A 144,179-nucleotide genomic window follows, 5' to 3' on the forward strand; every position below is an offset into this window, starting at 1 on the left:
TCAATGGTATCAGTCTACACCACCTGAAATACAAGTGCAAAATATACAACCTGGAGATAAAGTATTGGTAAAAGTATTCTCACGAAAAAGTAAATTGGAACCAAAATGGGAAGGACCCTACACTGTATTGTTAAGTTCTTATTACGCTGTTAAAATCCTAGGGAAAGAGAATTGGATTTTACCACTCACACGTGAAACGAATGGCAGACCAAGAAGTGAGTACAGCAGGTGTCACTACAGAGCAATGAAGACAACCACGCATGCTCCGTGGATGTGCCTAATATTGTTTCTATACACAAGTTCCGGATGGATAAGTATACAATTAATAAGACGAGATAATTATGATATACAAAGTTATACTGAAAACAATACCAAAGGAAACCAAATTTGGTTTAATTATTCAGGGATAGGAATGAATGAATTCAATTTAACCTTTTGTTGTATGTCAGCAAACTTACATGAAACAGTATTGACAGAAACTAAAAGCAAATGCTGTAAAAAACAGTGTAAAACTGACCAAAAGTGTTGTATATCAGTATCTGCCAAAGGAGAAATAGAAGCCTGGGTCTCCTGTGTTAGCTCAGATCAATCAAAATTGACTCCCTCGGATCAATCCAGAATGACTCCCTTGAGTAAAGTGTCTCCCATAATAGTAAAGGCAGGACCATATGTAGTTAAAAATACGGGTCAACAACGAGTGTTATTTAATCCATCATGGTCTCTTAAATGAGTAGAACTGTTGATGCAAATTAATATCTCTACAATCAAACCGGCCTGTTCACCATTCCTAAGTACGTCCTATACAGGATGGTTAGCATGGCTACGTGGATGAACCCTCACCTCTCCAAGACGAACAAGGAGAGATGTAACCGGTATCATAGGAACAGGATTGGGAGTCTTAAATAGTATAGATACCGAGGTACTCGTAAATAAATTGAGCATAACAACAAGTGACTTAAACAAACTAGAACACCCATTACGGTCCTCCCTATTAGCATTGGGAACTAACCAATGGCTGTTGTCTGATGTATTGCCTCAGTGGGAAGGAATTAACGAAAGGGACCACCAATTGATTGTGGATGCACTTGGTGCGGTCCAAATTAATGTTTCTCTAGCTCTCAGTTGTATCCAAGCGCAACTGTGGATGCAATCTATGGTAGCAGCAATCATAAGGGAAGGTGAAGAGGGCACCTTACCCACTGAAATTCGAAAGGTAATTTGGGATAATGAAACTAAATTTGAAAAAGAATTCCAGTCCTGGTGGTACTTAGTCAATTTTACTTATAACCCCATCGATAATAAGGCCACAGCTTTTGTCTTAACAATACGCAATGCTTCGGTATACACCATATACCCGATCATTGCACTGGGATTAAGCCACAATGGGACTATACTCTATCCAATAGAACATAGAGTATGGGCTCAACGAAACAGAAACAAATGGCAAACTGTTGATGTTAACGCATGTGTTGTATGAACAACAAGGATTTATTTGTGAGAGTAATACCATCAAAGCTCAAGACATTTGTCTTGATATGGAACAAAATGTTTGTCATTTCGAAATACACCCTGATGAAACCCCTGAAACTGTACTTGTATATATTGGAAAAGGGTGTGTCTGTATGAGAATTCTATGTAATCTTATATTCATAGATAACATTACTGTAGACACAAGTAATCATTCAAATATTTGTGTTTGTAATTTTTCTAAAGTTATGGGCTGTGACTTTAATTATTCAGCTCCTGTTGTGTCTCATCAATTAATACAATCTAATTATACCTTAAGTCAAGATTTATTGCCTACCCCCATCGGAATGAACCTTACATTGGTACAGAAACTACTACAACATGATGACCTGTGTCAACTGTTAAAACGCATCCGAAATAATGGACAAAAAACTCTAATCACCGTTCATCATGATACAGAAGAGATACTCCATATCTTGGAAAGAGTGAAGAAGAATGGAGAATATCATTGGTGGGAGACTCTTCTGGGATGGTCACCAACTGCAACAGGGATCTATAATCACATGTTGCACCCAGTAATAGTTATGTTAAGTTTGACCATGTTATGCCTATTGCTTACAACCATATTGTATATAAGATTATGGAGAGTGATAGTACGCCTCGAAAGTCTTTGAGAACTCTGCTTAACATATTAGCAGGGATGCTTAATAAAAACAAAGGGAGGACTGTTAGAGAATATCGGACTGAAGCTGTCTAGAATTAATTGCTTAGCATAACTTGCTTAGCATTAGTAGCTAAATTTGCTGAAGCCTTAGGCCTCAGGCTGTGAACTTGCTGTGAACTTTTACTTAGATAAGTAAAAGGGGGCCCCAGAGCAGGTTCAAGCTGGAGGAATAAAGAAGTTACACGGACGGCAGGAGTAGCCAACCTTGAAGATAAGCAGCAGCCTGCCTAGAGACAATGGAGGGGCCCAGTGAAGAAGGGGAAGAACCAAGACCTAACTATTACTGTTGGTCCAAACTATCGCTTAAGGGGTGGGGAATTTAGATTGTAAGGGTATAATTGCCCAGGGATTTCTTTGTTCGGGGTCCCTCTTTGGAGGCACCCAGCTCGAGCTGTAATTACCGCACGTGTATCATTAAATTTTTTTTTTCTTCAGTCTGACTTCGAACTTCTGCCTCAGCAGGAACCTAGGGTCGGACCCTGTTATGGAGGCCAGCGAGCCTGATTTTCCATAACACTTATGTCCCTAAACAGAAAAAACTAACTTGCCAAAGTCTACTACTAGTGTTGTAAGTAGTGCAAAATTCTAATTTACAGGGAACTTTATAATGAAGATGACAGTCTCCCCTAAGGCTCCAGAAATATAGATTAAAAAGGGCAAGGGAAAGACATGATCTAAAAGCTGAAAATAGTTGAAACAAACCCAGCAGCACTGGTTCACACTGGGACAGAACAGAAGATTAACAAATCTGTGCTATTGCTGGGGAGCAGCAGCGGAGCTGAGAGCGACGGGGAACAGGCAGGGCCTCCCTGACGAGGGTGCAGGCCCACAGCCCATGAACAAAGAGAGCAGAGTGACACCGGGAAATGTTCCCTAGGGACAACCGAGGGGCCAGCACACCAGCCCCTAGCGAGGGGCTTGCTGACAGGTCTTTCCCACAGCCTAGCTGTTTTTCCAGCAGTCTGATCCAAGACTGCACCATGGCAGAGCTGACCTTCAACTTGGGCAGCTAAATGCTTAGGGTGTGTGGGAAAGTATTTGAGCCTGTTGGTGCACTGAGTACCTGGCAAATGCTGACTTTAAAAATGTTAAGGACATGGAACTGATGTCAGGTTCCTGTGTGTATAAATAATGCAGTCTTGTGTTAACTAACACTTATGCAAATAATTGGTATAGTTACAAAACACAAACCTGCAGAGAAGTACTTAATCAAGAAGATGGAATTGTTTACTTCCCAGTAACTTTTAGCATGCTACGTGTAGAACAGAATTTATTCAGGCGTAGAAGGTGCGTTGTCTTGTAAACCTCTCGGCTGTGTTCAGCTGCCGCTTCCACAATTGCAAAACTAGATCAGCACAGTACCGAGTTGCTCAGTGATACCGATCTGATCTGCGTCTCGTGTGGTACGTGATTGCACTTCTGTAGAACTAGCCAAAGGATGCGCTAAAGAAAACAGACAAGGCGCAATCTTGTCCATCTTTCATCCGCCAACGTAAAATTACCATGAGGCCTGCTTATACAAAGTTGATCTTTCTGTGAGAATGTGACCTCCCAAAGTTGGTTTATACCAGAGCAGGGCCGTTCATCACACAGCAGTGACATCTTCCAATCCACCACTGGGAGCCTGAGAACTGGAGGCGCCGTGTTCATAGAAGCATGGTGTTAGCCCCCTTATTTTGCCAGGGATTGGTGCCACTTTGATCATGTCTATATCCCTTCTGTTATGCCCGATATTTTACATGCATAGTTTACCCTTCCTTGAAAGAGGTAACAAAGAAGGTGCCCTTGTGAGATTGTAGCCTGTGTTTATAGTAAAGGTGGAAAATGAACTGCCTCTAGTTCATTAGCTCGCCTGAATTTTTCATTCATAACTCGTGGGCTTTTTTTTTTTTTTTTTCCTTCTCTGAATTAAGTGCGAGACTTCAAACTTTTTGTGATCCATTAATCTAAAAGGATGATTCAGGATGATGTCATGCAGGAAACCTAGAATCTAATACATCACATGTGGCACTTGTACAATGATGACTGCATCCCAAGAGTGTAAGAAATTGCCTTTATTTGAGCTATTCATGCATTTTATGTAGACATCCATACTATAAACACAGTTCAGAGTGAGGTGGAAAGCCATGCTCATAAAGCAGGTAGCCTCCTGGCACAGGAGAAGCCCAGACCCAGAAAAGGCCGTTAATGTTCATACCCCGCAAGGAGTGGAGCAGGAAGTACCCTGAAACGATGTGTTCTTTTCTAGGGCTCCTGCATTTATATTTCAAAATCTAATTCTGAAAGTGTGCAAGCAAGTATAGGGAAAGATTTCAGAAGTGAGGATGGATTTTTTGAAAGTAAGGGTTTCAGGATTGAGGCAACATCTCTGCTTCTAGTATCTGGGAGGGTGATAAACAAGTCTAAAAAATGTTTTGGCTCAGACTAAAATACAAATGTTTTGTTTTACTCATCACCTTCTGTTTCTTCACTCACAAATAAAAGTGTGACCTTAATTGCATTTAATATATTAAAAGATTGGATGGGGGAGAAATTTTTAGACTGAAATGGGGAAACTCCAGTGCTAATCTCCACAGAGGATGAATCTGTACCCCAGAGGGCATACCAAGGAGTTGTTTGTAGAGATGTATGATAAGGACCCAGATGCTGGGGGCTGTTTCTTGCTGAGCTGATGAAACCCAGCATGGGGATTGGTATTGCCAAGTGCTAAGGACAAAAATCTCTCCATGAGGCATGAGCCTGGGCTTCACTGCACAAAGCAGAAGACTGAAAGGAACTCAATAGGCCTGCACAAACCTTAAATCTTTGCACTCCTGCACTGATTTTCAATCATGAGTTTGCTGTTCTGTCAAATTCAGCATGCATAAGCTACTTCCATCTTGCACTGCTATAATGGTGCTGAAGTGCAGAGGCAGATCTGCTGGGGCATGTCAGGGCAGTTGGGAAATAGGAACAGAGATGAGACCAGCTTTATGTGTTAGTGAGAAGGAGGAACAGAAGTAGATCTTTACTATCACAGTTACAAAGGAAATTGCTTTTGTGGAAAGTTCTCATAAGTTACTCAAACAATATCAAAACACTGCCTGCTCTCCTTGAATAAAGTGCAGAGCGCGTTATTCAAATGTGTCTGAGTGCCCTGCTTTTAACTTTCATGGAGGACTGCAGATCTGTGCATCACAAAAAAATGTTAACAGTCAAGTGAAAACCCCCTAGGCTAGGTCTGTCTTTCAGCTAATAGATATTTTTCACTCCCTTATTAACTGAGCCTCAGTGAATCTTCCTTCTTAAATCTGTTGCTCCTCTTTTTCCTCTTGGTAATGCTGAAAAGAGGAGATGCTACACCCTAGTAGCATAACCAAATTAGAGTCCTACTGATGTACTTCAGACTTCTGGCACCTTCAGAACTGCATTATGTTTATTCATTTCTACCCACAGTTTTTATAATCAAATGTTCCCTTCTCCAACAATAAATGGTAAGAGCAGGAAAAATGTATTACTATCTGTTGGAATTGGGGAAAGAGAGAGTGGAGACAAGCAGATAAGCATTGCCTGAATAAGTGGCTGTCGCAGGCATTTTCATCTCTTGAAAAATAAAAACAGTATTCTATTCTTGGTTTGCAACCATGTCAGATAATTGCTCTTCCCTTTTCTCATTCCCTATCTCCTTGGGAATTCTGTTCTCCAAAGGCAGTAGTAGCTTCTGCTTGAAATTTCTGGTGATGCAGGAGGGGAAAAGGTAGTGAGGAGCTCAGACAACTCATAGAAGCTGTATATATCGCTAGCACTGTGGAGAAAAGTGCTTTTGTTTTGTTTGTTTTTCTGCTGAGGAAGAAGTTTGGTGCTGACAGATTTAAAAGTTAAAGGATATGTCTTCAAGGAACAGATTTGCTAAAGAAGAAGTATCCTCCTGCTTTGCCAGTAGAAACCCATTCTTCGCTCTATGCTTCCAAGGTGTGCCATGAGACATCTTTTTGGCATATATCTCCCAGGGAGCCTGACCAGGAAAGCAGTCTCTTGGTGATTCTGAGACTCTGCATAACCCAGGGAAACTGGAGAAACTCCTGAAAGGAATGCCCTACTATTGCCCTGAGCAATGGTTTGCTCTCTGCAACAGTATTCTGCGTACTATGTGGCACACAAGCAAAAAAGTCTTTGTCTCTGATCTGTCTCTGTTTCTTTAAAGCAGGGGCTGAGGAATAGGAGAGAAGAGCCTGTCTTAAATTCTTGCTTCCTTCAGACCTGTCATGCTGTATTCAACTCTGCTATATTTGTATGTTCAGTAAACTTGGTCAGCAATTTTAATGCTATTTGTTCTAGTTATCTCATGCTGTACCAACAAAAGCTTTGGGCTAATTAGTGGGAAAAGGCAACACTCCAATGTTATAAAGTTCTGCAGCCACTCAATTGACCTTAGCTTGCAACAAAGGTTTTGAGAAGTTTTGAGAAGAGTGTGTAATAACCATGCTCAGCAATTTTAACAAAGATGAGAATTTGCCGGCACTGCTGTTTTTTAAGATCTAATCTTACCTCTCTGTGCCTGATGCTGAAATATGCTGTCCTGCAAAGTCCTCGTGATGACTAGAGATCCACCCAGGAAGATCATTTTTGTATCTGCACAGCTTTGGGACAGGATCAATACTCAAGTCTACGTATTCTGTAATCACAGTGATGGCTTGAATACCTAGCATGATAAGCAAGAGTTATTCCCCAGAGGTTATCTGGAAAAAGAAAGCTCATGTCTGATATCCAGCCTGTGGTCAAAACAGCTTGTAGAAGAGTTGAGGGCAATGATGAGGAAAGGTGCTTTTGGGTGTTTTATGCAACTTTTCTGGAGTGAATTTATCTCAAGCATGCTCAAAACTATAACTGATCATATACATTCATAGGCTGTATTTTTGATCCAGGAGAAAGATGGATTTGAGCTCTATAGATCAGCAAACTGAAAACATTATTGGAAATTCTTTTGAACCAAGAAAGATCACGCAAAATAGAACCATTTAAGGAATGAATACAAAGTACACAAATGAACTTGAGAAAGGTGGTTTTCTGTCTGCCCTACCAAAAGTAGCAAGGGAATAACCTTTTAGCTAGGAAGAATCCAAGTGTATTGGGAGTCCATACAACGAGTTAGCTATATCAGGGCAAGTATATTAGGACATAAGAAGCACAAGACATTACAGCAAGTTTCATCCATGTGTTGTATTATCTTCCAAAGTCCTTGATGCCTTATGGTAATGTCTAGAGCTTGTGTTGTACCACATCTAATGTGATGGACTTCGACCACATGAGCCTAAACAGGGCCTGTCAATGAAAACTTGAATTTTGCAGAAGGAAAACAAAAGGTGGGAAGTCTTTAAAAATAAAATAAAAAAACAAACCCACAATTTTAAGTGCTTCTATGCTCTGTGGTTTACTTTGGTCCTTTCTCAACATAGAGAGTATTCTTTTGTCAGCTATAGGCTACAGTATTTGGTACGTGTAGAGGGATGCTAATAAGCAGCACTAGTTTCTTTGCGGTGTGGTTGGATGCCATAATATGCAAAGAAAGCCAAGAGATGCAATGGAGAGATGTGCAAAGGTGGAGGTCTCTATGAAAGTACAGAGGTTCTCATTCATAGCCAAGAATATTTGGGAAATGGCAAAAAGCCATGGAAATGTTCTTCTCTCTTTTGCACAACATGGTGGGACCTTTTTAAAGTAAACTGCTGGGAATGAAGGCCAGCTGGGACACAGTCAAGTATGAGCACAGGTGAGATGATTTTGTTGAATGAGCATGGATGTGATAGGGTAGGGTAGAACAGAGAGGACAAACTATCTTGCTAAGAACTCTTTGATAACACTGAGTAACTTCTGAGTAAGGCGTAGTAGGGACAGGTCTTAGGGTCTGCTTCTGCTGCCAGTTGGATTCCTGTCAATTTTTTATTAGTTGTAATTGAAAACAGAATCTTGTCCAAAATGTGTAAATAAGTTGATGTACGTGACAGAACAGGAGAATTGTAGTGTATGCATTGTTAGACTAGTATAATCCTAGCAATTGCATGTCTATAACATCTTAAACTGTTTTCTTTTGGAAAGCAAGTGTAAGTGGTGTGTGTGGGCAACTCAATGCTTTTATATAAACACCTGTAATCTCTTTTAAAATTCAGTTTTGAGTTGTAAAAATTTCTGCTCCTGAAGGAAATTAAGGTGGAAAAATACTGAATTTATAAGAGGAGATTGCTAGGACCAGCAGCATTTATATGCCCATAACTTGCAGAAGCTTGTGTGATTATGAAATATGGTGTTGTATTTTTAAAAAGCAAGAAACTGCATGCTTACCTTAGCAACCTTTTTGCTACATAGTTCACATGCTGCAAAGATACCTGACTACTTGCTCAAGAAACTCCCACACTTGCCCTTGCAATGTAATGTTATGAATTTGTAAAACTTTTTTGTGGAAATTGTTTAAAGAAACAATTCCCAGCATCTAAATACAACTGTTGGGTGGGAGGAGAGGACTGAGTTTTTGCTTCTTCCTGTTCACTGAAAATCGCTCCTAAGGATCACAAAAATTGCTAAGCTTCTGTGAGTTAGATAACATTTGCTTTTTCTATTGTGCTGTGTGAAAGGGAATAGGAAAGTAGCAAGTGTGTGATCCACTTGAGTTGATCAAAATCAATGGCACTTTGAAAGTGCCCTGGATTAGAGCAACTCTCCTGTGTAGACAATCCTTATGAGTTAACAAAATGAAAGTCCCCTAACAGGCGCTTAATTCACTGGATTGATTGCAACCAGTTCTCAGCTAGTGTCTTCAGAGATTTCTGACACATTCTGAGAGCAGAAATGGAATTATTAGTTGATTTGGTGCCTAGGGCTCCAGTGCATCGGAGCTGAACGAATATGTGACAGAGAATGTCCCTGCCCTGAAGTGGATATAATTTGAGAATTCATCATGATTTCTGTAATTGAGAACTCGTGGGATTCCGTGCAGGCTGATTGACACGCAGTTTTACAGGAAGGCTAAGAAGAATTCGCCGTTCTCCCTGGATTTCCCCACACTCACCCCCGCTGAACCAGGAATAAACGCGGAGAGAATCCACCTGGCTGCCCTGCTTCCCACCCCTGCCAAGCTGGCTGCTTGCTAATGCTGCGAAGGAAAGTGGGCAGGGGTGGGCAGGAGAGCAGCTGCTCAGAACATTTTGGGGAGGGCGTTCCTGAGAGAAAATGCAAAAGCAATTGGGAGTGGTAGCCCGCTGTGTCCTCCAGATAAGTTTGCGATGCTGGTATGCGACCCAGCTCTCTCTGGTTCAAAAGTTGTTCCGTTTTTAAGATACCTTGGACCAGGGAGCAGCAGCGGGGCAGGGCCTCCATGACAAGGGTACAGGCCCACAGCCCCAAGTTGAGGAGAGCAGAGCGGGGCTGGGGACAGTGGGCCCAAGGTCAGACCAGGGAGCCACATCAGCAGGTCCAGGTCAGCAAGGTACGTGCTGAGAACAGTGTACCTGCAAGATAGCTCAGGCAAGGACCTGGGGAAGGGCCTGAGCTTAAATGCAGCTCCCAAGCTGGGGAAGGCCGAGACACTCAGTGAGGTGTCCACAGCTCTTTCCCACCATGTAGCTGTTCTCCCCGCAGCCTGACCCAGGGCTGCCCCATGGCAGAGCTGACCAGGCACAGGCAACTAAACCCTGAGGAGCAGGGGGAAGGGATTGCAGTGTCTCTGCTTCTTGCTCAGGGTCTTCGCAACATCCATGATTTTTGAGAGCTTTTTCCTCATTTAATTTTGTAATTTCCACAGCTCCAGCCTCATGGTAATACTACATTTCATGGGCTCCCTGATATACTCATCTTTCAACCCATTGCACTACAGGTTGTGGAGGCAGAAAGCATACTGCACATAGCAACTGTATCAGGCATGTTAATAATGTTTGTTTGCCTCAGATACTCAAATGCCATTGAGCAGAACAGGCATCTGTTGTGAAATGATGTTCTCGTGACCTGGCCCTCTCAGCAGGGCATTGCAACCACAGGAAACTGTAGAACTAGAAAACTCTCAGCCCTGTCTTGACTGACTGCCTTGCCTTTCGTAGGGGACTGTCAACTGAGCTCTGTGATTCCCTGCTTCCCCTCCTGCTGATTCAGCTCTTGAGTTGCAAAAAATGAAAGTGGCAGCAGCGTGCTCCTCCTCCTCTGAATCCTTCCCTCCCAGCTGCCTCCTGGCAGCTTGTCGCCCAGCAAGGGGCAGGGAGGGACGCGGCGCGGCAGCAGCAGTACCGGAGATGGAGGCTTTGCGGGGGCACACCAAAGATCTGTGGCAATTTTGAGCCTCGGAGGGAAACGGCTCCCTCAAAAGGCCAAGGCTGGACCCTGATGCTGTGCTATCACGGTAACTGTGTGTTCCCACGTCAGCTTGAGATGCCCACATGGTAGATAAGTGCGAAGTTGGGAGAACGGAGTGTAAAATGCTGTGAAGTGTTCAAATGGAAAGTGTTATAAATGGAGAAAATATCACTTATGTTATGGAGGCAAGGACTTTTTTTAGTGAAATGAGCTTGACAGTTTCCAAGATGAGCTCCTGTGTTTGACTTTCCTCTCTCCTCCTCTCCCCTCTTGACCTGATATAGTACCAAAATGACACTAGTGTAGAAAGATCAGATTTTGACAGCATATTGCACTGGCAGCTCTATATTTGTGAGGGTGAAACTGGATATGATTTGCAGTGGTAAGGGAAAAATTCCTCCTCTTTCCTTTGTAAATGTGCTATTTAGTATTATTGGATGCTGAATTTCTTAGTCTTGGATGCTGTGACAAACTAAGGCAGGGTTGTGACAGACCTGTCCAAACGCCAACTTCCTATCCTCCTACCCAGGAGCGGATGCAGCCCTAACGTCAGTGAATCGACCCTTGTCCTGCCTCCCGTATTATGGAAAATGACAGGGGATAAGACCACAAAGCAAGGCTGCAGACAGTGAGAAAACCTCTGCTCTGAACAGCATTGCAGATTCAGTCCTGTTCCCCAGTCCTGGCACACAGGCAAGAGGGCTGCGCAGCTCGGGATGCGTGCTGGGCGGGAGTGAAGCACCCTCACCACGTTTCTTTGCTCCCTTGCTTGAGCAACAAAGTGCTGTTTGTGTTCAGAGCTGGAAAAGGGCAGAGGAAGGACTAACGTTAGAGCCCTGGAGCCTGCCACTGAGTGGAATTACTGTGGTTTATTTGACACCCCCTGCCCCGTGAATGCTACGCTGCTCTAGCGCTCTGAGTATGAGGTGGGCCCAAGACTGCCATTTGCTCTACCCACCCATAAGTAACCTCACTTATTGCAGATATTACAGAAGTTGTACAGCCCTCATGTACCCACATGCTTTGTGGTACCTTTGCAAAGACCTCTTTTGGGGCTCTAAATGGGTTTACCATGTGTGTGTGTTTTGTTTTTTCAACTGAATATGCATCTCCTCTTGTGCTATATCTGACAGCATGTACAGAACAGGGAAGCTATGGTAGATGAGCTAGATACCGTGCAGAAAGTGTCTTCTGCTCTCAGACAGCTGTTCCTGGAGTTTGGATGCATTTCATGTCTGCAGAGATCATGTCATGCAGTTCTTGTCTGCTTTCTTCTTTCCCATTGGTTTAGATTTTGTACAAGTTTTTGTACAAGTGGATTATTTTCTGGTACTTAAAAGCCGGTATTAGGGTCCACGTGCCAAAGGATCCTGTTTGTATTAATTGTCTGTCTGGAAATTTCTGTAAAGGATTTGTGTTGGGGATTTTAGAATATATATGTAGTGGCAACATCCAGAAAAAAGGCTGTGAACTTGTCAATGTTTATAGATTTCTGGGTTTGCCCTTGCTAGGGAGAGGCAACATTCACTCTCCCCTCTGTAGCAGAAGAGAGAAATGGAATACAAGATGGCTTAGCTTGCATTGTAAGCAAATCCTTGATAGATATGTATTGTATATTAATGTATATGTGCACAAGGTCAAATGTTGTCTCAGTAGTAGTCAGTGAGATGGCTGCTTTAGTCACTTGCTAGTGAGAGGACCACAATCAGTTCCTGAAAGTCTGGTGGGCCAGTCTTAGTATAAAATCAAAACAGATAAATGAGCTTTCTGATCCAGGGAGGTTTTAGAAATTCCTCTGACTCTGGTATCTAGAAGATTCTTTCCTGAGGTTAGAAAAAGCTCACTGTGTGGAGCACAGTTTAAGGGCACTGAAGCCGAACTCCTTAGACACAGCTGCTCTTCACGGGCTATTTTGTTTCACAGTCTTCCCTCTGCTGTGGTTCAGGTTTCATGGTGATTGCAACAAGCCCTTACCAACAGCTGCTGCAGTTGAACAGAGAGGGCTCCTGGTCTCTGCCACTGCCGAGCTTTCCCTTGGAGCTACTGACAGCATGTCTAATTTAAAAAAGCATGTGGTGTTTCATCATTATCTCGTTTTCTGAATATGATTTTTGGGACCAATCTAAGTTAATTGAATTTCCCTCTTATGACACTGGGATTAATGGTATTTATAGCAACCTAATTTAAGTTTTCACTTGCTCAAATGGATATGCCGTTCATATTAAGTTTAAAGACATACTTGGATCTCACAGAGGGCTTGGTTTTTCGGACTAGGAGGCTACTGTAGATGGTATCTTGCCAGCTGCTGGAGGAGAGCCTTGTGGTCATAAGGAGTTTAGTTTGTGAACGGGCAGCAGTGTTTCCTTTTTTGCCTTTCTTCATCAATTTGTTCTTGTTAAACTACATGGGGATTTTAGTCTATTGGCAGAAATGAATGTGTGCTGTACGATTATGCATTTGTGAATTAAAAAAAAAAAAGTTTTAGGTGCTACAATATTTTAAGGATGAGTTTCTTCTCTAGGGGTTGCTGTGAGTAGCAGTGAAAGTTCTTGTACCCTGCAATGCACATGAATCCCCCTGCTTTCCCTAGGCCACCCTCCTCCAAGTATTTAAATGTTATCTCTTTAGTCAGTTAAGCTTAATTGACATAGGCACTTATTTAAGATAACATGCTTGTGTGTTCTCTTATTTTATTTATTTTATTATTTTATTATTATTATACCCAACACTTGCCCATAGGTAAAATAAAAGCAAGCTAAAGTAATACTTGGCTAGTATGATTCTCTGTCACAGATTCCAGACAGTTCAGAAGCTGGTCACAGTGTCATCATCTGCATTTTGTTACTGAGTGCTATCAACTCCCTCTGTCACACCCTGCTTTTTCAGCAGCTGGGTGCATTCCAGCTGCTCCTCTAGCTGTTTCAGAAAAATAAGTCCGCCTGACTTTTGATGCCCTTGGTCATAAAGAGAAGATTTTCACAGACACTCTTCCAAACTTATTAAAGAACTTTGGAAGTGGGACAGCAAAATAATTCGAGTTTGTTCAGCTCTTGTGTTTGCAGAGAAGAGACATATTTTTATTTTGAGGGGGAAAAAAATCATTGCAGCTCATTTGTGTTATATATTTTAAATCGGCAGTTGTGCTGTATTAGAACACAGTATTTTGCTGTATTATTCACTTTTCTTGAGTGCCTCCACATTCACAAAGGAGAGTGGAATGGAGCTGTCGGAGGTTTTGAGAGTGCAATAAGCCTAAGCCAAAGCCCTTAGTCGTAACTGCCTCTGCTTGGGCCCAGGCTGTGCAGGGGCAAGATAAGACTGCAGAGGACTTGGACCGTCTTTCCCTATTACTGCTTTGTACTGAGGACAGGTGGACCCTGTGTGTGTTTCCTGCTCTCATGGGATACTCTGTTTGTAAGGCTTACCTCTGCACAGGAGGCCTCTGCTATTTAGCAGTCTTGGAAAAAAATAGTTTTAATTTCTTCTGGAACATTGTCCATAAAGGAGCTTAATTCTGGAGTGGCCGGAAATGAATTATTATCTCAATGTATTCATGGCCAGAAATATCATTGTCTAGACAAGTTTAGACTTAGAACAGCTTTCAGTAATAATTATTTCTTTTAAAACTGTGCTTTTAGCAACTTCTTAAGAAATGCATCATCTCTGACCTACCCTTCTCAAGGTACAGCTTCAGAAGTGCAGTGTTAAGAAGAAGTTGCTCTGTTTTTGCCTCCTTCTTCCTCCCTCCCCTCTCACAAAGGTCATTTGCCTGAAAGCACTAGACTACCAATTCCTTCCTTGTCTCCTATGGGAAGCACACCGGAAAAGAAAGACCTTTGTGTAAAGCCTTTGATCCACATCTATTCTGAAGCAGGCTCTTTAGAAACCAAAAATACACTGCTTTTTGCAGTAAATGGGATTTCCCTAAATGTAAAGGAAGCTCTTGTTTGAATATACAAAATCTGAAAGAAAACTAGCTGTGATACCATATTCTGTATTGGTATCAGACGCAGAAGAGCGCAGGCCAAGTGTCCTTGGATTTATGTGACGCTGGCTGAGGCTGCATTTGACATTGATGTATTAGGAGACCAGGGGCCACAATAGAAACAAGAGTGGTTGTTCCCTGTTGCGCTTATCACCAGAGGGTCTTCAAGTTAATTCTCAGTTGTAGTTGGTGTTGCGTCCTGTTCTCCAGCTGCCAAGCTAATGCTTTACATGAGAAGAGGTAGAGGGCCGCTGTCTCTGCGATTAAGTTTTATTTTGCAATGTGATATTAATATGAACTTTGTATTTGCTTTTTAGCATTAAGTTATTTCAAGAAAAATGTTTCTCCAGCAACCCCACTTGATTTGATTATACTTTCTTGGCTTTCAAACACATATTTGAGAGAGGCTCTATTTTTTTGTCGGAGCATACTGTAATTAAAGCAGCACTACTTATTTTCATGTCCAATTTCATCTTACTCCTAAGGCTTTGGTTTTTTTCCTTTTTGTTTTCTGTTACTGTCCTGCCAGTCATTTACCTCCAGGAGTCATAGGTCTGACTGGAAGGACAGCTGATCTTTGTTCTTTTTGCTGCTAATTTTGGTAGCAAACAGAAACCTTCCACTTCAAGAGAACTTGCAGGAGGAGGCTTGTTGTCTTTATGTGCAGCAGTGCTAAGCAGCCCTTCCCTTTGTGTTGTTGGTTGTCCTGGACTCATTCTGGGGAGGAATAAAAAATGCACTGCCCTCCCTCCCCCTTCCCACTTCGTTTACTAAATCTCTACTGAAGTTTGAAAGACAAAAAACGAAACAAAAACCCCAACTCCCCCACCCCTCAAAAACCAAAAAACCCTCCTTGTATTGGATAAGGGGATCTCAATTAAAATTCAACCTATTTAAGAGAATAGATCTTATTATTATCTTTTTAAGTGACTTAGTACGTGCAACAGTGGAAGCAGATGAACCAAATACAAGCACTCGAGCTGAAGGGCACAGCCAAAGAGGTTATGGTTGGGGCTGATCAAATTAGACAGTGCTCTCTTGTTTACGTTACAGGCTGTAGTTTCATTTATTCACAGGAGACAAAACTAACTAGTTTTAACTGTCAGGATTTTCAAAATGTAGGATGGTATGTTATTGTTTAGGGATGCAGACTAGTATCCAAGCATTACAACATGTGAAGCATCAGGAAATTTGATAGAAGCTAATGCATTCTCCAAGCTCAAAAAGCAAGCTGGTTATTTATGTACTGGCATATGATTTGAGAAACTGTTTGTGAACACTTTTAAGGCCAATATGAATAAATCAATTTTTCTCCACAAACTTGCTCACACAGAAGTGTGTGACCATGTAATTCTGTGTGAAGGCTAATAATAAGCCCTTCTAAAAGCATTAAAACTTTGATGTTTATTTACTGTGTTCAGGAAATCAAGGTGTACCTTGTACCCTACCAAACATTTGGTTTGTTTATTGACATCTCTTTTCTCTATAGTTATTTTTCACAAAATATCGTCCTGTTGAAGATTTCTTTTTCTTTATGTGGCAAATAGAAGCTAGACAGATGTTCAGATTTAATGAACTGTGCCTGTTAGTTTAAAAAAAAAAAAAAAAACTTGAGGCAAAAGTGTCCTAGGAAGGAGACTTTATAGCTGATGTGCCAAAGTAATGTTTGCAAGATTTTTATTCCCCATCACTACTACTTTAATTAAGCACTAATACTACTTATTTTTCTGGAGAAGAATCTTGATATGTGTGTGGGTTTTTTTTTTTTTCTCTTGCATGTATGAATGCGAAGTGCATCCACAAGCTTAGGAGTAATACATATGATTAGAGCCTACTATAGACCTTAGAGATGCCTGCCAAGGAGATGTATGCAAAAAGTTGAGAATTAGTAGGAATACTTATAAGTCATTGCCAGTTTCATATGTGCGGTGGGATACATCCTAATGATGAAGATGAGTTGGTTTAGTTATAAGTGTTTAGGGGGTCACTACTGTGGTGGTGGGCTTTTTCCTCACATGAAAGCACAGGTTTGGGGTATCTCATATAGTGGAGATGAAGGAGGAGGGAATGAACATTTTTCTGCTTAGTTATCAGGTTGAAGAGAACTGCACAACTTATTTCCTCTTAATACCTAGCCTTCACGTTTTAAGGTCTTTGGGGAATGGGTTGAGGTGTCCTACCATAACAGTGAGCATAGGAACATTGAAAAATAGGGTTGATAGCTAACATTACATTACATCAAGGAGAAATAAAAACATCAGTGGTAAATGTGCACAGAAAGTGGAATGTAGATTTCTTTGTGTATACCTGAGCAAACATAGGCATGCTTTAATATTTAGAAAGTCAGATTGCTCTGGCCTGAAAAGTTGCGTTATAAGCTGGAGAGAGCATGAGATCTCTCCAACACTGTGGACTCCAGCTCCGAAGGAACTGCCAATACCTTCTGAGTAGTCATGTAGCACGTGCCTGAAGAGTATGTTAGGAGTCTATGGGGAAAAATATTCTAGGATTTGGCTGCCTTAAAATTTTTTGTTCATTTGTTCAATGGGGGTTGTTGTGCTGGTTCTGCAGAGAGCTTTACATTTTCAGGTGTCTGATGCCCACCCTCAGACTTAGAAACCACTGGATTTTGAGATGGAAGAACTTCCCCTCAGTTTTGATTGCAGCGATCTTTTCCTTTCCCCCTGCTCCTCAGCCTGCCTTGGAAAGGTGGCATGTGATAATGAAAATCATGAGACAATGAAAGGGTTTCCCAGTACTAACCTTGTTTATCTGGCAACACTGCTCTTAATTAGCATGAATACTCCTCCTTCCCTTCCCAGCTTCACTTGTTGCTAGAAGAGGTTTTGTTTTGGAATCCTTCGGGCTCCCTGGGGGAGCCGCAACTTGTTTGGCTTCTGACTGCCTTCCCTCGGGGGAAAGCAACAGCAGCTGTGCAAGACTGTGAGGACTGAAGTTCTTCAGCAAGAGTTTTCAAAGCAAAGAGAGAAATTGCACAAATTAACGAGAATTAAGGGACAGAAAGAAAATGCTAAAAACTAGATGAGCAGCTAAATCTGTTTTAGAAATGCATTTTTATCTTAATTCTTGAAATTGAGTTGTCTATATTCATAGCCTTTTATTTAGATTTTGTAATTTTAAATAGACAGCAGTCTTCAAATGTTAATGATATAATATATCCTTCCAAGTTCATTGCTAGGTACAAAGTCCAAGACAGTTGCATTGGGTTTGTAGGCAGACCTCAAGCCCTGAAGCAACATAAGATGAAAAGTAAAAGGGAAGCTCTGTAAGTAGCCGTGCAAAAATGCAAAGCCTGCGTAAAAGGGTTTAGATTTTTTTTTTGTCCTATCACTTGCTAAGGTCAAAGAGTTTCCCTGAACTAGGGAAAGCCTTGAGCAAGGCTTTGGTCAAGTGGAAGCTGGTCATTTCCTTATTTATCCTTTGTGACCTTGCCTGCCAAAGCTAGGTGTCTAGGATTTGCAGGCAATGCATTTGAAGGGTTAAATCCTTTAGAAATATGGTCTCCAATTCTGTATGGGTAGTAGAGAGCTGCCAATAGCTGGCTGGTGGAAACAGAGGCAGGTGGCCTCGTAGCTAGAGCGCCAGTCTAGACCTAGCTCTTTCTGCCATGGGTTTGTTTGGCGACCTTTGTGGATGAGCTCCCCCTACTTTCAGTCTTATTCGGGCTTAGATGCTTTTGGAAGAGAGTAGGGACAATCCTGCTGGGAGCAATGACAGCCCAAACACAAGAGACCCCCACTCATTGCGAGCGAGCACAAAACCTGTTTTGCTGTATTGTCAATAAGGGTCATCTGAATACTGATAATATCACTGCACTTCAGCAAAGCGGATTTAACAGGGAGTGAAGTCTGAGCAGGAGGGCTTTTGCCTTTTGGTACGAACTCTTTGCAGTTGTCTGCTTTTGACTATGACTTTTTTTCTAGTTGTTATGTACTGTCTATGTATACCTTAACATCACAGCTTATAGAAGGGAGGTACTTTGTTAGGAGCTAAGGTCTTCCTCTTCCAACTTCTGTCATGTGTTGGCCCAGAGGGTGATTAGCAAGTGCTGAAAACTTTCAAGGGCAGAAAAGCACAATAGTTGAGCACAAGCAATGCATACAATATGAAGTCTGAAGCCAAATGTCTTTCACTGTTCAGAAACCTGCTGGGAGATATTGTAGCTGGTTGCAAACCATCTGTGCAGCCAAAGGAAACAAAATATAGAAGGTGGCTGGTATCTGAAATGATGTGAGGATGGGTTGTATCTGGTGATCACACCTATTCTTTTCTGGAGTCTGTTGCTTTTGCTGTGTTACTTTTTTTTTTTAGTGCTCCAATAGATGTCCAATAGCTTGAAGCAGAGTGAATTAGGTAGCTGCAAAGATGAACAGATCTGTGTAAACAGATGTAGTGATTTTGTGAACCTCAAAGAAAAGCCAAGGAAATTCTCTGCTGTTATTGAACTGAAGGAAAACAAATGAATAATGTATAAACACCTCCATAAGTGAAGAAAATTGTACCTTAAGGGGGAGAAGAAAATGCTCTGAGCTGCATTTACTGTGAGAAGACGTGCTATACAATTGAAAGGCTCTGAGCTTTTGAACAACAGCATAACTGACAGAGAAAGGTGCTAACTGTTGTTAGGGATGAGGAAAATAATGCTGTGCGTCTCTGTGCCCTGTACTCCTATCTCCTCACCAGCAAAATTCACCTATATTAGTGGCACTGCAGTTTTTTCCCCTCTGAGAGGGGAACCAGTCTTGACTGCCCATTTGACAGCTGGGTGGCATGACTGACCTGTAGCTAGGAGCAAACAAAATGTAACGGCAAGCTTGTAGGACGGGTTTTTCTCTGATGCTAGGAGTCCGTAGGGCCCTGCCTTTCTAACATAGCCTGCTTGAAACCGAAGTAAATTCTGCTCTGCCTTGGGTCTGTCAGCTATACGGTGGCATAGGAGGGGATGTACGCTCTGTAGGGTGTAGTTGGCCAAGTGTGTTTTCAGGGAAATCAAATTTTTCTTTGAGGTCAGGATGTTTCATGGAGACATGTTGTTCTCCTCATGACTTGGAAAAAGCAAGGGAGGCTTCAGCTGAGTTATTAGAGTATGGGGCTGAAATGTGTCCCAGGCAAGTAGATTTTGATTTGTAGCAAAATGCTAGTCTTGTGTATGCTCCAAAGCAAGACTCGAGCCAGGATCTCCAGGAATATCTCACTCCTGTGCATTTACCAGCATACACCCACTTGTGCTTTACCATGAATACCTTTGAAAGGCTGCTTTTTTTTTTTTTTTTGTCTTTGTTCCCATGAAGAACAAAATCAAATGTTAAAAGCTAATGTGATGCTGAATTATTTCCCCCCACCCCCAAGAGCTGTGCAGCTGAATGCTCTCGCAGCTCCCTGGGACCACAGCAGAAATGTGGCAGCGTCTCTGCACTGCGGTCTGGCTCTGGGGAGCCAGACAACTTTGGCTTCTCCTTCATGCCCATTTTTTGCTGGAAGATGCAATAGTAGTGGGGGTTCAAGAGAGCTGGTTAATATTCAAACATCACTTCCTCCAGGCTCAAGAGCAGTGCATCCCTGTGAGTAGGAAGTCAAGCAAAGGAGGTAGGAGACCTGCATGGATGAGCAAGGAGCTCCTGGCAAAACTCAACCAGAAGAAGGAGGTATACAGAAAGTGGAAAGGGGGACAGGCCACTTGGGAGGAATATAGGAACGTTGTCAGAGTATGCAGGGATGTGACAAGGAAGGCTAAGGCCTGTTTGGAATTAAATCTGGCTAGAGATGTCAAGGACAGCAAGAAGGGCTTCTTCAAATACATCAGCAGCAAGAGGAAGACTAGGGAAAATGTGGGCCCTTTGCTGAATGGGGTGGGTGCCCTGGTGACGAAGGATGCAGAGAAGGCAGAGTTACTGAATGCCTTCTTTGCTTCAGTCTTTACTGCTCAGGCCAGCCCTCAGGAGCCCCAGACCCTGGAGGCAAGAGAGAAAGTCTGGAGAGAGGAAGACTTTCCCTTGGTGGAGGAGGAGTGGGTTAGAGATCACTTAAGCAAATTTGACACCCACAAATCCATGGGCCCCAATGGGATGCACCCACGAGTGCTGAGGGAGCTGGCGGACGTTATTGCTGGGCCACTCTCCATCATCTTTGAAAAGTCATGGAGAACAGGAGAGGTGTCTGAGGACTGGAAGAAAGCCAGTGTCACCCCAGTCTTCAGAAAGGGCAGGAAGGAGGACCCAGGGAACTACAGGCCAGTGAGCCTCACCTGCATCCCTGGAAAGGTGATGGAGCAGCTCATCCTGGAGGCCATCTCCAAGCATGTGGAGGACAAGAAGGTGCTCAGGAGTAGTCAGCATGGCTTCACCAAGGGGAAATCATGCCTAACCAATCTGATAGCCTTCTCTGATGGAATGACTGGCTGGGTAGATGAGGGGAGAGCGGTGGATGTTGTCTACCTAGACTTCAGCAAGGCTTTTGACACCGTCTCCCATGACATCCTCATAGACAAGCTCAGGAAGTGTGAGCTAGATGAGTGGACAGTGAGGTGGATTGAGAACTGGCTGAATGGCAGAGCTCAGAGGGTTGTGATCAGTGGCACAGAGTCTAGTTGGAGGCCTGTAGCTAGCGGTGTCCCCCAGGGGTCAGTCCTGGGTCCAGTCTTGTTCAACTTCTTCATCAATGACCTGGATGAAGGGACAGAGTGCACCCTCAGCAAGTTTGCTGACGATACAAAACTGGGAGGAGTGGCGGATACACCAGAGGGCTGTGCTGCCATTCAGAGAGACTTGGACAGGCTGGAGAGGTGGGCGGAGAGGAACCTCATGAAGTTCAACAAAGGCAAGTGCAGGGTCCTGCACCTGGGGAGGAATAACCCCAGTCACCAGTACAGGTTGGGGGCTGACCTGCTGGAAAGCAGCTCTGCGGAGAAGGACCTGGGAGGGCTGGTGGACACTGAGTTAAGCATGAGGCAGCAATGTGCCCTTGTGGCCAAGAAGGCCAATGGTATCCTGGGGTGCATCAGGAAGAGTGTTGCCAGCAGGTCGAGGGAGGTGATCCTCTCCCTCTACTCAGCCCTGGTGAGGCCACGTCTGGAGTACTGCGTCCAGTTCTGGGCTCCCCAGTACAAGAGGGATGTGGCACTACTGGAGCAAGTCCAGCGAAGGGCCACAAAGATGATTAGGGGACTGGAGCATCTCTCTTATGAGGAAAGGCTGAGAGAGCTGGGCCTGTTTAGCCTGGAGAAGAGAAGGCTGAGAGGAGATCTTATCAACGTGTACAAGTATCTGAAGGGAGGGTGTCGAGAGGATGGGACCAGACTCTTTTCAGTGGTGCCGAGCGACAGGACGCGAGGCAACGGGCACAAACTGAAACACAGGCAGTTCCATCTGAACACGAGGAAAAACTTCTTCACTGTGAGGGTGACAGAGCACTGGCACAGGTTGCCCAGAGAGGTGGTGGAGTCTCCTTCTCTGGAGATATTCAGAAGCTGTCTGGACAGGGTCCTGGGCAACATGCTCTAGGTGACCCTGCTTGAGCAGGTGGTTTGAAGTACATGATCTCCAGAGGTCCCTTCCAACCTCAGTGATTCTGTGATTCTGTGATTCTCTTCTTGCCCCCTGAGGAACAGGCATGTGGCAAAAACTTTTCTTTGGAAGATGTTACAGGTCATGAAGACCAAGTGTATGAACAAATCCATGCCTGGATTAGTTTAGCCTCTCTAATGTAGTGTAAAAGCATCACATTTACAGAGCAAGAGAGTGCCCAATAATTAACCATTCTTTCTTTAAAAGTGATGAGAGAATGTACAATTCCATAGCGTCGCTTTGCAAAGAGCTGCAATGGGCACTTTCCACTGGAGTTTTGTGTTGGCACCCGAAGGTTGGGGGTGGTGGTTTGCAGCAATTTTGAGGAGCGCAGAAGAGCGGCTGGAAGAGGACAGGTTGTTCGGGTTGCCAGGTACCCAGGCTGGGAAAGTCTTGCAGCAGCAAAGACAGTGGGTCGAGCTGGGTACTCCTGCAGCAGGGCACCAGCTGACTTCTGCACGCTGGCGTGACCTCACTGCTGTTAGGTCTTACTTACACTTCTTTGAGATTAGCATCAGACAAAAAAATGCTTCGTCATGAAAAATTAGCTTACTTACTTACACTACAGATCACACAAATTCTGTAAAAAATTCTTCAAATTTATGAGGCAGAAACTACTTGTGCTGTTAATGGCAGCTGGGAAGATGAATATATATAGTAATGGAGGTGTGTTAATCTTATGGTGATGGGACAGGTGCTTTAGAAAATTGAATCCTAGATTAAAGTTCTGGGCGTTTTTTTTGTCTGTTTGCTTGTTTTAAAGTATTAATTCTTGACTGATTTGTTTGGAAAAGTATTTTATTTCTAAGTTTGGGTGCAATATTCTCCATTGTTTGGGGTATTCTGATTCTTGGGGGTTTTCTGCTTTTAACTTGCATTCTCTCCACAAGTGTGAGGGAATGGCTGCGTGCTCTTTGCTTATAGCATGGTAAGACCCCAAATCCAAAACACTCGCAGAGGATGCCAGCTATTTTACGTGCTGGCATTGCTCTGCATGCCCTGCATGTTATGCGTGGGACTTACCTAAAAACATTTGGGGGTTGTCCAAGAAGTGATGGGTCAGGAACAGAAACTGTCTTGACGGTTAGTTGCCGCTGGGTGAAAATCCACCGAGAGGTCTCCTGGCTAGCAAGCGGGCAGAGGCGACTGCTGCCTTGCTGGGGTTACCCAGCAGCCCTCCTCACGTGATACAGTTCACGGTACATGAAAACGAACCCGTTCTAACCTCTGGAAACAAGAGGGTGCCTTCGAGAGGAGTAACGGAGGTGCTCAGTTTAGGGCACTGTCAACAGTTGTGCTAACTAAGCTCCAGCTGAGAGTGGATGGTATTGCTCATTGAGAAGTGAACAGACTGTTTCGCAGGAACCAGTAAATGTATTCAGTGTTGAAAGGTTTTAGCTCCAACAGCTAAAGCTGCACTGGGTTTTGGCACTTGACCTGGGGTGAGGCATAGTATGTATGCTTTCTGATCCCATTAAACCGTTAAGGGCTTTATCTAAAGCCTACTGGAATCTATTTAAAAGGCTACTATTAATTTAGACTGACTTTCCTTCACGGCCTTTGTTTCCAAAATGCTTCCATGGTGATTTTTTTTTTGTTGTTTTTAACCAATGTCCTCATTACTCTTTCTGCAATCCTATCTCCCATCCCATTCCCTGTTACTGGCATTTTTGAGATTTTTCTTCTGGCTGGGTGTGCTTCTGTCTTTGTGGGCTGCAGAACTACCAGGGCCTGGCTGAAGTTAGGTCCATGGCCGTGACTGCAAGTTTTTTGTAATCCAGTGATTTTTGAACTTCCTTGGCTAGGGGAGGAGTGAGGTGTTGAGTAAGGAAAACATGACTTCAGATCAGCTGATGGGCAAGTGGTATCCATGCTAGACTTCTGTGTGTTTGGCACCACTTAAAGAAAATATTAATTGGACAAGTTGAAAGTATGGGAGTCTGAAAGTGTGTGGGTTGTCAACAGAGAAGCAGGAGCACTTTTTGGTGTATGGCTTGAAAGGAGCATCCCTGCTTTAAAAAAAAAATATATATATATATATATATAAAGATTAAAAAACCCTCTTCATGAAATTCTTTCTTCAGACCACAGCACTAATCTCTTGCCAGTAATTCAAGGAATATTCAAATCATGCAAATCTGAAAGAAGGAAGGGAGAAATATAACACGTCAACTCATCCCACATACTTTGTGTACAGTCTAGGATAGTCACAAATGGTGAAGTTGCATAAATTTTCAGCAGCAAATTCTCATGTGCTTTTTCTAAGTGACTGGTTAATGCCAAAATGGTTACAAATTACCTCTGAAATAGTTGTACATCTTGTAAAATAAAGCACTTACAGCATTTCCCATATTATTAACTTCCTGCAATGTTTTAAGTGAAAAGTAAACTGCAGTAACACTGATGTTTTAGCTTTTCCCATTCATTTACTGTATAGCCAAGTACTTTTGTGGCACTTGTGTTTGCATGAGTGTCTACTAGAAAAATTCCTATATTATGCCCACAGTGCACTGGGAGTTTAGAGAGATGTGAACCCCACTTGAATTGAGGGGGAACTCAGCTTTTTAAAATAACTTTTAGGATATTTTAGAGCTGGGGTCCCAAAAGAGTTTAAAAGTGCCACTCTACTTGGATTTTTTTCATACCTCTTCCAAAGATCAAGCTGCCTAGTGCAATCCTCAGACCTGGTTTAGGTACCCAGAGCCTCTCCTTGAATAACAGGGAGAATTAACTTGTCAAATGAAGATTTCTTTGAAGTGGGTCAGCTTGTTTTGGGGGGGAGGTAGGAAGAGGGTTTAGAAGAAAAATGACTAAATGCACAAAGCTGAGTAAAATCATGGGGGGAAAGGACTTAGGCCCTTAGCAAGGAGAACTTCTGTCTGGGCTCATTGCCCCACTCCATCTGTTGGAGTTACATTTAATGTCTCTTAAATCATAGATGAAGAAAAATAATCCTTGTCTTCTAGTTCATCGCTTAATAGGACAACAGAGACTCAAAACCTTTAGTGAGAAATGAGCATTAAAATGGTAGTTAATGCTCTCAAACTCTGACCATTTAGTTGTTATAACTGTAACTATTCTGTATGTTTTCATGTTGAAGCAATTTTAACCTTGATCAGTCTAAGCTTTCCTATAACCATCACCCAAATTGCATTCAGTCTAACTGTTAGCAGCTTGCTAGTTTTGCCTATGCGACAGCAATAGTGAAGTAAGAAACAACTTTATGTAATGTTGTCTGCTTGTTTGCTTTTTGCAATAACACAACATCCAGTAAAAATATAAACACATCTTTTAATAGTAGTAAGGTCAGCACTTCTCAGCAGAATTCTAAGCAGTCATCTCTGACCTTTTAAGCTAATAATTCTGTTTTCCTAAAGCAATAAAAATATGCAGTAAGGCACATTCCCTTTGATTCATTTACTTACTGTGAGAGTGTCTCATGGATTTCCATTACATATAAAAGGGCATTGCCTGATGCCAATGTTCAGACCGTCTCTGACTCCATAAAAGTGGAAGAAGCAAAGCACCAAGTCATTGGTGCTTCTTCCCACCCAATAAGGCAAGAGAGAGGCTGTCAGGAAATGTGCACTCGACACTTCTTATTACCTATGGGGATTTGAGCGCAGCTTTCCTGCTGCCTAGGGGAGAGCATACTGTGACAGGGAGAATGGCACTGACTGACGTGCAGTTGTTACGGCATGCGCCTGGAAAGGAGCAGGAGAAGAAACGTGCATGCTGGTTCTTGCTCTTATATGTGTCTTTATATTCTGGTCATCTGAGCACTTATAGAAAATGACACAGCTGAACCAAATCCTCTTCCAGAATTGAAAAATTTTCCCTTCTTACGAGCGCCCTTGCCAGCAAGCTTTTGGGTTATTTCAGCAGCTTTTCCTCAAAAAAAACAGAGGGAATTTCTGTTTTGGCAGATGCACTGTTCTCCAAGTATGTTAACAGGTGTGGCTTACATACATCCACCCCTGAGGGAAGAGAAATCAAATCTCAGGGAACAGAGTGGTATTTCCTATAGACTAATTTGGATAGATACATTGTCCTCTGTGACTCCTCTTTCATGGGAGACTTATGTACCAGAAATGGTACAGGCTACCAGGGTGTGCAATTAAAATATGAATTTACTTTCCATCAACATATTCTGACAATCATCTTGCAGGTTACTTGGAGCAGTAATATGCATGCAGCTTCAGGGTATCTTCTGTCTCTGTTTAAATGAATTAGTGAGCAGTGGAAGATTGCTTCCTGACTGACTCTTCATGAGGCCACATCCCTTTCTGGGATCCTTTGTTCAGTTGCCTTGTACCTAAAGATATCATCAGCCCATTTTTCACTTTCCCGCATGCTTCTGACATGGCTGTCACTATATCCCTTTTGTGACCAGAAAATGTTGGTATTTAATTCTATGATTCTATGAAATAATTGAGATACCTTGCACAAGCAATGCATCCTTTTTTGGCAGGAAAAGAATAAAGGTCAGGCATCACATAGCTTTCCTTAATCTTTGAGCTGAGTTTTATTATTTGTTCCACAGAGCCAGGCTGTGGAGCACATATAGACTGGGATAGCCCTGGGTAGCATTTTGACTTGGATATGATTTTTGGGTTCTCCTCCTTGCTGTTCCCTCTCTGCTCTGGGATGGAAACGGGGAGAGAAATAAGCATCTGCAATGGTCAAAACTCTTAGAAGCAAAGATCGTCCTTGTGCAGCTTCTGCATCATGCTCTCAGGCTGAGCCAGAACTGTTCAAATAACTGTCAGACAACTTGAGCAGCAGTGCAAGGTGTGCTACTCTTTAGCTTCTTGCAGCACCAACAGTGAGAGTCAAGGCAGAGGGAACATCATAACCTGAATTGTGCATTCAAATGCCACCAGCTAGTATCTGGCCACTTTGTACACAAATAACTGGCGTTTTCTTCACCAACCTAGAAGGCTGTAAAAGGCCTCTGCATCTGACAATGTCTTTCTTAGAGCCACTGAGCAAAGATCAAAGGGGGGGGGGGAGGGTGAAGACAGCTTGTGGGGGGAGAGAGACTTTACCAATCTGCTTGTCATTTAGAAGAAGCTTAATGTATAAATGTCATGGAAACAAGCTGTTCCTTCTGAATAAAACCAATACTGCGCTTCATACTCTTTCCTTCTTAATCTTTTTAATGCAAAGGAAAAAGAAGGCAAATGTTAAACAGTTAAAAGCAAATATTTTCTATGGTAGCAGTCTAGCTGTCTGTAGTTTAATGTCTGGTCATCTTTAAATATTATATGCTACAGCTGGAGATCCTTGAGCAGGGAGCTGACTACCCTGACAGATGAAGTGGATGTTTGGACTGATGAAATCTGGGCTGAGAACAGAGACTCTTGCGCTGCCACCAGATACCAGACCACATCAGCATTGCCTGTGGAGGTGGTCCATCTCTCTTTCGAGGCAGAGCTGGGCATGGCCTTCAAAGGACAATTCAGACCTATCCATTGACCATTAACAGACAGGCTCCAGGCTGTGACGGCTGAGGATCTAACTCTGTCTCTGTCCTATTTCTATCTCTCTGAAATTTGTTGCAAAACTTATTTGGAAAGCCTGCCCACCACTTGCCCATCTCTCTTCTGTTTCCATTCTGCTGAGAAGAATATCTGCAATTCTGAAAGTGCACTTATTTCATGCTGCTGTACTACAGTAATTGCTTCAAACTGAAAATATATTTAGTGGTTCTGCTATATTTGTTTTATAGACTGGATAAAACAGGATAGCATGGCAGGATATATAACTGTGAATCTTGTAGCACTCGAAAAGCAGTCTATTTCTTATGTACAATTTTTAGGTTTCTTTTCATGTGTTTGATAACTGAAATAAGTAAAGTATGGCCTAATTTCCTACCACTGCACTTTTGATACCTGAGCAGCTTCCTCTGTGTGTAGATCGTAACTAAAATGGCTAAAAGAACAGAAGCCGGCCCATCTACTCCTGCATTATCTTCCAAAGGAGCTTGGGATTCATGGGGAAGCTGCTTCTCTGTGGAGCTAATTTGGGATGTGCTAAGCACCCAGAAGGTGTTAAGTACCTGCTGAGCAGGTGACTTCAGTGGGCACAGACATTTCTTGGCCCTTCTGTGGAAATGAACCCGCAGTGGTGCTGGCTGAACTACCTAAATTCGATACACTGCTCAAGGGATCCCGAGCCCAACAGCAGGAAGTGCTTTAAAAACCTGTTAAAACCACTGATAATGCAGTCAGTTGGAGTCACAGTTATTAGTCAAACATATTGGAAGCTCTGACTCAAAGGAAGCTAATGAAGCCAGATGGCTTGCTGGCACATTTCTGCCTGGGCACTGTGCTCTGAACTCCTGTGCTGGAGAGTGAATCCCTCAGCCTCTTGTCTCGCCTCCGTGTAGTGCGAGTCAGAGTCTGAGCTCCAGCAAGCAAAGATATCAATAAGTGCTAAGGAGCATCAGACAAAAATCAAGTCTGTCTTGACACTAGGTGTAAACTTGTTTTGTTTTGTTTCCCTTGAGCCAGATAACTGCTGCTGACAGAGCAGTGTTGGTTTTGATCTTAGAAGTGGGTGGTTGTCTTGAGAAGGTGCTGCAGAACAGCACAGCTTTGTCCTCTTTGAGCAGGGGAGCAGCAGACACTGTGTTTTCCTTGCAGCAGCAGCACAGACCTGTCAGAATGAGCGTTGTCTTAGCATGCTTGAGATCTGATAGGAAAAACATTTTCTTTCCAGTCCATAATATCATTTGAGAAATATGGTGATATCTTTGGGTGGGAAAATGACAGATTTCTTGTCGTCATACACTTGTGTGAAGTTCATGTGCTGGCCAAGTTTATCTCCGTGGGCCTTTCTAACTTCTCCTGTAGAAATTTGGATTTTCAGTCCCTTTGGGATGGCAGAGCACTGCCATGCTTTGTTTTGGGCAGGCCGGCTTTTGCTGCTCAGCACATTGTAAAGCTTTTCTTAAAGGGTAATTCTGAGTGTCCAAAACTGCTCCTGAGTAGTTTTTTATTTTTGTTTTGTTTTTGTTTGTTTTTGTTTGTAACCTCATTTCTTCCAGTTTTCTGGAGGCTAGCTGCCTGGCAAGATTGCCTTTTCCAGCACTAATTTATCACAAGCTCTTTCATGTTTTCTTCTGCTTTCTATTATGGAGTTTTGGAGTTCTCTTTTTAGGGGAAAAAAACCCAAACTTGTTTCATTTTGTGTGATGAGCAGCCCTCATATCTCTGTAATCATTTGACCACTTTCGCTGCATGAAGTGATGGATGCTGTTAAACACAAACAGTGCATCCCTATTGCTCCTTGTCAGGAAACATAATTGCATTGTCTCTTCCTTTGTGTTGATACCCATGACTTTCAGACCCAAAGTGAAGCTTCACTTAAATCTCTTCTAAGCTCTGAAGTTTATAACTGGCCAATTCACCTATCCCAGCATTTCCTCTAACTTTCTTATTGCTCCTTGTACCATGTGATCCATCTGGACTGGAGATGCTTTTCTGCCTAGAGACCAGTTTCGTTGTAATGTAACAGAACATGGAGCCGCTCTTTAGACTTATCTTAGGATATTTGGAAATGCAGGTTTGGAAGACAAAGAGATCAGAATAAGCATCATTTTAAAGTAGAACCTCTGACTCGAACTAAAAGCCTGTTGTTTTCTTCATGTGTAATTGAAAATAATCTAGATTCTCCTAAGTATTTAAAGATGCTAATGGGCTTAAGTGAATCTCAATGCAAGGGAAGTCAACATAAAGCATTTCGTGCTTCATCTCTACATCCAGTTTGGTAATGTTACTTGCCATGTTAGATTGTGACAGGTTCGTATTTATGGCTTACAGTTTTGTTAGGACTGCACCTGTATTGCATCTCCTCTGTTATGTGGAAAGACTTGCAGTTTTCCACAGGAGAAACTTCTTCATGTAAAAGCCTGAAAATCATTGACCTAATGGACCTTGAACTGTATCACTATGATAAATAATACAGGGCAACATGCTCATGCTAATTCTGGCAGCTGACTCCATTTTAGCTTTCTTAGAGCATATCTACACACCCTGGCCAGACTGTACTGCACCTGCTTCATCCATATGCTGAACTGCTTGGCTGCAAGAAAATTCTTGGCTGAAAGTCAAGTGTCTGCACTAGGCTTGGTGCTGTGCTAAGCCTCCTGTCCTGAGGACAGTTACATAAATTAACAGAACTCTCCTCTCCCAATAATCTTGCACATTCACCTATTCCTGAGAGATGGGGCTTATTTGCTCAGTGCTGTTAACTCACTATCATGTCTCTAGACCAGCGTTGATGTGCAGATGATGTGGAGCTCGGGCAGGTCGGAGGCATACTGGTGCACAGCTGACTGCAAAGACATTTCCTAAACATCTTTCTTCAGTCATCTCCCATGTATAGAATCAACTTCATAAGCCCTGACTGACAAATGTAGAGTAACTTTATTATTAAGTACACATAAAGTACAACATACATAAATGGTTGGCTCTAAATGGGGATAAGCTCCACCTCAGGACTGTACTAATATGGCAGTGGTGCTCTTGGGCCACAGCTGGCTTGTATCCAGGTAGCCAGGAGTGTTGGTGGAGTAAATTTCTGACTGTTTCTACCTGCACTTGCAGATATACTGCTAGGGACTAGGTTCCTAAAAGTTAGATATTGCAGTGTTAGCTCTTTCCTCCCTTTTCCTCTTTGTTTGGCTGTTCCTCACTGCCTAATTATTCTGAGAGGGGTGGAGAAGAAGGGCCAAAGGAGGCACTTGCTTTTTCTTCTCTCCCTTTTGAAAAAGGAAAAAAAATGATATGTGAAACAAAATTTTTGATAAATGGAAGAACAGACTTACTTATTAGAAAATCTTTCCTCTGAAGACAGAACTCATTGAAATTTTTTTGTAATTCTTCATTAGGGGAAAAGAGCTTTGGGACAATTTCCATCTGGAGAACATGGGTAATAGGTTCTATTCTGGATATTAAGCACTCATATTTAAACTATTTATTCTTCTTTTATATTTAAATATGCTTTTAGTGTCCTGTGCATCACTTTGAATGTCTATGTATGACCTGACATGGGAAGAGTCTTAAAAACTGAACAGCAGTAAAACAATATGCCTGTTGCCTCTCTTTGACCTCTAATGATGACAGCGATTCAGAGCACCCAGTCTAGAGGCCCAAGGTTTTCAAATCATGAGGAAAGGTTTGGGCTTCCAGAAAGTGTTCAGAGCTCCTAAGCTGGATGCTTAACTTCCAGGTAGTGAAGTTTCTTCCACATCAGAGCCAATGCTATGGAGTTGTGGGAGGTAAAGAAAATCTGAGTTGCACAGGTCTATCTGGGAACATCTGCAGGCTTATGACAGATACTGATTTGCAGAATTAAGATCTGCAGAGCATTTTGCAAGTACATTATGCTGTGAACATATTATTTTGATCCTGCAAAGACTGAAATATAACATTCGTTATTTGAATCAATGTACTTAGTCTTAAACATGGTGAATATGCCTGTTTGTGATCGTCTTTACTGGCAAGGTATCTTTGGTATAAGAGTCACTAAAAATGCAGGGATTAGTAATAAGATTCCAAAGTAACTGGTAAGTGGAATCGGTATGTGGAATGCAATGAAACAGAGAGATTCAGCAGCAAACGAAAGCTGAATTTTCCAGTCCATGAGACTAAGCAAAAGTACGCATGAGGCTTTTCAACTTGTAATACAGTAAATATGCCATGTGCCTCTTTTGAGAGATTCCTTGTTATTTGTAAACAATCATTCAAAGAAAAATCTAAATGCAACTAGAGAAGCAGTTTCAGAGATCTGCCATAATGCTACTTTCTTCTTTTGGCGCGCTGATATGGTGAACACTGTGAAGGAGCTTATGTTTCAGCAATAAAGTAAAAAAAAATTAGTAATGGCGTTTGTGGTACAAGATTTAAACAAGGAAAAATGAAAAGGAATTGTGTATTAGGAGTAAGAAAGTTAACGCCATAGTACTTTGCGCTCTCCTGAATATAAATCTCTATCTGTATTTTCTTGGACGAGATTCACATGTAGTGCTTTTCTAAGCCAGATATTAGAAGGAAAGAATTATCAGTGTCAAAAATTCAGATAAAATCTGTAGTGAGCTGTAGAGTAAATCAAGAAATTGAACCAGAGTATTCCATGGTGTCGTCGTTTGTAGGAATGCAAAAGAAGTTGGCAGACTATTACAAAATCCTGATGATGTGATTAGTCCCATTACATCTAAGAGGACTGCTTGCAAGAATTTAGTAGGTTCAAACTCTTGAGTCCTACCATGTAACAGAGGTTGGAGAGGTTAAGGTGACAGTTCTTCCTGCTCTTTCACAGCAGGATAAGCCAGCTCAACACTTGTAGCCAGATCTTGACTCAACCTTAACTGAGAGATTGGCAAGAATTTTCAATATAGAAGTACAGTTGTTTAAAAACGGAGTTGTACAATCTAGAGGGGGAAAAGTAATAATGAAAAGGGTCTTACAAATATAAAAAGATGATGTAAGCAAGATAAGAGCTGGTTCAAGCTGACAAGAGAAAAAGCAATGATTTAAGCTACAGAAAGGGTATTTTGCATTCAATGACAGCAAAAACATTCTAAACTATACATGAAAAAATGTGAGAATGACAAAATGAAAATCTTCAAAAAAGAAGATCCTGATGCCTAACTATTCAATCCCAGTATTACTAATCAATACTTCTAATCCTGCCAACCGTGTAAAGCAGATGGCTTCATGGCCTTCCAAAAATCACATCTAGTTTAGGATTTACTGTGACTGAGCTGGCACAGTAGTAGCACTATATAATATCATCCATTTTTTGCCTTTGGTAACTCAAAGGAGAAGAACTTCTGAAAAAACAAAGCAGACTTGTAAATACTGTGCATAGCGCTTATTAGTCCTAGGCACAAAAACCAGTCTCTAAAGAAGTAGCACTCAAGGCATGCAACTGTGCTGCTCATCTGGGGGGGGGGGGGAAGTATTGTAAAGCATCATCTTCCCAAAGGATGAAAAGGTGTTGGAGAATCTCTTGAGCTTTTTATAACCAAACAGTGCCTCTGGACATAACTCATATTCATCAAGTATGTATTTTTGTACTAAAAAGGCAAGCCCTTTTTTATAAATAGGTCTAAAGTGTGTGCTGCTTTTTCAGATTATGAAGGTCATGCATTTGGTTTGGGGAATTCGGGGTGTTGAGAATAGCTCTTCTGTTGTGCCTGACTTTCCGCGTCACTGTCCTCCCTGGCTGTCACGACTGACCAGAACTTGTAATCTTGCCGTAAAGCAACCCTCATTTCCTTGACCATGCATATTAGTTACATCTAGACAGGCTTAGTGTTCCTAGGAAACAGTTACCCCTACTTACTGGCTACACTTAGCTCTAGTTGTAATCCTTGTCTGTAAATTAGTAGAGACTAATATAATTTGATATTTATAAAAGAGCAAATATTATAAAATATTTTATAAAGTAATATAATTTCTTATTTATATAGAAATCATGATTGCAAGTTGTATGTACTGTGCATTTACGCTTATCTAGGGTTGCTGCTCTGGAATAGAAACCAAGAGAAAAGTCAGCTGGAACTGTTTCACAAATGTGCACCATATGCTTTCTAAGGAAAGCAGGAGACCTTATTATCTGTGCATGAAAGTAAAGTACCACAGATACCCCACCGGTGTAACTCAGTCTATGCCAGATTTGTTTCCAACATTTTTTGAAAACATTGTTAAAAGCGTCTTACGAAGCTTGGTTGTTGCATAGCAGAGGCTGGGGGATTGCCTACATGGGGTGTATGCAGAACCGTGTATTGCCATAACACAGTTGTGTGTACTGTACCTCTGTGTCTTCAGTCACTCCAGAAACTTTAAACACAAAGACGGGAGTGGAAAAAGGACCAACCTAAGACTTTCAAAGTCCAAATAGTTTTAATGGGAGACTACCAGTTTAAAAGTGATACTTCTTTCTGGATATACTTACCTGGTACAATTAGGAGACTCTAAGAACTGAATAAATTAATGGGAATTCATCCATGCTTTTTGCACACATAGTTTAAAAAGTCTTTGCCATGGGTATTGCATAAATTGTGTGTGTGCGCGCGTGCGCGTGTGTGTGTGTACAAATGCATTATTAAACAGAAATGCTAAACAAAAGTCATAAGAAGATTTTTTTAAAAACTCATGGCATACTTCATAACTGATTTTCTAGTAACTTCAGACTTCAGTAACTGAAGTCGTCAGTGACCTTTTAAAATGACTATACATACACAGCACACTGTTATAGGAACACGGATTTTTTTTCCCCCTCCACTGCAGGCAAAGTTTAAAGAATGAGTTTTCATACTGAGGGATAATTAAGCTTGAATTTTGTTTCTTAAAGGTTTAGTATTAGGGCTTTTGATCATGATTTTTTTTTTTAAACTGTTAAAGTCCAAGCAACCAAGCAAGTAAGTGCAGAAATTAACCTTTTTATTATATTATATACTGTAGTAGTAAAGTTTGTTTGAAGTGCATGAATAAAAAGTTAGTGAAATTACAGGGGGAACAATCTAATATAGCAATAATAGGTGCATTCACTGTGCATCTGAGGGGAGGAAGAGGGGAAAAAAAAAAAAAAAGAGTTTTTACTCATTTTGGCCTAAAACATTGTGTTCAGGTTTCCAGGATTCTGACATCAGAACCCAGATAACGCTGATTAGAACCATAGGGCTTTACAATAAAAGCTAAAATATTGACCATATGATGGCAAAAAAGTCTTTATTTTGTGGTTAACTTATTCTCTTCTAGCTACTCTCTGATGAAGTTGGTGGTGCTGTGGAGGAGGATCTCCTTCTTCTTGACAAAGACCGTGATCGCTCAGCACTGTAGGCAACATGCTTATCATAATTTTGTATCTGGGCCTCGAGGAAATCCCTCTGTTGCTGGCTGATTGTCTGGCTAATCAGTCCCGGGAGAGCTTGAATGCTACCAATTAAAGTTTCCAGTTTAGTTTCCAGAGTAACAATTCTCTTCTCAAAATCTTCACTTCTTTCATTTAAGTCAGAAATCATGTCGTACATGATGTTTTGAGTCTGAAAGTAGAAGGATGTAAGCAAAGGTTTAGAGAGATCTTACAAACATTGCAACATGCAGCACAGCTTTACAAGGGTTCCTAAATGGTTTTGCACTTCACAAAAGAGGATACGGATATCAGAAAAAGATCTAGTCTTATGAAGTAATTTTACTTGTAGATTCACAACAAAGCTTTCTATTGGTACTAAATTTTTTGAATGTAAATGTAACACTGGTGTTTTCAGTAGCATTTTAAATGTCAAGCTCTTAATGAATTAGATAAACCTTTTTAGAAGTTCAGGTGTTTAGAAATGCACCATTGTAAGATTTGTGAACAGAATTAATTGTATAAGCCATGAGGAGACCAAAAACTGCAAAGCGCAGTGATGTGCTCTTGACTGTCCTGTACTTCCTCTAATTTTTTAAACAACTTGATACTTTTAAGCAGAACAATTTTGCTTGTTTTCTCCTTAAGCCGAGCAGGTTTCCTTGAACTGGTTGTAAATAATAGTAGGCTGGACTCTTTTTGAAATGTAGAGCATGGAGTAAAGCCTCAAGCATACACGTCTCTGCTTCTACCTTCCCCCATCTATCTATCTGCCCTCCGCAAAACAGTGTTTGCTAATGGAAAGTATGCAGGTAAAATCTAAAATGTCATAATGATCAGTACAAATGTAATCTGAAGTGTATTATTTCATAGAGTTCGTCAGGTTTTATTCTTTCATTTGTTTGTTTTTCTTGCAATTGATGCACGGAAGTGGTTAAAAATAATGACTGAATTTCTCCCTCTTGTAGTCTAAGACTTCAGATTAGACTTAAACTGAAGTTAAAATAATTGGATATAAGTCGACACACTGGCTGAAATTTATAATCCATTATACGGGAATGAAAAATTAATTGAATGACTGACTACCTGAAGTGCAAAGCACTGAAGTATCAGTTGAGTGTCTATAATCCATTTTCCCTGCCCCCTGTTTCAGGATGCTAGCATAATCCTTGAAAGCAAATTAGTCTACATGAAATAGTATCTGAAAAGTCCTTATCAGTTGCCAGAAGCAGTAGAATGAAATGTATTTTCAGCAACTGAAGCTAAGGCAGGTGGTTCTCTACAGTAAAAGCGGAACAAACACTGCTGTGTCTAATCTTTGCCTTGATGATGCTCTTTAAGTTGAGATAGGTTTTGAGTTGCCTGAAGATATGTGTATGAGGAACCATTAGGAAAAGTATACGAACGCTTCTAATGCAGCCTCACATGAAGTCCATACAAAGTAACTGTTACATATTAGTAGTCTAATGTGAAGCCCAAAATGCGCTCAGCCGCCTGTGTCTCATTATAGTTTTATATTGAAAAAACAACAACAGGCAAGTAGTTTGTGCTTGAATAGCCTCTCTTATCTCAAATGACTTTCAAAAGATTGACAGCCTTATACTATATCAGCAAAGTGTCCAGTTATTATTCTATTAAAAAAATTGGAACTAATAGAGACTTAGTCATTTAAAGTATAAGTCACTGCTTCACAGAAGAGCTAGAGTGGAAACACAGAACCCCCGATTTCAGTCTGTGTGAGTGCCTGGAAACTGTGGTCCCTCATAGCACAGCTGCTGTAACTGGAAAGGAGAATCCTTTATGATACGGCTCTACACAGATGCTGCCCTCTCACAGTTCAGGCTAAGTATTTACCATTATCACTGCAGTCAGATCAGCCCCTCAGTTATGAAATATTTTTTTCAAATATTCGGAAAAAAAAAAAGTGCATTCAAACCTTGACCAGTGCTGTAAATGCAATGTTTCATTTAATAAATATTAACCAAGAAAAGATATATATTTTCTTTTTCTACAACTAACAAAGTTGTTGTTAACATTATTTGCATGTGTAATGCCTAACACTCACTTACACACTCTTCATTTTGAAAGGATGAATATTAATGCAAAACAACAATAATGGCCTACTAACCTTTGCCAGGTCCACCAAAGTGTTGGCTTGATCGTTCAGTTTCCTTTGTTCCATTTTAACACTTCTTAATCTAAAAAGTGGAATTTTAAGTCAGATTGTGTGGGTAGCTGTGTAGTCACCTGAGGTTTTCTAGAAAGCATGCATAAACTTACGAGAACAAATAACCGCATGGACAATGCCTCGAGTACTTTGTGTAGAGTCAGAATTGGTCATGTGTCTGGTGCAATGAGAAGCATGCTTCTTCAACACCGCAAAAAAGAAAGAGCAAGGAAATGTGATGTCCTTGAGACTACTGTTTGCCATGGTTGAAGTTCAATTCAAAAAGGGAGATAAGTTTATCCAGGCTACATGAAAGAAAGCCAAAACATTCCTCAAAGCCTCAGTATCGTGACAAGTAGATATAGGAAGAAACATGAAAGAAACAATTTTTGTCATTAATGTTGTAGCAATCGCGAATCTTCCCATGCCTACATGACTAGATACAGGTATTAGCCCTGTTCAGTCGGAAATGGATTGGGTTAGCAGGTGTTTGAACCTGATGGAAATACAGTGATAAGTGAGTTTCCCACTACTTTAAACAGAACTTTCATCTGACCAGCAGCTAAATAACCGATATACTTGCCAATATGTTTAATTTCCTTACCTTCCTATACCTAGCTTGCAAATCTAAATATGATTACATTTTAAACTTGTTAGACATACCTTTTCAATGCACAATTCAAAAATATTATGAAAGAATTGAGTGTATATTTTATCTTTGATGCTTACCTAACTAACTGTATTATGTTATGCACATACTTTGAAAGCTATATGCATGATCTTCTCTACATGCTTTCTGAATTAAACTCCATCTTTTTCAGATTAACTTCTATAGGAGTGGTTTCTATATGTGATTTTCAAAAATAAGCAATTTATCTCTTAAGTATATGAGTGGTTTGTTAAACATTTCCCAACAGAGACTAAATTGGACTTTCAATGACTTTTCTAGTGGATGTTCTGAGCAATAAATAGCATTTTTCAAAAATAACACATGAATTTATAACACATGGATGATAGATGCCAAGTAGTCTTCTAATATCTCAAGGGGCAACCAAGTGGTTAGTTCTCAAATGAAAATAACGGCAGCATTTTATGTGGGTTGCTAACACACACTCTGCCTATTTCCCAATTATTGTGTTACTTACAAAGTTATGTATACCTTATAAAGCAAACATGACTTTACAAAAGCATATGCAACTGTTCTTGTAAAAACAAAAACTGAAACTCTAGCAGTGGCAAAAAAGAGCTCCATGTCACTGCCAGCTTGTGTGGTACAGTCATGGCAGTTGCAAAGAAGTTCTCCTTCTTCACTTCATGGCTTTGTATGCCTCAAAGTGCTCCAGCCTCAACCCAGATGTGGAAAATCCTTTTGCCTTCTCTGTATTTTGAATAAACAGGGAATGAAATTTGGACCCCATTTAAGTTAATAACAAAACTGCCAAGGCTTTCAGAGGGATCAGGATTATATCCTTAGACTGCTGGAAGCCAACCAATCTGTTCATTTCCAATAGCTTGACATTTCTAAGATGGCTATAAATTATTTTAAACTGGAGGCAGAATTGGGGGAAGGAATCCTATTCCATGATGTTTATTTTTCTAAACTAAATTGGAGAAAATGGATACAAATTACCACTTAAATCCTGAGAAGCCGGTGAAGGCTGGTAGCTTCAACAATGTATTAAGTTTTTGTTGTGTTTTTTTTTGCTTTTGTTTGTATACATAGATATGTAGATATACATATCTGTATTTCTAGCTGTCTGTGTGTCTGTCCATCTATCTAAATAAATAAAAGCCTTCTGGGAGATGCTCCAAAATTAGGCAGTTTGTATTCAGATCTTTAGTTAATAACATTTGCCTTTCACATCTAGGCTAACCTCTGTGAGGAAAGTAAGTTGTGAACAATGAATATCTTTCTTAATATGTAGAAATAACTCTGTTAAGGTAGAAATCAGTTGTTCACATAAAGCTGACATTCCAGCAGCTTGTTACTGAATATCATACACACTTTTTCTTCCCCTAGAGGCTTCCTTCAGAGCACAATGTATGTGTAGTTTGTAGGAATGGTGCTTTCAGAGGCTATGCATTAGAGCTATTTAAAAAAGTATGGAAGACCATCCAGTGTTATAAGTTATATTATTACAGCCCCAAGACTCAGAGATAAGCATGTAATGATTTGACCAGAATGATAAGCCTAGTGTTTTGGTGAGCACTCTCGCAAACAGTTTGCAGGATCTATGCTTTCTGCTTTTCTTGAGATTCTTTGAATCATCTATTTGCCAGTTTGCATGTTGACTTCTAAACTTTTGAGCAATCTGTTATCAAAAGCAGTACCAGCTGACATCAAGGTGACAGTACCTAATGGTAGCCAGCCCAAAACCCACACAGACTGTAAAAACATATCTCTAGGTAATGGCAAGTCTTTAGCTGCAGCAGCCAGATTACAAGAAAACTGACAGACTTTTGTTCTCAAGTTCATTAAGAGGAAATATGAAGCATCCTGACTTTATGAACTTCACTTATCACAGCAAAAGATCATGATTCTGGATCGTGTTTCCATGGCAGCAATCAGACCATCGAAGTTCACAAATAAAGACTCTATTTCTTGCATGCAGACAGTGGTAAATTCTGCAAATTTAGAAAGGAACAGCTCATACAACTTACTTCCGAGCTCTATTTTCATTTTGTTGAAATAAAAAGACAAAACAAAAGAAAACAAACTGTAAAATATACTAAAACAACCAAATGAGCACAGTGGGCTTGATTCAGCACATGGGACGTCCTAGGGACTTGCTACTGCTTCTACTCAGTAACTAACTAACTGCCTCACGTGGAGTCTAATTCACTTGCATTTATGACAAGGGAGCTTACGGTATGTTGAAACCTTCCCATTAGCTATCAGCTGTAGATTTTCTTATTCATACAATACATAAAAATGCAGTATTATTGTTCAGAGTGCCAATTTCACCTTTACCTTATTTAGAGTGTATAAGGAGGAAAAAAGACCCAGACCAGCTGAAGATAGCACAGTCACAGGCAATATCTTCAGACCTTTTAGGGCTGTGAGTTTGAGACTGTTACCATGCCCTACTCTGATTTCTTGTATAATACTGGCCCTAAAACTTCACTCTTTTCATCCCTGTCTCCAGCCCAACAGTTGAGGAAGTGCGGGAGAGGGACCAATAAAAACCTGAGAATCCAGAAAGATGGAAGAGAGCCATATGCTGCGGTGAGTCCCTTGGTCCCTTGAGAAAAGTTCAAAGATGCAAGGGGAGAGCAAACTAATTGCACCCAGCTACTCTGCTGCCACTGGAAGAAAGCAGACTGCTAGAGCAATGTTTCCATCCAAGGCACCTTCCTCAGCATACTGAGAAAGCTATATATATATATATATTTATATATATATATATATATATATTTTTTAAATAGGTTTTGGAATGGGAAGCAAAGTGCTAAAGGACAGAGGGAAATGTATTATTAATATAGCTGTTCAACGTTTGGCTGGTACAGCTAGGGAAAAAAAAAAAGACTGCTGCCACCTTCTCCAACCCACCCTCCCCCTGACCTGATTAATGAATTTTTAAGGCAAGTGCACAACAACACTTTACAACCTGTGAAGCTCTTCTGGGCTTGAATGGTAATGCAAAGCTGCAGATTGAGCCTGCTGTGCTTTTTATTTTAAGATTCCTCTTTGCGCATACACATGGACATATATGCGTGCACGCACGCACACACACACACACAGAATAAATAATAAGGTTAAAAATGTTAAGGCATAACCTTTGCAATCAGGGATTCAAGTCTTGCAAAGGATGAGCAGGACATGCCATCCTCTACCCTCGAACCCCTGCCCCTCCTCTTCTCCCCCCGGTCATTTAAGCTGAGCAACATGTCAGAATTGAGCCAAAATAGTTTTTATGCTACCTAAAAATGCCTCAGCTTTTGTGGCCTTCTTATTGCCTCAACTATTTCTAAAGAGCACAGGCTGCTCTTAGACGTTATCAAAAAAAAAAAACAGTTCAAACTGAACCTTAATTAATTTAGCTGCATTTCCACAGTATGTCATGAAAACATATTTTGCAGGCTGTACAAATGGCTGCCACAGGCTGGATGGGTATGTCAAATAAAGCACACAAATAGTGGCATGGGTCCTGGCCATTCATTATGATGAATCTGTGGTTCCTGAGGACAAAAGGCCTTTTCCCCCATATAATCCAAGAAATAATAGTAACTGAATCCTTGTACAACTCTAGCAGTGAGATAGCTTTATGACAAATAATACATATTACAAATTTTAGCTAAATACTTAGACTGGCATACCATAATTCAATCTTATCCTATTGTTGGTCACAATTCTCAGGCTTGTTTTCAATCCCTTTAGGGGTTCAGCAGAGGGGAAGAGCTGATCTGAATTATGCCAGCAGTGTCCAACAACAGCCATACTAATGGTTGCTGGCATATACTCCCATTCTGTACACCTGATGCCAGGGGTAATAGCTGACATACCTACTTTTGATTTTAACCACTAAGAAAATATGGAGGAGAGAAGCAGCTAATTGCTGTTGAGCTGCACAAAGTAAGCTGAGGACTTGATTGTATATGCTTTTCATTAAACACAACATACCTACTCATAGCAGCTGTTCTATCACATTGTTCTGATGTGAAATCATTAAAACATTTGCTGCAAATGAAGCCCCCCCCTGCCCCCCGCCCCAGCATCTATTGTGTTTTGCAGCTTTTTTACCTGTAGGGCAAATAGATACAACAAAGGATAGTCTCAGTGGGAAAACACAGGCGCGCGCGCACACACACACACACACACACACCAGCTCAGCTAATTCATGAACCATTATGAACACCTATGAAAAAACTGAGCAATTTTGATTTATCCTCTTGGGCATACACAGCCAGCGTACTTTCTTTTCTAAATAGACACTACAATAAAAACCTCATTTTTGTCTTACTCTGAAAGAAGGAGAAAATGCAAACTCAAGATCAAAGTTCTCAGTAGGGGGAGAGAAAGAGAGAATGAAAATGCTTGGACAAGAAAGCAAAGCAAAATAGTACTTACTGATGAATAGCTTGCAAGAATTTGCGTTGATGTTTCCTTACTTTTGCATGGTCTATCTTTTTAACCAGCTTTGTGTTTTTATAAATTAACCATGTTTCCCTGAGTACATTGGCCGCAGCATTTTTCACCTGTTTAATAAAAGAAAAACACCAGGCTGACAAAAAGTAGCATTATGTTGTGTTTTTTTTAATCCATTCTAGTGTAAACCCTTTCTAAAGCACCTTAAGACTCTGTCTGTGGAAAGTGGGTATATGAGAAAGCTGCAGCAGTGAGGCCAGAAAGAAATTGTGTGATCAGAGAGACTGCTGAGCAATTTCTGTGCTGCTTGTAAGAGTGATACTGGGACCAGCTTTCTTTGCATCTGGGAATTACTCGTCCCTCTTGAGAAGAGTTAGGACCATTTGGTGTTTATGGCAATATAAATTACAGTGAGGGAATATTAATACATTATCTGTATGGTAATTAACTAGATGATGTATTTTATAGGACCATAAAGTTCCTCTCTTCTTATATGATTATTACCTCCTATTTCTCTTAGCAATTTAACAGTCTTAAATTTCCAGGGTTGTTCAAACAGATTTTATTTTTCTGCATTTGTTTCCTTATTCTGCTTTCTTTCTTAGCATTCTCACAGGAGATGGAAAAATACCTTGTTAATGAATGTAGCTAGTGTTCTATTTCATGAATTCTTTGATTATTTTTTAGTGGGTCTATAAAATGTTAGAGTACCCACAGTTCCTTTCTAGGCCCTCCAATATTCTGAGGAATACCTGAAAACAATAGACAATTTAAATGTAATGTTGATTAATGACACAATTATTAGGTTACTTATAAAGGCAAACAGTCCTATTATTCATTTCTATTTTCTCTCTCTGGCTTTCTATCGTGCCAGCCACTGCAGCGTCAGAGCTAAGCAGATGTATCGATTCAGACCCTGTGGGAATGCCGTGCAGTCACTCCCGCCGGGCAGGAGCTCTCACCTTGCACCTATAAAAGCACTGGAGAACTTTGGGCCCAACTTCAGTGGAAGCAGAATCAGGTTTTAGAGCCCTCCTCCACATCTCCAGTCCTTGTATTTCCATAAGGTCTGACTGTCTTCAGGCTGTGAGGAAACCTCCCAGTATCTGTGGAACTGATTTGTGATAGGCATCTCTAAATTAAAGGGTTGGTTTGCTTTTCATTTGCTTTGAGTTTTGTGAGTACTGAAGCTACCAAAACACTACTTGGATACCCTACTGAACTGATATTTAGATTTATATGAAGGATAGCTGAAGGAATAGACTTTAAAAGGCACAAATGAGCACCAGACTCTCAAAATCATCTGGCCAATCTTCGCAAAACCTTTTTTCCCCAAAAGAAATTTTCAGCTCAGCTGTCAGATTACACTTGAAAAGTTTTCTTGTCAGCTCCCTGAATGGCAATTTCTTACCTCATCGTGGACAAGCATCAAAGCAGTTTGCTGCATTTGAAATCTGCCACTAAATCACCATCTGTGAGCGAGACAATTTTAGCTTTGTGTTTCTCTATACTCTTCACATATTAGTTTCCTGTGGTGGGATTCATTTGGCCAAATACCTAAATTTACAGTAGATTCCTACTCTAATCAAATGAACTGACTCAGATAAGATTCACCTCATTTTTGGTACTGCCAGTGTAGATTTCCAAAAGTATATGTCTCTGTTAGGAAGGGACAAACTGTTCTCTGTGACCTAGTATCAGCTGGACCTTAATTGATTATAATGGGGGTGTAAAGCAGCAGGCTTAGCTAGACATTTAAAGTAGGTTACATGAATCCCACCCTTTATGCCTTTGTAAGAACCGCCTTCCCACTCATCTTTGGTTTTCCCCACTGTAACTACTCAGGGGAGATGTATGCTTTTCCCTGGAGACCGGCACAGAGACGTGGAAGCCAATAAAACTAGAGCAACGTCTTGACATGCCTGAGAGGGGCATCTGCTCCAGTGGAGACATTTCCTGGGTCTCCTGAGCAGAGGAACTGAGGCAGCACCATGCAGCCCCACTGCGAGGAGCTCTGCTGACACAGCCGACCTTCCTGATCCGGAGCAGAGCCTGATTTCTGCTTCAGAGCTCTCCACCCATCAGTAAGGACAAGCTCCAATGAGTTCCCATTCTGAGTGTGAAGGCTTTCCTCTCAGTGTTGGTTCTCCTCAATAACCAAGATTAATCAAGTGGAGGGGATGTTGTAGCTCCCACTCATTTTCGCATTTCCTCAACACTGACCTGTTTTTCCTGGATGCAGGATTTCTACTGCCTTCTTTGCTGTGTTCTTTCATTTTCCAAGATCTTATTTGTGAACAAAAATTTAAGTTATATCTCTTAAGGAAAAATTTAAAACAGTTTTTATGAATTTTAATGATTTCTAAAGTTTTTGTTCTTATTAATACCTCTTTCAATATTTTTATTATCTACAAAATATCTTTCTGGGTGCTGCATTACTGTGTGCAGCTGTGAGCCATGTGTTCAATACACAAGGCAATTGCAAAGACTACCTCACTAACAAACTATGAATACTTGAAATTTATTCTTAAGTATAAGAAGGCATATCTTTTTCTAAAGGAAAGTCCTTCATAGCTTGAAATTCTGAAATATATCAGTCATTTCATCTATTTAGCCACAAGAATTCTACATATTCTTCTCATAGGCTGTATGAGAGTTTGTCAGTTTTATATGTTAGTCTCTAGTTTCATAGCTTTTAACTGTTGGTTACATGAGTTATCTTCCAGCAGCAAGGACCATCTATAAAAGAATAAGCAAACCTTCAAAATCTGCCAGGAACCTGCTGTTGCCCTTGACTTCAGAGTGCTCAGGACATTCACTGCCCTCACATGGCACCTTGCAAAATCACACTTATGAAAAAGTTCAGTAAGAGAATGAAGCACGAGATCATTTAAAACAAATGCAGAAATAGATTTAACATACATTTCCTTTTCAGTTGTGAATATAAAGTGCGACTTACTCTTTTAGTTAGTTGGGTGTCCATCATGAAATTATGCACGTGTTTTTCAGCTTTGGTAAGTTCTAACTTCCTTGCAACCACAGCTACCACCAGTGCAGTGCACCCAGCACCCTGAAAACAATAAACAAACCCCCAAGATGTTACTACTGCATTTTGCAGAGTTTTTAAACGGATTTTTCTCCTTTGCTGTAGAAATATGGCAGGTATCAGATGATTCACCATCCCTGGTAAATATAGTGAACACACTACTGCTATTTCAGTTCAGAGTAATAGGAAGAGTCAGCAATTGCAGGCTAGTAAAACGTCAGGGCATCAAAATAACCAGTGAGCAGCAGTTCTGCTTTTTTTCCTGCAGGGGTTGAAAATTCAAACACATCCCATTTCTAGTGCATAAACAAAGGGGGTTATCAGAACAAGTTTTAAAACTCAGAATATTAGTGAATAAATGCAGAATACCCTGTTCTTAACAATTGATTACAGTGTATGGCAATTGCTAAAGAAGAAATTAGATTAGATTAGTACTTAGCACACAAAAAAGAAAGCTTTCTTAGGATTTTCTTTAAGGCCTAAAGATAAAATTGTCATAAATTTAGTATTTAACCACTTCGGTATACTTCCCTGTTGTTTCTGAGGCCTACGATGATCTTTTCTCTATAGAATCTCTGTATCTCTTATTACCATTTAAAATAGTACACAACCACAACACCATTACTTCAAAACTTGAATGGAGAAAGTTGCAAGTTTCTAATTTGTGCTGTGTATATGGATGCATACCTGTATATATGCACAGCCATGCATGTTTATAACAGGCCAAAGCCAGCGGGTGCCAGTTCCTTTGAAATGACAGTAGCTTTATCAGCATTGCAAGATTAAAATTTTTTAGTGGAAGGGAAAGGAAGCTAGAATGAGTAAGGTAACTAGAAACAGCATATATTACATGCAGCTCCAGGTACCATTTACTCTGACACCATTCCTAAATTCTACTGCTTTAGTATTTTTTTTAAACCATGCTTCACATATTGTTCTTAAAAAGGTATAAAATTATATCAAATATACTACAGCTGTGTTTAACTTGCAGGTTCACCCAAATCTAGCTGTTTAGTGCATCTGTATCAGTTACTCTCCTAGTGAAAAACCGTCTCTGGTTGAAGCTTACTACATTTTCAGTCACACAGCTTTCTTCCACTCTTTCCATATTTTTCCCATTAATTTACTCTCGCCTTGTTCCTCCTCTATACCTGCTTTACTATCTCCAGAAAATACAGAAGAACATCACTGAACCTAGCTTCCCAGGCACAAATTCCACTACTAAACACACAGAGATGCCAAAACAAACCAACTCATTGGAAGCCCATATTCACACACTGTTCTCAAAAAATGCATCTTTTGCCCTCTTAATTATTGATGTACCCAATGAATTTTGTGAAAGCCTCCAGTTAATTAGTCTCCAATTTCATTCCGCTGGTAGACTGTGTCAATAAATTCATCTGTTTCCTCACAAGGACCCATCGTCTTCAATTAATTCTGATCTATCAGAGTTTCTATCCCCCAGTAGCCTTCAGGAAGCGCTCAAATAAGTCCCTTATAATTTTGCTGTAGCTGCCCATGTAGGTAAGGTACTTGGAGGCTTACTCTTTAATTGTGAGATGAAGGCAAAATGGGGATACAATAGGTTCTTTGCTTCCCCACATCCCACTAAGAGTTAATGAGGAAGAAGATAGCTAATGCAGCTAAAGGCTGAGCACTCTCGAAACCCACCCAGCCTTTCAAGACGAGGATGAGGCAACCCTATGTGATACAATTGAAAGAAACTCCCCAGAAAACAGGCAGTTCTTCTCCGGTTGCCTTTCCTGTGAAGGAGGGCTGGAGGGAACAGCTAATATCCCTCAGTGTGGGCAAAAAACCCCCATGCAATAGCAAGAACATGAAGAGAAGAACAGAAGTCTTTTGGCCCATAAGTGAGGCTAGCGCTCAGCGGGCCAGACAGACATTGATTCAATGACATAACTCAGCACTATGCCTGCTTACAACGACACGCTTGTACTCACTGACTGCCAAGCTGGTACGAGACTATTGATATGGATCAGCTTGCTCGCCACTGGCAAAGTGGTGCAAAACAGCTGTTTATGCCAAGTGACTATGGAAGAGAAATATTAGATATATTAAAAAAAAAAAAAAAGAGGGGCGTGAAGAGGAATGATGCAATAGACAAAAGGAATTCAGTTTGAGCTGAAATTATTCCAGGCGTTTGGGATTAACTCTTATGCTCGTCACAGCAGTCACAATAGCCAAAGCTCTTAAAGGACAGTAGCTTTATATCTCACATGAAAGACAGTGCCTGCAGCAGTAGCATATAGTCACTGGCACATTAGGGAAACTACTGCTGTGTTTGTATGGCCTGCTAACTTTCTCATCACCAAATTACAATTGCAAGTTATTCTCCATTCAGATTACCACTCTTGGCTTCATGGGGTATGACATGATCTCAGGATATGAAAACAGGTTCTTTTAACATTTCTGCAAAAGAGAGCAGTAAAACACTGGCTACTTGTTTATTTTTTTGCAATGCCTTGAAGAAGAGCAAATTATTCTTTAAACAACTAAGAGCTTACAGAATAACACATTGAAATTCTCCTTAAAGTACCTGATTCTAATTACTATTGTATGTTACTGTTCTGCACTTTTATAAGGTTTCCCTTGAAGAGCTCAGCATCCTTAATAATAATAATAATAAAGTGAGAACTATCCCGAATTGCAGCAATGAAACACAAGCAGTACTGTTATTTTTAAAATGGTAGCATCATACTTGCTATGTTTTTAATGTGAACAGGGATGTGCCAAATCAGTAACATGAATTCAATGAGTTCATGCTCATACACCCAGGTTTTTTTCATTTATCAATACTATACAAAGCAGAAACTTTTGGCTTCTTATTAAAATAACCTGGGCTAAGTAAAAGCCCACACTTCAACTCCAAGAAAGTCTCTATTGAGAACAAAAATATTCCAGAAAAGGTCTTCTTTTAAATTCCTGTATTTTATAATTTCCAACGTAATTCTTTTTATCCTGTTTTCAAGTAAATACTAAACTAAATCACTGCTTCAAACTCCTGCTCAACTTTGAGGGAATTATATATCATTAAAAGCAAAGGAAATAAAGGAAAAAGGGAAGAATGTACAAATTTTCAAGTATCAAGGCAGTAATTAATTCTACTTGGAATCTGCACTCTTCAGACAGGCCCCTGTCTGCCTCTTCCATTACAGTGTTATTTTAAGTTGTGTATTTTGTGTTGGTAAAGAGCATGACTTTAAGGGCACATGGGACTTACAGTACATCAAAACTGGAGAGAAAAAAGACTGAAAAGAATATTCATAATGTTCATCATCAGGCCTCTGAAACTTTAGCTATAGCTATACATCTGAAAGCCACCCAAGCCCTCCACCCCACTGAACTGTCTATTTGAGGGGCAGCTAAAATAAAAGATGCAAAGGTAGGTGGCAGATTTTGAAGAAGTAAAAAGCAGCGGTTTGTCCTAATTAGTAAATGCTGTTCACAACTGTGTACATCAGACCTAAACTTTCTATCTTGAGACTATTTCAGAAAAGTAGAACCGAAATGACCAAAAAAATTCATTCACTCATTGTCACTGTTCAGATTTTGAGTGATTTGAGGCAAATTTGAAAGACAGATGATTCATCTTTCACAGTTTTTCAAAACTGCAAAATTCTCCTTTTTCAGTGCAGAAAAGCTTTTGCGTGAAGCATTAAACATTTACAAACTGTGTTGACAAATTCAGACACATCTGTTAAAAAACCTGGACACAAACTATTATAACACATACAATGTAAGCATCCTAGGCAAGCCAAAGTTAAAGTTTGCCCATATTGCTCAACTGCTCCATTTAATGCAAGAAGCTAGTAACAAAGCTAACCATCCAGCATCTGCTCTCCTTCAAGTACTGTATGGTCTAGCGTTTGCCAGCAACCACCAGGTTTAAAAGCTGATCTCCCTGGATTCTTCTGTTCTCCAGAAAGCATGCACAGGCCAAACAAAACTATCTACTAAACCAGGAGAAGCCCCAAAAGATGAGACTGTTGAAAATGGGCTTCTCAGAAATGCTCCAGACCAGCATGCCACTTGCAAGCTGAGCAGTGCCTGGCTTCTATTTGCAGTGAGCTGAAACTGAAGCATGTGAACCTCATCCTGACTGCACAGTATTTGTTACTTCATATGAAATGGTGTGCATCAGTCCTTGGTAAAAAGTCTGAAAAAAACCGTATGACACAGCCTTTCAATCAGGCAGAGCAACAAACGCAGGATTGGATTTTATTGCATAGTGGTGTCAAATCTCTGATGATGGTGATATAAAACTTGCATTTGTGAGCAATATGTCCTTGAAGCAAAAGGCCTGTAGCCATTTACACTGCACAGAGCGTTCCTTGACCATTGATCTGCTTAGCTGCTAGCCAGTATGAAAACATTTTGATATGTCTGCAAACAACTTAAGAACATTCTTCACAGCTCCAATTTTAAAGATGCTGCTCCTGTTCCTAACAAGGAATGACGACTTAGGTTCAAATGCTCAGCCAGGTAAGCCATAGCCCACGAAAGCTACCCCTAGGTAAGCTCTTTGATGCCTACAGTAAATGGCACAAGTAAATAGAAAACAAATTTGTGTGGGTATTTGATTCACATATGTACTTTTAGGTACTTGTTAAACATTTTTTTCAGTTACACAAGTCTATATGATAACTGATATTCCTTAGAAAAATGAACATGGAAGAATAGGTAAATTGAGGGGGGAAAAAAACAGAATCTGTCAATAGGTGTATGCTTTCTAACACCAAGCCTACACTATTTCAAAACAGCAAGAAAAGAAAGGTGAAATTAATTGTATTTTAAGTTATACTTTGAATTTAGCAACTGAAAAAAAAATGCTAAAATGCACCTCCCATTCCCCAAATGAAAGAACTATTACTTGGTGTTACCATTCACTTTGCCCTTAGGCCCCATAAACTGCAGCTTTTCCTATCTGTCCACACAGCTGAAACTCTCATCTTGGCATTTAGTTCTGAATTGTTGCAAACACCCTTTCATCTGCTTAGACAAAGCAATTTATCCCTTCATATCCATAATCAAGGAGTTGCTGCAATGGTTAATTTCTTTGCCCATCATTTTTTACTATGTTACTCTGCTCTGTGTCCCTCTACTTCCTTCTCTGTGGCATCAAATATAGAACATTTGCCCTCATCTTGGTTATTTTATGACCTCGGGTTCTTCCATCCCATCAGTAGGGACACAATGGACCCTGGCTCTAATAAGCCCATGATGCCAGCATTCATTCCCCACTTCTAAAACTTTCATACAAAACCCTTCACAACATCTCTTGACTTAGAAAACACACACAAATCTAATATATTGTTTTCTTTCAAATCCCCCCTCCTTTTTTGGTATATTATTTACTTACTACAAAACCTAGCAAAACCAGTGATGATACTTAGATTCCTGGTGTGTCATGATCACTTGCTCTAATAGTGTATCATAAGGCCTCCTTGGTCCTCTCTCTCTTTCCTATATGGGGATGGTAAGCTGTTTGGGAATTAGGACTACATATTTCTCCTGTCTTTACACAACACCTGACTCAATGGGATCAGATAGAGCTCAGAAGTTCTACAGTAATATAAATAACAATGAATGAAGATGGTAGGTCTATACTGTACACATCACAACACTAGACCTGGCTTTGTCCTTTTTCTCCTTCAGCTCCCACTGTGCTCTGCTGAGATACCTATCAAGATACACATTATATACTGTATCAGCTGAGGTACCTGTAGCAGCCTCATCACAGCCCACTATCCTGCTCTTTGCTGATGCAGCCCACCCTGAGCTTTCTGCTGTCATCATCAGGGCTGCCAGTCCTGAGCTAACTAATTTAAAGCTATCACAGAGAATTTAGGTTATGGTACTCTGCAGCAGACATAGCCATACTCAAACGCAACAGCTGCTTTAGAGGGGAAAAAAGCTGCTGTTGCCCAGAGTGACTAAAATCGTATCTGATGAGGATGAGGCTATGAAGTGTGGACCAGGATCACGCCTTTCCTGTAGTTTGCAAGTGCTCCAACTGAGGGTTCATACTGACACTGTACACAGTGAGTGCAAGACTGTGCTGTTCAGACTTTGACAATGATGTCTAGTGTTTGGGCCTAGCATTCCAGTAAGGGCCCAATTTTAGTGATAACCAAAGAGAGGTGCTTGCAAGTCTTCACTTAAAGGTTATGTTTTGGAATTCTTTTTGTTGTCTTGTTTAAAAGCTAAGACAAAAAATGGTTAGCACTGTCTGAAAAGCTGCACTGAAAGCAGCATTTGGTCAGCAGCTTAAAAATCTGGGACTCAAGACGCCCTACACTCCTTTAAGTAAATGTCTCTGGCATTTCCACTTGGTTCCTTTTTTGGTAAGGTTCCAAAATGCATTTACATCACAGCAATGAATTGGGCAAATTCTGCAACTACTTTGACTGCCTGGGGGTCATATATATGCCTGGAGGATGCTATTGGTGAAAAATGAAGCAATATAGTGTATCAGTGGCTCTGATGAAAGTCTGCTGGCAGCTTTGGTTTAGCCGGACTGGAAGTGAAGTGCAGTCTTTAGTGCTGTAGTTGTCACAAAAATGTCCTGCTATACTTGCCTGTAGCTGAAAGAAGGCAGCTGCCACATTTCTTGCTCATATCCCTTGGGATCCACTGAGGGAGAGAGAAGGTCCGCTTTGCAGACATATGGCTCTGGTGGGAAATTTAGCTCTGCACCAGAAAAGGCACAACAATCCTCCTGCTGCTCTGCATAAAATGAAAAACCTGTAAGAATTTAAACAGATACTCTGCTCATTTGGCTCTCTAGAAGGTGGACTTTTTGGACCACCCAGGGAGGAAAAAAGAAATAATAGAAAAATCTTGCTTGACGTAAAAAAAAGAAACTAAAAAAGTCTCCAAAACAAGCAATGCAAAAGTTGAGGGAGGAATCCATCCATGAGACAGACAGAGGCTATGGAAATGGTATCATATAAGTGTGGTTTTGCATCTGTCGTTGTTTACTGGGAGAGAGATGTAATCTTGCAACACCGAAACAAAGTAGGACGAGTAATAGGACAAAAACTATACTATCTCAGCCAAAAATGTGACCTAAAATAGTTTTGCATTATTTATACTTCCATATATTCAATATTTTGCCTGGCTACTAATGTCTTTAGTGAAGTTTGTAAGTCTGTACCACAGCTAGAATTTGGTTGCAACATTTCAACTTCTATAATACAGCAGATGAGCAGTAAGGGGTACTGGCAGGTGAGTGATAGCTATGAAATAAACTCTTTTTCTTTAGTAATGCAAGAGGAGTACTGAGAAAGGCTCCTGGGACAGTGCAGGAAGTAATGGTTTGTAAAACAAAGCCAATCTCTCTTTCACTAGGTAAAACTGTAAATGATGGCAGTGCTAACTCGAACAACCCCAAGAAGTGAGAGCATCCTGCGGCTGGACTCCTGGGAAGCCTTCAATCATCATAACAGCTGAAAAGCTCACTGGAGATCGTGACAGTCATGAAGAAATTGTTCTGCCTGGCATGCAAAACCTCTTTGCTGAACAAGGAGGTGAAATCTGATTTCCCTTAACTGGCAGGCTGAACAGCCTATAAAGCTGATGGGAAACATTAGTTTTATAATTCAGGATGAGGCTACCAATGATGCTCTTGTCCAATGACTGACACAGGAAATCATGCAACCCCAAGAGTGTAAATACAACACTTTCATGAGAATACTTGTAAAGGTATAAAACAATTACTGTATTAAAATCCAAATGTATTGCAGATGAAACCAAATCAAATTACATTTCTTCAAAACAAAGCAGAAGTTTTCCTACAACAACATTCTGCTCCAGTCATATTTATGTAAACAAAGATATCTTGAGAGAACTGCTCTTCATTCCAGTCAGTAACTGACTGCCTTTGAACTTGCTGAAATGCAACCGTAATTCCTAATTAGATCTAAGACGGAAACAGTTTCTATGTCCTCTGACACGTCAAAAACTTCCCTATTCTATCGGGATGAAATTAAGACCTTCTGAGTGAGGGCTTTTTTTCTTTTTCCAATTCTAAAAGATGGTTACACCTGCCAGAAGATTTTGTTTATTCAAATGGAGACAGAAGACTGCCTCTGCCGTTCGTTCACAGTCCAGCTTACTGCCCTAACCACTACTGCCCCAGGGATTGCTCACACACTCTCTCTCAGGAGCTATTTAACTTCATTTTTGTAATTTTATGTTCCTCCTTTTCTTCATTTTTCTTTACTTCATCTAAAAATTTCATCCCAACAAGACATAGTCGTAAAACAATCCAGAAGAAGTAACTACATTCCTGAGAAAAGTTTCCATTTTGGCAAATTGGTGTGCTGGAACAACAATAATAAAGGAACTGAAAAAATTCTGACCAGCCCAACTACTACTAGTTTCAACTCTAATAATTCAAGCATCATTAACTGTCTTCTCCATTGTATGTTTCTGCTTGACACATCATCCATTTACATTGTATTAGGTTAGAAGGAACAAACACAAACTGTTCTGAACCCTGAGGTCACTTACATTTATTACCGAATTCTCACAGTCAAATGAATTCTATTCTAGCATATAGCTGAGAAGTGGACCTGAAATGCTACCAATCTGCATGAAAGGCTTTTCACATTTTCCTGTACTGTCAGGGAAGTAAAAACCAAGCTGTGTTCTAGATTTTTGAAATTCCTCCAGTAGGCTTCTCATTGACAAAGCTGTTCACCTCATTGCTCTGACCTTTTACCACCAGATACAAGAAATGATAAAAATATTACAGATTCTTGATAAATGTGCAGAATGTTCTAGGTAAACCTTCAAATGGCAATACAATCTATTATCCTTTTACTGCTATTACAAAAAATTGAGTCACTTCTACAGTTCAACCATACTCACAAGGCAGTGTATTAGTCTTAATAATATCTTTTCAGCTCTTTGAGCATAACTCAAAGTACATTTCTGCGTTTCGTAAACAATTCCATGTTTCTGCACCTAACTACAGAATTAAACAACGTAAAGAGAAGTTTTCATAAAAATCCCGCAATGTTTTAGGCATTACAATGCAAAATAATATATGACCTTCTGGTACATTATCCACAGAAAGTTCTATAAAATAAAATAATTTTCAAACATCACCACTGAAATCTGATGTTTACCTTCCTTTTCTTTTATTCAGGAATCTTCCCAGGAGATCTGCAGCCAATGTTAACTCTGCAGTTACAGAATTACTCACCTACATGAGTGGGGTTCAGATCCAGGAGTTAAAAGATGCTACTTGAAAATTTTCTAGAAGAAACAACTAATCTCCTCCTTACCCACCTCTATGATACAACTTGAAGAATACCTTCAACATTTGTTTGCTTCCTTCATAGGTTTAATGAGCTCTCTGGTGTTCATTTTAATAAGAAGAGCATCTGAGCTGCAATTTCAGCAACAATGAGGCCAACATGAAAATCCTGTAGGATATTTACTTGATCTAAAACAATCTTCATTCAAGCTTTAGCCAGCCACACTGTGCAGCCTGTGATTGAACAGTTACAACAATTGCAACTCATCCATTTTATCGTAGGAACATAGGTTTGATCTACTAGTTCTGTCAAGTCTGCTTCTTGCTCTTGGCAGTGCTCTTCAGGAAGGCAATTCTTAACTCTGCCCCACACAGTAATGCACTAGCTCCCCATATAATGCTGCACGTAAAAGCAAAACAGCCCTTCTCAAACCTTGCAGAAGATCTTGTATTTGAAGCCATAAGGATGTATTGCTATTATTTTATCTTGCATAACTACAAAAGCTCATAAAGATATGTAAAAATTATCCATAAATATAGATTTACTCAGTAATTGCAACAAGAATTGCATAGAATGACTATATGTAGCAGGAAGAGGCATTTCTACTTATTTATTCCAAATGTAATGTCTATTAATGGAGCCCAAAAGACCCCCTGTTCTCATATTAGACAAGGAGCTATTCAATATCCTCCATATTCTTCATATATTTTTAATAGTTCATTCATTCATTCTCATTCCTCCCATCCCATAGTCAATTATAATGCCTCTTCCCATAGCTTCTCATGCTTGCTTTTCCTTTTACTTCTACTAGTTTCCACAATCCTTCTTTACATTTTTGCTATCTTCAGTGTACTACTCATAAAGCAAGGAAAATTTGGCAAACCTCTTTGACTTTCCTGATGCTATAAAATAGTTCAGCAGGTGAAAACACTGTCCATGTATAAGCAGTGCCACTGATGTTAATAGTGGCATGAACAAAGTGCTGCACCTGTAGCTGAGCTTGGCCTCCTGACCAGGACCTGTGAGGGCTGGTGGGGTGTGCACTGACCACCACTGCATATCTGGTGGACAGAAAAGTTCAGATGCGTCGCATGGCATGGTGAAGACTGTGTGGATCTCCCCATCTTTTCCATATCCCCTTCTGATACAGAAGATGGCACTCGTATTTCCATCCATCCATTGCTATCTGTGTGCCTACATGATGCGTAGAGAGGGCAGCAGGCACATTCACTATTAGATTTATGGCCTACCTGGTCCATAGTCTACTATTGCTGCCAAGTGAAGTTACATCAGAAAAAACACTGGTTGGTAATTTAGAGGGGGTTACCCAGTTTAGTTTCTCTTGCCAGTATATAAAAAGCATCTGTATTTACTCTTGCCACCAACTCTGTATTGCCCTGTTTCAATACTTTCATTAGTGATTCACATGTTTATGTGCTCTGCAAGATCAAAAATTAAATTGTTCAATATGGCAGAACACATTCTTTTGCTATTTCCCCTCTTTTTTCAAAAGCCAAATGGTTCACGGTTTTCTTTTTGCTTGTTTAATTGTTCTGATATATTAATTAGAGTTCTTTCTTTACTGGCCTACTCTTAATGATTCTCAAGTGCTTTTTTTTTCTTTTAGTGTCACCAGAATGTATTTAAAGTTTATCCTGTTTTCCGGGAGTATGTATCTGCAGAATTTAAAACATGTCACTTGAACCAATGTCTCAAGAGAGCAATAGCTATCAGTTTTAACAACTAGCACAACTTGGTGCTGTCAGCAGACTGCATAAAGTCAACTTCCCTGGCTAGAGCCCAATGCAGGGTTCAACCTGCACAATCCAACTTCCATCCCACAGAAAGCAATTCCTGAGGCAGAAGTGGGAGGAGAGCCAGCGCACACCTGGGCTCTCCTGTGAACGGGGTCAGGACACAAAAGAGGCCCTCCCAGGGTATTGATCGCACTGGTCTAACAACGCACTTGCTACTTCAGATGCTAAGGAATTACATTTTTCTCTAAAAACCACACAAACTGTTTGATTTTACTTGTTATATTCATTTCACAGTTATTCTGGTGTATCTTTTAATTAGACTATCAATCATTCCTCTGCAAATGGAAATTTTAAGTCTGTTCTTTTAGGATCTTATCTTTTCCACAATAAACATGAATTAGTTACTATACAGGTTTCAAAAGAGTAGCTGTTTTTAAAGAATTATATCTAAAACCTATGAGCTTTTTGGTTTTGAACAGATCTTCCAGCCTAAACTCCATTAATATATTCACCATTTCATACTGCATATCTTTCAGATCTTTTACCAAAAGAAATCATTAATTTCAACATCTGAATTTGTCCCCTTGCTCCATAATTTTCCTGTCAAAGATGACAGTTTACCAAAGCAATATTACTGATGTCCTTTAAAATGCAATTAAGGGTCAAGACTTCCCATACTGTTTTAACTAATATCACACTCTAACTACCTGACCCCTTTTTTGTCAAGAATGTTTTCTGTCTCTCTAGGTATTTATCCCAAACTCCTTATCATGTGATTCTGACTGTGTACGTACTTCTGAGTGTTCAGAATCTTAGTGCTTCCAAGGTAGCTGCAGAATTTTTAAATCATGGGAAAAAAAAATAAATCAAAGACATGAAGGTGAGTATCATCTGTACATTTTACAAACCAAATTTTCAAAGGGATCTTGTTTCAGCTGTGAAAAAGTAAAGCTATATATGCAAACGTAGCATACATTAACCAGTACTTTAAGCTTTTCTCCAAAACAATGGAAACAACTGCTGTAAATAATTTTAGACCAGAAGCCAAACAGTACTATCATAAGTAAAATGACAAATATGGCTTATAATCTCACCTTCTGTGTGGTTCATTCACCAGTGTGTAAAACAACACTTGAAATAATTTGGAGAGCATTTCTGTGATTTTATTTTTGCCTTGTTCTCATTGTAATAAAATCAGATAGGCTACCCACAGCCATCAAACCTTTAAGACCAGTCCAGATGCTGATGTCATTTACATCAACATAAACCCGGTAGCAGTGTGAAACCCATGGGTGATTTGTATCAATACTAATATTCTTACTGCACTTCTGCAGGGATTCGAAACTCCTAAGATTTCTGTTGCCGTACGTTTTTTCATACTGAAAATGCCAAAGAGCGCTGAACAATTTGTTTTGAGTGCATATTCAGTGCAAGATAAACCAGCCAAATTCTGGGTTTGTTCAGAAAAATCTAGTCAGAGATGGTAATGAGAAGGGATAATGATCTGATACCTGCATCCCAAAGCATTTGCTTCTTACTTCTAAATGGTTTCTGAGAAGAAGAAAAGCATTATAACAGAGTGGTGTCCCTTTTCTGCACATCCCTGTGGCAATATGTGCTACTTGTTCTCCTCTTTTCCTAAAGAACTTATGGCACTATTTATCCTCTTTGGCATCAAAATCCTTCTGAGAATGAGGAACGAAGGCAAATACCCCAGAAGATGGCAGATTTGAGCTTAGTCACCAGCCTTTAGAAAAGCCTTCCGAGTCATTCCTCTTCAGCCTGTATTTTCCAACTAAATTAAAAACTCTGTATTTAAAGAGACATGCATGTGCCACCACCACCAAAATGCACTAAAAGTCCTCAATAAAGGTCAAGGACCTGAAATCTGTCAGATGTTAAAAATTAAAAAAAAAGAAGCATTTGGAAAGAAATCTTCAACAATAAAAGAATGTATTGATCTATTTTACTCTTTGAACATAACATACATATTTTTATAAATAACGGATTTACTAAAACACCTGTTAAAAAGAAGAACCTTTTTGCCACCATTTTTTTTAGTCATAATCCCAATATACCTGTTTAATAGAAGGTAGATATTTGAGCTGCATTACTTTTATGATCAATAGATAAGAAAGCAGAAACAAACAAACAAACAAACAAACAAAAATAAATATATATATTACTGTCAGATATATTATATTATGATGCCCATCCTGTTTTTCTCACTCACAGGGAAGTTTACACAGGAGCTTTACACAAACAGAAGTGGCAGGATCAGGAGCTCTATTACTTCTAATTTACTGTAGATATACAGAAGTTTCCCAGACATAGTAATTTATTGTCCTACTCCCTGCCAAATTGCACCTGTGGCCAAATGGTGCAATACACAAAAACTGAAATTAGACACAAGATACATCTAATAAATATGTATTGAATATGTATGGACTAACAGTTGCTGCATTTTATCAATGGTTAGCAAAAACTCATAATGAAAATGGCACTACATAAAACCACTTAGAGCAATGAAAGCCTATGGACTGTATGGTATTAGACTTATAAGAAATAATGTAGAAAACTATGCACAAGCACAAAGCTTAAGCACACTAGCCACCACCACTGTTCTGTGCCTGTAAGTAACTTAATCTTAAGAAGCAAGTGTCAGATCTGTAGGTTCGTTATTATTAGTGGTCCAATAACACATGTCCAAAGATAATCTAGAAAATGTGACATCATAACATTTAATGAAAGACTCTGTTGAGATTTTGAAGCTGCAAATTACATCAGGGTGGAATTTGTTTCTTTGTATTTCGTTACACAGCTCTTCATTTTACCTCTAGAGGACGAAAGCCCTCCGTTCCGTAATGTGGAATGAGAGACTGTGGGAGTGGTGAAAGTAAACCTATACACTCTGCAAGCTTTTCTTATGACAGCCAAGAGTTTTGGGACTAATTCCAGCAAACTTAATCTCATATCCAGTAAATAAATTCAAGAACACTCACCATGATTCCAGTGAGTAAACAGACTCCTTTCCCACAGTATGTATTAGGTACCATGTCACCATATCCAATGGATAGAAAAGTTATTGAAATCAACCACATTGCTCCAAGAAAGTTGCTAGTAACATCCTGTTGATCATGGTACCTGAAAAGAAAAAGAAAACAACTTCTTTATCACAAAAACTTGTAGTAAATTTTTGTGCTGTCAGAAAGGGATATCACTAACTGGTGATCCAACTCTTCTTATATTCTGCCATTATTTCTTTTTTAAAAGCAATTATAAGAGATAATATAAAATTCAAATACAATGACATTAGCAGTAAAGAAACAGAAGGTACAGCAATAGCACAAGTAGCAGAGATACTCATGACATTTTATACTTCTGTATTCTGTTATTATTAAAATAGCAGAAACCTTGTTTTTGAATAGAATCTCTTCATGGGGGAGTACAAGTTCTGTTGATCCTCTGCAGTTGCATAAGACATCAGTCTACTACAGATCCTGCTGTCTCAGGCATATATGGAAGTCAGAGATGGATGTGTGGGCAAGCAGAGAGCAGAGCGGATCTCCATCTCCTCGGCCTAAATGTAACTCTGTAATCAGAAATCTAATAACGAACTGGCACATGAATGCTGAATTAAACAACCTAGGATCCTCACTCTCCTTCAGCATGTTCAAGATAAATAAACTGTATGCTATTGTATTCCTCATCACCACAAGATCGTCACCTTAAAAATAAGAAAGTCTCCCTTTTGTGTTAATGTCAGCTATTAAACGCAATTTTCTGATGTGCCATTTGGTGTGTTAGTTTTAATATTCTAATGGAATATGTTCGTTTTCTCCTTTAAAGAAAACAAACTCAAATGAATAATCTAGTCTTCATATTACATATAGACCTAATCAGCTGAGAAGCCATTAGGACATGTTTTATGGATAAAACCTGCTGTTACCACTCTCTCTGTGGGAAGAAAGGCCTAAAGGATTAAAGTAGATGCAATTTCGCTTCCCAGATACAGAGTAGCTCTGCAACAGAGACAATCTCAAAATTGCAATAACCCCTGCAGCTACTGTGAAGCCTCAGATTAGTTATCTATGCTGTTGGATCCTCAAGGGTATTATTTTAGCTAATCCCCAAATCAGTGTCTCACAGTGGGTCACAGGGTACCATGGAGGAATTAGCTCAGAAATCCATAAGCAACCCACTTTCCACTGCTGAAATAATTTTTTCAGTTTTCTTCCTTTCCAGACCTCACTCTCAATGATGGAGCAGGAATGCACAGTAAACACAAAACCAGCCTCAGGAAATTCCCTGTTCTCTCACTTTCAAGATATTCCTTGCAGGTATCTGCAAAATATCTTCATTCTGTTCTTCAAAGTCTCACCTATGCCCTGACGGTTACAAGGACCTACAAACTCTTTGACTGCCAGAGACTACAGTGATCATTGCAACCCAAACTGTTCCACTGGTCGCCTGTACTCTTCTCTCCATTGGTGGCAATGTGGTCTTTCTCACATAATTTATACAAATTTCTGAACATATTTTGTTCTGTTATTGCAGCATCTAGAACAATGCCATAACAGTCCGCCATTGGAGCTCCTAAGGATGACAGTGGCACAAACAGCAATAACCACAACAAGGACAAGACAAGGACAAGAGTAGGAACGAAAACAACAGCAAGCTCAATTTAACTCATTACCACAGAGCTCTGCCCAGTAACAAAGAGATCTGGCATTGCTTTTTTTTTTCATGCTGTACTAAATGTTATGGGTTTTAGTCTTCATTTAATGAACTTTGCAATTAAAGAGCATGAAATATATGGATGCACAGAGAGAGATGTGTTCATCCCATTCAGGAGGCCAGAAGAAAGCCCATGTATCATGCAAGTTCCTTCAGAACATCACATAAGTGCCATAACCCATAGGCTTTGGATAAGCTTCACAGAAATGAGCTAAAACCACAACAGATCCTCTAAAGCTGGCAACTCAATTAAATACAAATAAATGCTTACACAAATACTTAAAGACATTTCTATAATGCCCATGTTTCAGTTCTGAACCTGGCCACTTCTGTATTTCAGACAGAAAACAATTTACCTGCAAAGATGAAAATAGGAAGCGATGCTTTTGGGTTTTTTCCTACATTAATGTCCAAATTGTTACATCCTAGGAAAATTTCAGCCCTACATGGAGATAACTTTAGAAATGTTGATATGACTGAAAACAGAACATTCAAATACAAATTACTGTGCTCCTGAAATAAATACCTGCTTCAGATAAAGAGTGCCAAAACCTCTCTCTCAAACCTTGAGCAATACAGTGTAAAAATAATGGAGTCTTTATGGATCCCCTTTTTTTTATTCCAGAAAATACAGAACTCAATCTATATACAGATCATTTAACAAAGGTGACATAGGGTTACACTAAAAAAGCACAATGATCAACAGCAGTTTTTTAAGTTTCATTGGAGATGTGGATTTTAATTAGTAGGGTCCCTTAGATGAAATATTCATTAAAGCCATCTGCATCCATATTTAGTAGCGCACTTCAAGGACCTGTTCAAATGTTTTTATCTTGTTAGCTCAGCTCTTTTGGATTTCCTACTCTGAATATTTCATCTGGTTATGATTTTAAGATTATAGTTCAGCAAACAAATGATATGTACACTTAATTTTTAAATCATCATCAATACTTATGATTTTATTGTGACCAAAGTGCAAAGAATACTCTGTGGGCTTACCTCCTCAAGCACGGCAATTAAAACGTAATTTCATCTTTCAACAACATCAAAAAAATCCTTTCTATCACAACTGCATGGAGGAAGTTGAAAGACTAACTTCTCACATTTAAAATCCATAAGAAAAACAGAGACAACCTGAAAGGGAGACTACTGTCCTGATAATCTCATACTTTCTAAGACAAACTTACAGGAATGAAGGTTATTTTTGTCAACTTTTTTTTTTTTTTTTTTTGTACCCTGACTCATGATTTTTGAATTTCTGTGGTTAATAATTTTGGTACATGCCTAAATCTTTCTGATTTCCATAACATTACAGGAGCGTTTGAATAGATTTTCAAGTGCTTCATTATGTATTTATCTAGTATGATCACTGAGGATTCAAGCATGAACTAGAAAAGCCAGGGGAGTTTTTCTTTTGACCTGAGTGGAGGCAACAACAGAACTTAGCAGTTTTGATTTTGGCTACACTGTGTCTACCATCAAGTAAAGAATCATTACATCTATATCAAAAAAGGAAGGCATGAAGAGGAATTTCTTAAAAATTAGAAATGGCAATATCATATTTGTACAGCTCTGGGAACAGCTACTGAAAATGAGCACAGGAGACATTTAAATGACTTTGCTTTGGGGAGAGGGGAAAAATTCCTCATTATCTCTCCAACTTGTTTTTACATATATCACAATCCTAAGACTCTTCCATTTTTCCAGGGAACAATAAAACACAAAAGCGGCAATTAAACTTCCCCAAGTTTTTCCATTAATCCAGCTCTAATGTGTTGCACTCAAGTCACCAGAAGGCTTGAGAAAAAAAGTTATTCACACCACTGTATTTTTCAGTTCAGTATTGAGACTATCTTCAACAGAGCCAACTGTAATTGAGATTAGAGTAAAGAGAAAACCCATCCGCACGACTAGCCAGAACAAAGCTATCTTGTTCACTGTCTTCATGAAGCAGCCATCAACAAGTACAAACATTTCCTCATTCTGGCTGGATTTTGAAAGCCAACTTTGATGTAACGAACACCAGAACATAACTACAATGTTCCTAAATTATCCATTCACTCCACAGTTGAGAGCTCTCAAACTTGATAAGAATATACAGTTAATTGGCATAGACACTGTGCAAAGCTTGGAAAAACAAACCAAAAGCTTTAGGAAAAAAAAGAAACTTTATTTTTTTTTCAGAAAACAAGTTCAACACAAAATAAAATCCAGTCATTACCAACCAGATTCCAAAGTTAGAGCCTTAGTTTAAGCCTTAGTTTATAGCCTTAATCCTTAGTTTGAGATTTTTATTTTTATTTTTGATAAAGATGCTGTTGTTTTAATTAGACTCACTGGAAAAAAGTATTTATTTAACTACATAAAGCCCACAATTCTCAGTCAGTAAAAACCAGCACTAGAAACACAGTGAGCCACTTAAAATAGAAGATAAGAGCTAATATTTACTGTGTTAAAACTGCAGCTATGAACAGGCTGATTTTCTGGATCACATCCAGCCTCACGCAGCAACAGAATAAAGGGCCATTTAGAATAGCAGTGTATTGCCCTGAGGCAGGAAAATCCTTGGCTGAAGCCACACAGGCATAAGTCCTATTTATCACCTTTTCTGTTCTTCTCTAGTAAAGAAAGTGCTAGCAGGCAGGTGGTACTAGAGCTAGAACATGCTACTCTCCAGACAATCCTCATCCTGCGAAAAGTCACTATTTGGTTCTCAGAAACCAGCATATATCAGTCCTGAGACTACTCTAATTTAAGCCAAAAAACAGCTGAATGATTAGATCTGTGCAAAAATAGAATGACTTGATTCCTCCTCAAGCCAAACTGCGTGGGAGTTTCACCATTCAGCTCAAGAAGACATAAATATATTCCTCAACTGACAGTACTGCAGTGGCTTGGGTTGTCAAGGCAATATTCCAGATTCCTCACCAAACAGCAGTCCTTTTCTTCTGGATTCACTTTCAGTATGATTTTCAGTATTGTTTTCCTTCAGAATTATGTTCATATTTGATGATGTTTCAATTAACTGATACAACATCTACTTTTTAGTTGCACACAGTTATCACCCATTGATTTAATCCTGACATCTAATTCACATTCATCTTAAAAAGTGATGAGTAAGAAGAAATAAAATATAACATTAACTTAACCACTGATGCATTTATTCACACTTAGCAGCTTCAGTGCAGTTTATTTTGCCTCCTTAGACAGCTTCTGATAACTCTGCACTCTTTGGTTTTGCTTTCCAGGACAACTCAAGGAAAGAACTAAAAAATAAGTTGAAAAGATCACCCTTTCTGTAGGGAAGAAAATGGACTGCTTGTATAGTAATCATACAGAAATTCCCAGTTAGCAATACAATGCCAATCTAGGCTGAGTTTGGTCTTGTTAAGCCTTAAAAACTTCTAGACTAATAATGGCTGGAAACAGGCTCAGCCCATTAAATAAGATTCTTGTCAAGACTCAGTTGAGACACTGATTGATCTAACTAGCTATTAGAGCTCTCCCACAGCATTAAGCCTTTCTGTTACTAAGTGCCTTTTTAGTCTTAGTTAGATAGTAGATACTGGCAGATTTTTTTCTTTTAATATAGTGACAATCACAGACAAGTCCTTTTATTCCTTTTCATTTCCTCTTGTTTAAAAGAAAGAAAGAAAGAAAAAAGAAGAAAAGATGAAACAGAGGCCCCGACTCTGAGACTAATGAAGTCAATGGAAGAAGTTGTACCTACCTTAGTGGATTCAGGATCAGAAAGATGGTTTGAGAAGCAGATGTCACTCCTCTTTTTTTCTAACACATCTCCTGACATCCCCCAAATATTTACAAACAACAGCTAAAACGTTCTTGTCACAAAAAAGGCTTCATGGAAGTGCAAGATACTAAGGCAAATGTCTGGATTTTACAGAGATTCACAACTGTAACAATTCTAAACCCAACCCAAGAGAGAAGGTGTAAGTAAACAGTTTGGATTGCTTCTGCAGGGGTTAAAATGTTAATTATTTTTCTCTTAATTAAGAATATTTGTGGAGTAATGGAAAAGGAAAACTAACAAATCCCAAAGAGGAATATTAAATACAATTACATAACTAGCATTTATGTTATGTTAACTAAGATGGATAGAAAGAATAGTCTAAAAGAGAAAGAATGACAGAGGAGATAGAGAAATCAACACCGAAACAGAAGGGTGAGATGGCATGTTTTAAAGAAACATCATTATGCTTGAATATAAATTGCTATTTAAACATAAGCAAGCAGACAGAAAAGAATTTAAACCTCTAGCTGCTTTCAGAGATCCACCTCACAATGCCTGGGCAACAGGTAACCTGCTAGTAGAGCAATAAAGACTAATTGCTATTTTTTTCCAAAGGGTACCAAACTTCTGTTCAGTCTCAAATGGCCAAGGTTTTCCCTTGTTTTCTTGAAGCTGTAGAGAGCTGATATTCCACTAAGTCAGTATATCTAAATTGGTATACCCGTGTGCAGCCTTGGGAGATGGAAAGAGTTCCCATCACCCCAGGAAAAGACATTTGGCTACAAGCATAATCTGGATATACCAAAGATGCTGCAGTTGGTCTGAACACTGGGCGTAATCCTGAATGTTGGGATGGCAGTTCCTAGCGTTGCCTGAAATGTGTGTCACACACATGCCTTTCCAGAGCATTTGGACCATCTCAGTTCTGTTATTATCAAAAACATTTTCACCTGCCTTGAAAAAATGTGAAAGAATTTGAAGGAGACTCTGTCTGGATCAATTTTACACGTAGAATGATTGGGAACCTTTTACTATTGTAACAGACAGCAATCCACTAAGATGCCATTAACTTTCTTTTCTGGAGGAATACAAGTTTTTTGTGATCCTAAGTGGTCCCCCCAGAAAGGATATGATATAGTGGCAGGCTAAGCATATTTATCAACTTCTCCCCCAAAGCAATTTCAACAAATACACCGATTCTGTAGCTTCTAACTCACTGAGACTAATTTGTTTTTCCAGTAAATACAAACACAGAACAGAGCACATCTGAGGCTGGATGAAATAGTTCCTAGGATGAAATGGAGCTATGACAACTTATAACAAGTTAAGATCTTCCTTACATGTTTTGTAGGACTTAACTCTACCAGCAATGGCTGAGATTGAATTAGATATCTTTCCTATTTCTGATTTCCACTTTAACTATTGTTAAAAAGCTTAAGATTAAATTTTTACAGATGAGATGACAGGAATTCTTTTCTTCCTACTGTGGATTGGAATAAACAGTTATAACCAGATAAAGTTTGAAACATTTTTCTTCTTTTAAATTAGTTTAGAATATTATGTTCCAATTATATGTATTTCCCTGGCTTAAAAACTAAATAAAACTGAATTTCTAAATGAAAAGTGTAAAGAAGATTAAAACAAAATATTGAAACAAACACTGCATTTTGGGGCAATCCAAACACAACATTTTTTAGCTAATAAACATGTTTTGTCTGAAAAAGTTTACTCTCTACCTCAAAGTTCTCTTTGAACAGCAAAGACATGTTTTAGTTATTCGTTTCCTCGTAAAATCATTAAAAAGTTTTTCATTGGACCATGGATGTTAGCAATCAAATGTAGTTGTGTTATATTAAAGCCAATGTCAAAATTTAAGGTCTTACACAGGCTTCTTCCAGAAGCTGATGCCTAGATATACAATGCATGACACAACAACAACATTTTAAGTCATCTTTTTTTCCAGACATTTTAAAAGAACCACTTCTTACTACCAATATTTCCAATTTTCTGAAATGTAAAACCCTTGTATTTGTAGAAGCAACAAAGAAATTCCAGACTCAGAAAACTTGGACCTGAACATAAACATACTTTTTTTCACAGCAGCATAATAGCTGGAACATATTTCAGATACACATGAACTGCTCTTCATGGTTTTATTACAATTTTTTTAACTTATCCAAAGAGCCCATGCATTATTTGACTAGCAATAAGAACTCATTCCTCAAAGAAAATCATATAAGAATTATTTCATATTTGGTTTTTAGTGAAGTAAATACTAGGTTTTATGCCACTGCTGACCTGTGCATTGATTTTGCATAAACAGATAACATTTATTCTAACAAGTTACCCTCAGATAAATCACACCAAAAGGCTTCATCCAGTAAAGTCCTTCCTCAGTATTCTTTATGTATCCCAAAGTGAAGATGTCTTTAATTTCTCTCTACTATGTCCACTCCTCTATGAGGACTTTTCTCTATGATGGGCAAGAAGTATGGCCGGACTTCTTGGGAAAGAAGTCCCCACAGACAGAGGCAAGAACAGGAGATGCTTGCCCAGTGCCCATTCGCCATGAACGCGCATGACTCTCTTATGTGTGTCCCGATTTCCTAAGGAGAAACATTCTTTTCCTCATATTTTCCCCATGAATATGAACAATGCTGTAGTTTCAAAAGGCCTTAGGTTATATGAAAATTCTAAGGTCTTATTAAAGCTTTAAAATTGGTTTGTTCGAAAAGGATTTCTTCTGGCCTCGCTTAACAGCCTCCCTCCCCCACCCCATGCACCCCTCCAAACCTCCACCTTTTTGGCTTATCCCCCAATATAATCATATTCTCACCCTCACTGTGTTCTTTTCAGCAATTTCAAGCTATTTTGTTCCTGCAGTGGCATAACGGAAGTCAAATCTTATCTCTGTTAAGGTCAACAACAAAACACTCATCGACTTCAGTGGGACCAGGATTTCTGTTCTTTTTTTTTGCTGCAGTTTCAGCTGATCATTCCTTAAAATGTTTCCCCACAGTGTTTCCACACTTGCACGCTTCAGAGTTCTTACTTTGCCTTTGCCTTCATCTCACATTCTGGAAGCCAATAAAGCTTCATTGTTGAATGTAATTCCATATGTCAAGAAACATTCTGATAAAACAGCTAAGCTAATTAAACTGAAAAGAAAATGTAAAAATATTTCTCCTCAACACTTAGAAGTGTAATAATGAAACAAAACACTCATCTGGGGACTTAAACTTAGCTATTACTTATATGTTTATTTCCAGTATGTTTGTTGTGATCCAGTATCATAATGAGTAACACTAAAGATCTTGGAAAGCCATACCCAAGTCTTAAACCAACTGTTACCTCTTAGAGACCGAGCTCTGCTGGGCTAGACTACCTTCCATCTGCCTGCAGCATGTTCTTTTAAATATCTGCCATGACCATTTTGAGAAACAAGTTGCTTATTTTGATAGACCTTGTCCCAACCCCTTTATAGCAATTTCTGCATTCCTGTAATCACCTGTCCTACAAGAACAAGACAACAGCATAGTGAAATGGAGCCAAGAAACACTGGCAGGAGAGATGAAGCCATGCCTCCTCGGACAGTAAGAGCAGCGCCGTTTCTCCTGTTGAATTTGCTACTGCCATACTGCCTGCAACATATTAAGAGCTTCCCCTTGCCTTTCGCCCCGTGCGCGTTACTTCTTCTGTGTCTGATACTGCTGACTCTCTGAAGAATGTTAAAAAGAACCAAAAAACATCTTCAGAAGGTTTTTTCTTTTTGTCTGTGTTACTGAATATTTTCCTGAAGCTTTAGCATTCTTCATCTTAGAAAGCACAGTCTCAGCCTCTTTTTCCTTAGGCTCCATCATTGGCCACATAGAAGTTATAATGTCTATCCAGTCAGAGTTTGTCATTAATTTCTTTTTCATACTCCCAGTCTATCTGTCTATTTCTGCTCACTACTTTAATGCAGCAGCAATAACTCCATTTGTTTTTGAAAGAACAGCATAGTTTGCTTACTAGTAAAAAGACCCACTAATGATAGTTATAAAAATACTCAATTTGGCATGTAGCCTAGAATGATTACAATATAATGATATAATATAATGATATAGTATAATATATTAGACTTGAAGATATTAAAAAGCACATAATGTGATACCATGCTTGTTTGTCTTGTTCCTTTAATGGAAAGTTTTGCCTGTGTCAGAATTGCAAGATTTTGGTCAGTGTAAGAAATTATAAGAATGTATAGAAATTTTATAGTATTACAGAAACTTATAGAAAGAGGTGGTAAAACAATATATAAATATTATGTAGGTCTAGATTCTACAAAAGTTAGCATCTACCTGCCAAAACTATTCAGCTGGAAATACCACCACTGAGGGCCTGGCTTCCACAACACCATTACTAAGAGAGTTAATCACCTAATTGTGAGATATTCTGAAGGCTTCTGCTTCGGATTCCCAGTCCTAAACTCTCTCCTGAACTGAACAGACTAAGCAAGTACTTTTATCCTATAACTAAGGAAAAATCTGGGTTCCAGTCCCTCAGAAAAGTGTACTAGCCAGCAGATCAGAGTCTCTCTCCAGCACTCTTGCTAAAACGTAGTCCCAGAATAACCAATATCCTATTGGTTAAACATTTGCCTAGGAGTAAGATTTGGCTTATCTCTCAGAGGCAATTTCATAAAAGAAATTTTTAGAGAACAGTGGAAGAAAACTAAAATCTGGCTGCAAATGATATCATTGTAAAATATATTTTCTATAGGCTGAAAGGCTTGTCCTACAGTGAAGGAAGATGCCACAGTGCATTTAGTTAATTGAAACAAAAGAACAAGTCAAGAAAAACAAATCTGTATTTCTTCATCTCTTCTGCATCAAGTCACAAAGGAGAACACCTAGATCACAGCTCTGTTACAGTATATAGGCTGTATATTACTGCATGCTCAACTACCCAACTTATCTCACAATTAGCAATCCTGGAGGAAAGGAGAAGAAAGCATTGTTTAAAGATAAACTACTTTGGTAACAATAAAGTTATATAGGAATAAAACCAACTTCAAGATTTCAAAGATTCCAGTCATTTTTGTCTTTGATCCAAGCTATTAAAAAGACCTTTTTCACAAAAACTGAATACAGTTTAGAAACAGAATTCATACACGTTGCATTTGATATGACTGATCCAATGAAAAAGGAAAGAAACAAGTTAAATATGGATAAAAGGAGGTACCATTATTAACTATATAGTATTTCTTAACACTAGGCATCATGGGAGAACTAGATTTTAGGAGGATTCAAAACTGAACTGTGTTATATGCATAACAAGAATAACCAAGGTTACAGTAGCAAGATAAAAATGTATAAAGATATTAATCTTGACGTTTCATAGCATAAGGCAGATATTAAATGTCAGGGATTAGGAAGAAGTTTTGCTTATTGGCAGCTATGACAGATCTGTTAATCTCTTTGAGATTTGTATCTGATTGAAAGCAGAAAAATGAATGATATAAACCTTTATCTTTAGAAGCAGAAGGAGAGAGTTTCAAAGTGATACCTCATGGCAGGGCAGCAGCATGCCAAGCATCATTGTTAAAATCCAGCGCTGCACACAGCCCAAAAGGCATGAACACTTCAAAGCTGTGAGACAAGAAGGTGGAATAAGCAAGCAGGAATAACCAGGGTAGGCCCGTTGCTCAGTAAAAGCCTGTACGACACATCCCAACCCTACTGGAGAGGAAGAGCCTGGCTGGCGCTGCCAACTCCACAAGCAAACAGAAACGCTAACAGGCAGTCACGGGCCTGGAGGGCCTCACGCTGCATGCGGGCTCCGGCACAGCCCAGCACAGGAATGGCTTTGGAAGTCAGGGAACTTGGTTCAAGACCATAAACATCCATTTTCAGAACTTGCCAGGCCCCAAAGATCTTTCCTAGTGGGATGGCCAAGTGAGCAAGAAGGGAGAAGCAAGTTCAAAAAGCTTTTCTGTTGCCTGTCATAAGACCTATCACACAGCTACCACGCAGCTTATTTACCCTAGATTTCTTTTTCCTTAAAGTAACATCTAGGAATTTTATATGAACTGTCTCAAAGAGGAGAAAAATAACGAAACCCAGAAAAACCTCCAAACCCAGAAAAAAATCTCAATATATTCTTTGTAGCCATTGTTCAAATCACCAAAGGAACTGTCTCTCACCCGCAGGTCACTCACATGTCTGTGTGCCATTGGTCTCACTGGAAAGTATAAGATTGAACACAAATGTTAAAACTGTTCCTTCACTACAGGGATGGAAATCAGCAGCAGAGGAAAAGAATCAGTTTCACTGTTTCTAAACATGACTCATTTTAATAAAAAACACACAAGAGAAATAGCAAACAAAGCAAAGCCAGTAAGAACACCCCTTTCTCTCTCAGAAACTATAGCTGGGACTACTAGTAATAGCTATTGTTACAGTTACACAACTGATTCTTTCAATTTTAGAAAACTTTTATTAATTATCCATTGTGCAGAATTTTGCGCAATGTTAATTATTTGGACTAATACACTTCATCCCAATTCAGACGATCTTTTTTTCAGATAGATCTAGCTTCCTTACGCTATGAAGCAGGCACTGGGATTCAGCTTTTGCCAGCTTTGTTGAAATTCACTTACATTTGGTGTCTTTCTGAGTCTCCGAGAAAAACAAAAACAGTTCTCATACATTCCACGGAATTGTCCTAGAGGTTAGAGACTCAACTGTCCTTTCCCAGCTCCTATACATATGTCCAGACTGCACAGAGGAACTGAACGTGCTCTACACAGCTTGGGCTCTCAGAGGCAAATTGAGACACCAATAGTCATTTTTAGCTGTCTGAGCAAGAGCAGCAAATAGACCGAAACACACACTCATAACTCATGCTCTTTGGGCTCATGTATTATAACGCACTCTAACTCCATTATCATATACTACTTCTTACCCTTCACAAAAATGCACAACTACCTAGTCCTGTCCTAGAGGACAGCTCTGCACCAGGGATGAACAACAGTAGCAAAAAATACTTTATTTTGTTATGTCTTTCTGCCTCATTTTTCTGAAATGAAAATTCAGGTTTTAACTTGTCATAGCTTTGTGACAGATTTCATGCATGACGTTAACCATATTTGTAACAGCTAGTCCTTATTTTGGTGGTCTTCACATTCTGAGCTTTCAGCTCTGCACTTCAAAGTTTGGTTTGCCAAAGCTGTGGATGCTCAAAGCTGCAACTAAACAATGAACTCAAAGTTCTCTATAATGACAAGTAGGTCTAAAACCAAGAATCTATGTTTCTTAAATTAGACATCCAAAAGTTGCTTAACCACAGAATTCTTCATTGGGCCCAAAATACTGGCATGTCCCAAAGCAGCAAAATAGCCCTTCAAATGCCTCAGTACCTATAAGCCAAGCAAAATGGATGCAAAAACTCTTGGAGCACGACTTCCCATGGGCTGCCCCCAAACACACGAAACAGAGCTGCTGATACCTTTTTCCTCGCACCTCAATGATCAGGGCACCCACCATGGGTAGCAAACTCAATTTAAGTCTCTTCTCAAGCCCAAAGCTGACTTAAATCAACATCACCATCTCCCTGTCCTAGCCGTTAAGATACAGGTTGTGAAATCATCTCAGACTTTCTTTCTGAAGCTATTTTAACTTTAAATTGAATTCAAAATGGAGAGAGCCTGCCTCTGTGATCTAATGGAGAGAGATATTGCCCGAAAGGAGCAGCATAGGAATCGGCGAAGGGGACATGTCAATTCCAACCCCTGACAAATCACCGAGTAAACATTAGTTCTGCCTTCAAAGCAACGTTCAGCAAATATTTGAGAAAGTACAGAGACCACACACACATTGACTAATAGAAATAAAAAACAAAATAGTCAAGAGCTGCTCCTTCTGTAGTTATGTACCTCATCATTATCAAATGAGAGTCATTAAAAGAAGCTACTGTAAATAAACACTCAGTTAAAAGAAATATTCTAATGCATAGACCAAACTGAAGTGCCATAAGCAACTCTAAGGCAAAATTTTTATTTTTGAGCATTTTAGTTTGTATACTTATTTTAAAAATATATATATGCATGTATATTTTCTTTCTGCAGCCATAATTTTGTTACACAGTATAATGTTTGAAATTTTGATACAGAAAGAAGGAATCTTATTTTTCACAAGATCTTTAATTCTTCAAAGTCTAACAGCATTAGTTACAGCTGTATTATTGGAATATCAATCATTTAAAAAAAATCAAAGAAAGTTCCTTAATAAGCTCCACTGTGAATCATTTGGTATATTTACTAGCAACTAATTCACTCCTGAAATTTTCCTTTATCTTGCATTTTACATTTTCTCTGGAGATACTGTGCTACTATTTTACACCTCTCAGAAAGAAAGAGGCTTGTGTTTTGTTCTGTTGTTTTTGCTTTGTTTTTTTAAGTTGAGATCATCAAACAGAATCAATTGACAGCTAAGGAATCTGAAGGAATTTGCTGAGGAAAAACTTCAGAAAAAGAAGTTTTAGAAATTAGAATCTAGAAACAGAACTAATTATTATGCACTTAAAACGAAGCCCACTACCTGAACTAGGTAAAGGTTAGCCTTTCTTTTCTCTTGCATGCATATGTGGGGAAAAGGATGGGGGAAAAGAGGAGGAGGGCAAAACTACCCAGCAAAGATAATACTGAATTCTCAGAGAAGACTCTGTTGCAATCTGAGCAGTTTGAAGGTATTTTTTTCTCATGGAACTAATTTCATTTATCATCATGCAAATTTTTATTTTTTAATTCCTTGTTTTTCTACAGCAGAACCTGATGCCTTCCATAAAAAGCAATGAAGGACAAGTTCACAGTCATAAAATTTCATCTTAATGTCAAAACTTCTTGAAAATATAAACTATTTTACCAACACGAGCATGTTTTCTAATGAAATGCACATTGGAAACAGATGACAAAAAAAGCCCAAGCCAATTTTGTCTACCCTAGAATTAAAAAAACAATATAATCAGCAGATTCATCCAAATGTATGTTCTGGATAGACTGGAGAATAAAACTCCGCTATATAGGATAGCATCGTGCAAGTAACGATTTTATAAAACCAAGGCAGAATTGTTTTTAGCTAACGCTGTGTCTGAGACAAAGCCTGTGGTCAGTGGAAACAATTTCATTGACTGCCTCTGATTTTGGACTAGGCTCACACCCCATATCACTGGCAATGCTAGTGCCATGTATTTAACGTAAATGAATGCAAAGTATATTTGTTCCTTGAAAATATTTTAATGTCTTTTATGAAAAGAAAGGATGTGTTTAGTTTAATGCTTCCATAAGTCACACTGCTTGGAACTAGACAGATTTTACCGAATATTTATAAAGACAATTCCAAACATGAAGTCTGTGTACTTGAGAGTCATCAAAAGTTGTGCCAGATTTCACTAACAGTCTGTTACTGATGTATTGGGGATAATAAGTACATTTAATTTCATGAAATATAAGGAAGTATAAAAACATAATTATAAATTGTTATACAGCAAATGAAGCAAAGAAAGCACTTGTAAGATAAATACTTTTCCACTTATATTTTTATGTATGAAACTTTAGCATGATGCTGTCAATCTTTAAAAAAAATGTGTTCTCCCTTTTCTATTTTATTCTTTTCACCACACTGATAAATAAGGCAGCTAGAAAAATACTTCAAGGTGAATTCCTGTGATGATGTGAATCTAAAAAAATCAGTAGTAGTATTAGTCATTTTACAGTCACAGTCAAATAATATAGAATCTTCTCAAAGTATATTATGTGGTACAATTACCCAACCTATACCAGAGAAGAATTTAGTTCAGAAAATGGCTGAAATAGGCAAACTACTCATTTCTTCTGCTGGTTGATACTAAGAAACAAAGAAAAAATGGCTGGTTTTGCTTTCCTCATAGCACCAACATGCCTGCCAATACATCTTGGAGCTACACATGAAGGACAGCAGGTGACAATCATATTTCACCAGTTCATACGGGAGATTTTGGCATTCCAAGCTCACAGATTTCAGGAATTTAACTCTTCACAAACATCCTTAACTAAATAGAGACATTCATTTGCTAGAGATTAAAAACGGTTATCTGCATAGAAGAAAAATTTTTCTTTCTGGTACAACCAACATATTACTGTATGCCTTACACTGGAGTGAATGGGTATACAGATAAACTATGGGACAGCATTTCTGTCACAAGTCTCTTATGGCTAACACAAGTTAAAAGAAATATCATAGTTTCTGTCACGCTATCAGAAACAAAATACAGCTGTAGTACTTAACTAAGGTGTTGGTAATTAAAGAATATCATCCTCTTTTACTTATAATGGACCTCTGCAGTGTCAGATTTGAAGAAGTAGTGCTCAGCCAAATACATCTGAAAGAAAATGCTTAAGAGATGGCATGTCACCATTGAAATCTGTAGTACTAGAAGCTTGAAATTATATGGAGCCTGAATCTTCTACTTTCTTCCCATACTTTCTCATAAAAAAAAAAAAAGCTTAAATAGAACTTCTTGGTTTTGCTAATTTTGCAGTTTCAAGTTTATTTGCTTACTTGCTTTCAGGACAGCATAACACTAAGAATCATTAACCTTATAGGGATCATCCTCATTTTAATGATAGCAATTTATCAAAAAATAAAAAATCTTGCAGTATTTTCTCCAAACACCATGCACATGAGAGTTCTTTCTACTGCCAAGTTCTTTCTACCACAAACATTTTGTTGCCTGATCTCTTGGCCTTCATTCAAGACTTTCTCACTGTTCATCTCTAGTGATTTCATTGAAGAATTGGAGAAAGCAGTAAAATGCTGTACTCTGAGGGAACTCAGGGAGGTGAGGTTTTTAGCAAGAAAGAGCAGTTATATGTAGTCACTCCTTGTTCTACTGGAGGGAAGTAGCTTGAGCGGCAATGGAACTTACTTATGGCGCTATCTACACCTGTATCATGTGTTTTTGCAGTCTACAGCTTGAACATGTTGGAAAAATCTTTTAATAATAATATAGAGATTTTTGACTAAAGTCTCTTGATTGTTCTATTGGTAATTTCTATGCAAATCGTACATGTATGAGGTTTCTATGTGACAGTTTCATATTTAAACTCAACTCTTGGGCCATTATTCAGGCAAGCAAGCACATAATCAGGGTCACGTTGAACAAAGGATTTATAGGAGAGGAATCTGTGACTTTGGGGATGCTACCTACGGCTTTACTGATTTGATATGAATACCAGACTGAATTTGAACTGTTGCTAATTATTCGTTTTTTTTCAGACTGTGGAATGGTTCACAAAAAGCTGTCAACATAATTAGTATTAAATTGCAACAAAGAGAGTCTGAGCAGGAAGATGAAATGTTAAATGAGCTTAGAAATGGCCCTGAAAATGAGGTGATCTCACCGGTGGGGCAAACATGGAGAAGCGTGCATGCACGAGCAGGTATAGTTCTAGGCAGAAGAACGCTGCCCTTAGAGAGTTATTAATCCTCCACCTTTCACTTGCTTGACAGAACTGGCCTTCTGCAAGACTTCACATACACAACAGGAACTGAATCCAATTACAAAAATAAAAATAAAAAAATAAAAAAATAAAAAGCACTTGTAGAGCCCCCTTATACAAACATGACCGCGGAACTACAGCTTGTTCCGGTATCTTGACTGTTTCAGGGGTCTTGCCTCATAAAAGTCCCTGAGATTATCATTTGAAAGCATCACAAAAACCAATTTTTGTTCTTTGCCTCTCATTTTAAATGAGTAATGACCACCAGCTTATAGGTTAAAGATACCTTATTCCATTAGCAAAAATCCATAACATTAAAGAAAAAACAAATCAGAGAAACACAGCAGAGTGAGTTTGGTTTGAGAGAGGAAGAAAAGAACTAGACACAGAACTGAAGACATGTGTCACGCTAACAGAGCTGGGGCCACTTTATACATAAGCAGTATTTCTGGAGCTACAAAACATTCACTCAAACATTCATTCATTCACCAAATTTAACAGATTGAAAAATTTTCCTATGACAGTTCAACTACATTTGAATGTCACCTTTTTACAGAACTCAAAAAAGAGATGCGAGTGAAGGTCAAATTACTGGGAAAATAATCTTAGGCTTCCCTAAACTGCAACTTTTGAGTTCAAGAAATGGAGTCATGAGTCTCTCAAGGGGGAAGAGGACAGACCTCCAATTACATTGATCAAAAATCCCTGAAAAATGTATTAGATCCACAGTCTTACTTTTCCACTCCACCTAGCTCCAGTTAATTTATCCTTTAGGTTCAGAAGCTGTGATCAAATAGAAGTAGGAACCGAGCTGAAGGATGGTCACAAAGCCTTCTGCAGAGGATGGCCCATGCTTCCTGAAAATCAGTCCCCAGAAAGTGAGAAAGCATAAGGTAACCATACAGAATAACCACATTTCCTGCATTTTCACTCTTCCTACTCTGAATATGTACCGCTAGATTGCATCTCTCTACCTGTACAATGATTTTAAGTGACATAAAGTATGATTACAGTGATAATTCTTTTAATAGGACGTTTTGCTGGGTAAGTTCAAACCATTTTGTTATTCAGTATAAGGATACCATGCCAAATAGTAAAGATAAATATTACTACCTACATGAAACTGACACGTAGAGCTTAAGTGACTTCATCCAAGGTCTCAACAGATCTATAGATGGATTCTCCATCTCGTGCTTTAACAAACAGAACATCGTCTATACAATTAAATAACTGCATTTTCCACTAAACCTTTCCACTTTTTATTTTTCTACATTTTTATGAATTTATAAATTATTTCTATACATTTAGCATACTTTTTTTGGTATACAAAAACCTTCACTTCACTGTTCTATACTATCTACAGAACTATTCCCTGTTACTTGAATGACAGCAAAGTATTAGAGTTGATCCTATTAAAACCATACTAAAATTCTTTGAGTCTGAATTTTTATTTTCCTTTTGAAGAAAATGAAAATGAACTGGTCTGCTGTGTAATTCCTGGTGCAGATTGCTGTGTCTCCAATGGACACTGAACATCAGGCCACAGCATCTGCTTCTTGACTGATTATCTGTGCCAAAACTCATTTTGCAAAATCAAGAAAATCATACTCCTTGCCATCAGAAATACAATCACTGAAGGACAACAGCGTCCTGCTGTGGTACTCTGATTGTGTCAGCAGGTCATCTACCTACCAGCACACAAAGAACAAGGAAGGCAACTGATGTGATCTGCTTGCAAGGAGGTGCAACTGTTAGAGCAAGTACCACTCTAAATGCAGTTTTATCAAGAATTATCAAGCACAACTTTTGTCAAACGTTGGTATGCTTGGAAAAGGAGGAAAACTAATGCTGCAAGTATTACTGAGAGCTGACAAACCTCTTTAATGCTAAGTTAACTAAATGTAACATATAATTTGCTTTTGAATGCCTTGGAAGGAATCTACTGCAAAAGATTCCACTTTTACACCAAAGTTTAAACAGGCAGGGATACAATTTTAGAAGCTCATTAGTCTGAAGGTGTATGATGATTTTCTGAAAAGATGATGATTTTCTGAAAAACAAAGTCAAAAGAAAAAGACATCTGGGCATGAATATTTGATCTGAAATCTCACTGTTCAGTTTCAGATAATGTTGCATCTCTACCATTTTGGATTATGGGAAGATTTTCAGGCTATTATCTACTGTATTCTTTAAAATATAGGATAACATAAGAGATTGCCTTTAGTTCAAGGAATTGGAACAGCGGCTATCTTTTTTCTGAAACACAGCTAAGAGATAAATTGCTTTCATTTGAAGACCAGTACTTAATGTAAATCATTTGCAAGGTCATTTCCCACATACACTACCGGAGATTCTGAAATGTGAGATCCAGCCCCTGGTCAACAGGTCCCAAAGGAAAACATTTTGGATAATTCTCAGGTGAACACAATTAAACTAAGTGACTACATAAGTGATAAATTTACACTATTCAGTAACAACAGAGATCGGGTTTGACTGAAGAAGATGGGACACAGAGATTGATGTCGTCCCTCAGTACCTACAAGATGAAAGGCTGAAGCAGCAAGTGGATGGCGTGCTTGCCAAACAGCACCTGCAGCAGCATTGGCTCCACGTTCTCCTACTGCAATCCTGTTCCAAATCCAGCAGTCGGCATGCAATGTTTTATAAACACCTTTAACCCCTGCAAGATGCACCATAGCCAAATCTTAAATTCTAGAAGCAGCCATTGAACTTTCTGACATGACTGATTATTAGCTGAGATACTTTCCATGCTCTGCCACGCTCTTCTCCAGAGCTGGACAGAGGGAGCAGCTTCTCCTCTCTGGGTCTCATGTCCGATATCCGTCCAATTAGAGAGGCAGCAGCAGTAGAAAACAAGCCAAAAAAAGGAAAACAAGTGTTCAGCGAACATCCTCCTCTCCCCTCCAGCAGCTTCACGCTGCAATGGGACTAGCATTTTTTGTCTCTCTTTGAGATCAAATCCTTCTGTTTAACACTTGCACAGTCAACAAGGGAAATAATCTCGTTTGACTCTCTGTTGTTTTGTTTTGTTTCAAAAACACCCTGACAGCATGAAACAGCTAATATGGAGCAAATTAAAGACAGAAATGCACTACTGATTTAGAGAGCTTTTTGCAAGCAAAGACATGGTGCTCGAACTGGATTTTTTGATATTAATATCTGTGTTTGTGAAAATGATCATAGCTTTTGAAGAAAACAATCAGGGTATTGGTGTCTTATTCAAAAATGACACTTCCATACTGCAGAATTTTTAATTCCAAAATGACTGAGCACCAGCTATTGAATCAGACCCATTCCTGAACCTGGATTTTCATGGCTCAGGCTGCCTTAGTTAATGAGAGCGTGAGGTCACAGCTTGAACTCGCCCAGGCTTCGTCAGCTGAGCCCCCAAATTTTTCAAGATTTTTAGTCACATCTCTACTCAGGTGTTTGCTCTGTTGTGTGACAATCTGAAGCATATTACTTTGAAACTGTGTCCTTTACAGCTTTGCTGTTCTGCTATTTATGGTAAGAAATGAAGCACTCAGTCAGACATACAAGGATGAATTAAAAATGACTGTCTAGCTACTCTGCTCAAACAGCAAGATGAAAATGTTTAATATTCTACTATTAAGAACATGTCGAAAATGGATATGCATAAGCTAGTACTGCCTGGGGTCATAATCACTAAATTTTCCTCTAAATAGAAGGAACTACAAATTCTCCCCCCACACCCCCACGATAACAGCAATTAAAAATGCTATCACCTATTTGATTACAGATGTTAGCACAGATACTTTTGTGAGTTAACACAAATTATATTCTACATAAACAAAAGAGTGCTTCCCACAAAAATGCATTTGAGACATCATTGAAGTAAGATGAATCAGAAAAGGATGAGTTTCATTTACATGCAGATTCTTGTCTCTCAGAGGACCTGGCAACACAGGATCATCAAAATCTCAATATATAAGCACCAGCAACTACACACTGCCTATAAAAAGATACTTCATTAAAATCAAACAGCTGGTGGCAGCTGCCATTTTGGAATTTCTTTTGCTTAAATTAAAAGTGTTTTGTAAGAGTCTTTCACTAATTCTATCAAGTTTAACAAGGCATAGTTTCCCAATAGAGAATTTAAAATTAGAACACTTTCACTGCCATAAGATTATTCAACCGAAAACCCTCTTAGTGCCTTATAAACATTACGGAGTTTGAAGAGAGAGAAAATTATTATCCCCTTTTTATTGCAGCTCTCTCTCTGCAACGCCTGCTGTAGACTTCCCCCCTCCTTGATATGGCCTGGCATCACCACCTTGGCCCCAACTCCTGAAAAGAGTTGTGGAAAGTCTGTACAGAGACAAGAAAGGCCAAAATTACAGATAGAGGTGAGACTGTTGGGATGGGATGGTTAATAGCTCAAGGATTCAAGAGGGAAAAGCATCAGCCTGGAAAGGTATAAAATCTTAAAGGAAAAAAACAGGGAGACCAGTCAGGATGGCTTGTCTAGCCAGGGCCGGTGAGGTATTGCCCAGCCATCAGCATGGAGGTGCTGGGTGGCACCGCAGCAGCACTGAAGACCATCCCTGGGAGCCACCAAGACCACCCTTCTCTACCAGCTCAGCAAAGCCTCTCAGGGGTCTTACTGGGGTGCTGAGCGTACCAACACTTAGCTGAACAGCGCACAAAATCCTAGCTATAGCAAGTTAGCAAGTATATAATTGCTTTGCACTTCTAAGTCATGCATACCCTGCTCGCAGAGCCCTTTTTATATGGCTGAAGATTACCAAACACTCTGACCCAAAAGAAGGTCAGAGGAGCATTACAGGTAAACAAATTAAAGATGTATTTAACATCATTAGTTAATCCCTGGATTGCAAAAACAACTTTGGCAAATCTAGTTTAGAGTAATCTAAATCTAATCTTTTTATACAAAATCCTCATCTTTGAAAGAATATGTTTGTGTGTTTGGCCCAAACAACTCTCAGTTCCTAGGTTTTCAAAACCTTCTTGCTTTGTACTCCAAAGTTACATACAACTCAAAATATTTTTAATGCAACTTGTCAGATGAGACAACATGTTATGTGACTATGACTACGCTCGTATCTACAGATTTCTTCTCAAGTTTACAATTATTAAGAATACTTCCTAACATGATCACCATCTGCTTTACTATGCCATCATAACAAAATATATGCAGCTTGAAGGAACTGGTGAACAACACATCTATTGCACTCCACAAACTGGGACATAATCTTGCAGTCCTGGGATACCCACAATACTTACTAACATAAATTTCATTTAATTTATATTAAAAAACTATTGCTTTACACTTTCAGGTGATCATCAGGGGAGACTACATCAGCATTAACTCATTATCTTCTGTCTTCCTGTTTTACCTTTAACCATTCTATCGTGTCTTCTTTGTGTACTACAACATGTTGTATTGCTTCAAAGACAGCATACACTATATATTTTACTGGTATATTCACTTTGTAAATAGTCTTTTGCAAGTCAAAGTTGCTTGTAAATATTTAGTGCCTTCAAAAAAAAAGTTATTTCACAGTAATTGCCAGACATCCTTCTCTTTCTTTCTTTCTTTCTTCCTCTCTCTCAGACATATACACACACACACACACGCAGACCAGGTGATTATAACATTGCTTTTCATTCATGCCAATGCCAGTAATCCCAACTTCCTAGCAAAACAAAGCATATTTTCAGACAGTTAAAAAATTCCCTACAACTGACACCTAAGTTTAGATCCAAGGCTCATCCCAATCACTTTGTATGATTACACAATGAATACATTCATTTTTGCATCCATCACCAAAGGCCTGGAAGTCAATGAGAGTCCACAGGCTTCCACAGGTTTTGCCTCAGGTCCCGAGCCATGCTGGAGCCCCATGACTGGGCTATGATTTATTCCTGTTTCTGCCATTATCCTCCTTGGGAAGCTGGTACTCCAGGATTTAAGAAATCTTTATACCCTCATTCCACCTTTGCAGTGGTTGGGGGCTGGTCTCTCTAGCTTGGCATCAGAAGACCAGATTATGCCCTGGATCACCCGCTGGCCACACCCAGTCCATCGCCGGGAGCACAGCACCCAGACACCATGTAGCCAGCCCGTTCCAACTCAACCCGATACATGTCTGTGGCACAGTGCTGGGCACAGTCCATGAGGAGTACCCCTGACTGACTGAGTGGTGGATCTGCTGCCCCCACCGCCAGGCTGACACGAACACAGCTTCCCATCTGCGGGTGAATTAAGACTACCGAGACCCTCACCTCAGCCTTCGGCACCTCGGGCAGCATGCCTCCGAGGGGAAAAGGAGCCGATTAGCCCGGTGTCACTCCTGCCAGGGCAGTGTGCACAGTACAAGCTGGCAGCACAGTTGCCATCAGTTGAACCTGAACAGTTTGTCATAAACTGCTGTATAATACATGCAGGCATCAAATGTTTCCATAGGGATTTAGAGCTTGCTAAAGAGTTGATAACAGAGTAGTACTGAAGTAAATGGGGTTGGGGATCCTTCGAATGAGCAGTCTTAATACAAGGCTCTTACAGCTGCATGTAAACAGGACAGTACCAGTACCATATTACCTAGGAAAGTGAAGTGACTTGTGAAAATATAACACTGTTGGCCTTGTCTGTAGTACAGATTGGTCTGGAGAGCTATTCTACCCATATACATGAAGAGTATAGGGCTTTTTCATATAGCACCTTGCCACAGCTATTTATCTAAGTGCAGGCTTAGATCACTAGTGTGATGTCTCTGCACTGCAAATTACAAATTTGCTACAAATTACAATCTCAAGAACAGGTATAACAAGTTTAACAAAGCCTATAACAAAGATTGAACTTTTCAAGGCGAAAAACACAACCCAAACAAACACAAAAACTGAATGTACTGAAACAACAAATTGGGGGGGGGGAGAACATGGAAAAGGAAACCAAAGAACATGTAAAATATTTGAATAGCATCTTCTGATGTTTCCCTCCATATAAACATTAGTTTTTTTCAATTATGCAGTTCCTCCCACACAAGTTATCTGCTGTAACTGACCTTATAGACCTGATTTTTTATGGCTGAATTGTTGTAATATCTATAAAGAAATAAATAAATGTTGTAATAGCTAAGGTCACAGTTCAGTCAGCATATCTTCACTTTGTTAGCACTGAACTGACTATCACGATACAAACCCCTCACTGAGGTTCAACATCTAGATAGGAAGCAAATTAAAACAAATAGTAAAGCCTAAATCCCCCTTTCATTTTGTATTTTTCAAATATATTAAGCTACTGGAACAAAAAATTATATTCTGAGTTGATAAGAAATTGACTTCTGTGTCTGAATGATTATATTTTCCATGGACTGCTTTTAAAGTAATACTGCGAATTGTTTTGACTCCTTTCGGAGCAAACTATTCTGAAAAATTTCAGCTGGGGGAGGGGGGGGAGAGGGAGATGAACTACTGCATTTAAAAATAGAATGCAAGGGCCAGAGAATGCATCCCTGGCCCCAGTGATGAAATGATGGTAGACAGGTGTCCATAAATTGCTCTCTGAAAAAGATGTGGAGTGGGTACATAACCACCATTTTTGCTGAACAGAAGAAAGATCAGCCCCTGTACTGTTTTACAGATTCCAGATTAATGAAAAAAAAATGCATTTTGTCCTCAAAAGCAGATAAATACTACTTTTATAAGTATTTTCATTCTGTTTCAGCCTTTTGTGCTAAGCAAAAAAAAGCAGTTTTCACTTTACTCACCCTTATTGTGAGGCCTTGGAACTATGCATGAGGTTTTCTACTTCATTCTAGTCTCATACAATTGTTGTATGTATAAATCCTTTGTAAATAAAAGGGGATTTAATGTAAAAAAAATTTTTTTTCATACTCTAGATGACCTTGAAAAACAGATATAAAAAGTCGTAAGATCAGCTTTTTAAAAATGAGGGGGGTCAGGGTTTGTTTTGCCAGGGTTTTTTTGGCTTTTGCTCCCCCCCCCTTTTTAAAAAAACAAACAAACAAACAACCTTTTACACTCCCTTCCTCCAAGTTGGGTCTTTTATTTTTAGACTAGAGAAATACTGAACTATCTTGGCTTGATACATTTTTTTAAAGGGATGACTATACCCATTGACTTACTGCTCCAGTTATTGTTACTTTCCACAGCTAGATGGCTACTTCTGTAAATCCAAAAAAACCCGGAAGAATATAATGCAAAGTGCAAAAGCATTCTTGCTTTTATTCCCCAAATTCTTAATAAATCTCACCAGTAGCATTGTTCCAAAGGAAAACATGAATCCAAAAGAATGACAGTCAAACTATATGCCTTACAATAGGTGTTTCTGTGTTCTCTATTAAATCTACATAAACTGTTTTCTGTCTTCAAGCAGCTGTAGAAGAATACAGCATTTAGCTATTGCTCCTTCTGGATCTACCAAGGAAGCCAAATTTTTATTTGGATCCATCATTCTCTTTTGAATCTGGGTTACGTATATCAGACATACACTGACGTACTTGTGTGATGGACTCCCTTGCTGCCTTTATTATTTGATAAAATATCTGATGTCTGTTGGTAAATTTTCAGTCAAAAAGGATAATTTCACAAACAGTTACATCTGGTTTTATTTATGAATTGCTCTGAGGTGTAAATATTATAAAAGAATGACATAACATTTACAGTCAATCTACGTTGAGTCTGCAAAATCAGCAACTACGAGGAAACTGGAAAGCAAAGAGTCATTTGATCATTTGTAGCACAGGTTCAGACAAAGTCGAGGCAATACTAGGGCATATTTGTTCACTGTGGTGTAGGACATTGAACAGTTACCTTTACAACCACTGGAGAAACCTGCACTGCAAGTAGCAGATTTTGGTTTCAGTCAAACCAAGCAAAATTAAAGAACTGTGATAAATGGACAGTATTGTCAATAACACAAACATTATTTTATCTGTTGACAGTGATCAGAAATATTAGCTAGAAAAAGGAAAAAATGATAGGTCATTGCTTCTGAACTTTGGGGCTAAAAATAGGTTTAAAACTAAATACCTAAACTTGGCTTTCTAAAAACTGCTACTACAAATCTCCGCACTGGCATTGCAAAGACTGCTGAAGACAGTTTTCAGTGTGGGTTTTTTCATGCAGTGTAACAATTTCAGATAAGGCCCTCAAGCCAACCAAAGAAGCCAAACACATAACATGAGGAAATTAGATAGCTAGGGAAAGTTTTTTCTGCATGAATTACAACTGAGACTCTTGCTGCATCCATCTGCTTGTATCAAATGTATCCTTAGCATTTGCCTAGCAGTTGTCATCTGTGAGCTGCTTATTGAAAGCTTTGAGATGGCATCATATTTCTAAAAGTTAAGACAAATTTATTTGTAGAAAACACAAACAAACACTGAGCACTAAAGGATTTCACCTTCACACATAGAGGGTTGTCTTTTTTGTTTGTTAAATCAAGGAAAGAATAAAGAGCAAAAACTGAACGGAGGAAAAATGCTGACTAAACAAACTGCTCAATCTGCACTGACTTCATTGCCAAAAGCTAGGCAGAAGTACAAACAGAACCAAAAATGGTGCCAAAAATGTGCTCTCTGGGGAAGCAGAAAATCCAGTTCTGTTCTCAGTTCTGCTACTGTAAATCCACAATAACTCCAGGCATGGGATATGAGCTGTTCTGGACACACCACAGTGTAGTGCAGGCAAACATGGCTCATGTTGCCCTGATACAGAGCGTACGTTAGGGCCATGTTTGCATCCAGAATGCTAGGTTCTTTTTTCTGTTGCTTAGAAAAAGTAAGAGAAAAACAACAGCAACTCCCCTCTAAACAATCTGGACAGGCATACTACTCCTCGCAGCAGAGGCAGGTCTTCTTCAGAAGAGTAAAGCAAATCTGTCAGGCTTTTAAATGACACAATACTATGCACATTGCATAAACTTTTAACTTTTTTTGAGAAACATTTCTATTTTATCTGCTAAAACTAACTAATTGCTGTGAACAGAGCTATTTCAGTAACAAGATCATTATGAGAGACCACAATAAGTAATCCATTTACAGGGCTCATGATTCATGTACAGAAGTAACACATTCACAAGCATTCTAGATCATGTGCCTCAGAGATGTTATGAACGCAAACACCTATTGAGTTAGGCCTAATAAAAAATTTAGAGTTTCATTATGAAGCCCACGTATGATTGACAACAATATACTGATGCTGGCAGTTAAAAGGCTGCTATTCAAGCCTATGTAATGTAATCTTCCCCTCAAAATAGACACAAAACCCTAAATAATAAAAAAGCAAGAGTTTCTGGCACTATATACAGCAACCCTTCAGTGCTTTCCCCACCTTTTCCTCACAAGCTCTCTTGGCGAGACGACTCTGGAGCCTGAACAACCTGCCCGCGCTAGCTGCCCACTGTCATCGTCCGCACCGCAGTCTGCCCTCACCAATGACCTTAAACTGCAGTCCCAGAAAATACCCTGCTCACGAACATAAAGTGTCACGCGCTATAATTAGCTCTCTGGGAGCTAACAATGAAGCCATTAAGGTACCGAGACATGCCCTGCCTTGGTTCAGCGTACATCAAGTGACAGACCATTACAGCAGGGAAGCCTGTATTCAGCACAGCGCAGGGGAGTGAACTGCTCTGCCGAGGACCCATAGCCTGTCTCTGCACAGCTTCCTGGGGAGAGATGGATAACGATGCTCCTTCGCATCACCTTGCTCACTACAAAAAGCACTGCTTCCAAATTGCCTTCCATTCACAGGACAGCATTTTTTTTTTTTTTTTAGTGAAACATCTCCTGACTTCAAATAGCCCAACAGTTTCAAAGTCAGGCTGTCATTCAGCAGCAATGGCTTCTGCTCAGAATCCGCGACTTCCCAGGAAGGATGCTACCTACTGCGACTAACCCCCATCTTCAAAAACAGTTGGAATAGGATGAGACTGTTAATTGCATTCCATAATTTTAAGATTTTAATCTGACTACTAAATCTTATCTCCATTATTTTGTGCTAAATTGGATGGCCAACAAACTGCCTTAATAACAAGCAGTAATAATAAAACCACTAATGCAAAGCTTTATGCAAAACCTCTGTATAATTCCTCTTAATGAACTTGGTGCTAGAGTGATTCTGAGAACTCTTTATACTTAAGACCATTAAGTTTCACTCATGTAAATTCCCCCTCATCAAAAAAAAAAAGCCACAAAACTGCTGACTAAGTCCTAATTTCTGCTAAATGTAGCAAAATACACTAGGGCTCCACGTATACATACTGTTAAGTGGAACTCTTTCTAAAGGTAACATTTATTTTCTGAATCATTTTGTGTATATAAAATAGTCTATTCCATCAAAAAGATTCCTTCTAGCTACAACTAAAAAAATAATCAACTTAAGCACAGATGAAAGAAATGTATTTAATTTCTGTAAACTAAACTTTAACTATGGAGCAAAACAAACCCATTAAGATCCCAGGAGACATTCTCTGAGCACTGTAACCTACACAGCACAGAATGGATTCAGCGGCCTTTTCTGTGAAAAATGGCTATTACATCTATCTACACCTATACTGACGGGCGAGTGAAGAGTTAACAGGACTGAAGTTTGTCAATTGATATGCAGAAGAACTGATAGCACAAGAGCTGACGTGCACAAAGCTGCTGAACAGAGGACTTAACAGGACTAAAGAAGTCTACCAACCGATATGCGCAAGGACTGATATGCGCAAGGCTGCGGAATGATTAACAAGACTGGAGAAGTGAAGTCTGCCACCTGGAATCTGCACAGACTCCAGGGAGGGAAGAAACAATACGGAGGTGTTGGGGTCTTGCCTCGCTAGCAGGGTCCTCCCAAGCAGACAAACAGACAGTCTTGTGATTGCAAAACTTGCTAAAAGTCAGCAAAAGCAGTGTTTGCCCAGAGCCCCAGCCGTATAAAAAGAGACTTGGGAGCTAGGAGAGTTTGAGCAGGGACGGGAACGTGACCTGATCATCCTCTCCGGCTGGACCGTGAGTATCCCCCCCCTCCCCTTTTCCTGGGACGCTGGGTTAAGGTAACTCCTCGAGGTTGAGAGCCCTCTCACTAGGAGAGTGAACAAGAAAGCTTTCAAGCAGGGATAAGCAGTCCTTCCCATTAATAACGCAGTAATCGACGGTTTCAGGTTATCCTTCCTAAATTAGTAATCGCATTATTTTAATGGATGTTACTAATCCAAGAACTTGTGCGAGGAAATAAACATCTTTTTTATTATTATTATATTACTGTCTCAGTCGTTGCTATCGAACCTTCATAGCATGACAGCGTGACATATACAAAAAAGGATATTCATTTAGAGTGCTTCAGAGGGCAGAATGATAAAAGCCTTCCATTGTGCAGGGGCTTGGGGTTGCGTGTGTGTGTGTGTGTGTGTGTGTGTGTGCTGGGGGGAATGTTAAATGTATTCCTCTGTGGGGTAAGGACCTACACGTTTTCAGTGGACTAATTAGTAACAGGGAGCTAGAACCAGTATTATTCACTCAGCAGAATACTTATATATCCCCTCTAGGGAAAAGCTGAGGCAAAACATGCATAAAACTGGGTGTGCAACTAGCAAGAATGATATGAGTATCTAACTTCCAAAGCCAAAACCTATCCCTTTTAGTGTTTTTGAAATGTAAAATTAATATTGTTAAATGTTAAAGCACATGACCTTTGACTGGACTCCACTGACAGAAGGTAATTATACCAGGGACATATTAATCCAACACTCAGTTCTATATTTAACTTGCTTTTAGTTTAGTTTAGTTCTGTTTTTAAAGAGTCAGTGGTTATCCAGCTTACCATCCCAAGCCTTACAGTCACTTCAAGAACAGCAACTGCAATTTGAAATGTGCAATATCTGCCACAACTTCAGCAGAGAGTTGAAAAAGTCAGTCCTGATCGCAACCCTCAGTTCAGTGTACCTGGCTGCACAGCTAAGCTTCCTCCCAAGGATCACCCTGATGCAGAAGTGCCTCAGTTCTTATTCAGTAATTTTCATTGTGAGAGACAAAAGCTTTATATGTTTATTTTGAACATGCATTGAAAAGTTAGTAATAAAATGAATTTTTAATGAAGAAGTTATTTCATAATAATAAAATATTACAAGTTATTAACCAGTGATATATAAAATAGTGGTGGCAATGGATGCTGAACTTGCTCAGAACCACTTAACAAGTGACAATTTGGGAAATTCCTGAGCAGACACATGTTGTTGAAAGAAAACTGGTGGGAACAGAAGTGAAAAATATGAGACAAAGAAGAGGTTTAGCAGAAGTTTGTTACAGCTGAAGCCTGTTCAAATTTCTATTACAAGAACATCTTATTAAAATATAACTATTATAGACTAATTTGATATCTGGAATGTTGCGCCTGCCCCAACAATGGGGAATATTTTGAAACTAAAATATGTTGCTGTTAACATGGCATTTTCAGAACATACTCAGATGATTAGCCTTGCCATAATGGAACTACATGATGGAACTACATCGACACAAGGCTTCTACTGTAACACACTATATTCCACAATTTGGGGGATATTAACAATAAAAGAAGCAAGGTCAAGATGATCTCCATAATCAGTTTATAAGATCAGCTATTTTTCTCTGCAACAAATGGAGAAGTAAGGCAATGAATAACTTCCAAAAGTAACCTGACCATAACAGTTGGCTTGCATTTTAACTGCTGACCTAAATCAGCTAACTGTCACAAGTAACTCCTCTGAACTGTTCCCAAAATGAGCAAGACAGGAAAAGGAAGAGGAAAAACAAAATGATAACAACCAACATTGGAAATTCCTTAAATATGTTGAAGAAGGTCTTCTAGCTTAAGTAAGTAGAAATTCAACAGTGGATCTGAGAGCTGCCCCAGGCATTAAATCTTTCATAAAGAATCAGCCTAATTGTTTCCTTCAAGTTAGCCTATTCCACACAGGGAACATTCCCAGGCAGTCCTGTCCAACCAGAAGTTACCTGCTCATTTCTTTTTCGTTAAAGGTATGCTTGAGAAACTCAATTTCCAAGTGTCAGCACTGGTAGCCATTTGTTCTGCACCTACACTGAAGTTTGGGGGTGGGGGGAGGGGGAGTTTGAAAACTAGGTGACATGAATGAAAATCTGTTTCTCAAATGCACTTTTTCTGATCTTTAGGGAAAGAAAAAAAAATAGTTACATCATTGTAACTTCTGCTTCTTCTCTTGATCTTGCCTACTCCCCAATAACATTTTTGCACTTCCATTTTTTGTAAGGGACAATAAAACTACATTTTCCATTGAAATTTTCCATGGCTATTTCATCTGCATTGCTCTCAATTAATTTAGCTCACAAACAGCATAAATGAAAGCCAATATCAACACAGAATATCAACAACTACTGTTAAAGACATTTTATGGTATCTGTCCCCTGTTTTAGCAAATATATACAAAATTTGATCAAAACATCGAAATCAAATTGCAATGCTACAGTAAACATTGTGGCACAAACTTTTCTACAAAAGTTCTTCAGGTTAAAAGGCGAAGCACTCCTGACAATCTGTGACACAGTGCAAGCCACCCAGCACTCAACACATCAAGGACCTGCAAGCTCCATTCCATTAAATATTTAGGTCCCCTGAATATAAAACCAAAGAAGCAAAACAAGAGAGAAAAACAGAAAGAAAGAACCAACCAAACAAAACAACCTTACCTTTCACAAGCTCGGACAGTCCATGCAGCAATTATCCATAATGAGATACTAAAAACCAACAGTACAGTTCCTGGACATATTGTCATTAAAGTCTTCATAACAAAACGGGTATTGAAGTTTATCTTATTCAATGCTCCAATGCTTCTAGAGGAGGCATCAGTGAAAAGTTTGCTATGCAACAGCATAACTCTGGCAATAAGATATAGTCTTAAGAACATTGGTATAGATAAAATAATATCCACATCAGCTGTTGTTGTGGATGGAGCGTAAGAAAAGGCGAGCCGGGCCGTCCATGTGAATGTATAGTTCCCAGGTATGGGATGTATAGCACACACCAGTATTTCCAAGCAGATAAAGAAAATACGCTCATAAGTCATGGCTATTCTCCAGTCATCTGCTCCATTGTCCACCATGAACAACTGAAATAATAAAATATAAAGTTAACTTTAGCACGTCATTAACAAACCTTGTTATAATTCCATTAAAAAAAAGAACATACCTTTCAGAGCTGCTAATGACCACTAAAAATAAAAGAAATATGCTGTTTCAGCAAAGGACATTACCAAGCCACCATGAAGTGAAACATAATTTTGGCCAAGCCAAAAAGAATTTTTTCACTTATTTTTGTTAAACTGCATACAAAACTGAATTTCCACATATTATTTACTAAGAATTTCTCATATTCTTGTGTAATTGTGATTTCTTATTAAGAAAAGAAAAAAACTCTCCACCAGTTAAGCCTCTTCCCTTCAAGATCAATTGGTTATTCAAAGTTCATAAAATTGAGAAAAAATTAAGAAAGTGTTTTCAGGATGGAGATTTAAATTACAAATCGAAACTACTTTTTAAGGTAAAATGTTTAGTTTTATTTAAAGCATACCCATGCTCCAGCCAGGACAAGATTACAGCTTCAGTAGAAATATCCAAGCTTTCTTCCAACCTGTAACTTCAGGTACCAATACAGATCAATGCAGGCTACAAAACCATTCCAAAAATTACCTAAAAGGGTAACTCATTGAAAATTAGTTCAACTGTAGCTCTACTGCTGGCAATACCTGAACTAACTGTTATAAAACTAGGCTGAGCATGTTTAAATGAACAGTAGTCACACCTTCAAAAAATAAAAAGCAGAAGCCTACAAACACCAGAGTAGTCCCAGACAGCCAGGTGATATCTATTACTTACTGAAAATTAAATGCACATGTAAGTAAGTCCTTGCATGATCAAGGGCTTCAGTTTACCATCCAGGAACAAAAGTAACCAAACATTTCACACTGTTTAGTAAATGTTGTTCCTGAAGGTTTACTAAATAAATAAACGAATAATATTTGTCACTAGTAGAGAGCAGGGGTATGCAAGAAGCTGCAAATAAGCTACTTGGGGGGGGGGGAGAAAAAAAAAGGAAAACAACCCATAATACAAAGAACACACAAATTCAGGAGCAGGAGAAGACTGACCCACTGCTACAGTTGTGGTCTGAACTTAGGTGAGGCTATTCAGTAGATAGTAGTAGATTACCCAAAATCCAAAAGCAATTCAAGGGCTGAGAAGGAGAAATAACCAAAGAATGCCCTCCTCAACATAAGAAAAGTATTTCCAGCATGCTACACACCATATAAAGGGCCAAACAATTCCTCATCTGCATTGCTCTTTGCGCCTCTTCATCTTTTGAGAGTTTATTAATAAAAGCCTGAACTCTCTGTATATGTGCTTTAGAGACAGAAAACACACTCTACATCTTCCTGCCAATACACTGTTTTTCAGAAAAATGCTCCAGTCCTTTGTTTAAGAAAGCGATGACCATAAATTAACTTTCCTGTAGTTCAACTGACCCTATAACCTAAAGGAAAGAAAGAAGTTAACCACAATATGAAACAAATCCAAACCAAAATAAATTCTTGCATTTGTGGACCTGTTTTTCACCCCTTCGTGTTTTTTCTCTACCTCAGGTATAGTTCTTACCTCCACTGCAATACTATTAAAGCCAAAGAAACACAAACAGTATTGAATTAAGAAAAAGAAACACACTCAGTGAATTCAATGTATGCAACATCAGCATATCCACTTTCTTTTACTTGCAGTCTTTCTGAAGATTTTGTATGCTAGACACAAAAATGAAACAGATAGATTGACTTGCCTAAAGGTATCTCTTTAGTTATTTGTTTATTACCAAAAAGAGTTGAGGTTGCACTTACTAAATGTACTATTTGATATAAAAGGCCAAACATTCAAAATACAATGAGGCTCAAGTGCATTTGATTCTTATGAATAGCCTGTAAATGCTGTCAGTCAGATCACGCAAATGCTCAAACAGCTATAAAGAGTTCAAGGTACTTAGAGCGCTCATGATACAGATGAAAAGTAACCAGCTTAACTGGAGAAGAGATAAGTAATATCAAATCCCTCAATTGTCGTGTGGTTTACTGAAGAAAAGAGTAAGTGAACAACACAGTTAAACATTTCAGTTCTCAGATATATTCCAAATACATGTTAAGTCAGCAGTGTTTTGCAATATCTTTTGAAGTTGCATAGTTGCTGAAAAAGCAATAATCTTTTGTCCTCTCTTTTTACCTACCATCCTCACAGATTTCAATAAGATACTACATGCAGAAAGGCAATGGAAGAAAAATGAAGCTTTAAGTACTGATTCAATTTAAAAAAATGAGAACAGAAGAATGTTGAGTTAAACTTAGACATTAAAATTTGATCTTATAATTTTCATAGAAGAAAATGTTATTTAATCACCTTGTTTTTTTAAACTTTAGGATGTCATTACGGAATATATACTTGAGAACATATTCACTTGTCAGCAGAAGAAATCCTAATACACTGCAAAGAAAGAAGTTTCTCGGTAGCGTTAAGTGGAATGTGTTATGTTTGCAGATGCAGAAAATCCCTATCAACTTCCCTTGACCTCAGTGATGCCAATTGCTTCTAAGAAAATTAATATTTGAAAGTGATAATACCTTCAGCTGTCACATAACGAGATTTAGGAGGTGAAAACATGGAAAGTAGAAAGCATCAGAAGTCACAGAGGACCACAGATCCAGTACAAACATTTCTGTTTCCTAAGAATATTAACATTTCAAAATCATATTTATGAGGTGAATTTCCACATAAATCTGTGTCTCCAGAATCAAACAATGAAATATGTGAATACCAAACATTCTGGAACAAATACGGGCCTATAAATTAGGCTGTGAATAACAATTAAAATAGAATATACTGAGAATACATAGGAATTAGTACAGGATTTCATGTACATTTTTTATACTTGCAATTATGCAACCTAAAAAATGCAATTGTTCATTTTTAATTTTGAAAATGAAGTGATATTTGTGCGTGCCTGCTTGCTTGACTATGTACATTTACTATTCAGAAAGCAGGGAAGGAAAATGAGAGAAGGAGACAAAAAACAGCTGAAGAGGAAAATATTAAGGATACACATATACCCTCTGCTGCTGTATATACACATATATACCCTCTGTTACAATAACCATGTATTAATTTCAAGATACTACTCCCCATTTCAATGGTGAAGGATGCTAGTAATAAAGAGAGAACAAGCTTTTCCTATAGAACTGAATCCCATGGTCTACACAGGAGGCCAAACTCCATTCAAGGTCAAAGATGTTATGCCTGTTTACAGCTTTCAAATTTCTCACATTAAAGTTCAGTGTTAGACTAATAATTTACCGTTTCATGTCAGTGTTTTTCAAAGTTTCTTCTAATACAGAACTATTGTATACTTTTACTAAATCTGCACTCTACAAGACAAATTAAGTTATTTTCATTGAAATTATATAACGAATTTCCAGCATGTGGAGAAACATGTAGAAGTAAGACATGCATCAATCTTAAGCAACAAATAAACCTGATGTTTCTATTGCCCCACAGTATAAATGTAAAAATAAATAGCATATCATAGATATTCATATAGGTGTCTGTATATTTACATAACAACACTTTGCGTTAAATTCATATAACACCAGATTAAAAAAGAGAAACAAATTCAGAGTAGATAGATTGCACACAGTGACAACTTAGATCACAGACTCCCTGAAGTTCTTTAAAACAGAAGTAGAGAAGTTAATTTTGTAAATGATTCATGTATCAAAACAAATTCATACCAGGCTATAAGAGGATGATGGTGAATGCAGAGCAAAGGAAATTGGCCAGTTTCTAAGAATGCCTTTACAATCTAGGTAGAAAAACAAATGTGAAAACAATATCTCTGCTCTGCTCTACAACTGTGAGGGTATGTTAATACAGAAATATAAAGGAAGCAATAAACAACGATAAAGTAGCATCAGCTACACTGCTAGAGGCTTCCTTGCAGAAGGACAATCAACAGCACTCACAAAGGCAGGGTGGCAATCATTTAATTTAGAAATCCAGATTTCAAGTGGTTAAATATTGGAACTACTTTAACCTTCTAAACTAGAACTATCAAACAAGCAAGCAAAATAGAGCATCTGTGGCTGCTGATCTACAGGACTTTTTGACCAAACTTTTTTCTATAGTTTGCAGTCCCAAAAATGTCACTTATACAATCAAAAACAGCATTATAGTAGTCAGAGAGGAAGAACGCATTGCTCTTATCTCTCTACTACAGTCAAGTTATCTCCCCACCTCTTTCATTAAGTACATAAGATTGAAAACTATATGGTAGTTGGAAACAGATATCTCAAGCCTTTAACACTATTTCCCCAAAATAAGAGATGAAAAAGACCTTTTCCATTATTATCACATGGCCTGCAAGTTATTCAAAGGCCTGTTCCAGACCTCAGAGTACCTGCAGGAATTCATGAAGATTACTGGACTCCAAATCCTGAATACAATCCCACAGAGCAGAGAAGTTAGTGTGTTTAAGTCCTGAGGCATCAAACACCTTTTGCATGCAAGCACAGAAGGCAAAGAAAAACGTATTTCACAAAACTACCTGTAAGGTTGTTTAATTTGTATTTTCTAGAATGTTTCCCACATCTGGAGTTAAGACCAAACTTTCTAGTAGGTCATTAAAAATTGATCTGCAGAATCTTATGGATATACCTGTCTATGTCAATAAAACATTCTTAGTTTGCTTAAATTGGAAAGTTACATGCACATAGGTATAGATACACACACACACACACACATACACAATTACTCACAGCCCTAATTATAAAAAGCCAACTTAAAAGGACACTTGTATAAGGTGATATTTAGTTTCTGCATAAAAATGATTTTTGTATAGTACTATTTACATAAATTTGATATGAGTGATATGAGCAAAATGAGTTTTTCGTGGTTATTGATATCTTGCTGTGTGTGCTATGGCTGTGTATGCCACCACACTTAAACTTCACATCAATGTGTGCTGTTGACTAAGTAAACTCAAAACACACCCCTTGAAGACAGCATTAAACCTGACCATTATCTTCAGAAAAACATATGTAACCGAGGCTTTGACCACTCAACGGTCTTTGTGTACCATATTTTCAAAAGTGCAGCATCAAAAACTGCACATTAAAGTACACCCAAGGAATACATCACAATTACTTTGACAGGGCACACACACAGAGGAACGTAACCACAACCATTTCAATAAAGAGGTATGTGTTATTCAACACACTTATCAGTTTGTCCATGTCTTTTTTAATCCCTGTCCCTCAGGTCATTGCAGGAAAAAAACTAGCCCAAATATTCTATGAGAATGAGTTTTGGTTATTTTTTTTAAACAAAGAAAAGACATTTGTGATCATGTAAACAAACAGACATATTCTGCCTACCCATATTTTCCTTCTGTTTAAGTAAGATATGGACAGTATTCTTTTTTGCTTTCTCTCTCCAAAGATATTCTAGGGCATTGCTCAGTATTTTTAAATGCTACAGGCCAGACTTTCAGCTTCATCATTCATCTCAGACGACTATGAAGTGTCTTAGCCCTTGACAGCCTACAATGGCAAGGACTTGCACTAGGCAACTGCTGAGACATATGGATTTTCCATGCATGTAGTTTTCCCCATATATTTGTGCTTCAGGGACCCAAAGAGTGTAAGACACTCCTAAAACTACAATCCTTTCTATTCAGTAATGCTTTATGCAGGAGATAGTGTCAAGAAGTGAAAACCAAGGACTCCCAGGGAAAAAAGGATGTTCTTAGATATCCAGATTTCTTCCCCAGTGCGATGGAGAAGAAGATACCCCTAAGGAAAGCATAATTATATAATGGACTAAAAAATCCTCACAAGCTTATAAATTGTAACATAGTCAAAAGAATTTGATAATGAGCTTATTATTATTAACAGAAAAGACTGGTTTTGACCAAAAAGATAATAATTAAGCCCAAAACAAAATATCTTCATATTTTCATTATTAAAAAGGTATTTCATGAGGCAATTTCCTAATTTAATTTAGTTCAGACTCTTGCTGGAACAATCACACTTGAGCCTCCTCCTATTTGTAACCATGGGAGATATCTAGTTATATGAACTTTTATGAACCTTTGAACCAAATCAGAGTTCCAGAAATAAAAGTCCACTGCTCAGGGTTACCATATTCATTTGAGATGCTTAGTAGATACATCAGTGAGTGACTGAAGTAAACATACTAAATAAAGAGTTCTTTCAAAGTCAGTATCTGCTACAGGTATTTTTTCCTTTTAATAATATTCTTCATTTAACGGTTATTCTATTCTTAAGTAGTTTCAGACCGAGCTCTCTCCAACAGGATAAAACACAATAAGTTGTTCCTTAAATTACAACATTTGGAAAGCTTCCATCCAGAACGAACAGTTCCCAAAAGCTCTTGTGACTGGATTTGACAGTCAAAAATGTCCTGCAAGCTGATGCAGAAGGAGCATGACTTAAAGCTCTGAATAGGATATCTAGCATAAGTGCAGGAACAATAATACAGTAAGAGCAGTTTAGGTAGGACTCCTGTTCTTTTCCTTTGCACAAAGAGGCAAAAGAGGAGGAAATGGGACCAGTGACCTAAAAAAGTATTTTTTTTGTTTTATACTGTGTATTGTTCTGTTATTTAAAACATAAGGAAGAAATCAAAAAGAAAAAGAAGTGTATGTTATTACAAAACAGGTATGTTTACTAGCAAATACACTGGATGACCCAGAACAATCCAGAGTTGCTGCTCCATATGACTGATAGAGGTGGAGTGAAAAAGATACTTGGCTTTAAAACCATACTTCTGTTCCGAGGAATTTAAGGACAGAGCAGGTTACTTGCCTGTAGCAAACCTTTAGGAAACATTTCACCAGTCAAGCTGCTTAAATACAACTTGTGCAGAACCCAACTCTCATTTGCTGCCACTCCACACAACTCCCTATTTCTAGCTGGCCTGTTCTGGCTCACTCCCACCACTAAGAGAAGAGACTGTAGAAGGACATTAGCTATGCCAGCTTTACTACACCTGAAAGCAAAAGTTGCAAATAAATACTGAATTTGCACTTTCACAAATATAAACAACAAATGACTGCATTGAACAAATTTAAACTAAGAAAATAATTCCAAAACAAAATATCTCTTTAAAAACATTTGCTGGTCCTTTAGGTGATCTTCTGTAACTGGTACGCTAATCTTAGCAGTACTGGCATGGAAGCATTGGTCAGATTCCAGAGTTAGGGATGAATTTCATTTTGCACTGAAGCAGCAATTCCAAGACTTTGTGTCTGAAGAATGCATCACATCTTCCCACAAAATAACAGTACTATTTTACAGAACTGATTTTTAGAATGGATCCTGTAAGAAGCCTCATGCTCTCTGTCATATTTCTTCCCCATTTCAAGTATCTCAGACACAAAATAACTCTGATTCTACAATCTTCTTGTAGAAGCAAAAGTCACTGAGAACCATCTACATTTCAATATTTTTATGTGTTAATTTTAAATCATCATTTTACAATTTTTCATTTGGATTTGCTTTTCTTCATTCAGTACTAAAAATAATTTGTTCTACAGATCACTGCATGAAGAACTGCCATCTCCCAAAACGGCTGCCATCTGCCACTGTTCCCAATGTGAGAGAAGCCTCACTCTTTTCAGGGAAGATCAGCTTCATTACTACTGGGAAAACTGGAACCAATTAAAAAAAGGATGTATTTATTGAAGAAATTGCCAATATTTTTGCAAGGCAACAGATGAAATACAAGTTAAAGAAAGAAATACTGAATCTGAAGCTAGATAAAATGAGTTCATTCATTCATTTTGCCAAAGGAGTACCCCTGTGACTCTAGACCTAGGAACTTATTCTAAAAAAAAGATTGATACCAACACATCATATACATAAGACTCTTCCTTCCAAGTTCCTCCTTTAGTGTTTATGTATGACTTATTTGGGGAAGTTCACGTGCTTTTTTTTTTTTAATGGATTTTATTTAACTGGTAACTGGTGAATACACATCAGTACCATAGGAATTATTAGGTTCCTGCAATGTGTCTACCATCTCATAAACACACTTAAATTGGGAACTTAATTTAAGGTTATACTTAAAATAACTCCAAATACAGAAATGCAAAACGTAAGCACTTAAGCATTGTCCTAAAGCAGCACCGTTTAAATAAGGTAAATGTCTTGGGCAGCAAGAGAAGTAGAGTGGGGTTAGGTGCACCTGTATATTTAAAAATCTACATAAACACCATCATGCTTTGATGCTGACTGTATAGTGGCAGTCCTGCAAGCACTGCCTCTATAATGCATGCTGTCAGGCAACACTGGGGAGGGAGACGCAACAAAGCAACCATTTAGTATCTGTTATCTCCTTAAGGCCTCCAGTGGGCTTCTGGCTAATCCATACAGCAGATAAAAGCGTCCTCATACTTTTTCAAAGATTAAGTGAAAATATCTTTAGGAGAAGTAACTTTCAACATCAGGTTGAATAAACATGGGCACAAGTGATTTATTTCTTTAGAGGTAAAAGAGTTTCACTTGATGACTACCAGTTATGACTGAAGCTGCTCCATCAGCACAAGTAGCTTAACTGAGCTACCTGGGTTCACTGAGGAATTCTCAGGCATAACAAAACAAAAATCCCAACATATTCCATCAAACACCTTCCCTGGCATACACCCTTCTTGAGGCTGCCCTGTTACTATCTGAATTTTACAGCTTCGTCAAATCTGTCTGGTTTACAGGAACTCTCTCAAGTAAAAGATGCTCTGTCTACCCTCAAAGTTACTGTTTTGTGTTTTTTTTAAGTCTGCAAACCAAATAAATGAAACGAGTTTGCACTGAGTGCTGCCAACCCTACCATCTTCCATGACTTAAAGATAAAACTGCTTTTCAAAAATGCTTTAGAAAGCTTTATTTTCACAACTATGTCCAAGGGGGCAGTCCAGGTCAGCAAAAGCCTCATGTTCAGCAGTGAGCATAGGACAACACTAGCCACAACAAATCTCAAAAGTCACAGGTGAAACATAAGAATTATTAATTTTGGATGAGCTAACTGACATCTCTGATCAGAGGCTGGATATAAAGAACTGTTCATCTTTTTTTATTTTCCTTCTAAATGCCAAATGGCAGGAGAAGAGAATGGTCTGCCAGCTGCTGACCACACTGCTAAATTTCTCATCTGGCTCTGTTGCACCCTATTCTGTTGCTGGGAGGCAGACAAATGTCTATTCATACATGGCTGCAAATAAAGATGGATAATCAAACATTCTCCTATTTCACAACCAAATTTGGAATGCAGACTGGCCATGGGTAATCTTCTTTCAAAAAAATCATTTTTTTTTTAACATCTTGCCATTAGACTATCATATAAATATTTGGAAACTGAACTGGAAATACCTCTGGCCAAGCACAGATCTATACTACTGTGTAAGGATGTAACCATTTAAAGTCATTGCATTGCATAAATCACAGCAGAATGGAAATTATTATCTTGTACCATACAGCCCAAAACTGAATGAGAACAAAAACAGGAAATTTATTGTGAATCCACTTTATCCCATGACACCATTCAGATGAGGATCATATTTTGTAGTAGAAGTCATGGAGTACCTTTTCAGATTTGGATGGACAAAAACTTCTCCTATATCAGCCCATTCCTTATGCACAGCCCAAGGACAATATTTGAGCAGCATCCTACAATCAAAGGAATAGATGCAGCCACAATCTGGCTGTAGTAGCTACACAGCCAAAACAGAATTTAGAGCTACACCAGCAAGCAGCTCTCTGGAGAAAGAAAGAATAGGTACAGAGCCTTCTTAACTTTTTCATAAATCCATGTCCAGTGAAGAATTTTTGAGTCTCCTTGAAAAGAATTTTTATTAATAACAAAGTGATGTGAGAGGGCTTGTAGGATCAAACCCCTAGCATATCATGAAGATTCTCTAAATTAAAATGCTCCAAAAATCCCACTAATTTAGACACTTTCACAAATATGCATTCTTCTCTGAAGTCATGTTTTGTCAAAACACACCTCAAATGTGCATGGCTGGTGTAAAAAAAAACCCCTAATGGTATGTAGAAATTCATTGACAATACTTTTGATGCAAACTTCATTAACAACCTAGGTGCTATCAGTGAATGACCAGTGATGGCTATTATTAATCACATTTATTATTTGTTTCAGCTGGGAAACAACTTACCATGTGGTGTCTAAGCACATATGAACATCCCAATCTTTCTCCAGTTTCCCAGACTGAAAGCAGAATTCTATGCATGCAGGTTTTTTGGGTGCAACAGTACAAGCTGAATCAAAGCTACCATGCAATTTTATTGTTGTTTTTAATTAAGACATGCCTCATTCCCTGGCTGCAGCAGATCTTATTCTTAAAAGCATAACGATTTGTCTCAAAACAAGAAATAACATTCACAGCCTGGGGTGAATCTTTGTGTTTGTTAAGAGACTGAAGTTGAAGTATTGGTTTATAACGCATTATTCTAGTGAAAGACCCTACTGTCAGAGGTCGGGGTAGGGCAGGTGGAAATGTCTGCACACACCTGTAGTAAAGTTACATGACAGAAGTTGCAGTGCTATGAAAGCTGGAATAAACAATTGTAATAGGAACAAAATACTTCATAAAGATCCCCAGCACTATCTGATTAGGATATATTGTGGAGCACAGCATTCATTTTACATTGTATCATCTGGGAACGTCATCTACAGCAGGCTGTTCTTGAAAATTATAGGTATAGCTGGTTGACAACAACAGCATTTTATTTATGTGAAAAATGACTGGTCTCAGCATAAGACTATGAGCTAGGCAAGCCTGAGCTTCAAATGTAGAGCTGAAGCCATTTCCAGATTATTTCCAAAGCACCTGAACTCTTAGTCTCAGTCTTCCCTTTGTAAAACCATCACTTAACTGGCAGAAAAAAATGTGAGAACTCCTCAAGGTAATTCCCTTTGACAATGATAAATGCAATATAAATGCTTGTTACACATGCTTTTTCTTTTCTACAGGCTAACCTACGCCTACCCATCAAAGCACATAACTGATGTATAACTGTTCACAGAAGACACACCGCTACACTTAAAATACTACAAGCAACCATACTTACTGCAGACAGTACAGGTGAGAAAACTCAGGAAGCTCTATTCCCACAGGTGACAATACAATCTATGAATATGAGGCTATGTACATTTATTTCTCAATCATTTTTATTTCAAATGAGCTCTCTTACAAGCAAAAAATCTTCCTTTTTCTCTGATCTCCACCTCTGAATACCCAGACTCAGTATCAAGCTAGGTCCTTAGGCATCCTGGTCCTTACCAGTACTAGAGGTTTTACAGGACAAATTATATTTTGATTATATGTGTACAGCCTTTTAATTCCCTGTTTATGACTCTCACAGCACCTATTGCCTTCAATAACTTAGTCATATGTGTTCAATTAGAATTCAATAAACAATTCCGTTGGTCAAGAATGTAACACAGAACCCAACTCTCCCCTTTTCATCAGGATAGCTCTACAGTGTTAACAGGAATGAAAGCTTAGAAGGTACCACTGCGACAGAGTGGGTTTCCTTTAAATAAATATGCTCATTTGGAGAAAAAGAAACAAAGTGAATTACTCCTTAAAAACTAAATGTAGCAATATTAAAATACAAATACAAGGTATTTAAAGCCTAGCCACTGGTTTTAGTTTATATGGAACTCATAGATATATTTCTTACCTATCATGCAAATGTCTACTACTTCTCCAAAAGGGATTTAACTCTGAAAGGTCCTGCACTCCCCACCAAATCCCACCAAAAACTATTTTTATTAAGGACTATTTTCACACAGATGAATGAGAGCAATTGCAGGGACTGTTCAAGGGAAGAGATTCAATGAACCAATAAGCTACAAATATGTGATTTCCAGTAACTATATTTACACAGTATTCTATAAAGTATAGATATATTATATAAAGTGAACATTTTTGGTTACAAAAGTCTAGGTTTAGATACATTGGTTTAAAGTGAAAAATGCTTATTTTTACTACTCACTTTAGACAAAGAGTTCTGTCTAAGGCTGTAGAACATGCTGTCATGACAATCTCTTCTCAGCTCGTGACAACCATAAGAAATTACTTAACGCACTTTTCAAAATTAAAATAATTGGACAAAATCAGTCTTTTGCCTCAGTAAAAATACACTGCCCACTAGAAGTAAAATTGCTGGATATTTCACATATCACATTTTTTGAATGGAAGCTTTACATTCACCTTTTCAGTGTAATATAGCTAATACTATTTTTAAAAAAAAGAAAAAAAGCGATATTGAACACTGTTTTTCTTTACGTTGTCATGATGTGTAACTTCTTCCTTTTCAACAGCGCAGAGCTATATTTCCTCACAAAATTACTTGTTTTTCTGCTTGCTTTAGAGTTTATTTTCAGTTAATAAAAGAAACGTTGTACAATGACCAGTATATCTAGCTTACCTGAAAGCAAATTAAAAGATCAGTTATAGCCTCTTCTCTTCAGGGTAATTTATGTCTTAAAAGGAGCTACACAGGCTCAAAGCAGCAATTCATCCTCTAGTGAGGGAGTGTGACAAAGATTTCAATCATCAAAATCAAGGGTGAAAAAAGCTGATTGAAGTTGTACAAAAACTTCCACACAGCTTCATAGATACTCCCAAGTCCTACACAGCAGCTATGGCTGGGCTGATCTCTGCTCAAAATGGATCAAAAATGTGTCTCAAAACAAATTCAAAGGCCAGAATACCACATTTAGTGTATTACATATAAACCATAAACAGAATCACAAGAATGTTAATCTACATTTGTAAGGCTTGGTATTCCTTTCACTTAAACTTATGTAAACCAGAGCTGCAGTCAAGTAAATGAGATAAATTTCAATAGCAAAGGATCTAATGCATACAATGCTTTCACATTAGGATGTGCATGCAAAATCCCTCTAAAATAGTACACAATAGCTTCTCTGTTGATTTCAAATAAGCCAAACTGTGTATACAAATTCATGATCTGGTCTCTAGTTACAAACGTTCTCCTACCACTGTGTGTAATAACATTCCTTCTCACACTTTATTATGTATTACTACGTCTTGATGAACTTCAAATAGCCTCATTAAAGAGCACTGAGAACAACAGTGCATTTGAATGACCAATGCTAGTTATTGTCGGGTGAACCATTCAGCAGTCTGACCATCAGATACAACCTCTTCCTATGTCCCAATGGAGGCTGCTGGAAATAAGCATCTTCTACATTTAACTTAAATGCAAAAGGCCTCAGATCCTTTCAGTTGCTTTTCATTAGATGCTTGACCAATGCTAAAGGATTCCCTTTGCTGCCTTCTGTGCCTTATGTGTTAGAGCACTGATTTTCAGAGATGCTGGGCATCCGTAACTTTTCCTAGGTCAATAAGTTGTACGGAAATAATCTATTCAAAAATGCACTGAATGGAACTAAAAGAAAATACTTACCACATAAATAGTCTAAAGTGTTAATTTGTCAGGATACGGTCTCTCTAGATTCCTTATACATGAAGCCACTGTATCCTGGACCAAAACTGCCACATAATAAGTTTTGCTATCATCTGATCCAAGGTCTATTAAAATACACAGAAAAATTTCAGTAATTCTCAACAAGGTTTAGATTAGAATAAATTTATTACTCAAAATTTATTTCTTGATTTTCAGCTGTTATTCAACAGACTTGCTTTCTGTGCTAACTCTTAATCTACCTCATTTGTTTTCACAGCAGCAGTAAGTTTTACTGTCTGTATTTGTTAGTCCTGATGATTCAACATACCTAAGTAAAGGCAAGCTAGATTCTGTTTCTTTTGGCACAGAGTCAACGGACTTCCAACATGAGAGACAATGAGGTAAATATGTATCACTACAGTGAAGGCAAAAGGATTACACAGATATAAACAAATAAATAATTTGGCCAGCAGAATACCCATTATTGCTTGTGATGGAAAACCGTAAGAGTTTACCTTCGTATTTGTTACTGAGTGAAGGATTTTTACTGAAGAACTTTCCATTGATTCCAATAAGATAATTAAAGTTCCATAAACAGTGTTTATTATAATCATGCATTATGGAATTTATTTAAGCAATAAGTCATGAAGTGTATTTATTAATATCCACTACTCTTTCCTAATACTGCCTGTTCCTTTTCTTCATTTTTTGGGAGACAGGGAAAAGAAGAAAAGATTCTTGACTCTTCAGCAAGGTGTTTGGGCTCACAGTGATAATTTTCCGTAAAGTTAATGAAGACTGAAAGTGTTCCATTTCAAATCAGTACCACATGATTTTCCCACCACTTCAGAACACTCTAGTGACTGAAGGTACTTTCTCCCTGGAGGCCTGGAAAGTGATGGATTGAATTCTAAAAATGAACTCTGCTGTGACAGCAATGGCTTAACCTTAACTTTGAAGTTTGCATGACTTTCCATAGGAGTTCTACCTGAGCACAGACAGTCCAATTTATAAGTGTTTAAAAATCTCAATACACATACAAGAAACTGAAGATTTCTATTCATTTCTGACAAATATTGACAATTTTCATTTTTCTGCATGAGTAAGAACACCTGTATCAGTGAAAAAGAGGGAGAAGAGGTTCACATTCAGTTCAGGAGAACACAGGTTACCATTATTCAGAAAGGGCAATAGAAGGGCAATGTTTATTTACAGAAGGGATACTCTAAGTATTCCAGCCCCAAAGCACAAATTTCCAGTGGACACAGTCCTCCTACCCAGTAACAGTCATCTCTGAATAAATACTACTGTGACAGAAGACCCAGGAAAAGGGAATAAGGGCATCTTCTGAGAAACCTTAGCGAATTTGGAGTTTGATTCTTTGTTCTGAGTGATATAAGAAAGTGCCAGTAAAACTTCAGAATGTACATTTAAAAAGCATTTCCATCTCCAGCAGTATAAGAGAGAGACAGGGAGGTCTACTGTCCCAGTAAAAGTAGTAGAACTGCAGCTTTACCATGTGAACTGTTATCCAAAAGTTTCCTAACTTCGATCTGATTATTAATTTAACAGCAAATTCCATTAAAGAAAGGTGAAATGGTAGAATCAGTTGTCTAGAAACAACAATTTTAATCATATTGTATGGTGCTGTTTTAATTATGCAAAATACCATGAAGTAACAAACTGTTTATGCATGAAATGGGTAATTTATACATTATACATTATTATGATAATTGGATGATGCTATCTTCTTAGCTCTTCCCTCCTCCTCTTCAAACACGTATTTCTCAACTGGAGTAATAGTTAGAGAAATACCTGTTCCAGGCTGGAATAATGATGAGTTACATTTTTCCTACTGGCCTTCCAAACAAAGGACACTTTCTCTGAAGAACTGAATCAACAGCCACACAAGCCTACAGAAAGAATAATGAATATTTCATAATGTCCTAAGTGTGATGTTTTTAACAACATTACAAGGATGACAACAATGAAGCAAAAGAAGAATACACAGATTTGGGATTGTCACCATACTTAACTCCAACATCATTATTGTTGTTTACTTGATTTTTTTTCGGGGGGAGGGAGGTGAAGGAAGCATTGGTTGTGGTTTTTTTCCTCTTTTCTATAAATGATAATGTAAATGAAAAATTATCATTTAAAACTAATTGGTTTCATTTGATTTTTATTACAATCTTAATGTTAACTCACATTAACAAATACAATAACAGTTCGTGCTTTACTCCCAGAGTTAAACAGAATAATGAATCCACTGCAAGCACTGAAAACCTATTTGAAGAAAACATTTTCACATTTCAAATATTTCACAGGACTAGGCAGCGCCCAAACAGTGATTCTAGCCTAAATACTGCAGCTACACCATTCTAGAGACTTTGGTTTGTCAAAGGCTGGGCAGGTTTCTTGGAAGATTAAAAACATAATAATAAATGTGTTTTGCTAACAGATTCGGAAGGCAGAGAAGAGCACGTTGGAAACGCTGCGCGCGGAGAGGCGGCGGGAGCGCTGCTGGGCCGCGCGGCGGGGGAGCGGGGGAGCAGGGGCCGGGCCCCGCTGGGGCGCCCGGAGGCTGCGCGGCGCGCGGAGCTGTCTGCGGTGCTGAACGGGGAGGCGGCGGGGAACACCCCACGCACCTGGTGGACACGAGGTGCCTCCGCTCCTCCACTGCTTAGCAACTACAGTCTAACCAAAATATAGTAATAATAAAAATAACCACCGCAAGCCTGTTTGTCTCACATCCATGTAATGCTCTTGAGGAGCAACTCTATAAGTCTTATGAAATCTCCTTTCCAAAATAGGACCTTCGGCAGGTCTGGGACAGGCAAACTCCTAGCCTGGTTTAACTGTTTGCCGTCAAAGCAGAACGCACAGGCAAGGTCATTTAAACGGACAGGTTACAGTCACCTTCTATGCCATTAGACACTGCCATAGGCTTGCTTGCAGTATGGCTCTTCAGCCTTCCTACCAAGAAATCAAAAGACTACTGAAAAAGCTGAAGAAGCCAATTTTGGTTAGCAGGTATTTTAGGTCGCCAGGTACTTCTAAATATTAAACCTGCAAGTGGTAGTTATTGCTAAACTTTCACCTTATTCCCCAACATATTTTGGTTCATGTTTCATAGAAGAAACTGTTTTTTTCCTTTGGCAGGTTTGCTTCTATCAGACTGTAAAACATACCACACTGCAAGCAGAGTATGTTGATGTTCTTCTGTTCTACACAAAAAATTGTTTTCTCAGTGAACTCCTGCTAATGTACACTATACTTACTGGTAAAGTCTAAGTACCTTTCAGAAAAAAATGAAAAGGAATGACCAAATTTGAACAGGATTAACAAATAGCTGGTGCAAACAGTCCTCCAGGACACAACCAACCATCTGTGGGCATGATTCTACAGACCTCATTCATGGAAGACTCCACTGCACTTAGATGGCATTTGCCTGAATTAAAGGCTGGAGAAATTGACCTTAGAAGAATCTCTTTAGAAAACAGGCAGCTTTAAGATTATTTAAAAACCATGACATTATTGGGGTTATGCACTCTTTTTTTTTTTTTAAACCTGGAGTAGGTTCCATACATTTCTAAGCCAAAGTATTTTAAAGGTACCTCTTGTTTTCAGATTTCAGCTGTAGCATAAGTTTATCACCATAGACAGATGTAAATGTTGCTCTGCATGTTTTTCATTTTATTTTTTGAGAAGTGGATGTGTATAAACATACTATGACTAAATTAAAAAGTTATCAGATACCTAATAGCTAGTGGTGGTACAATGCCCTTTCCTTCCAACAGTCTCCTTGAAAAGAGAACTTCCCCTTCGTTTTTAAAATGAATAAAAGCCCATTGGAGCTGCAGCTTAGTCCAAGCCCTGCCATGATCACTGCAGTCTACAGTGTCTCTCAGACAAAAACATAGGTTTTGACTGTTTTACAAACAGGTATGCTTGTGTTCTATAACCTGCAGTGCTGAAAACAACATTAACCTTAAGTCATGCGATTGCACAACTTCTCCATGCAGTACATGAGGAAGTTCTTTTAAATGATCAATAAAAAAAAAAAAGAAGAAATGCAACTGAAGTTTTTTGAAAGATTGTTTTTTATGATCCATAACAAATCTTTGAAAGACTGAAAATTTGTATCTCTTTAGCTGAAAAAAATATAAATGCTGGAGTAACTTACTGTATGCTGATGCATACAGACACCTATAACTGTTTGGTTATCTTGTATATGATTTCATATTTAAAGTCTCTGAAAAATGCATAAAATAATCCAAATCCTTACAGAGCTTGTTTTTTCAGCTTTGTTCTTAGTTCCTCAAGCACCACTTATAGCAAGGTACACTGGAGAAGAATGCTCCCACATTGCAGCAGCTACATTTATTTATTTTTCCACAAACAAAGAAACCTCATCAGCATTCCAATAGTTTCTAGTGATATTCTTTTATAGTAATACTTATTTATTGAGTACAATAAGGTAAAGCAGTTGTCCACCTTTGATACTAATGCAAAGAAACTGGGTTCTGTGCCAGAAATAGAAGTTTTGCATGTGTAAAGACTGCAGGGCAAGATCCAGTTTGGCAAACAGTTCAGTAACACAATACTTTCTTTAACATTAGTCTAGGTAAAAGACCAGGGTACCCTTTCACATAAGAACTACTACAGTACCCATTTGCATAGAAAAAGGGAACTATACAATTCTTAATTTTTTTTTCTTAATTGGTACAACCAAAAAAAGCCTTCTTTGCCCTTGAAAACTGTCATTCCAGCCAGTATCCCAAGGTCTCTCCAACTGTAAGTAGAAAAAGCACCAATATATCTATGGATAAGATATTTTTCATTTCAAAACTTTGAAAACTGTTATATGTTTCAATTTAACTGAAATCCCAAATTTTCATCTCTTGATCAAAAACAATCAGAACTCAGTAAAGCAGAACATGGGGCAACTTCTGTTAGACTTGTTCTGTGGCTTTGATCAATACGTTCTCCCTACCTTTAGCCCTACCTGTCTTGACAGTTTTCCTCTGTCACGTTCCCTGGTGGCTGCAATTTCTGTTGCATTAAATAAAACAAGTCCAACATAGATGTTCCCCATCTCTTTAAATATCCTTCTAGTGTATGGTAGTTTCTGAGACTGCACAATGAAGATTTACATACCTAGAAGTTAGTGAAGCCTTTTCCCTGACAATTAAGCCTGCCATCCAAAGGAAATGCACAACATAAAATTTAGTTACTGGGAAATAAAAGAGTGCTGTTCAATGTCTGCTACAGAAGACAGAAGGTATGTTATAGAGAAAGTGTGTTGTAACATCGGGACAAAGTGATCCTACAGCATAACTGCAGGTGACAGCCCCTAGCAGGCAAAGCTTCCTGGCACGTATATGTCATGTAGCCTATCATATTTCTCTCCAGGGCTGAAATATGTTCACCAAACTTCGGGCAACACTAAGTGGTTGTTTTTGTTTTGTGGACCGGCGGGAAGTGCGAAGTACTTACCACAGCAATACCTTTAGAAAAACCGACTCTGCAACCGCCGCTACACCAACTCTCAGTAATTCCCAAAGCAAAGCATTACCTGGATTTCCCTTGCGTGGTACACAATAATGAGGCCGAGCAGGATAATCGTGGAGAGGCTAATAAGGCATTTCAGAGCGAGGGAATACAGCGACTCCTGCAACGGGAAGACACGGGCGTCCCTCAGGGACCCGCGCGCACGCACCGAGCTGCCCAGCGCCGGGGGTCGCCTCGCCTAACGGCTGCCGGGGGAGGGGCGGGGGTCGCCTCGCCTAACGGCTGCCGGGGGAGGGGCGGGGGTCGCCTCGTCTAACGGCTGCCGGGGCCGGGGGGTGGGGGGAGGGGCGGGGCCGCCTCGCCTAACGGCTGCCGGGGCCGGGGGTCGCCTCGCCCCAGGGCTGCCGGGGCCGGGGGAAGGGGGTCGCCTCGCCCGGCGCCGAGGGGCCCGAAGCGGCGGCGGCGGCGGGCGCGGGTGGTACCTTGGTGTAGGCGCCCCAGGACAGCTCGGTCTCGATGACCATGACCACGATGCCGAACATGCCGAAGATGAGCGCGTAGTCGCTGAGGCGCTTGCGCTTCTCGAAGAGCGCCCGGCGGTGCCCCAGCTTGTAGCCGATGTTCTGGTTCTTCTTCTTGCTGGACTTGCTGCCGCCGTTGTTGGGGGCGCCGGGGCCCGGGCCGGGGCCGGCGGGGCCGTAGAGCGCCAGGTTGTTGGAGTTGTTGTGCTCGGGCTTGGACACCACGATCTCTGGGGCGGCGGCGGCGGCGGCGGGGCTGGGGCTGGCGAGCGGCGGCTGGAGCGGCTGCGCCTCGGAGTCCAGCTCGTGGAGGTTCCTGCGGGACGAGCTCAGGTTGCTGAGCGGCCGCATGACGCCGCCGTTGTACCTGCAGCTGCTCATGGCTATTTCGGTGAAGGGGTTGCTCTCCCGGCGCTGCTGCTGCTGCTGCTGCTGCTGCTGCTGGTGATGGTGGTGATGGTGATGGTGGTGGTGAGTGCTGCCGCTGCTGACAGTGCTGCTGGGGCTGGCTGCCTGCTGCTGCTGCAGGCTATGGCACTGGTGGTACTGGGGGTACTGGTGGGGCTGCCTAGCCGAGCCGGCATGGCTGGAGGGGGTCAGCTCGCTGACGTTCAGCTGGCTGCCCTGCCGGGAGGAGGCGGCGGAGGAGAGCGGCGACGAGTGCGTCCGGAAGGCGCCCGAGAGGGGCGAAGAGGTGCGGAGCAGCAGGGGCAGGTTATCCCCCGCTGCTGCCGCAGCAGCCCCGTAGTAGGCGCAGTTGTTGCACTGGAGGCATGGGCTGTGCTGCTGCTGCTGGAGGAGGCTCTGCTTGTCCTGGCCGTGCGACGGCGGCGGCTGGCACTGCGGCGGCGGCGGGCGCTGCTGCTGCTCGGCGCAGAAGCCCGGCGGGAACTGCAGCGGGGTTTCCATGCCCGCGCCGTTAAAGCCGCAGGAGGACCAGGCGGTGCTGCGCCCTGCGCAATGCGTTATGGTCGGCAGGGGAGAGTCCTGCTGCCGCCACCGAGGGCCCATCCCGGCTCCCGTAGAATCCAACCGCCGCGTCCGATTGGTCGGGCGGACCAAAACAAGGGGCATCACGTCACCTGGAGGGGCGACAAGCCACAGCGTAAGGCGGCGGGGGCGGGGCGGAGCCGCGGGGTCCCCCTGCCCGCCCGCCCCCCGCCCGCGGGGGATACCGCTCCCCCCCGCCGCCGCGGCTTCCCCGCTCGCCGCCCCGCGGAAACGCGGGGTCAGGGAGGCCGCGCGCGCCCGCTCCGGGATCGCCCTCCCCGGGGACGGGCCGCCGCGGCGGGGCGCCCCGCGCGCCCGCTCCGCTCCGCTCCCCGCGCCCGCTCCCCGGCCCGGCCCGGCCCCGCCGCCGCCGCCGCTCACATCTGCGCCGCCGCCGGAACATGGGCGCCCGCCGCGCTCCGGAGCTGTCCAGCGCCGCCCCGCCGCCGCCGCCCTGCAAGACACAGCGGCGCCCTAAGCGGCCCGGCCCGCGGCGGGAGGCTGCCGGGCCTCCCGCGCCGCGCCGCCCGGCGAGGCCTGGCCACCCGCGGTTATTTCCGACGCTCGCAGCCCCGCGACGAGCGGGAGAGCTCTGCCTTCGGCCACGCTTTTTCGCAGCTGCCCGAGGCGGTCAGTGGCAGCGCGGCAGGCCGCGGCCGGGGCCACCTGCGGGGTGACCTGCGGGCTGGAGCCCTTCCCCAAGGGGCTGCCAGGGCTCACCGCCCAAAGAGGACCCCGGCACCGAGGAACAGAGGCTGCTGCCGGGACCCCCTCTCCTGGCATGGTGTTCCACAGCAATCCTTAAGTTGGTCACCTGCTACCATTTTGCCTCTTCCCCTTCCTTTTCCTTCCCAAACTCTCACTGAATAATGCATTCTGGCAGCTCCCTTACACAGAGCAATGTCTGAACGAGACACAGGCTCTTTTCTGCATTTATTTAAGGAAAGAATCGTGAAAAAGGTAAGTGATTTACTTTATTATAGCTATGCCATTCTTGTTACCTGGCTGACATTATAAGAGGCGTTTCTTTTTTTTTTTTTTCCAGTCAGGCATCACTGTGCAGATTGAAAATTCAGCTGTAAAATTGCACTTTAATAGCCTGGAAGGTCTCTTTACATCTTCAACTTCTCTCTAATATTAAAGACAACATTCAGAAAGCCCTTCTAGGACAAAAGCCTACACCTGTATAATTTCTGTATCTCACACAGCGTTCAGTTTCCGTTGACACTCTGCAGACTTGAATGGCTTGCATTTGCAGTTATTTGGGTGAGGTGCTATGACTGACTAAGTTTTTAAATATGTTCTGCTACAAAATTTCAGTTATATAATTCTTAGCCAAAATGTACCTTTTAAAGCAAGCACGTATTGCATATATACAATCAAACAACCCTTGCTAATGCAGTAAAGGTTATGGTTCAAATATATAGGTAGATTATTCTGAAAGTGACCAACAATTAGAATCTTTGAGTACGCTTACACAGCATAGGCTATTCTGAAAAGCACCCATAAATAGGGGTGTATATGATACACAGCATCGTCATGCCTTCTGGTATGTCACAAATTGTTTAATAATCAAGTTCTGAATAAAAACACGCTTACACATTCCTGCCTAAATGATAAAGCACTTTCTAAATACATCAGTCTGCACTTTTAAATTACAAAGTGTATTTGGATGATCTCCTTTGCAGTCAGTTCTCTCGAGCATCCAAGACCAAAAAAAAAGGAAGCTTTTAGTTTTAAGAATAAACAAGCTGCTTAACACAGCTTCAGATCTTCCGTTGCCTGTTTGTAAAAAACACAGTGCTATAATTCTGTCTCAGTGGTCCTATTTTGCCTGTGTTTTCAAACACATGAATCAGAAAATCTTAGTGAAAATATGTTTCTATCATGGTGTAAATAAAAGTTCTACACAAATGTGCTGTCGGAATATATGCTTTATGAAGTAATTAAAGATTTAGATATGCTTAGCTTTCATTCGTCCTTCTCTGTACATGTCATGTCCCTAATGTTTGCTTAAATATACTTTCTTTAAAGTGTTCTTTTTAACAGAAGATAAAGTCCTCAGGATCTAGTTTAGCATGAAAGACTTCAACAGATTTGTAAATCTGCATATTTTATTTGGAAGTCAACAAGGATATGTCCTGGAATTTCATCTACTCTGATCATGTAAGGTTTTTATTAGAATTGTGAAGAAAAAAAATTGATCTTTTAAAAATCTTAGTAGACTACAATATAAATACATGATTGTTGTGTTTAAAAGGGGAAATGATTGCATTTCTTTCTCTAATTCATATGTAACAGCTACAAATCCCAATTTTAATATATCTGCTGCTGACAGCCTATTTATTTGTAGAACTGGGCAAGGACATTGCTGTTACTAGCTTTTGCATATTTCATCTACTTGCTTGATAGTTTCATTATGCCAATAAACAAATGAATGTTCCTGTGTTTAACACAAGAGGTCATACTAATCACACATCATGTTATAAAACTAATCAGTTAGAGGTTTTATTTCAGTTCCATTGTACAATTTGGGGTATCTTATCACAGTTTCAAGGTCTAAAGTAAGAACTGGTGACAGTTTGCTGCTTCACAGCTAGAGAGGCAAACCTTCCTCTCTATGACAGTAATGAGTGAGCTGGAATAGCAAGATGCCATTTAATCTAATGAACATCCTTTTAAAATATTTTTAAAGTTCACTTTTAAAAATGAGTGTATTTCATTTCAGAAATAAAGTATTGATGTGAATTGAATCGTTATATTCTTTTATATCGCCAAAAAATTAGCATGGGCAGCTTAGAACTGCTAAGACTTACTAAGATGGGAACAGGGAACCCCTACAGAACAAATATGATCTCTTTGGGTTTGGGGGCTTTTTATTTTTAGTACCTTTTCATTATACACTGGGTGGAACTACTCTTACTAATTATCATAGGTCCTGCTGCTGCTTTGCCAAAGAGGCTGTTTTTACATATATACATGTGTTCATTTGTATAAAAGGTGTGTGAGAGAGAGACAGAGACAATTACTGCAGATCTCATTTGATAATGATTATTATGGGAGATGGTTGGAAAACATGTTTTTTTTCCAAACCCACTAATTGCAAGAACAAGATAGATACTGTTGAGCAAAACTGTACCAGCAGCAGGACAGGAAGCTCAACAGATATAGGAAAAATTAGATTTCTGAGAGCAAATAAAAACTCTATGAAATATCTGAAGTGACAGCTAATGGCTAGCCATTTTAAAATCTCACATAACAACATCCAAAGAAGATACAACACCTACAAGATACAATAAAAGCTATTAGAAAGCTATTTTGGCTTTTAGCCTGTTGCCCTTACTCACGCCAGACCCCTGTTACAGTCACTGAGAGTTTTGTGCTTATAAAAATGTCCAAAGATATAGGAAAAGAACAGAAGAGGAATAGAATAGAATAGAATAGAATAGAATAGGAAATTCTATTCTATAACAGCATTTTGGCCTCAAAGCATATCCTGCACAAGACCTTGAGTTTCTGGAAAGCACTGAAGGAAAAGCAGTTTTGTCCACTTCAAAAAAAAGCAAGCAGGTATGTAGCTGAGTATGTACACAGAAAGATGCCATTCAGTGAAAGCAGAGTCACGTCAAGAAAAATAGAGCGAACACAGACAGCAATAGGGTATCACAAGACCGTTCAGGGGTATCCATGCAGCAATAAAAATGCTTTGTGAGACAATACCAAAATGATTGCAGTACAGCTGCCAAGACTATGAGATGAAAACTAACCGTGTGAGCCACACATGTAAGCTACCTTTTGTGCACCATCTGGTAGGGCTTCACTCACCAAATGGCTCTGACATTCACCCCGGCAGCTTCTGTCACCTATTTCTGTGCTCTAGCTGGAATCCCACCCCTGCTGGCCCTGCGCTGACTTCCAGGACTTCTGATACAGTCCCACAATCCTGGCAGAAGGAGAGGAAATACCAAATAATGACTCCATGCAGATGGTACAAGGACGTATTAGGAGGAGGCATGCTTTACGGTTTCTACTTTGGGTTTCGTACTCTTCCGCTAATCTGCACATTCCTCTGTTCCTCCAGCGTATCACCAATGAAAATGCAGATTGGTTCTAGATCGAAACCAGCATGTGTGGAAGGTGGCGTTTAGGATATGCAAAAGCTAAGGGCCCTGGATTGGCAGTTTTAACACTCTGATCAAGATTTTCAAAAGTGGGGATGCTCTTGTTCCTGGGGATGCGGCCTAAGAAATAAGAACAATATTCAGAAAAGCTGCACACTTTTCGTCCGGTAAACGGGCCCTCTTAAAGGGATGTGTTTTTCTTTTTTTTGCTAACAAAAATTTTATTACTATTAAGCAAATTTAAAATATTGGATGGGATTTGCAAAACAGCTGGGAAAAGCATTTCTTCCCTTAATTCACTTATCCACCCTTTCTGGATGTCTTTATAGCATTTGGAGCTCAGATAAACAAAATGATTTCATTTTTTGTCCCTGCTTTTTTTTCCTCATTACCAGGATATCCTGCCACCCAGGAGGAATTTCTTATCTAGCTAATTGCATCAGCTTTAATACTATTTTGTACAGCCTTTGCAGGTGCTCAGCAGGTGACTACTACATTATTTTTAATTTGGCTACCCTTTTATTATTATTATCTCACAGTTTGGGGCAGTTTTGTAATAGAACTTTAACACAGGGCAATCACTGGTATCATAATATCATTTAATATTTCTGTTTCAGCCTATGCAAAAGTAGAGAGGGACTTGGGGTGAGGTGGAGGGTTATCAAGTGTGTGACCCTACTCTTAACATTACAGAATGCAGTATTTAAATAATTTTGACCTGTTAAGTCCAGTGAGACAGTGTCTACATCTAAGTATAATGCCATACCCAGTAAAGTTGGCAGTGCACAAGTTGAACATCTTAGCAGCGCTCCTCATCTCCATAAAATATGTCATACTTCTGAATCATGTAGCAATTGATTCCAAGTAATTAGGAGTCGTTTGCCCATATTTGGAAAATAATTTTTTTTTCCATTGATACTTTATCATCAGTGCTTTCATTTTGCCATCAAAACATAGTTATCATGGATTTGTACCGGCATTGTAGTTGGAAAATTCATATTAGCACACTTTACTTATTAAGCTGTAAAACATGAAGAATAGGCTTTGTTTTTATCAGATGACAGATATATGGTGTGTATGGTTGATTTCAAATCTTAAACGCACTATATATAAGGTTCTTATATCTACAGTCAGTAGCCATCACAATTCAGAACGTGTAGGAAGAGTAAGTTGCTTCTTTGGTTGTATTTACTGGGGGCCATTTTATTTGTTCCTACAGTTCTGATGCCCTGAAAGATGCTACAACTTCTACAGAATATTCAAATCCCAGGTCACAAGAGTCCATCAGCTTGTTATTATCACCCTCATGACTAAATCATACCTACAGCCTTTTGAATACATTCATATTATAAACAAATGTCATTATATGTTGTGGCCCCATTTGTAGCAATTATATCTCCCACAAGTTAATACACTTGCAGAATAAATGGAAGCAGAGGAAGAGATGAAAGCCAGTGTCCAGTTTTGTGTCATCTGTGGTACCACGTTCTATTTGATACAGACTTAATTGTACTTGTGTGGTTGGATTTTTAATTCTTGAGATGGCTGACTTGGGGAATGAGTTTGGGGCAGAGGAATGGGGATGTGACTGATAGAAGAGCATCTCACTTCTTTCCTAGCTAGGCAGGTCTGCATCACCTCCTCCTTTCCACTCCTCTCCACTTTATCTGTTTCAACCTGCTGTCCTGCACATGACAGGGTCTTCTTTACCCTCCTCCCTACTGCAGAGGTGATAGGGCATTTATGTTTATAGTGACTGACAGCACCTCCAGTTCAAATGATGGAAGTCAGGGAAGAATTATGCTGCTCTTCAGCTGTTGACAAAGTAGGCTGTTACTAAAGCAATCTGTGCTTCAAGCTGGCTCTGGTTTGAAAAGTCCAGCAACCCAACAACTATTTGAGGTGATATTCCTTTCTTATGCAACTAACAGATAGAAAGGTGGACAAGAAAGGCAAATATGCAGGGAAAAATAAGGTATTTCCCCACAAGTAATTTGGCTAGACATTCACTTATATATGGAGGGGAAGGAAGTCTCAGAAGGCTATAGCTGATCTCTTGCTAGCTTCTGTGTAAGAAAGACTACTGAAGAAATGGGACCAAGCTGTCTGTCCCCTGCTAGGTCATCTACCAGGTGAGGACAAAAGATCTCATCCAGTCCTTTCTGAAGTAAGTACTGACTCCTGCAGGTTTCAATTGCATTTGAGAGATCCATCAGGAGGAACTGTACATGCCAGAAGATTTTATGGAAATGTGCGTTCCCTGAAGTATAATTCTTCTTGCTTCTCTCCTTTATGGCCTATGCTTCCATATTACTCAACCAAAAATTAACTGTGCTTTTGAGAAAAAGACTAGACATTTTTAATTACAAAAACTAAGTTTAAGGAGAAGGGGATTAACATTTGTCACATAGATCATAAAATCTTAACCCATTCAGAAAACACTGCCATAGAGCTAGATCTCCTGCATTCCAGCTGGGTAAAAAATCATCTCTGAAACACAATACATCAGACTAGTAGCTCTTGTATTAACAAAGTGACATTTTAAAATACACGTAACACGGTAGACTGCTTTTAAAAAGGTAGGACAACCAGATCACTCCCCAAAAGAAAAACTACCACTTTTTTCATTCTGTCTACAACTTCACGCATTCAAAATACATACTCTGCTAGAGGGACTACATTAGAGAAGTCTGATGCAGAAACAGGAAATACATGGAAAGCAAGGTTTCTTCACTTCTGACAACCATTTTGGCTTCTGTATCTTTTTGGAAGGTCAAAATCAAATTTAAAATGGAAAAGGTCTTCTAGCTTTAATTATGAAGTCTCTGCTGTAACTATTATAAAGTATGTCCTAGAAGTTCCTCCTCAGACTAATTTTCCTAATATTAAAAATGTATCAGTGATCAAGCCAGTCTGAATAAAACTAGTTTTTCTGTCTCAGGAAACTTAGATATCCTCTGGTTAAGAAAGCCACCCATAGGGGTGGTAGGAAACCATTTTCTCCTTCATGATAGTTATTGCAGAGAAAACAGGGTAAATAGGTAAGATACCTCTCTGTACCATCTTGGGAAATTGTAATGCAGATGTCAGACAATGTTGAGAGTGACAAGTTGTCAAAATGTCATGTACTACTCAATGATGCACTCTGTTATTCACACTGGTATTCACAAGTAATTACAGTCAGTACTCTCAGAAGGATGAAGATGATGTAACATCTACAAATGCCTCTGCACACCTCGCTTCTGGGCATCTGGTATCTACTGCAGAATTCAAGCCCATGAATTAGAGGGGTTACAAAAGCCATATGCAAAACTTGAGCTAGTCAGGAATAAGAACTAAGGACAGGGATGCTTCCTCATGAACAACATTTAACCGGCAACTCTCCTATTCGGCTTTCACAGCCTTGAACTGCCTCCTGAGGGGGTAGGTGCCTACGTATTTTCTTTTAAACTCTATCAACAGTTGTGTTCTCTTAAAATGTAAGATGCTTGGGTATAAAGGTATGGGTATTTCTGCTCCACCTAAACACAGTAGGGAAGAAAACGTGGTTTTCCTTTCTGCCCGCTTGGAGGGGCTTAGGCACCCACTCCATCTCGGAGAGCAGGACCTAAAAATCAAGTTGTAACATAGCTGAGGGAAGGGACAGCCAATCCCTCCCCTTACAGTTGCTTAGCCATGAAATATGTGATGATTTGCTGGGTCAGACAGAATGAGAGTACACAAGACGCAACACAAACCTAGCCAAAAACCTGTTGCTCTCTTCAGAGTAGGAACCGGAATCCTCTCCTAGAAAACGAAGAAGAGACACAGTCACAGTGTCTCCAAGAGCGGTGCCCAGTACCATTCAGCTTTGGCAAGTTCTTTTTCAACTTCACTAAGCTTTTTTATAATTTGTGCTTTATGACAATGTTTTGCATAATAGACAAAAGGGAAAAAATTGCTATTTGAAATAAAATACATACATAATTTTATTTATAATGTATGAAGTGTGGCACTAATGAAAAAAAAAGTAAACGCTATATTGTAAGAGGTTTGGCTGTGTTTATTCACAAAAAATGTCTAGACTATTTTTCCTCTGATCTACCAGAAATTTACTTTTTAAACTCCTGAACAAAATTCCCGAATTAGTATTCCATGGTGGCAAAAAGGAAATATCACAATTGTCCTGGTTAAATTTTCTTATCTTCTGTACCCAGAGGCCTGTTTTACAGAAGGTAGCAATCTGGTTCTACTTTGTTTTATTTTTTGACAGCCACAAACACGGACAGGACAGCTAATTTACTATTAAACAGTATGACTTTGCAGAAACTACACTTCAGGTTATATTTGCCTATTAGATTAATCAGTACTATTACATAAACAAAAGCCCTATCAACTAAAATAGGCAAGACTGGAAAACTACATGTTGTGGCAATTTCATAAAGCTTGGAAAGAGCTATGATGAGGAGTAAAAGTAACATAGCCAAATATGTTTGCAATGCAAGTTAGAGGAAATGGTCACATTTTCAAATTCCTAGTTAAACCCACAATTCCCTCAAAGCTGAATGATCATGTAGGACTTTTTTTTCCCTGACAGATACTACATTTTTCACAAAATCAGTGGCTGTTTCCAAGCTGTTTCATGACAGAGATAAATTATCTCAAATTGTGTTGGCAAAAATAAATAAATAAAGCCCGGCACTGTTTTTTTCAAATAATCAGCTATTATTCAGTGATCCCAGTTCAAACACTTCTAAGGCTATAGGAGACACAGGTTCCCTCCTGCGCATGAGGGGATTAGAACGGTGGTTTTTCAGTTTCTCCTTCTGAGGCTGTTACATTCAGTGTCAAACGAAAAAGTCCCCAAGAGAGGTCATGCCGCTGTAATCTGGTAGCTAAGACTTGAAGGTGAACACTATAATTTCCATCCCTGCACCAGTGAATAACTGTCTAGTCACTATAGAAGAATATTGAAAGGGTGGTGCAAGACCGTCTCTGCTCACAATATTTTGTGATGTGCCGTTGGGTTTGATCCCCCAGACAGAGCAGGGCAGGGATTCAGGCTTTGCAGAGTCCTCGGTGACTAGTTTAACAATATGGCTACTGAATAAGGGAGAGAATAATGCCACCTACTATCCAATTATTTGCTCATATCTTTTGCTTTTACTAGAACACCTAAAAACTTTTTTTTTTAATTATTAAATAGCATTACACATTGACAGCTTCTAGTTTAACCACAGATGAAAAAGAACTCTTAAATCTGGTTTGATCTGAACCTAAACTTCCTAATTCTCCTGCTGAAAAAGTAAATTATTCACACAGTTTTACTCCTTCCAACTTTGCTTAACTCTATTTCAAGTGTAAAGCTTTCATTTCTACAGGCAACTATTTACACAGACCAAATGCACGTCTCAGAAGACAACTGTTCATGTCTTTTTACACAAGTATCTCTTTGCAGATGCGAACATGTATCTTGTAGACACAGTTTGAATGTTTGCTTTTGAAAACTGTCCTAAAAGACAGTGGCAGATATAGATGCAGAATCTAGGTTAGGATTATAAATCTACAGCAAGTGAAATATGTGAAGCAGTAATAAAAAGGCTTAACAATTATCAGTGTCATTTGCTGATGAAACTTAATGGCTTACATTTGCAGAAAGGTGGCTGCCGTATGGTAGGTGCAAGCTCTGCCAATATATTTGTGACTACATTTGCACCTGAAGCTTCGGGACTGCAAGCAGACTGGGAAGTTAGAGGTACCAAAGCACTAAAAATGAATATGCATTTCTTAGGCTGGAGTGGGGGTGTGCAGGGGACAAACGCCTATTACGAGGCAAAGCCTAACCTTATATGAAAATGCCCCCTCGTATACTCATAAACAATTTCTTTGCAAGTGGATAAAAGCCACTCAAGGCATCTGTATGCTCACTGGTCTCTGACCTGCAATACAAAAGTAATACATGACAGTGGAGCCAGAAATGAAAATAAGACAGCAGTCACTATGAAAGAATACTGGAACTATAGAGATGAACTATGTGCAGTGGAAATAATGATAATGAGGGATAAAAAAAGCTGCAACTCCAAAATAGATGTGACAGCAGATGTTTAAAAAAATTGGAGACAGGGGAATTGAAAAGCGTAATTACAAGAATGAGAGGTGATGTTTTGGCCAGAAATACAATGTACATATAAAAGGAATTGTCTGAATTTGATGTGCCACCAGCACTGAATTTCTTAAAAAGCAAGAATGTCACTTATTAAATGCCAATGAGAAATTCAGGGAACAAATCTTATCCATGTAGAATACAAATATCATTTTTGGAGCAAGTCCTGAACAACAAAAGTTGGCTTGCTGATGCAAGACACTTGCTCTTTTAAAGAACAATCCTAGCAGTGAGCTTGTCGCTTTTACAAACTTGATCCATGTTCACAAAGTCCCTCCTCTGGTACTCTGTGTTAGAAAATCAGATATGGCCCACTGAGCACCAGGCCTGCCCCTCTTTGAAATCTCTGGGGGCAGGCAGTGCCCAGGCTCACGTTTACCCTGGTACCTACCTTTGACAAGATCTAAGCAGGGCTTCTGCAAAGACTTGGTGACAGACGCAGGGACAAGCCGTTCCACTTGGTGTTTACATGGTGACAGCAGGATAATGCGGACGCATTCGAGCTGGCTTTACATGACTAGGATAACAGCAGCCTGGTGCTCAGCGCAGAAGGATGAGTCGATGTGGAGCTACGAGGAGCAGAGCTCCGCTGTGGGTGGAGGCTCCTTGAAAGTGCTTCTCCACTGCGCAGCAGCCCATCAGCAAGGACGCACCCAGCGCAGCTCTGCTCCACTCCCTCATAGTTTTGACAGCAGTGGATATAAGATATGAGGTTTGATCTCCCTTGTAAAGTTTCTTATTTGAAATGCCAGCTATAAATCTAAATTGATATCTGAGCCTCCTTTTAACCTCTCTGAGCTAAAAGCTCAGGCTTATAAAAGCAATAATTTGCAAAGGTTCTCACTTCATGCTTTTCTGGCAAGAGAGAGAAGACAGGTTCTGTTCTGTTTTTTTCATATCATGTCTTTTATTTTTTAGTCCCTTTTATTTAAACCACTATTCTTATAACAGTATGAGGTCCAAATATTTAGAAGTTTACTCAAAAAAGCTAAGAAGTTAGGAGGTCATGTACAATGTTTTTCACAAGTGTTTTCTATGTCTTGCTGATGCGAACTATTCCCTTCACAGCCTCCTTTAGCACTGAAATACCCTTCTTGAAATGAAATGTCTAGTGCAGCACTTCAAAGAGGCTACAGCATTTTCTTCAATTAAAAATGTATAAAACTATCCCCCTTGTTAATATTCATCCTATTATTTATACATCTTTGGCTTTAACCACATCCTGAAACTTTTCACTGAGCTACCTGCAGTTGCAGGTAATATTTCTGTCTCAGGTTACTTTGTGAGAGGTTAAAAATTATTCATTTATTGCTATGTTAAAGCAGTAGTTTCCCCAGGATTCACAACTTTTCCCTATAATCATTCATTTAAGCCATACTTATCCAGAATGTCCAAGCAAAGAATTCATAGTAAGTAGTTAACAGCTCAGAGTAACATAGTTTATCCTGTTAAGGCATGTGCAAAGATTAACCCAGTGTACTTTTCAGGAGGCTTTTGAATGTTCAGGTTTTTCTTACTGTATGCATAACAGAGCAGTGCCATCAACGGGAGAGATTCTTTTCTGTTACATCTGTGAAGAGTATGGCTCAAGCACTCAGCGAGTTATATCAAACTCCTACAGGCAGTGAGCCAAATCTTTTGGAACTGCTTAGTTGATTTATTCTGTCAAACTGACAATTAGATGTTTGGGTGCTCAGCAGCTCTGAAAATTAAGAGAATTGCTACAATACTAACACAAAGATTTAGAACTGTTCCTTAATTCAAAACCAAGGTTTTATCCTTTGGTACTAGGCAGAAGGGTGCAAGTATTCTAGATCTGAAGGAAGCAGCGACACAGTGGCAGCATAGGCTAACACAGGTGACTTCCCTGGATGTAAAGCCTTTTTCTAAAAACAGTATAAACATGACATGACAGTATCTTTCATAAGATTATGGAAAAAATGAATACTGAACATGTGTCTAGTGAACAATCTGAGAAGAAAGTCTTAGTAGCTTTGATCAGTAGTTTTGATTTAGAACTGCTATTTTTCTTGCTGGTGTTTGTTCTCTTGTAGCATTAAAGTAAGCAAGAGTATTAAATGAATATAAGCATCATATTAAAAATAGATTACTGGAATTATGCTAATTCAGGGAGGAGGGGCAGAACTATTGGAGAATTGGAAATCACTTTCTCAATAACATTGAGGGTGGACACAAATAAGACATGCTAAATGAGAAAAACTTTTAAGAAGAAGCCCAAGAGATTTGCATCTAAAAGTTGAAGAACTGTGCACAATATTATTAGTTTTGTCCAACTGTTGCACCCCTCTTGGATTTCTGCATAAAGGGATTGCACAAATATGTGTTTATTGCACGAACACATTCTTGATCATGTGCTTAGTTATATATGAAGGAATGTTCTTTTCAGGAATGAAAAAGGCAAGCTGACTCAAAGCAGAAAAAGGCTATCTATGCTTCTCACAGAAAGCATCTCCTTAATTTAGGTTTATATAGCTCTCTGGCACAGTGTAGCCTCTTAGGCTCTCCAAAAATAGAAGAACTATTTGATAACGATTTTGTGCAATTCCAGAAATTATCCATGCTAAGCACTCATCCCCTTGCATCTATTTCACTAAAGAGAATCCCTCTCATTTTACCTAACTGAAGCACAATGAAAAAATAAGGTCACTGATGAACTTTAAGATTCATCATTTAACTCTGCATAAATATAAGTAAATTCAAAATGACAGTAATCAGAAGTTGACTGCTAACTTCACTTTTCAACAGCTCCTGCATATAGACATTATATTTACAGCAATACCATTTCCAGTTCGTCATGGTTCTAAACCTGTACTTTTTACAATAAATTAAGTAAAACTATTCTCCATTAGCAAGGAGTATATCAGGATAACTTCTGTTACAAAATCCCTTTTTAATGTTTTTATTTCCTCTGAATACCTGCTGTCTCTCTGCCTCTCTCAAGAGTGAACCCTTTGGGGGTCATTTCTGGCCACCAAATTGCTGGTCTCCAAACAGCTTCTTTCGGTTTAACACTAGGTACACGTCTGAGCTGGCTTAAAGTCATGTCAGAGTCCTGGCACTTGTGGAATGGCAAATGATCAGCGAAGCACTGAACACCACTGGCAAAAGAAAAAAGTGCTAGAAGAGAGTCCAGATTAGGGCCTCAGCGATACCTCACAATCTTATCTTTGGACCTGTATTTACCCAGGTTTAAAAATGAATTTGAAAAGATGCTCATTTAGGGTAGAAAAATACATGTTATGTATCCCAGAACACCCTCTCTCATTTCAAGATTTGTCTGTTTTGAATAGCTGCTCAGTAGCTTGCATAGAATAAATTAATGGTCTCAGATTATTTCCTAGTAGTAGAATGATTCCTTAATCATGATTTACATTAATTATCTCTCAGCTGAGTACATCTATACAGTAATTGTGTAAAATGATAAAGTCTATTACACTAGAACGTAAGTGTTTTAACTCTAAAATGTTTATCCAGTGAAATTCCTCACTGTTAAATACCGCTCGGCTCCACAGAGCATCACTTAACCTCTGAGGCAAGAACTAGAGGTTTAAAAACTCAACACCACATCAGCAATAGAACTAAATGCTCTATTGCTCAGCACTGTAATAGTTTTTGGCTATCTAGCCGCCTAATGTAATCCACAACCTTCAGCTAGGGGTTACAACTAGAGACTTTATACAATATACGGGAAGAGTTAGTCATCTAACTGTGAAATTACAGAAGCAACACCACTACATGGGGACCTGATCTAGCCAACAGACAACTGCCATTGCACGAACTGCAGCACTTTATGAAAGAAGATGCCACCAGTCAGTACACAGGGTGGACACACAGCTCCACACCTCTGCCTGGGGCACAGCAGGAACCCCCACTCCTCACCAAACACGATCGGGCTGGGAAAGGGAGGACGCAGCAGGGCCTGTGCCATGCTTTGCCAGGTCAACATGCACATCCAAGATGCAGAACAGGTTCAATATGTTCCTCTGCCTGAGGAGCTTTAATGTGCATCTTTTAGCTCAATGCTCTAGCCACTCACCTAGAGGGTTTTCTGAACTGGGGCTCTTAACAGAGCATACTTTAAACATTCATTAAGAACAGGGACTGGAATCCAGGTTTCCAAGTCCCCAGTGACTCCTTCAGCCATTCGTCTGTGGAGCTCTGCAACGGCTGTTTAATTATTCTGTTCACCAGTAAGAGTAATTCAGAAAACCTTATCCTGTATTCTGGCAATCAGAGAATTCAGCTCAGAGGGAGGAGAGGCAGATTTAAGATTTTATCGCATAGATGAGACCTAGAGCATGGTCTCACGGCCAAACCTAAGGGACAGGCCAAACATCTAAGTTTATTTAATAAGCGAACCTGAGGGAACAGGTAGCAGCATCTCTATTTTGAAGAGGGAGTGAGGAGAGAAGAGCAACTTTACAGTTAGTGAGCTAAAAAGATGCCTGCTGGAGTGGGCTCCGGATGGTGACAGATGTAAAAGAAACATTCAGGATTGATTGCTTTGTTTTGAACAGACACAGACATAAACTGGGTGCTGAACTGCTCATCACATGCAGGATTTTAGTCTGAGGCATCCCCAAAACAAAGTGTCTCGAGGACTAAACTGGTAGAAGAGAGAGCATCTGTATGATCAGATGTGATGGAGAGAGCAGATGTGATGGAGGCCTTGAAGCCTCAAATCCCAACCTTGTATTTTCTAACAAGTCCACTATAAAGAAGGGATCCAGAATGACATTTTGAATACTTATCTCACATTGATTTTTCAGTAAAGGAGGATACGGGACAAACAAATAAAGGGGGGAATAACAGGTCAGGATTTACTCAGGCATTTGGTGATTGAAGATGAACTAGCTGAATTACTAATTACAGAATATATAACCTCTTGCTTAAAACTGCATCAACACCAAACAACTGGAAAGCGGCCAAGGTTCCTGGGAAGATATGTGATACTACAGACTAGTAAACCTGATCTTTGAACTGTGAAAATGAGTAAAAACTATAATAAAATAAGAAGGAATGCACATATGGATGAACATGATTTGGGGGAAGAATGAACATCTTTTTTTTCCCTTGAGGAGGGGCCATATTTAAAAATCTGATGGATTTCCTTGAAGAAATCAACACAAGCATGTTAACAAGGGAGAATCATTTGATACACTTGGATTCTAAAAAGACATTTAACTAGGACCCTGAAATCAAGTTCTCTTTGCAGTAAATCATCATTACTTTTTTTTTTTACTGTATAATTTTTCTTAAGAACTAAAATAGACTTATGTGGCAAGGCCATAGCACTAAAATCATTTTGTTTACCGATAAAGAATGAGAGTTACTTTATCAAAACATTTCAAACTCCTTATTTCTAATAGGATATTTAATTTTCTTCTCTTTGCATATAGGCTTTAAGATTATGTTTGTAAGTCCTAAGATGATGCATAGCAGGCCTGGTAATGTTATCTGCTCTTCCACCAAGGACCTACTATCAGTAAATGAAATAAAGGAAAATGGTAGCTGAATATGAACAAACTTTGCAATGCAATGAAATGCAATGTACCTTTATCTTGCCAATTTAGATAGTGAGAGTGTGAATGCTGTAGCAGGAGTACCTGTTCAAAGGTGGCTAAGTTGCTGCACAACCACAGCAACCCAGCTCAGTGACTACAGTCAGCAGACAAAGAGAGAGACTCCTCCAGCAAACAGCACAGGGGACTTAAATTAATCCTGAAAGAGCTTTTTTTTGCTCTGATTTTAGAGGAAGACTATTCATACGACTAAGTTTGCTGAATAACCAGAGCAACCAGATTTTAAAGTGAAAAATAAATAGGCTCTTTTCAAAAGGAAAGGTTTCTCTGTCATTCTATGTGCATATGGCAGGAATAGCTTGAGTTTTATACTTATTTAACTATATGCAATTGCAGGCTGACTGAATTTAAAAAATGCAAATATGGTCCTTGAGTCACTTTTCAATTGACAGCTGGTCAATACTTGCCATGCAACATTTTCTTTCACCTTTCCAAAAGGACTCTTACCCCAACATTTGTTTCTGATGAGGAAAAAAAGGGAAGTTTCAGATTTTAGGATTTTTTTCCTTTTCCACTATGCTCCTTCAGTAAAGTGGATTTGGGAGGCAGTTTCAGCCCACAGTATTGATTTCGATTATAGGAACAGGGAAGATATAGAGGGATTACTGAAAGAGACAGAGCAAAAAATGGAACAGTGTTGAGAAATGCTGATCGTACTGAAAAAGAAGCACCTCTGTAGTGGAGATATTCGGTTAATGAAAGATAAGCCAAATTCACTTTATATATTAATTTCTCCTTTGAATTCTCTTTCATCTAACAGGAGCAGCAGTAGCAACCTACACAAAAATAATTGTGCCTATCTTGTAACCATGCAAGTCTAAGGAAAATAGGGAAAATATGAAGAAGCTGAATTTCACCAACATTTGCAGCTGGACTATTTTTGTCCAGTCTATAAATATATAGGACATTGGTTCGTACTCCCTTTGTTTTATTGTACTCCCTCACATGGCTGAGCTAAAGACAAAAAAGGATCTATTTTAGTTTTAGTTACAGCTTTCACAGCACTCAGTATTGCTGAAAAGACAGCTTTCTACTTCAGTACTACTTCCCATAATATTTGTACTTTGCAGATGAATTCTGTACAAAAGCTTTGATTTTAATTTGGGGGAGAGGAACTGGAAATTACTGAGGCATGAGATAACTAGATAATTCTTCTAGATCTCTTCATCATAAGTTAAGAGCTGCATGACAGTATGTTTTCTATTCCATTATATGTATAACCATACCTTATGTTCATTTGCTTAATTCTTCAGTCTGCATCTTGACATGTGCAGTGCTCATGTATAAAGAAACTTTAAAGTACCTAATCTTTCTATATCTTTTAAGCCAGGTTTTTCAGAAATGGCTTTAAAATTTGGCTGCCTTATTTTCTGACAGATATACTTGCCTCTTTAAAGAGGCCTGAACTTCAGAAAGTGCTGAGAATCCAGTCTCAAATATTAGGCCCTTTAAATGCATGAGGTTGAACACTCTAAAAGCAGGGCTTTCAAAATCTTTGCAGGCTTATGAAAATCTTGTCTTACTTCCCTTGTTCCATATAACTGCAGTTGTTGCAAGGTGAAATAACAATTGTAATACCTTTCTCTTATTAAAAATCCCTATCAGAATTGTGTTTGAGTCTACCTTTTAGACTTCTGTTTTCTGAAGAATACAAGTCAAATTCCTCACCTCCAGATCAAATGTTCACTAGGATCAAGTGCCTACTGGAGTAAATGAAAAGATATTAATTTCAATGGATGCTGAATCAAGCCTCTATTTACAGTAATATTAGCTGCTCTACCTTCTCTGTAACTGTTACATTTAGCACACTACATCATAAAACAACTTGGTGCCACAGTGCTAAGTATTGCAAAAATCTAGCTTGCAGGTAGCAGAATCCAGTCATAGGCATCTAGGCTCCCCGTGCAGGAGAAAGAGAGATATTTCCAAAGAGGATCCACAAGAGCTAGCTAATAGGGAAACACAAGCATACAAATGTACCTTATATGCGGTCTATTGCCCAGATTATAAGGGTCAGAGGCTGCATCTCTCTTCATTTTGGATTCAAAGCCTGAAACCTCTCCTGAACACAGAAACACATTTAAAAAAAAGCCAGAAATAGGAACAGCATCTTCCCTTCTACATCATAGTCTTGGGATTAGAAGCTCATCTTCTAATTTTTGGAAAACCTCCCAAACTAATATATTACTGTCTCTCTCTCTCTTGCTCTCTCTCTCTCTCTTTCTCCTCTGCCACAGTGTTGAAAAAAGTCTCAGAGGAAGGAGAAGAGGAAGAAAGGAGCATGACTGTTCAGCCTACTGGCTGTATACAGCATTCAGAGAGACACGGATTCCTGATGTTTAAGACTCTGATATTTATCCTATACAAGTCCAAAAGCATCTCGTCCATCTCTTCTTCCAATTGTGTTTTGAAGAAAGCAATGACTGCGCTTACATTTGATGAAAAGCCCAGTCCTTCTAGATTTTGCATGATGTGTGTTGTATGAAAGCCTACCAGACCACTGCCTCAAAGAGACTGATGGAGTAACATCTAGTTTCTGTATCTAAGTGAGATTATGCATTGATTCTTCAGCAAAGACAAGACAATGTTTCCAGGTTTATGGAGACAAAAACTAAGATGACTGTGGATTACATCCCACAAAGATTAGACAGAGGCTGCACAACATCACTTACTAGGGAGTCTTTAGGTGCCTGTCTCCCCCATTTTATACACCTTGGTCCTCTTTTGATGGACACAATGTTATGATTAGCCTTAGGAAGGATGGGGCAGCAGTAGGACTAGATTCTGTGTGCAATCACTGGAGAAAGAGAAACCAAAGCCTCTGCTCTGAACTGCCCCCAGAAGAGCTCCCACATGAAAGTTAGCCTTTGTGAATGCTTCTCTATTTTGCTAGTTGCTTCCAGGTGGCCAAGGAGAACTGTGGGTACAAAAAGCCATCCCATCGTGCATATCTATCTACACAGCAGCAAAAAACAGCTGCAGTCTTGAGCTCCCTTGTGTTGAAGTTTCTTGGAGTGCCTAGATTGCTCCAGTAATTCAGAATCTGCCTACATCTCCCATGTGACTGGTCCCTAATAAGAAAGAAAAGATAAAATATCAGTGGTTCATTTGAGTTCTTTATTTATGATTCATCAGCAAAAGCTTTAGGGTTTTGTAGAAATATATTTTCTGAACACAGCTGAGATGGCAAACAGCAACAATGATTCTGTCTTTGATGATATAATATCTTCACAGAGCTGAATGGTAAAGAATTATGTGTATTTGACTATATTCATCCTTCTAACTGCATTCAGTAACTACTTTTTCCCCCTCTAGATGAGTGGTAGCTCTAAGGCAACAGATAGAAATTGAATAAACCAAATTGTTCAAAGCACATTACCTTGAGCTAGAAAGCACAAATTGCTTATCCAGCCAGCTTAGGTATGTCCCACATCTTTGCTCGCTGCACTTACGGTCTCAAGGTGAGCAGTATACAGAAGCAAGCTCAAGTCTGATCACATTAATGTGATCAATGTCCTAAAGACTCATCTCTCTCCCAAGCTTCTTTAATCAAGCAGCTTCTTCCATTCACTTACAATTCATGGTCTGGAATTGCCTTTCTGAGGTAGGAGCCTCTCTCCCTTTTCTTTTTTCTTTTTTTTTTTTTTAAAAAAAGGCTGACTAGAACAGTCAAATATGCAGTTAAGGACATTTTCGCAGGACTTGGACTCCGCCTCCTCTGCTTGAGGTGATTCAAACCCACATCAGGTAGAGCCCGTCAGCCTGCACTAGGCTCGGCTTGGGGGCAGATGGCACCCACAGGCTTTCCTGCTGAAGTTAGGCCACTATGTACAAAGAAAGCAAGATTCACTGGACAAGAAAGAGTTAAAAAAAATTTTTTTAATCTGTTTTTTTTTTCTCTTTTACAAGTAATTACAGCAAGTGCATTTAAAGTTTTCAGTAACTGAAGGGTATCAGCTCTGATACTCATACTAGCAATTACTAAAACTAGCTGACTTTACACATACCATATATTATCAGCTGTAGAAATCACCAACTTCTTTCCCTCAGCACAAGATTTTAACCTAATCATTACTACCAAACTGATTAGGAATAAAGTATATTTCCAGTTTCCTTTTCTGTACAGTTCTCATGACTTCTACCGTATAGTCACAGGGGTGCCACTACCACAAGCAGATATTTCTAAATATAACTACGTGGAAGCCACAGAAACAATTTACTTGAATAAAGTTTAATGAACAGACAGAAGTATGTAAAAAGTTAGAGCATTGGCTGGGTCTTTTCTTTGTGCAGTTCTTTGCAAGAAACAAGGACGATGCAGGCAAATACAGCTGCATAACACGGGTTAGAAATGCAGGCATTTACAATGCACGCAAGATGTTTCTGGTGTAACAGCTGTTACACCAGAAACTTCTGCAAGTCTGTGCAGTGATTCAGCAAACAAAATGTTGCCAGACATTAGAACAGACATTGATGAGGTGAAATTTCTCTTCTACTGTATGTATCCTTGACTGAGTAAGGGAAATTTTGTATCTTTCTGTCTATACCTTTTGCATTTTCTGGCATGCCCTGGAGGAAGGCATACAAGCTGTACCAAATACTCCTATCTTCAAAGGTTAATTGGCTAGTATTTGAGACACCAGTGTCGACTGTGTAACAAGGAAGCCACCAAGTAACCATTTTATGTATTTTTTTTTTTTTACATTTTCAGAAGAGCACATTGAAACTCAAAGGGAAGAAAGGCGTTTATTCAGAACTGTAGCTGTCATTCTTCCCTTACGTTCTGCTGTGCTTCCTCAGCAGCCCGCTATTCCTCAGTGCTACCCTCCGCTCCCAGAGCCTCTTAGTCAAACTCTTGTCACAGCCCGCAGCCAGAACAGCCGAGACGTGTGTCGTGTGTGCCTTGACCAGGGACCTTCACTTGGTATTCATATAGAAATGCTCCTTTCTTCTCAGCCACGTTTCTCCTACATTTATGAATACTGAAGTGTTTTTACATCATGCTTTAAGTGTATTGTAATTTCGATTTTCTCTTTGCTCCCTTAGCATAGCCAGGGATCTTTCCACATGTGGGCCAGCTCCTAATGCATGTTCCAGTAACATGGGAAGTCTGTAAGCAGTGAAAGCAGTGCAGTCATGTTGCTCAGGTCTCAAGACTTGGGAGACTTGTTTCTAGGGCAATATTGAGGCTTAGCACACTGGAAAGCGGAGCTTGGCTATGCTGGTATGCAGATAGTTCACTCCCTCTTCCCCATCTGCAGTACAGACACTGGAATAACATATACTTAGACATGTCAGCCAGAACGCTATGGCTGAAATCCTTCCTGTCATACCTATGGGATTAATCACATTATAAGATAAACTTTTAGAAGGGCTAAACACCTGCAAGCATAATTTATCACATCTTGATATAATAAGTATTCATAGTTCTCATTGATTCAAGCTATTGAGTTCTGAACATTGCATGACTAAGGCAGGATTTGACCCTAAATATTTGCCTCTAAAAACAAAATCAATTGTAAACAGATTAAGCTCAGCATCATCCAAGCTGTAGTCCCCAAGACAGATAAAGGTTTAAAGATGTGATATGTAATTCTGGTCTATCATTCCCCTAAATCATTTTGAAGTGATGAAAACAGAACACTCTTGCCCCTCAGTGGCTTTTTGGTGTCCTTCTCTACAAAGGAAACTAAAATGGTTTGGAATTTAATGTGATAACAAAGTGAAAGGAATAAATATTTCCAAACAGACAACACGGTGCTCAACAACTGTCATTCATTTTCCATTCAACATAATCAGTCTGTGTCTAGTGAGAAGTAAAAAACCCAGCAATCCTTTCACAAAAAAAGGTCCATTCTGCAAGTAGTTTAGCATCATACCAAGGGTCCAGAACGTTTTATGATGTGTGTTTTTTACTATTAAAAACTTTACTTTTTAAGAGGCAGCTTTCCATTTTCTCAGGAACTTTCAAGACTTCTGTAGCAACGATCCTGACTTTATATAGCGTAGGGTCCCAGTCTTTCCTTATTTATTATTCCTGTTGTCATTCACCTTGTAATCTCATATACAGCCACATAAAGCACTGAGTGCTGGCATAGATGAACCTAGGGAAATCTTCATCCTATGTGTTGATGGAAGTATTAATATAATCCACAGCCTCACTATACGACAGCACAGTAGCTATGCTAGCAGGAAGCTTTAATTCATTACATATTCACTGCCCTTTAATGCTATTCTGAGAAACATCTCCAGTAGCTGAACACTAAAACAATGTCTGGTACAACGTACTAAGCTTGGCACTAAGCTTGATCCTTTCCATTAAAAAAAAAAAAAAAAAAAGAAAAAGGAAAACCCCACAACTGTTATACATCGAAGTCAAACTTGTCACATCAATATTGGATGCCCTGACCTGGACAGAATAGCATACTGCACACTTGCCACTGTCAGGTTCTGGGAAACAACCACCTCCCCTGCCCTGTGACTATAAAAGCGGACTGGGGTTTGCATTTAATATTGGGCCAGCCTGGATCTTTATGTCTCCCCACACACACTTATCTCTCTTTCTCCCCCACCTCCTTTAAACAAGTCAGTCCCAGTTTGTACTGGACTTGACACCTGAAGCATGCTTCTGACACTATTAGTTTTGCCTTATTTTCTACAGGAGATTTGAAATATTCCTTGAGTAGTCTTGCATTCATGCAACTATAAGCTAAAGAGACTACCACAATGCATTGATTCCCATGTGTTTCTGCATCTTGTATGAAATTAGTTCATCTAATACAAACTGAAGAAGAGAAAAAGGTTTGCACTTAACATAAGATTCCAAAACATAGTTATTCAGTTTTAAAAATTTTGCTATGGCTCCCAAATATTTTAGAAACTAAGTAAAAGGTTGGGGTGGGTTCTGATCTTTGTTAAAGCAGTGTTGTTTCATTCAGACTACACAATCATTCCAGAGATGACAACTCGGAGCAGAATCTAGCCTACACTCTGCAGACACAAGGACTTGTGCTACCTGTAACACCTGCAACTCAGTGAACAAAAGGCACGTGGAAATCTGTGGTATTCCTCTAAGAGATCTGTCATCCTAATTAAAATGGGGAAAGGACTGGAAAATAGACTGTGCCTCTAATATATGAGCTCAAATATGGAACACAGCAAAAATATTTCAGTGAGCAGGAACTCTGGATTTAACCACTTCTTAATGTACTGTGATTTGACTGAGGTCAAAGACGGAAAAGATTCAGGCCAAGGAATAACTTCTATACATGTGTTCATCTCTACAGAATACGAGATGAGAGCTTATAAATTGTTTTACACAACAAATGTCAATCTATTTTAATATTCTGGACAGAAGCCAGAATAGCTTTACCTAGACAAGACCAAAGTTATTGAGGAAGTTTGACAAACTTAACAGACCATTTGGACAACAAAGAAACATGGGAATCACAAAAAGGCAACTTTTTAAGATTATTCTAGAATACCCATCACATCAAAACAGTAGGTTATTGTTTTGTTTGTTGATTACAAGAAATAGCATAACAAATTCCACAACTCACAATTACTGGAAACATAAGAATTGCCATTCTGCCTGTAAAAGAGAGATACAAGTTATGTTTCTCACTGAAAGGAGAAAAAAAAGGGCTGGGACATACATAGTTAAGAGAACAGTCAACTTTCAGAACGGCATATCCAAAACAGTGATTTCTGCCTCTGCCCACCTTCTGTGGAATTCAATCTTGCTAGCTAAGGAATCTTGCTAGCTAAGGCCTTACAGAAATATTAAAATAACCATCATATGTTTTTTAGATGTAACTGTTTAAAGTGTTTGTGCAATAGGAAACATGTAAATAAAGTGTTAGGCATTACTACCCCTATTATTATATTTTAAATACCGATTATAAAAAAGACATTAAGGAAGGGTCAGATAGAAAAATGCATTGTTGTATAACTACTGCTTGATGAAAAGCCAAATTTTGGTAGAGACCTAAGTCCAGTTTCCAAACTGCATTTACTAAGCAATACTAAGCTCTTCTACTGCCAGGACAGTAATCACCACGGGGCTAGATGGGTGCAAACTTTGGCTGAGGCGGGAGGCATCTCTGACATGAACAGAAAGTTATCATATGCAGGTGAAACAGAAGCCAAAAGCTGTACATCCCCTGTGCTCCCTAACCTGACAGCAAGGAACAGAAACAGCTATTACATCTCTATTCCACACATCTTGAGGCATCTCCGTTTAAAGCACAGCTCACAGACCACTCTTTCAGCCCACTGTACATTCTGAAATTACATGCAACTCTGCAAAGACAGAGGTGGACATAAACCCTGAATCAAGCCCCAGGCTGAACCAAGGATGTGCAAGCAAACTGCTGTACCTCTATGGAGTCCAGCTTAATCCACATGGGGTTCAAAACTCCAGTATCAAAGCACTTGAAACTTGCTGGTGAATTTGCAAAAAAAAAAAAAAAAAAAAAAAAAAAAAAAAAAAAAGGACAGAAGAGCAGAAGGGAAACTAAGAGAGTCCAGTAAAAACTGACAAGTTACACCCATTAGTGGAGCATAAAATCTCCAACTAAGGACATGTGAAAGCAGAGGCTCCATTAAGATTTTACTATGGGATCAATCCTTACTTAAGGATGAGAGGTATTCCTGAAATAACCTCTTTCTATTTCCCAAAAGATTCTTTTCACTAATGTACCAGTATATCTCCTTGTTCCAGCTCTTTTGTGGAGCCCATATAATTGAGTTTTATGTGATAAATCTCTGTAGGCTGGATTCACCCGGCTCACATAAAACTAGCAGAGTGCCAAACAGCAATTTAGCCAGCATTGGCTCTGTATCACAGAAAACAGGGATGCAATAGGACTCAAAATGTCATCCAGCCAATTCCCTTAACCAATTCCCTTCTGGCATTCCTGACACAAGTTTGTCTAACCTTAAAATCACAAGTGAGAGAAAATCCATTGCCCTGCAAGACAACTTTCTCCAAGGCTAAAGAAATCTTATTATCAGAAGGTGTTTCCTAACACCCAACATACACAACATACATGTTTCCTGCTGCAATTTTAGCCTATTACTTCTTTTACTGTTTCAGTGTGCTTGGAAAGCAATCTTTGTAGCTACTTCTCATGTATCTGAAGACTTTCTCATGTTTCTTCAGTCTTCTCTAAACCATCCGATTCTCTCATCATTTCCTCATAGCTAAAATTTTTTAAACTTCTGATTGTTTTCACTGTTTTCTTCTGGACTTTCACTCATTGGTCCATGTATTTCTTCAAGTGCAGTGACCCAAACCAGACATGCAATTTTCCATCTGAGACCATATCAGTAATGAATAACGATGCTCTGTGCATCTTACAGACGTCATTCTCCTATAAACTTATGGCTCTGCATAAACATTACACATGCTTCTTAGCTTTTGAATCCCTTCCCCATACGCACCAAGACACATGTGGTTAAAGAGGAACACACGTGTACATAATAGGGAGACAAACATGTCTTAGATGCTAAGATGTAGCCTGGGAAATGCAAGTAGGTGCCCAAAAGCCATTTTTAGAACTTTCAACTTCTATTTATCACCCACTCGAAAGAGGTCTTGAACATGATTTTCAAAGAAAGAGAAACAGACAATGAAAAAACTGGCTCAAAATTCCCATAACATGCATGCTACAGGTCTCAGCTGGTATAATTTAGCTCTGCTAAAGCCAGTGCAGATATGCCATGAAATAAATAACAGTCAGCAAGGATTCATTGAGACAAATAACATCACATCAAACTAATTTCCATCTATGATGGGGTAATAAGCATTGTAGATGGAGAAAAGACAGGATGTGCAATACGCCTTACTTTAGGAAGGCTGTTGACTGTCTCTGATGACCTTCCTGTAAGTGTGCTGGAGAAGTACAGTCTAGGAGGGAGCTACAATGAAGCAGATATAAAAGTGATTAAGGAAAACCATACTCAGAGTAGCTTATAAAAGTTCACCATCAAACTGTAAAAATATTTCAAATAGGGTTCCACATTAATGATCCGGATCTTTGAGTAGACAGTGCACTTATTAAGTTTGTATGTGTATGAAGTGGAAAAGACTGCACTCACTTTGGCAGACAGACAGCATTTAAAATGATCTTGACAAATCAAGGAAATCATCTGTGCACAATATTATGTTTCTGTGGGGATAATCAACTACAGAAATTCAACACGAAGGACAGCTGTGCAGCAGCTTTGCAGGAAAGGAGCTGGGGATGGAATTAACTGCAAACCAAAGAGGCTTTACAATTCATTCCTTTGCAAAAAGGCATACTATCACGTGCTAATAGGAGTGTCAAAAGTCAAGACACATTAAGGAACCCACATGAGTACATAGCCTACTAATGGAGTACTCTGTTCTAAGCACCACAGTTTAGAAAATATTGTATTAGTGGAAAGCTTCCAGAAGAGTATAACAACAATTGAAAATCTAAGGAAAAAGAAGATCACAAGGAAATGTATTTAGTCTAGGGACTACATTGCAATGAGCAAAGGAATAAATATTTCCTTGTGTCCACTGGATGTAGGATGAGAAGCAATAGGTCTAAATCACATATAGATTAGATCTTTTTGATTATGTGGATGGTGAAGGACAAGAATTGATTATCTAGGAAAGATTACAACATCTCCTTCCTAGCATACAATTTTTAAAAACAAGCTAGAACACCTGTTGTCAGGAAACTTTCAGGTAGGGTCCCTGCGGTTGGGGATGAACTAGATAGTCTTAAAAGGTCCCTTCTAGCAGTATTCTTTGTTGTTCTATCAGTAAGAGCTGAGCATCCAGCTCCTGTTCTCTCACCTGGCTTTATAAAAGCTCATGACATATTCTTGGCACAACATATGTAATGGCTCACCAGCTTAGATCATTAATTTCTTGCAGCAGACTTCACCTGCACAGTACATGCGATTCTTACTACTGTCAGTCCTGCTGTCTTTCACTGATCTCTCCAGCACCACAACTGGAAAGCCTATGTTTCCAGACCTATCTTGTGTTTACCTCCATGACACATTGCTGGAGGACAGATTCCTGTTCCAAACCCATAACTTTTCCTGTTCACTACGTTTTCTTTTAAAAACTTCCAGTAATGCTCCAGCCGTGATTTTTTTCATCAGCAGTTCCGCTGCAGTGACACAATATAAAGTTCCATCTATCAGCATACAAAGAGTTCTCCTTATTCATCATCGGGTGTCATGCCGATGCCATGTGATGCAAACGTGAGCACCATTGAATTAGCATGTCTCTTGGAGCACAATACACTATGCTGTGTAATGCCATGTGTCAGCTTTTGTCTCCTGCAGGCTGATGCCAATAACCCCTTGAGTCAAAGGTATCAGAACAGCAACAGATTTCTTTTTTTTTTCTGTTGCTAATTCAGAGTGACAAATGGTTTTTGTTTTCTTTCAACTATAGTTCTGGTAATAAAGTTGGACTGATATCCATAGAAAACAAAGCTGTGTATTCATCCTTTCCTCTCTGTTATTGCTGCAGAAAAACCAGCTACAAGATGCAACTACTTTAAATTGGATGTAGATAATCTATCACTTGATGAAAAAACATATTTAAGTTCTCCTCTCTCCCTACTATCTCCTTTAAATCACCACAGAATTATCTCCAGTAAAATTTTTTTCACAGGAAATTGGGTAACACTGCTGAGAACAGCGTCTACTCCTAATTTGCAGAAATGATCCACCCTTTGTCTGAAAGCCAGGGAAGAACAGTGTCCACCCCAGTAAACTTCTTTCAAGTCTCAAGCTTGTCATCTGCTCCAATTTTCATAGCAATACTAGATATAGAAAATTCTCCAGTTACTGCACCAATCGTCACCCTATCCTCACCCTCACTTCCTCAGAAAAATGTTGAAAAAGTAATGAAAGCTAAATTCAAATATTCAAAATCAGCCTTCAGCATGGAGATGCCAGGCAGGCCTGGAGCAACCCATGTCAGAGGACAGATTACCTCAAAAACCTAACTGTAACATAATCCTTCCTGAGCATCCCAAATTGACTCCACTTGCCAAAGAGGCATGAAACTTCATGGATCACTAAATTTAGATGACAGAGTGATATTGATGGCACAGCTGTCATTTTATATCTCCAACTAAATAGAAGCTACTAATCCTTGAAGAGGAGAACCTGCTGCAGTGATCTTGCTATGCATCTCCCCCATCCAGGAGAGGCGCAAGCCTTGTTTATGAAAAATAAATACAGGTAAAAGTTAAGAGAAATGGAGAAACAGTTTTGTTATTTTGTGACCTGCTAAAATTCAGCTAAGCTTGTCAATGTGAGGCTCAAAGATTCATAGTTTGTTATCACTGCAGATTTTCAAAGACACTGTTACTCCAGAGACATGTTCTCTCCATAAGTCTTCTGAGATCACTTCATTCTTTCAAGGAAAGGCAAAGCCATGGGTTAAGCAAGTGACAGTCAGAGGCAAATACATTTCTTTTTGAAGTCTTTATGGATTGAATTTCTAGAAGAGCTCAGTTTGATCTTGCCACATTGCAGAATTTTCTCTGTAGAAGTTTTCCTCACTATAACCAGGGAAGGGGACAAGAAAGAGCAACATGCTCTATGCAGATCTTCCTCAGGTAGATTGTTCTGTACAAGAAAAGAAGAATAAAGCTCCTTGTAAACCACCAGTCATTCTTGCCTTGCACATCCAGCTTGCTAGGGTATTGCCTAGGTTGCTTTAGATAATTTATAACACAGATTGATACTCTGGGCAAGCATTTATTCAGTAATTCAGAAGCAAATCCTGAACAGGCACCAGTGTTCAAGGCCTATTGCAACTCTAGGGCGAGCTGCATAGTCTACAAATACGTTGGCACACAGAAGTGTGTACTAGTTAATAAATTCATTATCACTACAGGATGCACACCATCAAATTTTTACATTGTCTTTGATCCAACAGTCTCTGGCAACATTTCAATCCATGGTAACTACTTTAAGTTATCATGTTATTATCTTTCTATGTATGTTTAAAATTTGTATAGCTGCAAAGCATTAATTTTGCTCACAGTTGGGGTTTCTGTATACTGATGTCTCATTTGAATAGTTAAAAGCAAGAATTGAAATCTCCCTGCCCAAAGTTGTTCTCTTCATTTATTTCCTACACCCCTGAGTGATGTTTCAGCTGCCTTGAAAATACTTCCTCTTTGTGATGAGCAGGAGGCATTGCTGCTTTTGGATCATAATGCTTCTCTTCCCATTTTTTTGACCATATTTTCATTTCAATCAGTGGGATATTTTAATTAATTATCTGCATGCATCAGTCAGCAACCACAGCAAAAATTAAAATACTAATATATCTTCATATCTTATGAAAGGAATTCCATATAAAAACAATTAAAAGTTACAGCTTTGCTGCATAAGTGCTACTTGCTTGATCTTTTACTACTGTTGTGAAGAATCACCTCCCTCCACAGCCCCCCCAGCACACACATCTCTCAAAGCAGATGAGCCACCTTGGGAGAGAAGTCCCAGCAACAACAGGGTTTGGCAAGAGATTGGCAGAGAAGGAGTCTTACTCAAACGCCTTTTTATTTCTGTTCTGTCTTAACATGTTGTTTTGTGTTTTCTTTACTTCAAAAGAAGTAAGCTTCTAGTGTTTTGTTCAATAAAAAAATAGGAGTTTTCCAAGTTTAAAAGTCTTTTGGTCTTCTGTGGGGAGTTCACTACAGGTGAAGATCTAAGCAGATCCACCTCAAAGTTTGGGCCAGGTTAGCCTTTGATCCCAATGCTTATAAAACAGTGCATCTTAATTGTTGGAAACCGTCAGATGGTACTTTTCCATCGCTTACATTTTAATGTAAAATGTGAACATCATAGAGTATCATGGTCACCAGGCAATCAAAGCACAGCGCATTTCAAGTGTCTCAAATAAGGTAAGTGCCTCCCGCAAAATGGAGAAAGTCACAGCAGTGACTAAATGAGGCATGCAGAAAAAGAAACGGGAGCAGGAAAAAAGTCAAGGGGCAGGTTAGTATTTTTAGAGGCTAGGGAGAAAGGATTTATTTAGGGATTCCCTATTTTGTTTTTTTCCTCCCTTTTATGGCTTTTTAAAACAGGAAAGTTCTCTTAGTGTATCAAACACAAAGAACAATATCTGAATCTTATGAGCAAAGATCTACTTATGTATCACAAGTATTTGTGTTCAAATACTTGTTTCAGTGTGTGCACTGACAAATAACTGCATCTAATTCAAAAAAGTTTGAAGAATGGGAAAAATGATAGTGTGACCAAAAGACAAACCCAAAAGACCTCCTTCTATTAATAGGACAATGAAAGTGTTAATTTTAAAATCTATAGGGACAGTAAAATCACAAGATAAATGTAATTTTTGTTCGATTTGAACAAGACTCACGAGAAATAACCTGGCAATACTTCCACTACAATGAGTGGGAAACCTTATATTATAGTATTTTGAGCCTAAGATTAAAAGCTTTAGTTATTAATACATGCTGCCTTTCATTAAACCTACACTTTCAGCAGAGCTAGCTGGAAGCCAACCTACTTTACAGGAAACTGACCTTTCAAAATTAATTTTTGTTCCAAACTGGATGATAAAATTTTGATGTTTCCCACAGAGTGGAAAGTTCCCACAAAAATTTCAGAGGGGAAATACCCAAAATATTTCAGGATATTAATGACTGCCCACATCTTTGTAGCCCAAACAAAATACATTGAAAATTTTTTTGCTGTTATTGCCTATATAGTCAAAATTAAGCTTGTAGACCTCAAAATCTTTTCCCAATTTATCAAAATCGATATCAGAACAACCATCTCTTTCAGCTTTTCCTCATATACTTCCACCAAGACAGGCTGGGAGCTAGAGACATGTTCACTGAAGAAATGGCTGCAGCGGTTTAAGATGTTATTGCCTCATGTCAGAGCTCACTTCCTATGCCAGAGGGACAAATCGTCTCTTCCTTTTCAGTGTGAAGTCAGCAACTTGGTTAGATTAATACTGCTTTCTTCATCCTAAAACTGATGATGAATACTCAAAAGATCCTTTCCACCCATTTGCATGAAGTTCTGGCAAGGAAACAGTAGCAAACAATCCCAGGAAAACAGCTTTTCAACTCACCCCTTCTATGGAGTGAACCTCTAACTGTGGCTTAATACATTTTTAACAGTGTTTTAATTCTACCTGCCAAACAATGAAAACACAACCAGCTAAAGGAAAGCTTAGAAGCACACTACTGAAATGTACTGTGGACTAATACAAACACTTTTTATTTCATGCGCCGTCTCCTGCTTTCCACGGACTGTTGTGAAACCACACATTTGCACACAGGTTGTGGGCTCCCTTTATCTTTGGGACCCCAGCTGAAACTTAACTTACGGGCTCACTAGCACTGAAAGGAGTTACATTAATGTGACTTAATGGACCAAAGTTTCTAGCATGCAAAGTCCATTCTTTACTGAACATGAAACAGTGAATTTAAACTAGCCAAAGATCAGGGCTTGAAAACTAATCAAGTAACAGCAGTCTTTGCCAGCTTAAAGTTAATAAGCCATATAGCCACCTTCTGTGCTTATTTGCATTATGGTTTTAACTACAGCAGGGTCTTAAAACAGACTTCTTTACCTGTGAGATCTAAGTGATGCAAAAAGATCCTTCCAGTAATGATTAGTCAATTAAAAGTAATGTTAAGTAACGTGTAACATCCACTAACCCATAAAAGACTGTGAAGCTGCTGAATTTAATTTGATTTTCACCTGCAAACAGAAAAAGAGTCCAAGCTGATTTGACATCTGGCTTAATTTGATTGAAGACTGGCCCTAGGGTTGTTTAAAGTTGGCTCTGGATTTGTTTACAGATCTTTTGGGAAGCAATTTGTGGGTAAAAGCAGGAAGAAGTGGGTCTGAAAAAGACCTGCACAGCTCCAAACAAGGGATATTAATATACAGGAGATGTATGCTGTAACTCATCAGTGAATTTCAGCAACAAATACATGCAAGTCTAGCATATATAAAAAGGCATTTTGTTTTGGTTCTTTCGTACAGGGTGTTTTCATTAATTAGAGCTTTATTTCCAGGGTAGTAAGGATGTGGCCAAGCCCAAAGCCTGACAGGTTCTGCCAGGCTAATGTATCAGCTACCATGAATACAAGAGTGCCTGAAAAAACCCTTTTGGAAGGAAAAGTCCTTTTCCAAGGAAACTGTAAGGACAAGTTATTGGATTTTTGTTTGTTTTAAAGGATCCCCAAACTGAAGTAGGGGAAGAGGTGAGCGAAAGAGAGACTCCCAATTTCCAGGTGGTGTATCTGGCTCCCTTGCAGCCGCAGTGGGAGCTGAAGGCAATGCTAAGAGCGCCCAGGGTGTTATGACTTGCCAGAGAGGAGAGAGGCACCTGAGCTATGATTAACGTTCCTCACATT

General features: G+C 39.3%; 1 protein-coding gene and 1 long non-coding RNA gene across 3 annotated transcripts in view; one reads left to right on the top strand and one right to left on the bottom strand.

Annotated features, from left to right (window-relative positions):
- LOC136995320 (uncharacterized) overlaps positions 1-2,625 on the top strand; it is a 6,133-nt gene extending 3,508 nt beyond the window's left edge. For both annotated transcript variants that reach the window (XR_010886890.1, XR_010886889.1), the window contains exon 2: positions 162-2,625. This is a non-coding gene — a long non-coding RNA (uncharacterized lncRNA). The remainder of the gene's footprint in view (positions 1-161) is intronic.
- A 31,827-nt stretch (positions 2,626-34,452) lies between these two features.
- KCNN2 (potassium calcium-activated channel subfamily N member 2) lies at positions 34,453-112,327 on the bottom strand. The gene is made up of 9 exons (XM_067315432.1): positions 112,280-112,327; positions 110,870-111,990; positions 110,452-110,547; positions 91,003-91,421; positions 59,285-59,426; positions 45,152-45,262; positions 42,175-42,302; positions 37,068-37,137; positions 34,453-35,132 (listed from the first exon to the last, which is right to left on the bottom strand). Exons 1-9 carry the CDS (start codon positions 112,299-112,301, stop codon positions 34,845-34,847), a joined length of 2,397 nt encoding a protein of 798 aa, XP_067171533.1. The 5' UTR covers positions 112,302-112,327; the 3' UTR covers positions 34,453-34,844.
- Between the last annotated feature and the right edge of the window lie 31,852 nt (positions 112,328-144,179).

The sequence above is a fragment of the Apteryx mantelli genome, chromosome Z (assembly GCF_036417845.1).
Source record: "Apteryx mantelli isolate bAptMan1 chromosome Z, bAptMan1.hap1, whole genome shotgun sequence".
In the NCBI taxonomy this organism is placed as follows: domain Eukaryota; kingdom Metazoa; phylum Chordata; class Aves; order Apterygiformes; family Apterygidae; genus Apteryx; species Apteryx mantelli.

What these genes read in the sequence shown, in the direction of transcription:
- KCNN2 (XM_067315432.1), bottom strand. Translation starts at nt 112,301, where the DNA reads ATGTTCCGGCGGCGGCGCAGAT. An exon ending in GTTTACTCACTGGAATCATG is followed by an intron (nt 45,263 to 59,284) that starts GTGAGTGTTCTT and finishes TATTGTTTTCAG; the next exon opens with GGTGCTGGGTGCACTGCACT. An exon ending in CTTTGGTGGACCTGGCAAAG is followed by an intron (nt 35,133 to 37,067) that starts GTTAGTAGGCCA and finishes TTCTACTTTCAG; the next exon opens with ACTCAAAACATCATGTACGA.